Here is a 101,724-nt window from a genome sequence, read left to right on the forward strand (position 1 = left end):
CGTTTTTGTTTTTGTTCAGTATAAAAGCTTTCCACAACGCAATTCTCACATTACTTTTAATATGATTGTCTTCTCATTTGTATTTTTGATGATGATGTGTTGTATGATGCGGCTAATCAGCTTGATACATTCAATTCTGAGGTAGAGCCTATACTTATTGAAGATAGCGTCAGTGAGAACATGCATCACGATATAGATCTTCAAGATAGGTTTCTCACAGCCTTTTACAGGGCTCTAAAAGCCAGAGAAGTCCAGCTACACACACGTATGGTTGCTTTACTAAGACGGCAGTACAGCCAAGATCTATCCTTCTGGAAGAAAACCATGCCACGCTTGATAAGCACCAATCTGATAAAAAAAACACCCAAACAAACGATAAAATATGTATGTAACATGGATACTTCTAGAATACCACCAGAACTGATCTCTTTAATTAACCAAATTAATGAGATCACCCCTCCTTCAACACCACACCCCACACAACAACACTCACCTCCTATTTTAAATCATGCAAATGATGACACATTATCACAGGCACAGAACTGATCTCCTTAATTAACCTAATTAACGAGAGGGGCCAAACCCCCACACATACATTCACAACTATAACTCCTACACATAATCACACATTATCACAGGTACCCCCAGAACTGATCTCCTTAATTAACCTAATTAACGAGAGGGGCCAAACCCCCACACATACATTCACAACTACTATAACTCCTACACATAATCACACATTATCACAGGTACCCCCAGAACTGATCTCCTTAATTAACCTAATTAACGAGAGGGGCCAAACCCCCACACATACATTCACAACTACTATAACTCCTACACATAATCACACATTATCACAGGTACCCCCAGAACTGATCTCCTTAATTAACCTAATTAACGAGAGGGGCCAAACCCCCACACCTACATTCACAACTACTATAACTCCTACACATAATCACACATTATCACAGGTACCCCCAGAACTGATCTCCTTAATTAACCTAATTAACGAGCTAACCCCTCTTTCATCAACACCCCCCACACATAAACACATGGCACCTACAAGCCCTGCAGGCTATGAAGACAATGAGCAACCAAATTATGATTTTGATGAATTGGAAAATTGTGTAATAAATAAGATGGGGGACGGTATTGATAGAAGTGTCTGTGTTTTGTACCGCAATATATTTAACAATACAGAGATTCGTCAGTTATATTAATTTCACATGTATGAATCAGAGCCAAGATTATGCATCTTTTTATGTGATGATTTTGGATACTCTAGGAGAACTTTTAGAACGGGCTACAGATTTTGCCACAACTCATGATGTCTTACAGCTTGAAATATGTGGTGATAGTATGCAAAACACAGTATCTCTTGTTTTACCAAATGGTGAAGCAGATCTTGAACAATTTACAGCCCAGTTGGAACGTCTTGTTCAATCTAATTTATCCATCATAGCTGATAGGACCTTAGAACGTGTTGTACAAATAGTCCGCCAACCCCTAGGCGGAGGGGGTCAGAGAAGGAAACATGATGGTCTCATGCATTCAGAAATGATACAAAAGAAGCAGTCCTATCTCATAAACGGTAACAATCCTGGTAATCAGTTATGTTTTGCAAAAGGTCTATAACATTTACTCACTCCTGTATGTACTGATCCAGATGCTTTACAAAAGGCTAGTGACCTCCGAAAGGCTGTAGATCTATGTATACATGAGCCAGTGGCTTTCTCTGACATAGTCAAACTTGAAAATTTGCTGAACATCAAGATTGTGGTTTTGTACCATAGTAGCGCTAATTCAGCTCTCTTGAAATTCCAGAAGAACCCTCAACCTCATATTCTGTACTTTTATGTGCAAAACAACCATTTTTATGGTATTACCAACATCAGAGCTTTCTTAGGAACACCATATTTGTCCATCATGTCATTCAGGCAACACCCCACAGGGACACTCTTGTCGTTATAACTGTTCAGTGTGTCAGGATGAAAAATGTCTGATGGAGCCGTTACACCATGTGAGGATTGTCATCGTACATGCCGTTCCTCCTACTGCTACGAAAAATGTTCCAAAATGTACAAACTTTAAAATAGACCATACCCAACATCTTAGTTTAACTAGGCAAGTCAGTTAAGAACAAATGCTTACTTTCAATGATGGTAGGTTAACTGCCTTGTTCAGGGGCAGATTTATACCTTGTCAGTTCGGGGATTTGATCTTGCAACCTTCCGGTTACTAGTCCAACACTCTAACCACTAGGCTACCTGCCACCTCAAATGTAAAGGGCATTTGAAAAGTAGAGACACTCAGGGGTGAGTCCTCAACATTCCACTCTCGGTTGTACCAAACTATAAGCTTCGCCAACAGATTCAAACTTTAAAACAAAACCCTTCAAAGAGCTACAGCACCCCTAAAGATGTTCTTGGAACCCCTCCCCCTTTTGAATGGGTTATTAATAACTAATTTATGGATGAGTCCTCACCCCTGAACGCCTCCGGACCTACACCTAATCCTGATCTCTCAGCGTGGTTAGACTTTTGAATGACTATTGATTAAATTCAATAAATTCAATTTAAAAAAATGATATAATTTAACATTTCTCACATTCTTTAAACATTTGACGTGAGCATACACATTGATTATAGGGTCATAAAGGACACATACTTAAACACTTTAGATATTTTCTGACAAAACAATTTACGGCGCTATCATCACTTCTTAAATCATCATTATAAAGAGACATAACATCTTCAAAAGAAACTCCATGGGCTCTTTGGCATAGGTAGAAAACACAGTGTTGACCACATGTAGTGGAAAGGTTATCTGTACTTGTTTGATGCTGTAGCAGATCTTTGATTCATTTTTGTTCAAAAACTGTTTATTAATAGATGGGGGGGAAATGTGAAAATCCGGGGGGGAAGCCATAGGAATCAAAAAAGGTTGTGATTTTACTAGCTCCATCATCATCTTCTAATGTCACAGCTAGCCAATGTTCACCAGGCATGTGTTTAGGATGGGTATTGACAATAAACATGGCTGGTCGATCCTTCCATTTCTCAATAGGTAGTTAACCACAAGCCCATACTCCGCAAAATTGTTTTCCTATCAAGCGGCTCATGAGACCATGTAGATCTTAGGTATTCATGTTTTGCTCAATGATCCTTAATATGTTAATTAATAATACTCCACGAAGACCTGTCTTCGGGCATTCACTTACAAGATTGAATCAGAGCATGCATAAACAATCATACTAACAATCTAAAGGTGTATGGAAACACATTTCCAGCCTGAGGTTACCTTGGGACACCACAGAAAGATTTCCTGAGGTGTCATCATCAGGTGATAAATTGAAAGCATACAATGTGTAACCCTCTGCAAAATCGTTTCTGTCAATAGGTAAAGAGAGATCTTTTAGATGCCTCCCTGTAGCCAGGAATAGATTGTAAAATTCTCGCACAGATATCTGGTTATTAAATTGCGGTTGGAAAGCCTTAGCAGGGACCTGACGTCCGTCCTGACAGAGAGCTACATACTCTGCATTGAAGTGTTTAAAATGTACGTTTTTTATGTAAGCTGCCTGTATTAGAGGAGTGATCAACCAATCCTATAACGATGTAGCGGTGTAACGGGCCTAAAACAGGTTTTCTTGACTGCAGATTCTACTCCCCACAGGTATGCTGAATGTTTTCATGGTAATTCTTTGGAGAGGGTAAAGGGCATTTCTTTTCATCAAAGCCTGTGAATGACCAAGACGATCTGCTGGAGATACAGACACTTTTTAAATAAAAAGCGTAGCCACCAACACTTTTAAACTAAAGTCACCGTCTTGGGCAGACATCAGACAAAACTCATCCTTGGCCCTTGTTCATTTTATTGTTAAATCAACCGAATTTAAGAGTAAACGTTCTTCAAGGAAAATGTCAGAGTGTAAAGGACCTAGCAGATGAAACTCGAGAGAGGCTGCACAGTAGCAAGCACGAGCCTCCAGTCCTTGGTTTTCACCAGTTGTGGGGTCTATGTCTTCCATAGAAGCTCCTGCTAAACAGCCCAGCGCTGAATTCTGTCTTCAGAGTGTCTTCAGAGTAGTTTAGTAAACATTCCAGGATAGCTCGATAAGGATAGGTGGCACTGCTTTGACTGATAAGGCATTCACCCAAAGTCACATCCACTTGGGAGAAGATGGTCACCAAGGGGTAATTAATGAGACTCACTTTGGCATCGTTTGATAAATTGGTCCCATCTCTTCTGGTCACTTTGAGACGTAACGTAATAAGGTGTTGTTGAGGTCCAGGTAGCCATGGCCTGAGATGAAAAACTCTATAGGTCCATTGTCTGTAATGGCAGAGAGTGGGGCTATCTCCACATAACAGGACCTATCTATTGAAAATGTGACCATTAAAAGATCGAGCTCTGTCTTTGGGGCAAAAAAGTATTTGTCAGCCATCAAATGTGCAAGTTCTCTCACTTAAAAAGATGAGAGGCCTGTAATTTTCATCATAGATACACTTCAACTATGACAGACAAAATGAGAAAAAAAATCCAGAAAATCACATTGTAGGATTTTTTATGATTTTATTTGCAAATTATGGTGGAAAATAAGTATTTGGTCAATAACAAAAGTTTATCAATACTTTGTTATATTCCCTTTGTTGGCAATGACAGATGTCAAACGTTTCCTGTAAGTCTTCACAAGGTTTTCACACACTGTTGCTGGTATTTTGGCCCATTCCTCCATGCAGATCTCCTCTAGAGCAGTGATGTTTTGGGGCTGTTGCTGGGCAACACGGACTTTCAACTCCCTCCAAAGATTTTCTATGGGGTTGAGATCTGGAGACTGGCTAGGCCACTCCAGGACCTTGAAATGCTTCTTACAAAGCCACTCCTTCGTTGCCCGGGCGGTGTGTTTGGGATCATTGTCATGCTGAAAGACCCAGTCACGTTTCATCTTCAAAGCCCTTGCTGATGGAAGGAGGTTTTCACTCAAAATCTCACGATACATGGCCCCATTCATTCTTTCCTTTACACGGATCAGTCGTCCTGGTCCCTTTGCAGAAAAACAGCCCCAAAGCATGATGTTTCCACCCCCATGCTTCACAGTAGGTATGGTGTTCTTTGGATGCAACTCAGCATTCTTTGTCCTCCAAACACGACGAGTTGAGTTTTTACCAAAAAGTTATATTTTGGTTTCATCTGACCATATGACATTCTCCCAATCTTCTTCTGGATCATCCAAATGCTCTCTAGCAAACTTCAGACGGGCCTGGACATGTATTGGCTTAAGCAGGGGGACACGTCTGGCACTGCAGGATTTGAGTCCCTGGCGGCGTAGTGTGGTACTGATGGTAGGCTTTGTTACTTTGGTACCAGCTTTCTGCAGGTCATTCCCTAGGGCCCCCACGTGTGGTTTTGGGATTTTTGCTCACCGTTCTTGTGATCATTTTGACCCCACGGGGTGAGATCTTGCGTGGAGACCCAGATCGAGGGAGATTATCAGTGGTCTTGTATGTCTTCCATTTCCTAATAATTGCTCCCACAGTTGATTTCTTCAAACCAAGCTGCTTACCTATTGCAGATTCAGTCTTCCCAGCCTGGTGCAGGTCTACAATTTTGTTTCTGGTGTCCTTTGACAGCTCTTTGGTCTTGGCCATAGTGGAGTTTGGAGTGTGACTGTTTGAGGTTGTGTACAGGTGTCTTTTATGCTGATAACAAGTTCAAACAGGTGCCATTAATACAGGTAAGGAGTGGAGGACAGAGGAGCCTCTTAAAGAGGTCTGTGAGAGCCAGAAATCTTGCTTGTTTGTAGGTGACCAAATACTTATTTTCCACCAAAATTTGAAAATAAATTCATAAAAAATCCTACAATGTGATTTTCTGGCCTCATCTTTTTAAGTGGGAGAACTTGCACAATTGGTGGCTGACTAAATACTTTTTTGCCCCACTGTATAGGAATAACAAAAGTTTTAATTATGTAACCAATTTTCCAAAACCTATACAGTTATCAGAGGCCTGGGAAGTAGGTCTGGATTTACAACAAGTGTAGCTTTAAAATGGTGTAAAATACGCTAACGTCCCGCATACCCTAGAGAGGGTATAGAGAGGTTAACAAATCCATGTTTTATTTCTTTCTTCTTTATAGTGTATCTCTCTTGAGGTGTCTTGTCGCTTGTAGTGTTCACAGCTCTTACTTATACTCAGGCATATCTACCCTGGAAATTACTTTTTCATATACACGCTCCCTAAACAGCAGATCCATAAGTTTACTACAACATTTCCCAACTGTTTCACATTTTCTTTCAGTTCAACAAGGTAACAAGGCTGTAATGTAACAAAATGTGGAAAAGGGGTCTGAATACCGAGTGCACTGTATATACACACATGGGAAACGGTGATTATTACATGGCAGTCTACAACCATATACTGTATTATAAGTTGTTATTAATAAGATGCAGAAGTTTTGATTGGCCTGCTGGGGGAAGTCTACAATCATATCTTATTAAACTTTAGAAATAAATAACTCTGTCATGAAGTAAGAAAAAAATACAAAGATAACTACAATTGAGGACATATCTATACTTGTCCTTGTCTTATTGTTTAGCGTTGAGGCTTTTTTAAGGGACGACTTATAAACAGTAATTGGATACAATCTGGTATCACCTTAAATTAAATGAATCATCTGCGTCTAGCACAGGATCATAAGATATCTTGCTTCTGGAAGCATTACAAAAAGCTGCTGACCCAACTACACCAATGACACTCGCATCAAATATATGTGAATGTGTTTCATTAAAAAATAATTGTATCAATATAGTACCTTAGGAGAAACTACAAAACACTAACAAGGAAGTTAGCGAAAGCTAACTGTATTATTAAATTTAACATACAAGCAAGCACATTTAATAGATACAAAACATGAGCAGCAGAAAGTAAAGATTCCATACAATACTAACCATAGTGGAGGATAGAGAGTAGGAGTATTCCCTGTTTGGAGAAGGAGGAGAGGGGACCACCAGACATCTCTGTTAGGCGTTGTATGTTGTCTGTTTCCTCTGTCTGTATGTCCTCCCTATCTCTCTGTGAATGACTGGTAGCTAGCTAGACTCACCAAGACACACAGAGAAGAGTAGAGAAGAGAGAAAGAGACTTCCTTTGATGAGGGCTTATGTTCTAGAATAGAATCCCTGTATGTTAGTTGAAAAGGAAGTCACAATCTATATTAGTTCTCTGAAAATCCCCCTTCACTCAGCTTGAGAGTTAGACCATCAGGAGTGGGTGTGTTTGGGGTCTGTTACTGAGCTTATCATTCTGATGGTATCAGAGCAGTGTGTGTATTTTCATGTAGGTGTTGCATGCCTGCAGAAGGGTCTGCATGAGTTATCTTCCATGCCCATTGCTCAGTGTGGCTGAGGTACATGAAACACCCTCCCACTTGTGTATTTTCAGGAGGAAGTGGGTCCTAACTTACTGACAACGGCCCCCTTCTATGTTTCAGGTAACATCTTGTGGTAACGTCTCTTCCTGTGTCTATTGGTCTCTGTGGCAACCTGCTTCTGTTTCATAGGAGAAGTGACACAATGACCTCACTACTGTCTGTCTGACAAAACAAGTATTTCAGCAGATTTCGTAAGTTTTTGTGAGACTTAATTCGTAGGAAAAGACACATTTTTGTGCGACTTCATTCATAGGACAATACATTGTTGGGGGGCGAACTTCAGAACAATCTTTTGAAAGTTATTGGAGCAATACATTTTGGACTTTTTGTGTCCCACATTTACTTAGAAAAAAACTACTTGTTAACAACCCAATATAGTTAATTAACTAGGTTGTCACTGATATACTTAATTTAACAGTAGCTTTATGTTTTTTTTTTTATTAGTGGCAATGCTGTTTTCTATGCTTGGTTTCGCTTAATATTTTGGGATACTGGTACTATGTCAGATTTTCTGAGGGGTGCCAGATTGGCGTAAAAAGCTGTATTTGTCCGTTTTTTTGTGGTATTGAAGAAGGTATTGGATTGGGGATACATTTTCATGATGGAAAATGAATTCATCAATAAATGTGAGAAACAGAAGACCTGCAAATCTGTTTGGTTTGGTAAGCTGATAATACTTGTATCATTATTATAGTGCTGTGACACCCATAGCTGAATGGCTACAGACTCTGCATTTCCAATTTAATATCAGGTAGTGTCTATTTATTTACAGCAGGATGTTGATTAATTATTGCTTTCTTCATGCAGAATATGTATAAAAATGCCAAATATACCAAAAGTTATATTAAGCATAGATTTACGACTTTTTAAACATGTTAATCATTAACTTTTTTGATATAGGGGGCAGCATTTTCACTTTTGGATGAATTGCGTGCCCATAGTGAACTGCCTCCTACTCTGTCCCAGATACTAATATATGCATAGTATTATTACAATTGGATAAAAAACACTGAGTTTATAAAATTGTTTGAATGATGCATCAAGCATGTACATATTATCCATGTTCCCAGGTTGCTCCTGCTCTTCTGGTGTATCCCTCCTACTCCCTCAAGGACCTGTAACATATCACCACACAAAGTTATTTATCCCTCCATCTCCCTCAAGGACCTGTAACACATCACCACACAAAGTTATTTATCCCTCCATCTCCCTCAAGGACCTGTAACATATCACCACACAAAGTTATTTATCCCTCCATCTCCCTCAAGGACCTCTAACATATCACCACACAAAGTTATTTATCCCTCCATCTCCCTCAAGGACCTGTAACATATCACCACACAAAGTTATTTATCCCTCCATCTCCCTCAAGGACCTGTAACATATCACCACACAAAGTTATTTATCCCTCCATCTCCCTCAAGGACCTGTAACATATCACCACACAAAGTTGTTTATCCCTCCATCTCCCTCAAGGACCTGTAACATATCACCACACAAAGTTATTTATCCCTCCATCTCCCTCAAGGACCTGCAACATATCACCACACAAAGTTATTTATCCCTCCATCTCCCTCAAGGACCTGCAACATATCACCACACAAAGTTATTTATCCCTCCATCTCCCCAGAGGACCTTTTTAGAGATATACTTTGAATAGATACAGTATACTTTGATATATGAGCTTTACATGTAATTACATATTAGCATCATGCAGATGTAGCATCTTACGTTGATCACCTTGTTGGAGCAGGACATTTAAAGGTTTAAAAAAGACTTCTAAAGTTTGTAATTTCCACTTCATAATTTCAGACTTGATTTCCCTAACTCCATAAATGAGAATTCAAACAGAGCACCACCTGTTACATGTTTTGCATGTTATTTTGGCATTAATACGTGTCACATGTCAGTTTGCAAACAATGTAACAGCACAAAAAAAATGTACTCAAATGTTGAGTTAATAAAGCCGGCTACAAACATGGTCTCTTTTTTGCTTTCTTGAGCAAGGCAGCTCAAAAATGCAGGTGTTTCCTTCTAGCTCAGTGCTTTCTGTGGTGGAGGGACAGCCAGCGGAAAATACAGAGAATAGGGGTTTGTAATCTTCTCTAGTTGCACCGTGATTGGCTCAGTGTTCTGTCACTCATGGGGACACTACGTCATCGCAAAATCTATAGGGAGAACTACAAAGTTCAAGCCTTCAATGCTGCAGACATTTTTTGGTACCCTTACCCAGATCTGTGCCTCAATACAATCCTGTCTTGGAGCTCTACAGACAATTCCTTCGACCTCATGGCTTGGTTTTGGTTCTGACATGCACTGTCAAATGTGGGACCATATATATATACACAGGTGTGTGCCTTTCCAAATCATGTCCAATCAATTGAATTTACTACAGGTGGACTCCAATCAAGTTGTAGAAACATGTCATGGATGATCAATGGGAACAGGATGCACCTGAGCTCAATTTTGAGTCTCATAACAAAGGGTCTGAATATTTATGTAAATAAAGTATTTTTTATACATTTGTAAAAAATAAAATTATAATTGACAAAACAGTTTTTGCTTTGCCATTATGTGGTTTTGTGTGTAGATTGCTGGGGAAAAAATATATTTAATACATTTTAGAATAAGGCTGTAATGTAACAAAATGTGGAAAAGGTCAAGGGGTCTGAATACTTTCCGAATGCACTGTAATTTGCTATGGGATTGCAAATCCAAAAGTATGTTAACATCAACACTATAATCCCAAATTCATCACTTGGATCATAAAAAGGTAACGTGATCAGAAATGTTCTCACCAGTTTGTTTGATAAGACATACTTAAATATAGTTTCATACCCTTTCTATAGATTGTTGATGTAGTCTTACCGGGGACTGTGTATGGCTTCACTAGAGAAAAGACAGATTCTGTCTCAGATGGGGTTGCTGTTTCTATAGGGGTGAGGATAAAACATCAGCATCATTTTACAGTTATACAGAATAATATACAGTTATACAATACACAGTTAGAGTTGTGAGGTTATGATGATCCCTTACATACAGTATTTAATATGGGTCAAAGAGGAGTGCGGTTCTGATAGAGTGAATATATAAGGGAGTGATGTCCAATCTTACCTCTCTTCTTCTTGGCTTTGACCTTCTTTTGGAGGACAACATCTGCATAGGTCACATCAACAGGTCCAGCTGCTGCTGACAATGGACATTTCCAATAAACAAATGAAGGAATTAGCTTATTGCATATTTTATTCTGCCACAACATCAAACTCAGAGACAATTACGGTTTAAATGACTGCCAACCTGTAGAATGGGTCTTACCTGTGGCTTTCCCTGTCTTCACCTCGGAATAGACTGGATTTTCATTTGGATAATTTAGCTTTTCTGAGGAGGAAGAAGAGCAGTAGAGAATTTGTAAATATATATACACTGCTCAAAAAAATAAAGGGAACACTAAAATAACACATCCTAGATCTGAATGAATGAAATATTCTTATTAAATACTTTTTTCTTTACATAGTTGAATGTGCTGACAACAAAATCACACCAAAATTATCAATGGAAATCAAATTTATCAACCCATGGAGGTCTGGATTTGGAGTCACACTCAAAATTAAAGTGGAAAACCACACTACAGACTGATCCAACTTTGATGTAATGTCCTTAAAACAAGTCAAAATGAGGCTCAGTAGTGTGTGTGGCCTCCACGTGCCTGTATGACCTCCCTACAACGGCTGGGCATGCTCCTGATGAGGTGGAGGATGGTCTCCTGAGGGATCTCCTCCCAGACCTGGACTAAAGCATCCGCCAACTCCTGGACAGTCTGTGGTGCAACGTGGCGTTGGTGGATGGAGCGAGACATGATGTCCCAGATGTGCTCAATTGGATTCAGGTCTGGGGAACGGGCGGTCCATAGCATTAATGCCTTCCTCTTGCAGGAACTGCTGACACACTCCAGCCACATGAGGCCTAGCATTGTCTTGCATTAGGAGGAACCCAGGGCCAACCGCACCAGCATATGGTCTCACAAGGGGTCTGAGGATCTCATCTCGGTAACTAATGGCAGTCAGGCTACCTCTGGCGAGCACATGGAGGCCCCCCAAAGAAATGCCACCCCACACCATGACTGACCCACCACCAAACCGGTCATGCTGGAGGATGTTGCAGGCAGCAGAACGTTCTCCACGGCGTCTCCAGACTCTGTCACGTCTGTCACGTGCTCAGTGTGAACCTGCTTTCATCTGTGAAGAGCACAGGGCGCCAGTGGCGAATTTGCCACTCTTGGCGTTCTCTGGCAAATGCCAAACGTCCTGCACGGTGTTGGGCTGGAAGCACAACCCCCACCTGTGGACGTCGGGCCCTCATATCACCCTCATGGAGTCTGTTTCTGGCCGTTTGAGCAGACACATGCACATTTGTGGCCTGCTGGAGGTCATTTTGCAGGGCTCTGGCAGTGCTCCTCCTGCTCAAAGGCGGAGGTAGCGGTCCTGCTGCTGGGTTGTTGCCCTCCTACGGCCTCCTCCACGTCTTCTGATGTACTGGCCTGTCTCCTGGTAGCGCCTCCATGCTCTGGATACTACGCTGACAGACACAGCAAACCTTCTTGCCACAGCTCGCATTGATGCGCCATCCTGGATGAGCTGCACTACCTGAGCCACTTGTGTGAGTTGTAGACTCCGTCTCATGCTACCACTAGAGTGAAAGCACCGCCAGCATTCAAAAGTGACCAAAACATCAGCCAGGAAGCATAGGAACTGAGAAGTGGTCTGTGGTCACCACCTGCAGAACCACTCCTTTATTGGGGGTGTCTTGCTAATTGCCTATAATTTCCACCTGTTGTCTATTCCATTTGCACAACAGCATGTGAAATTTATTGTCAATCAGTGTTGCTTCCTAAGTGGACAGTTTGATTTCACAGAAGTGTGATTAACTTGGAGTTACATTGTGTTGTTTAAGTGTTGTTTGAGCAGTATATATATATATATATATATATATATATATATATATATACACACACACTAACAGTCCAAAGTTTTGATGTCTCCAATATTATTCTACAATGTGGAAAATAGTAAAAATGTAAGAAAAACCCTTGAATGAGTAGGTGTGTCCAAACTATGAAATTACATGTATGGAATCATGTAATCCCCCAAAAAGTAGCCACCCTTTGCCTTTGAAATGAAGCACACTTAAACAAACTACAACACAACAAACGAACGAACGAACGTGACGCTATAAACAAATAGTGCTGACACAAACACTACACATAGACAATCACCCACGACATACCCAATGAATATGGCTGCCTAAATATGATTCCCAATCAGAGACAATGATAAACAGCTGCCTCTAACTGAGAACCAATCTAGGCAGCCATAGACATACAAACACCTAGACTAGACAAAACCCCATAAACATACAAAACCCCTACATTCCCCATGTCACACCCTGACCTAACAAAAATAATCAAGAAAACAAAGATAACTAAGGCCAGGGCGTGACAGCCTTGATGACAGCTTTGCACACTCTTGGTATTCTCTCAACCAGCTTCATGAAGTAGACACCTGGAATGCATTTCAATTAACTGGTGTGCCTTGTTAAAAGTTAATTTGTGGAATTTACTTCCTTCTTAATGCGTTTGATTCCATATGTGTTATTTCACAGTTTTGATGTCTTCGCTATTATTATACAATGTAGAAAATAGAAGAAAAAAAACTTGAATGAGTAGGTGTCTCCAAACTGGTACTGTATGTATGTGCATATTTTAACTCATCTTAGATACACTGCTACATTTTTTTGTATCAATATATGTCACAGTTGAGAGTCACCTTTCTTTTTCTTGTCCAACTTTTTCAGTGGAATCTGGGCGTAAGTCACATGACTTGGTCCAGCAGCAGAAGCACCAGCAGCATCTGAGAGATAATACACAAACACCTCAACTTAGTCAAACTACATGTCATGTTAAATGAAGAACAGCAGTCTACTACACATTCATACTGAAAACATTACATTACACTACCATTACCATGGTGGTCTGAGGAATTGATCGTATCATAGATGTTAGTGTCACCTGTTGGTCAGAGAAGAGAGAGAAATCTTAGGTTGGTTGGTTCTCCCTCAGCTTGTCTACGGACAAAGAATATGGTAACATGTTGTTATACAAAGTGGATGTTGATGAGTCAGTGTATGAGGTTACATAGAGAGGAGTGGTAGAGGTCTGGGATGAGAGACTGACCATGCTGCAGACATGTGTACACAATATCAGGAGCCTGGCCCTGGGTAGATCCTTGTTCCTGTTGGGGGTCCTGGTTGGTGCTCTGGGTCTGAGTGGGCCTACAGGGAGAGAGATACGCAGCTTAAGAAGCACAGAGAATACTGTGTATCAATATAGTCGAGAGACAGGTGTACTCACCAGAATGTTCTGTTGAAACAGGAACCTGTAATGTCAAAAACATTGTGTTATGAACTGAACTTTCTTCAACTATTTTTATTTTTATTTAGAAATTTCGCTCCTAAACATGAATTAAACATTAATTGAGAAATAGTAAAAGTCTCACCTTTGCTGTTTTGATATCTCACCAGCAGGACCAGGAGAATGACCAGTAGAACACCAGCAACAACCAGACCCACAACCACTCCTACTAGGACTGATGTAGAGGATCCAGGAGATACGACTGGAGAGACTGGAGAGAGAACTGTGACAACACAGAGGCGGATGCAAGATGCAAGCAACGATGGTTTAATGAAATACAGTTTACAGCAGCAACAGGACAGACAGACTGTACTCAGACGGAATCCGACCCAGGAACTATGGCGCATATACCGATGATAGCGTGCTGAGAAATCCAGGGGAATGTGTCCGGATGGGTAGGAAGGAGCCCAGAAGATAATCCACACAAGGGCGCCGAGAGAAAGAGCCCAGACACACGACACAACCTCAGGGAAGTAACAATGATCTGACAACAAGAAACACTGATTACAGAACATATAAAGAGAAGATAAGTGATTCCAGCTGGCGCAGACAATCAGGCCGAGATTGGGAACCACGCCCACACAAACACGGGAGAGAGAGAGAGAGAGAGAGAGAGAGAGAGAGAGAGAGAGAGAAAAAGAGAAAGAGAAAGAGAGAGAGAGAGAGAGGGAGGCAGTGGATTCATGAACCGTGACAATACCCCCCCCTTGGAACGCCTCTTGGCGTTCCCAGGCGAATTTACCTGTCGATTGAAATCATCGATAAGGGAGTGATCCAGAATGTCCCTAGCAGGTACCCAACTTCTCTCCTCCGGACCGTAACCCTCCCAGTCCACCAGGTACTGGATTCCGCGTCCCCTCCTTCTAGAGTCCAAAATACGATTGACAGAAAAGGTGGGTTCCCCATCAACAAGTCGTGGCGGCGGGGGAACCGGGACCGGCGGGTTAATGCGTGCCTGAAACACAGGTTTTATTTTAGACACATGAAAGGTAGGATGAATTCTCCTATACGCCGGAGGAAGCTTGAGCCGGACCGCCACCGGACTAATGATCCTGGTGACTTTAAACGGCCCGATAAATTTGGGGGCAAGCTTGTTCGAAACGGATCGGAGTGGAATTGTTAAGGCTGTCGCTTTCCTCATCCTCGGATGAGGTGAGGAGAGAAGGATCTTCAGACCAAAATGCGGTTTCAGGGAAATAAGCCATCTTTTATTTTAAAACAACGATGAAGATGGCAACACGAAAACAAATACTTTAACAAACTTACAAAATAACAAAAACGACGTAGAACGAAACCTGAACATAAACTTACATTACATAAACGTAAACTCACGGACAGGAACGTTACATAAAAAACGCACGAACAGCCAAACAGCCCCATATGTGAAAAACATCGACAACACGAGAGACATCACAGGAGACAATCACCCACCAACAAACAGTGAGAACGCCCTACCTAAATATGACTCTTAATTAGAGGAAAATGCAAACCACCTGCCTCTAATCAAGAGCCATACCAGGTAACCCAAAACCAACATAGAAACAGATAACATAGACTGCCCACCCAAAACACATGCCCTGACCATAAACACATAAAAAACAACATAAAACAGGTCAGGACTGTTACAGAACCCCCCCCTCAAGGTGCGAACGCCGGGCGCACCAGCACAAAGTCCAGGGGAGGGTCCGGGTGGGCAGTTGACCACGGTGGTGGTTCCGGCTCAGGACGCTGTCCCCACACCACCATAGTCACTCCTCTCTTCTGTCTACCCCTTCTAATGACCACCCTAACACTACCTTCCCCTAAATAAACGGCCAGCACCGGGACAAGGGGCAGCACCGGGACAAGGGGCAGCACCGGGACAAGGGGTAGCACCGGGACAAGGGGCAGCACCGGAACAAGGGGCAGCACCAGGATAAGGACCAGCACCGGAACAAGGGGCAGCACCGGGACAAGGGGCAGCACCGGGACAAGGGGCAGCACCGGAACAAGGGGCAGCACCGGGACAAGGGGCAGCACCGGGACAAGGGGCAGATCCCGGCTGAAGGACTCTGGCAGGTCCCGGCTGAGGGACTCTGGCAGGTCCTGGCTGGACGGCTCTGGCAGGTCCTGGCTGGACGGCTCTGGCAGGTCCTGGCTGGACGGCTCTGGCAGGTCCTGGCTGGACGGCTCTGGCAGGTCATAGCAGGACGGCTCTGGCAGGTCCTGGCTGGACGGCTCTGGCAGGTCCTGGCTGGACGGCTCTGGCAGGTCCTGGCAGGACGGCTCTGGCTGGTCATGGCAGGACGGCTCTGGCTGGTCATGGCTCGCTGGCGGCTCTGGCAGATCCTGTCTGGTTGGCGGCTCTGGCAGATCCTGTCTGGTTGGCGGCTCTGGCAGATCCTGTCTGGTTGGCGGCTCTGGCAGATCCTGTCTGGTTGGCGGCTCTGGCAGATCCTGTCTGGTTGGCGGCTCTGGCAGATCCTGTCTGGTTGGCGGCTCTGGCAGATCCTGTCTGGCGGGCGGCTCTAGCGGCTCCTGTCTGGCGGGCGGCTCTAGCGGCTCCTGTCTGGCGGACGGCTCTGTAGGCTCAAGGCAGACGGGCGGCTTTGCAGGCTCATGACAGACGGGCGGCTTTGCAGGCTCATGGCAGACGGATGGCTCAGACGGCGCTGGGGAGACGGATGGCTCAGATGGCGCTGGGGAGACGGATGGCTCAGATGGCGCTGGGGAGACGGATGGCTCAGATGGCGCTGGGGAGACGGATGGCTCAGATGGCGCTGGGGAGACGGATAGCTCTGTAGGGAGGAGAAGGAGAGACAGCCTGGTGCGTGGTCTAGGCACTGGCTGCGCTGGAGAGGAGGAAACAGCAGGAGAGAGAACCCGGAGAGACAGCCTGGTACGGGGGGCTGCCACCGGAGGACTGGTACATGGAGGTGGCACCGGGTCTACCGGACCGTGAAGGAGGACACGTGCTCTTGAGCACCGAGCCTCCCCAACCTTACCAGGTTGAATGGACCCCGTAGCCCTGCCAGTGCGGTGAGGTGGAATAGCCCGCACTGGGCTATGCAGGCGAACCGGGGACACCACCTGTAAGGCTGGTGCCATGTACGCCGGCCCGAGGAGACGTACTGGAGACCAGCTACGTTGGGCCGGCTTCATGACATCCGGCTCGATGCCCAACCTAGCCCTCCCAGTGCGGCAAGGTGGAATAGCCCGCACTGGGCTAAGCACGCGTACTGGGGACACCGTGCGCTTTACCGCATAACACGGTGTCTTACCAGTACGACGCCTTCTACCTCCACGGTAAGCACGGGGAGTTTGCTCGGGTATCCTACCCGGCTTTGCCACACTCCTCGTGTGCCCCCCCCCCCCAAGAAATTTTTTGGTCTGACTCACGGGCTCCCAACCGCGTCGTCGCGCTGCCTCCTCATACCAGCGCCTCTCAGCCTTCGCTGCTTCCAACTCCTCCTTTGGACGGCGATATTCCCCTGGTTGAGCCCAAGGTCCTCTACCGTCCAGGATCTCCTCCCAAGTCCAGAAGTTCTTGTTGCTCCGTCGAGCATTCCCATACCGCTTGGTCTTAGCGTGGTGGGTGATTCTGTTAAGGCTGTCGCTTTCCTCATCCTCGGATGAGGTGAGGAGAGAAGGATCTTCAGACCAAAATGCGGTTTCAGGGAAATAAGCCATCTTTTATTTTAAAACAACGATGAAGATGGCAACACGAAAACAAATACTTTAACAAACTTACAAAATAACAAAAACGACGTAGAACGAAACCTGAACATAAACTTACATTACATAAACGTAAACTCACGGACAGGAACGTTACATCAAAAACGCACGAACAACCAAACAGCCCCATATGTGAAAAACATCGACAACACGAGAGACATCACAGGAGACAATCACCCACCAACAAACAGTGAGAACGCCCTACCTAAATATGACTCTTAATTAGAGGAAAATGCAAACCACCTGCCTCTAATCAAGAGCCATACCAGGTAACCCAAAACCAACATAGAAACAGATAACATAGACTGCCCACCCAAAACACATGCCCTGACCATAAACACATAAAAAACAACATAAAACAGGTCAGGACTGTTACAGGAATGTTCTTAGTAGAAAGCCACACTCCTTGGCCAACGACATATACCGGAGGCTTCGACCGGCGGCGATCGGCCTTAGCCTTGGTGCGCGCCCCCACCCGGAGAAGAGTGTCACGGGCTCTGCTCCATGCGTGACGGCACCTCTGGATGAAAGCGTGAGCGGAGGGCACAGTGACCTCGAACTCCGTACTGGGAAAGATAGGTGGCTGGTAACCTAAACTACACTCAAACCGAGAGAGACCCGTGGCTGCCACTGGCAACGAATTGTGAGCGTACTCAACCATAGAGAGTTGTTGACTCCAGGAAGAGGGATTCTTAGAAACCAAACATCGCAACACTCTCTCCAAATCTTGGTTGGCCCTCTCCGTTTGACCGTTGCTCTGGGGATGAAACCCTGAAGACAGACTGACATTCGCTCCCAGTAACCTACAAAACTCTTGCCAAAACTTGGACACAAATTGGGGCCCCTTGTCAGAAACTACGTCCATCGGCAGGCCATGTAAGCGAAAGACGTGATCCACGACAGTTACCGCTGTCTCCTTGGCAGATGGTAATTTAGGCAAGGGAATAAAATGAGCCGCGGTAACAAAATCTAGCGCGATGTGGGACCAGGGTCTCGAAGGGACCGACAGCGGTTGGAGTAACCCATCTGGAGGTCGATTAGAAGTCTTCCCAGTGGCACAAACCGAGCAAGCCAAGACAAAACTGTGAATGTCACGAGCCATCAGTGGCCACCAAAAGCGTTGCTTAACCAAAAAGCTAGTGCGGCTGACTCCTGGATGACACGCTACGTTGGAACAATGCCCCCACCGAATAACATCGGACCGACACCCCTCCGGCACAAACAACCGATTAGGCGGGCAACCGGACGGAGGCTTTACCCCTTCTAAGGCCGTTTTGACCCTCGATTCAACCTCCCATGTGAGTGTGGAGACCACTAGGGTCCCGGGTAGGATGCACTCGGGAGTGGATGGGCGTTCGGAATGGTCAAAAATGCGAGAAAGGGAATCGGGTTTGACATTCTTGGAACCCGGGCGATACGAGAGAGAGAAGTCAAAACGTCCGAAAAAGGGTGCCCACCGCGCCTGCCTGAAGTTGAGTCGCTTGGCGGTTCTGATATATTCCAAATTCTTGTGATCGGTCCAAACTATAAAAGGTACCCCCCAACCCTCTAACCAATGGCGCCACTCCTCCAGTGCTAACTTCACTGCCAACAACTCTCTGTTGCCAATGTCGTAGTTGCGTTCCGCAGGTGATAACCGATGGGACAGGAACGCGCAAGGGTGCATCTTGTCGTCCGAAGAGGAACGTTGGGAAAGTACCGCACCTACCCCCACCTCTGAAGCGTCCACCTCCACCACGAACTGACGTGAGGGATCGGGAGCTATGAGGATGGGGGCCGAAACAAAGCGACTCTTGAGTTTGGCGAATGCAGCTTCGGCTGTATCGGACCACCTGAACGTCACTCTGGGGGAGGTTAAGGCGGTAAGAGAAGCGACTATCTGGCTAAAGTTGCGAACGAAACGCCGGTAGAAATTGGCGAATCCCAGAAACCTCTGTAGAGCCTTACGTGAATCTGGGCTTGGCCAATCCACCACAGCCTTAACCTTGTCAGGATCCATGTGAATACCTTCAGTCGAGATGATGTAACCTAGGAATGGAACGGATTGTGCATGAAAAATGCATTTCTCCGCCTTGACAAAAAGTCCATTCTCCAACAACCTCTGAAGCACTCGTCTGACGTGCTGAACGTGTTCCTGGAGAGAAGAAGAAAAAATCCGTATGTCATCCAGGTAAACATATGTGAACTGATCAATCATATCTCTCAGCACGTCATTGACGAGTGCCTGGAAAACCGCTGGGGAGTTGGATAGCCCAAAAGGCATGACCAAATATTCGAAGTGCCCTCTGGGGGTGTTAAACGCGGTCTTCCATTCATCCCCCTCCTTATGCGAACCAAATGATATGCATTACGTAAATCCAACTTAGTGAACACGGATGCTCCCTGTAACCTTTCAAAGGCTGAGGACATCAACGGTAAGGGATAGGTAATCTTCACTGTGATGTTATTCAACCCACGGTAATCAATGCAAGGACGCAGAGATCCGTCCTTCTTCCCCACAAAGAAGAACGCCGCCCCCGCTGGAGAAGAGGAAGGACGAATGAATCCAGAGGCCAGAGAATCAGAGATTATATCTCTCCATAGCCTCCCTCTCAGGAACAGAGAGTGAATATAACTTGCCTTTAGGCGGAGACTCACCTGGCAATAATTCCATTGCACAGTCATAGGGACGATGCGGAGGAAGAGAAGCAGCACGGGATTTGCTGAACACCTCCTTCAGGTCGAGGTATTCAACGGGCACGTTAGACAAATCCACTGCCTCCTCTAGAAACACAGAATCAGACACAGATGAACAAGCAGACACTAAACAGGACTCAAGACACTTGTTACTCCACATGGATATAGAGTTATGACCCCAGTCAACTCTGGGGTTGTGTTGGGTGAGCCAAGGGTGGCCGAGAACTAATGGTGCAAGGGGTGAGTCCATGAGTAGAAATGATAGTGTCTCAGTGTGATTGCCAGAAGTGATGAGTGTGATAGGTTCAGTGGTGTGAGAAATGTTGGGGAGTTCTTGACCATTGAGAGCGTTGACGGATATCTTGTGCGTGAGTGAGGTGATAGGAATCTGGAGTTTGTGAGCGAGCTTGAAGTCCATAAAATTACCCTCTGCTCCTGAGTCCAGTAAGGCTTGGGTGTCGTGCGTGTGGGTGGCCCATCTTAGTCTTACCGGGAGGAGAGTAGATGATGAGGTCTTCTCTGTGGTGACACCACCCGATAGTAGCCTCATACTTACTACCGGGCCTGATCTTTTACCGTGCAGGAGTGGATAAAGTGGCCCGCTCTACCACAGTAGAGACAGAGTCCTTGGGATCTCCGCCTCTCCCTCTCTTCCCGGGAGAGGCGAGCTCTCCCCAGCTGCATGGGTTCGTGAGCGGAGGCTGAACTGGTCGTGTTCCCGCCGCAGGCATGCCAGCCCTCCGTGTCGTTATACGGTCTGTTAGGGCATGCTCGGCGGCCAATACGACTCAGACGAGCGTCGACCCTCAAGGCTAGTTCCACTAGTCCATTTAAACTCCTGGGAAGGTCCAGAACATAGATCTCCTTCTGGATCCGGTCCCCCAGCCCATGCAGGAACATGTCCCACTGCGCCTCCTCGTTCCACTGACACTCTGCGGCCAGAGTGCGGAATTGGATGGAGTATTCCGATACTGAACGGTCTCCTTGGCGAAGGTCAGCGAGTAGTCGGGCCGCCTCCCTACCCGCCACGGCCCGATCGAAGACCCTTCTCATCTCCTCGGAGAGTGTCTGAAAAGAGGTGCAGCATGGGTCCTGGTTCGCCCACACCGCCGTTCCCCAAAGAGCCGCTTTGCCTGATAGCAGTGTGAGTACGAATGCTACCTTAGACTGTTCACGGTTGAAGGTCCGTGGCTGCAATGAGAAATGCATGGAACATCTCGTAAGAAAAGCTCTGCAATAGTCAGGATCACCTGAATAACCCTCTGGTGTCGGTAGCCGTGGCTCTAGCTGGGAATCCGGCTCTGGCGGGACGGGTTGAACTGCCGGTGTAGGTGGCGCAGCGAGACCCCTCAGATGTTGTAATTGTTGGGTCAGCTGGGATACCTGCGTCACAAGGGCTTGTACTGCCCGACCTGTGCTGGAGATGTTCTCCTCTTGTTGATCCATTCTCGTGATACTGCGGGAAATGAATTCGGTCAGACTCGTTGAACTCGCTGCATCCATGATCAGGTCAGATCATTCTGTGACAACACAGAGGCGGATGCAAGATGCAAGCAACGATGGTTTAATGAAATACAGTTTACAGCAGCAACAGGACAGACAGACTGTACTCAGACGGAATCCGACCCAGGAACTATGGCGCATATACCGATGATAGCGTGCTGAGAAATCCAGGGGAATGTGTCCGGATGGGTAGGAAGGAGCCCAGAAGATAATCCACACAAGGGCGCCGAGAGAAAGAGCCCAGACACACGACACAACCTCAGGGAAGTAACAATGATCTGACAACAAGAAACACTGGTTACAGAACATATAAAGAGAAGATAAGTGATTCCAGCTGGCGCAGACAATCAGGCCGAGATTGGGAACCACGCCCACACAAACACGGGAGAGAGAGAGAGAGAGAGAGAGAGAGAGAGAGAGAGAGAGAGAGAGAGGGAGGCAGTGGATTCATGAACCGTGACAAGAACAGCACAACACCATCAGACTGAGGTAGAAAATAAATAAAGTAGTTCAATTCCTGTATGTATCTGAGACTGGAGAGAGAACAGGACAGACAGAGAGGTTATATAGGTTTACAGTATAGACATGAAAAGAAAGCAGGCTGGCCCGTCTTTTGACAATTTAGTTGACAGATCATATTTTCTAGGGGAGTGGAAATCCCCAACTACATTAACATCAACTCTTAAATCACATGTTTTTCACACAGATAATAAAAGTTAACTAAGTTGTGATGATCAATGTTTTGTCACCTCTCACTGTCACCCAGCTCTCTGGTGATTCTCCTTGACCAGATTTACACTTATAGAATCCTTCATCTGACTTGGATACTGTAGGGATGGTCATCTCTCCTGTGGTCTCATTCTTGATAAGTACTCCATCTTTGTAGAAATCACTTTTGGGTTTAAGATTTGTTTCCTGATATCTAAATGTACATGTCAAAGTCACAGAGTCTCCTTCAGTCACAGGATGGACAGGACTCTCCAGGATCACATCACCATCTGTGTAACATAATATAAATACTACTGTAATTCTGGAATCATCACTCACAATACTTCAACATCTTATGAGCTTGTAATTTATTTTATGACATGCAATCATTCAGTTACAGAATGAATTATAACATTGTGCATTGAAATATAAAAATGTTAGTGAAGGTTGTACAATAGACGTACCGTTCACTGTGATGTTGACAGCATTACTGTACTCTCCTGATCCAGACTCACACCAGAACACTCCACTGTACCATGTGTCCAATGATGTGATGGTGCAGGTGGATTCTGTTATTGATCTCCAGGTAGATGGACACTCTGATGTCCATGCTGTCTCTGTGTATCTCATCAGTCTCCATCCAGTAGAGTTCCCCTTCTCCTCACAGCTCAGTGAGAGAGACTTTGATCTAAAGTTTTGAGTTCTGTTGGGATTTACTGTAAGAGACACTGAAGGCTGCAGATCTGAAACAAAGAGAGACAGTCAAACCTATAGTTATATAGACACATGAGGGTGACTTAAATATGATTCAATACAGTTTCAATGCAGTTAGTTACCTCCTGACCAGAGAAACTGAGGTTCACTGTAGAGTGTATCATAGACTGGGTCTCCTCTCCCAGCTCTACACACATATCCTCCTCTGGGAGTAGGACCAGCAGGGATCAGAGTGTAGGAGTCTTCAGTAGTCAAATTTCCTCTGTCTGTTAGAAGCTCAAAAGAGTATGACTGCTCAGTTAAAGTGGGAACAGTCCTGTACCAGGAGATCCTCCAGTCTGTAGACAACTCTTTAACCCCACAGCTCAGAATCACAGAGGCCCCAGGGTTCAGCCACTGAGGAGAGATACTCAGGACAGCCTTGGGTTGATCTGTGATCAGTCAGAGGACATGTTTCAGTTTTCTAACTTTCAGTCTTAGCAATGATTCTAATTACACATGAAGATGTTTACATGATTAGATAGACTTACCAGACATGGTCAGTTTTACAGCATCACTGGTCTTGGAGAACTTGTTGCCCTTTACACCCTCACAGGTATATGAACCACTGTTAGACCTGTAGACAGGACTGATTCTGTACTCAGGCTTTGTGTTAAAGGGGATCACTAACTGACTATTCTTATACCATCTGTAGTCCCAGTCAGAGTCTCCTCCTCCCTGTATGTCACATCTCACAGTGACAGTCTCTCTAATGAATATCTGGGTCCAGTTGGGTTGGAGGGTCAGAACAGCAACAGGTCTCTCTGCACAGATGTAACGGATGTGAAATGGCTAGCTAGTTAGCGGGTACGCGCTGCTAGCGTTTCAATCAGTTACGTCACTTGCTCTGAAACCTAGAAGTAGTGTTGCCCCTTGCTCTGCAAGGGCCGTGGCCTTTGTGGAGCGATGGGTAACGATGCTTCCTGGGCGACCGTTGTTGATGTGTGCAGAGGGCGAGGGGACGTACTAAAGTTATACTGTTACATTGGTGCCGTGACCCGGATCACTGGTTGCTGAGGAAAAGGAGGAGGTTGAAAGGGGGGTGAGTGTAACGGATGTGAAATGGCTAGCTAGTTAGCGGGTACGCGCTGCTAGCGTTTCAATCAGTTACGTCAATTGCTCTGAAACCTAGAAGTAGTGTTGCCCCTTGCTCTGCAAGGGCCGCGGCTTTTGTGGAGCGATGGGTAACGACGCTTTGAGGGTGACTGTTGTTGATGTGTGCAGAAGGTCCCTGGTTCGCGCCCGGGTCGGGGCGAGGGGACGGTCTAAAGTTATACTGTAACACAGACACAACACAGACAACTAACTAAATAAACAGTTGCACAATTTGAAATGTATTAATTTATCAATAGGTCTACTCATGAATATAGCTTCAAGTTAGCTATAATTGTTGTGATACTGTGTGTAACAGTGATAACACCAAGTAAAACTGAAATGAAAACTTAAAACACAAAATATAAATATCCATTAACAAACTACTTATGGCTTAGACTAATTTCCACTTCCTGAACACATACTACTTAAATAATAGCGGACAAAATATTATACCCTAGATTACTTTCTATCCACAATAACAGCCCTTTAATCTCACGAGTAATGTTAATCTGGACTGGGTCACTGTACAGGGTGTAGTAGACTGGGTCTCCTCTCCCAGCTCTGCACCAGTACTGTCCTCCATCAGAGACACTGACCCAGCTGAGTGTGTAGGAGTATCTAGAGGTTGTGGTTACTGGTGTAGAGTCTGGTCTGTGTCTGTACCAGTAAAACTTCCATCCAGAAGACTCTACAGTACAGCTCAGTGTCACACTGTCTCCTGTGAACACGTCCTCTTTGACAGAACTCAGTGTAGCTGTCGGACGACTATCTGTTGGAATCAAGAAACGTGTTTGATGCATCTGGAAAACATGGATCTGATCTGCTGCATGATATGTCCTCTTGATGGATAACTGATCAGAATTCAGTGAGGCAGAATAGTCTACAGACACACAGAAAATGTCTACATGATTGACTCAAAAACAACAGTGTCTATTCAATTCAATTCAATTCAAGGGGCTTTATTGCCATGGGAAACAAATGCTAACATTGCCAAAGCAAGTGAAGTATATAATATACAAAAGTGAAATAAACTATAAAAATGAACGACTGTTCATTTTTACACTCACAGAAGTTCCAAAAGAATAAAGACATTACAAATGTAATATTATGTATATATACAGTGTTGTAACGATGTGCAAATGGTTAAAGTACAAAAAGGAAAATAAACTAACATAAATATGGGTTAACATAAATATGGGTTGTATTTACAATGGTGTTTGTTCTTCACTGGTTGCCCTTTTCTTGTGGCAACAGGCCACAACTCTTGCTGCTGTGAAGGCACACTATGGTCTCTGAACCAGAGGTACGTCCAGTCTGTGTAGTCTGGTATGACACACTGCAGACTGACTGTCTCTCCAGAGTAGAGGAGACCCTGAGGAGAGACGCTCACTGAGGCCACAGGCAGAGCTGTAGAAAGACACAAACATTAAGGCCAATGCAGTTAACGTTCAAATCTTTTCAAAATATGATCACCATATTTCATCATTATAATATAATAATTAAAGAAGGATGGTGATTATATTATGAAATGAGAAAAAAGTAATGAAATGAGAAAAAAATAAAGGATTATATTTTTGTTATTATAACTAAGAATACTGACACACAGACCATGATGGACTCAATATACGCTGAGAGCACAAAACATTAAGGACACCTTCCTTATATGGAGTTGCACCTCCCACCCATTTTTCCCTCAGAACAGCCTCAAATCGCTGGGGCATGGACTCTACAAGGTGTCGAAAGTGTTCGGGTGGTGGACCATTCTTGATTCACACGGGAAACTGTTCAGCGTGAAAAACCCAGCAGCGTTAGAGTTCTGTCTGTCTGTCTGTCTGTCTGTCTGTCTGTCTGTCTGTCTGTCTGTCTGTCTCCATCTATCTGTGCATAGTGCAACATGAAACAAGCATCTGCACATTCTGATGTCAAACCACAAGATCTGATCTCAGATCTCTATTCCAGTTCCATCCTCCTTTCCTCCAATAAAGAGGTTGGGGCCATGTAGCTAATGTAGCCAACCATAAAAATACATTTCTCAGAAAATAACACTTACTGTTCTTCTTTTCAGTCTTTATACATTTCTGCAGAATCTTGTCTCTCTTTTTCTCTGTGTGATGTAATCAGACTCATCATACAGGAAGTAGAGCGGTTACATGAAGTAAACAATAAACAAGCCAATAAAACAATAAACAAGTCAATGACACAGTAGAAAAAAGAAAGTCTATATACATTGTGTACAAAAGGCATGAGGAGGTAGGCAATAAATAGGCCATAGGAGCGAAGAATTACAATTTAGCAGATTAACACTAGAGTGATAAATGAGCAGATGAAGATGTGCAAGTAGAAATACTGGTGATAAAAAGAGCAGAAAAGTAAATGAAATAAAAACAGTATGGGATGAGGTAGGTAGATTGGGTGGGCTATTTATAGATGGGCTATGCACAGCTGCAGCGATCGGTTAGCTGCTCAGATAGTAGATGTTTAAAGTTGGGGGAAATAAAAGTCTCCAACTTCAGCGATTTTTTTCAATTCGTTCCAGTCACTGGCAGCAGAGAACTGGAAGGAAAGGCGGCCAAATGAGGTGTTGGCTTTGGGAATGATCAGTGTGATACACCTGCTGGAACGTGTGCTACGGGTGGGTGTTGTTATCGTGATCAGTGAACTGAGATAAGGCGGAGATTTACCTAGCATAGACTTATAGATGACCTGGAGCCAGTGGTTCTGGCAACGAATATATAGCGAGGGCCAGCTGACTAGAGCATACAGGTCGCAGTGGTGGGTGGTATAAGGTGATTTGGTAACAAAACGGATGGCACTGTGATAGACTGCATCCAGTTTGCTGAGTAGAGTGTTGGAAGCTATTTTGTAGATGACATCGCCGAAGTCGAGGATCGGTAGGATAGTCAGTTTTACTAGGGTACGTTTGGCAGCGTGAGTGAAGGAGGCTTTGTTGCGAAATAGAAAGCCGATTCTAGATTTGATTTTGGATTGGAGATGTTTAATATGAGTCTGGAAGGAGAGCTTACAGTTTAGCCAGACACCTAGGTATTTATAGTTGTCCACATATTCTAGGTCGGAACCGTCCAGGGTGGTGATGCTAGTCGGGCGGGCGGGTGCGGGCAGCGAACGTTTGAAAAGCATGCATTTGGTTTTACTAGCGTTTAAGAGCAGTTGGAGGCCACGGAAGGAGTGTTGTATGGCATTGAAGCTCGTTTGGAGGTTAGTTAGCACAGTGTCCTAGGAAGGGCCAGAAGTATACAGAATGGTGTCGTCTGCGTAGAGGTGGATCAGGGAATCGCCCGCAGCAAGAGCGACATCATTGATATATACAGAGAAAAGAGTCGGCCCGAGAATTTAACCCTGTGGTACCCCCATAGAGACTGCCAGAGGTCCGGACAACATTCCCTCGGATTTGACACACTGAAGTCTGTCTGCAAAGTAGTTGGTGAACCAGGCGAGGCAGTCATTAGAAAAACCAAGGCTATTGAATCTGCCGATAAGAATATGGTGATTAACAGAGTCGAAAGCCTTGGCCAGGTTGATGAAGACGACTTTTATCTATGGCGGTTATGATATCGTTTAGTAACTTGAGCGTGGCTTAGGTGCACCCGTGACCGGCTTGGAAGCCGGATTGCACAGCGGAGAAGGTACGGTGGGATTCGAAATGGTCAGTGATCTGTTTATTAACTTGGCTTTCGAAGACTTTAGATAGGCAGGGCAGGATGGATATAGGTCTGTAACAGTTTGGGTCTAGGGTGTCACCCCCTTTGAAGAGGGGGAGGACCGCGGCACCTTTCCAATCTTTAGGGATCTCGGACGATACGAAAGAGAGGTTGAACAGGCTGGTAATAGGGGTTGCAACAATGGCGGCTGATAGTTTTAGAAAGAGAGGGTCCAGATTGTCTAGCCCAGCTGATTTGTACGGGTCCAGGTTTTGCAGCTCTTTCAGAACATCTGCAGTCTGGATTTGGGTGAAGGCGAAGCTGGGAAGGCTTGGGCGAGAAGCTGGGGGGAGGCGGAGCTGTTGGCTGGGGTTGGAGTAGCCAGGAGGAAGGCATGGCCAGCCGTTGAGAAATGCTTATTGAAATTTTAGATTATCATGGATTTATCAGTGGTGACCGTGTTACCTAGCCTCAGTGCAGTGGGCAGCTGGGAGGAGGTGCTCTTGTTCTCCATAGACGTTACAGTGTCCCAAAACTTTTTGGAGTTAGAGCTACAGGATGCGAATTTCTGCTTGAAAAAGCTAGCCTTTGCTTTCCTGACTGACTGCGTGTATTGGTTCCTGACTTCCCTGAACAGTTGCATATCGTGGGGACTATTCGATGCTGTTGCAGTCCGCCACAGGATGTTTTTGTGCTGGTCAAGGGCAATCAGGTCTGGAGTGAACCAAGGGCTATATCTGTTCTTAGTTCTGCATTTTTTGAACGGGGCATGCTTATCTAAGATGGTGACGAAATTACTTTTAAAGAATGACCAGGCATCCTCGACTGAAGGGATGAGATCGATATCCTTCCAGGATACCCGGGCCAGGTTGATTAGAAAGGCCTGCTCGCAGAAGTGTTTTAGGGAGCGTTTGACAGTGATGAGGGGTGGTTGTTTGACCGCGGACCCATAGCGGATACAGGCAATGAGGCAGTGATCGCTGAGATCCTGATTGAAAACAGCGGAGGTGTATTTGGAGGGCAAGTTGGTCAGGATAATGTCTATGAGGGTAACCATGTTTACAGATTTAGGGTTGTACCTGGTGGGTTCCTTGATGATTTGTATGAGATTGAGGGCATCTAGCTTAGATTGTTGGACTGCCGGGGTGTTAAGCATATCCCAGTTTAGGTCACCTAACAGAACGAACTCTGAAGCTAGATGGGGGGGCGATCAATTCACAAATGGTGTCCAGGGCACAGCTGGGAGCAGAGGGGGGTCAATAGCAGAGCTTACATTTTCTCAGGGGACCCAACATTGGGCATCGACCACAAGTTTGCGAACCATTATTCTAATCTATCTCTCTGCTTGCTGCGGTCTCTCTCTCTCCTCTGCTTCTTCCTGCATGCATTGCAGCCTGCCTCAGCCTCACCACTGAGCGCCACAGCACTGTCTTTCTCAGTCGCCAGTCTGTGAAAAAAAGTTATCATGAGAACTTTGTTTATTTTTTGCTCCTGCTAAGGTAGACTTGATTAATCCTTCTATATTGTTCTACGTAATACTAGCCAGAGCCCATTCAACTTTACTGCAATAGATGTCTCAACCAGCAGCTAGCCACATGACTGACATGTCTATAAGCGACTATTTACCAGTTGTGCACTCGATCATTCTCTGAGAATCTGTTTTCTTTGTTTGGGGGATGTCTGTAGACATGGCAGGAGTCGAGGGACGGTATAAAAAATGCCTTTTGTCTGGCATCTCGCAAACACTGTCAGCAGCTTCTCTAGACTGTTTGCCTACAGAGAAGACTGCAAGCTGGGGTAGTTTGTTTCAAGTCTCATGCCCTCGGCCTGTGTCTTAGTGTGTTGCCTAACACTGAACTACCTAACACATAACACTGTCACACCCTGGCCTTTGTATTCTTTGTTTTCTTCATTATTTTTGTTAGGTCAGGGTGTGACATGGGTAATGTTTGTGTTTTTGTTTCGTTTTGGGTGGTTATATGGTAAAGGGGGTGCTGGGTGTAGAGTATGGGTTTGTGTTGAGTGAGTGTTTCTAGGTATGTCTATGGTTGAGTGAATGTTCTAGGTATGTCTATGGCTGCCTGAGTGGTTCTCACTTAGAGACAGATGTCTTTCATTTGTCTCTGATTGGGAGCCATATTTTAGGCGGTCATAGGCATCAGGTTTTTGTCGGGTCATTGTCTAGGTCTGTGTCTGTGTCTAGGTTGCATGTTTGCATTTCGTTCGGTTCTAGCTTCAAGGTCGTCTATTTGTTGTTTTGCTTCGTTCGTTTTCTCCTAAATAAAGAGAAGATGTCTTTTTTACATGCTGCGCCTTGGTCCTCTCTCTCTCCCATGGTCATTCGTGACAGAATGACCCGAACATTCAGGACCAAGCAGCGTGAAAGGAGGGAGCCAGAGCCCGTTGTGCAGATACTGGAGGTGAGCAATGGGAAGGATACAGAGACTGTTAAGGATTTATTGAGGAGTTTGGAGGAGAGTGAAAAGAGGGAGCTGCTGTGTTGGTGCGTGAGGCACGACATCCACCCGACAGAGCGTGTGCGGGATGTGATGTTACCTGAGTCAGCTCTTCATGCTCGTCCTGAGTTGCGTGCTAACCGTCTGGGAATGACAGTTCCACGAACCAGGCCTCCTGTGTGCATTCCTAGTCCTACACCTCCTGTAACACCTTCCCGTCCCAGCCCGGTACCACCAGTTCCGGCACCACGCCCCAGGATTCCAGGGTGTGGGAAGGATACAGAAACTGTTAAGGATTTATTGAGGAGTTTGGAGGAGAGTGAAAAGAGGGAGCTGCTGTGTTGGTGCGTGAGGCACGACATCCACCCGACAGAGCGTGTGCGGGATGTGATGTTACCTGAGTCAGCTCTTCATGCTCGTCCTGAGTTGCGTGCTAACCGTCTGGGAATGACAGTTCCACGAACCAGGCCTCCTGTGTGCATTCCTAGTCCTACACCTCCTGTAACACCTTCCCGTCCCAGCCCGGTACCACCAGTTCCGGCACCACGCCCCAGGATTCCAGGGTGTCTCCAGAGCCCTGTTCGCATTGTTGCTTCTCCCCGCACTCGCCCTGAGATGCGTGCCCTCATCCCGGTACCACCAGTTCCAGCACCACGCACGAGGCCTAATGTGCGTATCCAGGGTCCAGTATGCCCTGTTCCTTCTCCCCGCACTAGCCTTCAGGTGCATGTCCCCAGCCCGGTACCACCAGTTCCGGCACCACGCACCAGGCCTATAGTGCGCCTCAGCCGGCCAGAGCTGCCCGTCTACCCAGTGCCATCTGAGTCATCCGTCTACCCAGTGCCATCTGAGTCATCCGTCTACCCAGTGCCATCTGAGTCATCCGTCTACCCGGTGCCATCTGAGTCATCCGTCTACCCGGTGCCATCTGAGTCATCCGTCTACCCGGTGCCATCTGAGTCATCCGTCTACCCGGTGCCATCTGAGTCATCCGTCTACCCGGTGCCATCTGAGTCATCCGTCTACCCGGTGCCATCTGAGTCGTCCGTCTACCCGGTGCCATCTGAGTCGTCCGTCTACCCAGTGCCATCTGAGTCATCCGACTACCCAGCGCCTTCTGAGCCATCTGTCTGTCCCGAGCCATTAGAGCCGTCCAACAGTCATGAGCTGCCCTAGAGTCATGAGCTGCCCTACAGTCATGAGCTACCTTACAGTCATGAGCTGCCCTACAGTCATGAGCTGCCCTACAGTCATGAGCTGCCCTACAGTCATGAGCTGCCCTACAGTCATGAGCTGCCCTACAGTCATGAGCTGCCCTACAGTCATGAGCTGCCCTACAGTCATGACCTGCCACCCAGTCATGAGCTGCCACCCAGTCCGGACCTGCCGGAGCCCCTCAGCCCGGACGTGCCGGAGTCCCTACGCCCGGACCTGCCGGAGTCCCTACGCCCAGGACCTGCCGGAGTCCCTCAGCCCAGGACCTGCCGGAGTCCCTCAGCCAGGACCTGCCGGAGTCCCTCAGCCAGGACCTGCCGGAGTCCCTACGCCCGGACCTGCCGGAGTCCCTACGCCCGGACCTGCCGGAGTCCCTACGCCCGGACCTGCCGGAGTCCCTACGCCCGGACCTGCCGGAGTCCCTACGCCCGGACCTGCCGGAGTCCCTACGCCCGGACCTGCCGGAGTCCCTACGCCCGGACCTGCCGGAGTCCCTACGCCAGGACCTGCCGGAGTCCCTACGCCAGGACCTGCCGGAGTCCCTACGCCAGGACCTGCCGGAGTCCCTACGCCAGGACCTGCCGGAGTCCCTCAGCCAGGACCTGCCGGAGTCCCTCAGCCAGGACCTGCCGGAGTCCCTCAGCCAGGACCTGCCGGAGTCCCTCAGCCAGGACCTGCCGGAGTCCCTCAGCCAGGACCTGCCGGAGTCCCTCAGCCAGGACCTGCCGGAGTCCCTCAGCCAGGACCTGCCGGAGTCCCTCAGCCAGGACCTGCCGGAGTCCCTCAGCCAGGACCTGCCGGAGTTCCTCAGCCAGGACCTGCCGGAGTTCCTCAGCCATGACCTGCCGGAGTCCCTCGCCAGCCATGACCAGCCAGAGTCGCCCGCCAGCCATGACCAGCCAGAGTCGCCCGCCAGCCATGACCAGCCAGAGTCGCCCGCCAGCCATGACCAGCCAGAGTCGCCCGCCAGCCATGACCAGCCAGAGTCGCCCGCCAGCCATGACCAGCCAGAGTCGCCCGCCAGCCATGAGCAGCCAGAGCCTTCCGCCAGCCCGGATCAGCCAGAGCCTTCCGCCAGCCCGGATCAGCCGGATCCGTCAGCCAACCATGAGTCATCCAGCCAGGATCCGTTCCTCAGTCCGGAGCTGCCGTCCCTCAGTCCGGAGCTGCCGTCCCTCAGTCCGGAGCTGCCGTCCCTCAGTCCGGAGCTGCCGTCCCTCAGTCCGGAGCTGCCGTCCCTCAGTCCGGAGCTGCCGTCCCTCAGTCCGGAGCTGCCGTCCCTCAGTCCGGAGCTGTCCCTTATCCTGGTGCTGCCCCTTATCCTGGTGCTGCCCCTTATCCTGCTGCTGCCCTTTAGTCCGGTGCTGCCCCTTAGTCCGGTGCTGCCCCTTAGTCCGGTGCTGCCCCTTAGTCCGGTGCTGCCCCTTAGTCCGGTGCTGCCCCTTAGTCCGGTGCTGCCCCTTAATCCAGTGGGGTTAAGGTGGAGGATGGCCATTGGGAGGAGGCTACGGAGGCGGGTAGTGACTATGGTGGGGTGGGGACCCCGACCAGTGCCGGAGCCGCCACCGTGGAAGGAAGCTCACCCAGACCCTCCCCTAGACTGTGTGCTGGTGCGCCCGGAGTTTGCACCTTAAGGGGGGGGTTATGTCACGCCCTGGCCTTTGTATTCTTTGTTTTCTTTATTATTTTTGTTAGGTCAGGGTGTGACATGGGTAATGTTTGTGTTTTTGTTTCGTTTTGGGTGGTTATATGGTAAAGGGGGTGTTGGGTGTAGAGTATGGGTTTGTGTTGAGTGAGTGTTTCTAGGTATGTCTATGGTTGAGTGAATGTTCTAGGTATGTCTATGGCTGCCTGAGTGGTTCTCAATTAGAGACAGATGCCTTTCATTTGTCTCTGATTGGGAGCCATATTTTAGGCGGTCATAGGCATCAGGTTTTTGTCGGGTCATTGTCTAGGTCTGTGTCTGTGTCTAGGTTGCATGTTTGCATCTCGTTCGGTTCTAGCTTCAAGGTCGTCTATTTGTTGTTTTGCTTCGTTCGTTTTCTCCTAAATAAAGAGAAGATGTCTTTTTTACATGCTGCGCCTTGGTCCTCTCTCTCTCCCATGGTCATTCGTGACAAACACTCTGTCAAGTTGAGAGTTGCAACTCGGACATAGCGTTCCAAAGATAGTGTCCAGTGTCCCCTACAGTTGCTGTGGCTGTGACACAACTCTGGCTTTTTGTCAGAATAAGAAAAGAAAAAAAAGGTGACAAACGTATGTGGAATAGGGCCCTACTCTCTGTGAGAGAGAGTAGGTGAAGACGCCATGAAGTACAAAATGTCAAGTAAGTAGCCTAGATTTACAAAATATACACAGGCAACAGCTCAAAAGGAAAAGCTTCTGTATCAGGCTTAACCTGTCCTATCTACATAAAGAGGGCAAGACTGAGACAAACCAGAGTGGAAGAGTTGAAACGAGACGGAAAACTGGCCCAAACATCGGTCTTCTCCATCATGTGGCGTTTTCAGTTTTTTTCACTTACCAAGAGAAGAGTTTTTGTATGGAGGTCAATAAGAGAGTGTCAAATGTGGTTAAAAAAACATTTGAATGGCTTATTTGCAACTTGTGGCTTGTTTGATCAAATAGAAGTTTCGTAATGATTAGGTTGTTATGAGTGTACTAAGGTCAGTAGGACATGTGACATCCCGGAACCTTTGAAAAAAAACACTATTCAGAAAGAAGGTTCTAGAGATCAACATGTCTTCTCCATGTAACACATTACAGAGATCTGTTACAGTATCTGACAACAACACATTGATGCACTGACACACATCTCTTTTTGTTGAGTCATGCTAGAATTACACAGTGGGATATAAGGATATTTGTAGAATGTACTGTAGGTCATGGTGGTAGTAGTAGTAGTAGTAGTAGTATTAGGGGTGGTGGCGGCGGCGGCAGCAGTGGTGGTGGTGGTGGTGGTAGTAGTAGCAGTAGTAGTAGTGGTAGTAGTAGCAGTAGTAGTAGTAGCAGTAGTAGTAGTGGTAGTAGTAGCAGTAGTAGTAGTAGCAGTAATTTAGTTTTTCAGACACATAGGTTCATACTTGGTAATTTTATAACCTTGAAAAAGGATCAAATGACATAATACCTCATCTGAATACACCTCACCACATCATTTACCTGCCTTGGACAACAGAAAGCAGAGTATGTAAATATGAGAACAGTGTCACTGTCACCGGTTATATAAATAGATTCACAGAAAACAACAGTTGTTTCCACAGCTGTCAGCATCGAGCTCCAAGAGAGCCGACAAAAAGAGTCAAATTGGCAGGAGCTGTCATGAAATGATTATTCTAACACATTATTTGGTGATATTTGATGTTCTATAATATATTAGGATTATAGAAATAATGTATTATCTGCTGTCTCTCTTTAACCAACTATCATAAATTATACTTATCTGACAGATACTATTTTATATCGCTATATAATTACAGATAGCTAGAATCCTACCTACAGTAAATTCTACAGGCCATGTTTGAATGACGATGACAAGTCAACTGTCTTGGTACTGCCTTTAAAATGATAATGATGATTATGATTAAAATGATATCAGTAATACAGATCAATCACAGGGTTGCTAGTTTACAACATATTCAAATGAAGCCCAGCGGTAAATAGGAACTGAATATGATTTTTTTATTGCACCTCTCTACCCCACTGCAGTTCCTCATCATTCTCCTGGGACGGGTGAGTGTGTGTGCGGGCATTCATGCGTACATGTTTGTGTGTGTGTGTCTGAATGTTATTTGCATAACATTCCGTAACAGTTGTGTTTGTGTACTGCTAGTGTGTGTGTAGTTGAGTGTGTGAGTGTTTATGGGATTTAAATGAGTGAGTGTGTGTGTTGAGGGCCTTCTTCCTCTTCTGGTCTCCACTCTGAAAGAGAACTTAGAGCAGTGATGATGTCTGGTGAAATCATCTACTCCGATGTTACATTCACTCGGCATCAGAACCAAGATACTGGAGCAGAAAGTGAAGTTTCTAATGGTGAGTTCCCGCTCATTTATATCGCTTTATTCCCTTTTCAAGCATAAGTTTACAACACGACATTTCATCACTTTGGGGGGCGAGGGTGGAGATGTCATAATTCAACAAGGAGTTAGTAACAGAAGAAGGCTGTATAGACTATCAACTGGTTATAATTATAGTGATGATGATTTACTGTGTGGTTGTGTCACGAACACTGTGTAAACCCAGGGGATATAGGGAAATGAAGACCGTATCTTGGTTGGCATCATAAATGAGCTTTTCTGAAGTGTATTTGTAACTGTACTTATTCATATGAATTAGTACTATATGTTTAACATGTGGTATTGTATGAGACACTGGGCATCTCTTTTAGAATGTACTATAGCAAAATGTTGTATTATGCAATGTTTGTTTTATTTATGACTTTCAGACATCTTCATTTCCTTTTGAATACATTCCACACGGCCTCAACAATGGTTCTCCATATAGAATCCTATTTGAAGGATATGTACAGTATTAGTGCAATGAAAAGGGCATAAGAAGATGAAAGTTCCATCTAAATGAGTTGTTACTCGTCACACTCTGGACGTATCTGTTGGATTTCACACTGTCAACCAACTTCCAGACAGACAGACAGACAGACAGACAGACAGACAGACAGACAGACAGACAGACAGACAGACAGACAGACAGACCATCAACCTGTAACATTTGGTTTATGGCCAAAAGTGTTTCCTCATTTCTCATAACAATATGTCCGCTTTTCTTCAGATATGTTGAATTAGAATATTAGACATTGTATATTTATGTTCGTTACCCTAACAGCTAATAAAGTGATTTGCATGTTGGACCTTCCAGTCAAGGGACTGTAACCTAGTAGAGCTCAATGGAAAGAATGTTGATATAGTGGATTGTAAGAGAGCTACTAGAATGGTATATTTCTAAAATAATATTGAGATAGCGGATTGTGAGAGAGGAATGAGAACAGTATCTTTCTAATAGAATGTTGAGATAGTGGATTGTGAAAGAGGAACTAGAATGGTGCAATTCTAATAGAATGTTGAGATAGCTGATTGTGAGAGAGGAAGTATACTGGTATATTTCTAAAATAATGTTGATATAGTTGATTGTGAGAGAGGAAGTATACTGAACAAACATATAAACGCAAGTTACAGTTAATATGAGGAAATGCAGTCAATTGAAATAAATTCATTAGGCTGGAATCTATGGATTTCACATGACTGGGAATGCAGATATGCATCTGTTTGTCACAGATACCTAAAACAAAATGTCTCTCACAATGGGCCTCAGGATCTCGTTACAGTATTTTAGTACATTCAAATGGCTAATCGATAAAATGTAATTGTGTTCATTGTCCGTAGCTTATTCCTGCTCATACCATAACTCCTCCACCAACACGGGGCACTCTGTTCACAATGTTGACATCAGCAAACTGCTTGCCCCACTGCTTGCCCCACTGCTTGCCCCACTGCTTGCCCCACTGCTTGCCCACACAACGCCATACATCTGCGGTTGTGAGTCCAGTTGCAAAATTCTATAAAACATTGAATTCTCTGGCAACAGCTCTGGTGTCATTCCTGCAGTCAGAATTCCAATTGCATGCTCCCACAATACATCTGTGGCATTGTGTTGGGTGACAAAACTGCACATTTTAGAGTGGCCTTTTATTGTCCCCTGCACTTGTGTAATCATCATGCTTTTTAATCCGCTTCTTGATATGCCACACCTGTCAGGTGGATGGATTATCTTTGCAAAGTAGAAATGCTCACTGACAGCGATGCAATTTTTTGCACAAAATTTGAGATCAATAAGCTTTTTGTGTGTATGGAACATTCTGGGATCTTTTATTTCAGCTCATGAAACATGGGACCAACACTTTACATGTTGAATTTATATTTTTGTTCTGTGTAGACCGATACGTTTCTAATATAATGTTGAGATAGTGGATTCTTAGAGAGGAACTAGAATGGTACAATTCTGTCAGAATGTTGAGATAGTGGATTGTGAGAGAGGAACTAGAATGGTACAATTCTAACAGAATGTTGAAATAGTGGGTTGTGAGAGAGGAACTACAATGGTACAATTCTAACAGAATGTTGAGATTGTGGGTTGTGAGAGAGGAACTAGAATGGTACAATTCTAACAGAATGTTGAGATAGTGGGTTGTGAGAGAGGAACTAGAATGGTACAATTCTAACAGAATGTTGAGATAGTGGATTGTGAGAGAGGAACTAGAATGGTACAATTCTAACAGAATGTTGAGATAGTGGGTTGTGAGAGAGGAACTAGAATGGTACAATTCTAACAGAATGTTGAGATAGTGGGTTGTGAGAGAGGAACTAGAATGGTACAATTCTAACAGAATGTTGAGACAGTGGGTTGTGAGAGAGGAACAGGAATGGTACAATTCTAACAGAATGTTGAGATAGTGGATTGTGAGAGAGGAACTAGAATGGTACAATTCTAACAGAATGTTGAGATAGTGGATTGTGAGAGAGGAACTAGAATGGTACAATTCTAACAGAATGTTGAGATAGTGGATTCTTAGAGAGGAACTAGAATGGTACAATTCTAACAGAATGTTGAGATAGTGGGTTGTGAGAGAGGAACTAGAATGGTACAATTCTAACAGAATGTTGAGATAGTGGGTTGTGAGAGAGGAACTAGAATGGTACAATTCTAACAGAATGTTGAGATAGTGGGTTGTGAGAGAGGAACTAGAATGGTATAATTCTAACAGAATGTTGAGACAGTGGGTTGTGAGAGAGGAACTAGAATGGTACAATTCTAATAGGAGGTAATCAGCATGAGGTTGGTTTTAGGAAAACAATATAATCACGCATGGGGTGCAATATGTATAAAATAAGTGAAAAAAAGGAACCATCTCTTTCTTCATCTCTCTGTAACCGTAGGAGTAGCCGAACGTGAAGAAGATGTCACATACTCTGAGGTTAGAAGACCAGGAGGTAGAGCTAGTGAGCAGGAGGATCCTGGGAAAGGTGAGGTCTATGTGTGTTACAGTTAGCTAAGGGTTACATTAAGTACCCCTTATTTAACCTGTTAGGTTCTAATTGTTCAGAGTAAATAACTCACGGACACTAGAGAAGCTTTAACCAAGTAAAATTCTTCCCAAAGGGTCGTTACAGCTGTAGTTCAATCCAAAACATGTTCTCACCATCCCAAGTAGATATACTCCACTTTGGACACTCCTCCTTCTCTCCAATCCTTACATCAGGAATTTTGTTCTCCTGAGAATCCTCTTGAGGGCGGCACTGAGACAGGTAATGGCGGACTGAACGTAGTTATGTGGAGCACCTTAAGATAAAAACGTAATATTCAATATCGGCAAGTTAGACTAATTATTAGCACTACACAATCTGGTGATGATAACCTTCAATCTGGATAATAACACAAAACAAATCTTAAGACTAGAGACATTTATCGACAAATATCACGAAAACAATTAACCCCCAAACATGACGGAGCGTAAGACAAGGGAACCGATTTCAAAACGAAAATGTGACTCTTCTACAGACACAGACAATTGAATATTTTCACCACCGGGAATGGTAAAGGTCGAAACCGATCTGTTAAAATCAATAAATGACAAACTGGGTATACTTGAATTAGTCAGTAAGGATATAAAGGAGTTGAAGGCGAGTCTCGAGATGAGTGATGAAAAAGCTGTGACATTGGAGAAGGAAACAAACAAGCTAAAAGTGACAGTCAATTAGATTGAAAACGTAGTGAATGAACTTAAAAAGGAGAACATCGTTCTGAGGGAAGCCTTACTGGATATACAGACTAGATCCATGAGAGAGAATCTGGTACTTACAGGTATCCAAGAGAATGAATGAGAAGTTCCTGAATCTGTAGTTAGAGAGTACCACGCAAAGATTCCACGCGAAGCTATCGACAAAATCCAACTGAACGTGTACACCGCTTCAGACAGAGAGGGCAGAGGTATGAACGCCAAATTTGCTTCATTTAAAGATAAAATAATGGTTAAAAGCCTGGGTAAAAGACTTGCTGTGACTAAAATTGGCATGAATGACTAGTTCCCGAAGGAAATTGCAGAACAGCGTAAAGTGCTGTATCCAATTTTCAAGGAAAATAGATTAAAAGGGAAACGAGTGGCTCTCGTCGTCGATAAACTATATATTGATAACCACTTGTTCAGAGTCACAGACTACTCCATGGCTATTTTAAAAATTACAAAGTTCTTATAGACGAGGAAAATAATGAAACACATTTCTAGCCTGGTTATGGATTGTAATAATACAATAAAAATATAGCTTTTCTATATATCTTCAAATATAACTAATTGGAACACAAAAGCACTAATTCAACATGGTGAAGAAAAAAACTGGCACAGTATGTGTGGATGGTGTGGTGTGTTTTTTTCTGTTTGGGAAAGTGGCGTTGAGTGAGAAAGGAAATGGTTGCATATCCCATAACCAATGTATTGCTGTGAGCGGGGGTGTGAGAGAGCTTTCAATGTTGTTCAGATGATGGATACACTTTTTATAATGAATTATACGTCTTATTTATTTATTTTCTTTCTTGTCCTATCATGGTGGAACAGTGTTTAGAAATAAATTATACATTTAATTTATTTATTGTCCTATATTGATGGAACTGTCAACAACCCTATACCCTAGACACCCACCTGAATGACCCAGATCCTAAGGAGTAGTTCCAAACTGTTTTATGGGCCTGCTGTAAGCAGTCAGTATGCAGCCAAAATGCGGTCAGAGACCTAGAGCAGCACTGCCCCCTCAAGATTCTGAGCCTGCTTGGCAGGGTTGATCCTGCAAAGCCAAAGCCCCCTAAAGGGAGAGCATACTACACAAGGAAATTCTCAAAGCAGCTAATGAGAACATTGATGACCTTGAACCTAGCCGGTGGGGATTCAGGTGGGGCGCCCCCACCCAGGCAGTTAGACAGCGCACCATCCAACCGATCCCCGGATAACCAGAGGAGGGTGACGTGTGGGCCCAATAGATCAACTGGTCACGGACAGCAGACGGAACGTACATACGCACTACCGGACACTGGAGGGGAGCGGGTTCTGTATGCAACACCTGCTCAATGTCCGCATCCAACTCCCACACGACCGGTGCTACCAGGCAAGAAGCCGGGAGTATGGGAGTCTGATCCATGGGCCTCTCCTCTGTTTCATACAGCCGGGACAGTGTGTCTGCCTTCGTATTCTGGGAACCTGGTCTATAGGACAAGGTAAACACAAAACGGGTAAAGAACATGGCCCACCTTGCCTGACGAGGATTCAGTCTCCTCGCTGCCCGGATGTACTCCAGGTTGCGGTGGTCAGTCCAGATGAGGAAAGGGTGTTTAGCCCCCTCAAGCCAATGTCTCCACGCCTTCAACGCTTTAACCACAGCCAACAGCGACCGGTCCTCCACATCATAGTTACGCTCCGCTGGGCTGAGCTTCTTCGAGAAGAAAGCACAGGTGGCGGAGTTTTGAAGTAAGCAGAGCTCTTAGCTGCCCAAAACACCTGTCCGCCTCAGCTGACCACTGCAACCGTACGGGACCCCCCTTAAGCAGTGAGGTAATGGGAGCAGCCACCTGGCCAAAACCCTGGATAAAACTCCGGTAGTAATTGGCAAAACCTAAAAATCGCTGCACCTCCTTTACCGTGGTGGGAGTCAGCCAATTACGCATGGCTGCAATGCGGTCACTCTCCATCTTCACCCCTGATGTGGAAATGCGATACCCTAGAAAGGAGATGGCCTGCTGAAAGAACAGGCATTTCTCAGCCTTGACATAGAGGCCATGCTCCAACAGTCGTCCAGGTACCCTGCGTACCAAGGACACATGCTCGGCACGTGTAGCGGAGTATATCAGAATGTCATTGATATACACCACTACACCCTGCCCGTGCAGGTCCCTGAAAATATCGTCTACAAAGGATTGGAAAACTGATGGAGCATTCATCAACCCATACGGCATGACTAAGTACTCATAATGCCCTGAGGTGGTACTAAAAGCTGTCTTCCACTCGTCTCCCTCCCGGAAACGAACCAGGTTATACGCACTCCTGAGATCCAGTTTTGTGAAGAAGCGCGCCCCATGCATTGACTCAATCGCCGTGGCGATAAGAAGTAGCGGGTAACTGTACCTCACCGTGATTTGATTGAGACCTCCATAGTCAATGCACGGGCGTAGACCTCCATCCTTCTTCTTCACAAAAAAGAAACTTGAGGAGGCGGGTGAAGTGGAGGACCGAATGTACCCCTGACGCAGGGATTCAGAAACATATGTCTCCATAGCCACCATCTCCGCTTGCGACAGGGGGTACACATGACTCCTGGGAAGCGCAGTGTCTGCCAGGAGATTTATCGCACAATCCCCACGTCGATGAGGTGGTAATTGAGTCGCCTTCTTTTTACAGAAGGCGAGAGCCAAATCGGCATATTCTTGGGGGATGCACATGGTGGAGACCTGGTCTGGACTTTCCACCGTGGTAGCACCAAAGGAAACCCCTACACACCTCCCCGAGCACTCTCGCGACCACCCCGTGAGAGCCCTCTGTTGCCAGGAAATAGTGGGGTTATGAGGAGCTAACCAGGGAAGGCCTAGTACCACGGGAAATGCAGGACAGTCAATGAGAAAGAGACTGAATTTCTCCTCTGCGTCTCCATGGTGACCCCCCTGCGTCTCCATGGTCAGGGAGATGGTGGCTTCCCTGATTAGTCCGGATCTTAATGTTCGACTATCCAGAGCATGAACCAGGAAAGGTCTAACTACAGGAATAATGGGGATCCCTAAACTAAGGGCTAACGCTCTGTCGATAAAATTCCCAACTGTGCCTGAATCGACAGCGCAACATGCTGGGAATGCGGGGGAAAATCAGGGAAACAAACAGATACAAACAGGTGATCAACAGAGGACTCTGGATGAGTGTGGTGCGAACTCACCTGGGGTGACGCCAGAGTGCCCTGCCTGTTGCCTCGACTCCCAGAGGAACCAACAGGGCACCGACCGGCAGTGTGCCCTCTGCGCCCACAGATGGTGCACGTGATGGCTCCTCCAGTCTCCCTACGAGTAGCCCCTCCCAACTCCATGGCCACCGGAGCGCCCCTTCTGGACGTCCGCGGGTGACCAGCAGGTTATCCACCAGATGGACAAATTCACCAGTTGGTCAAAAGAGATGGTGGCATCCCTGCAGGCCAGCTCACGTCGGACGTCCTCACGCAGGCTGCACCGATAGTAGTCGATGAGGGCACTGTCATACCAGCCTGCTCCGGCGGCTCCTCGTCCCCTGCCTTAAGTGGAAGAGCCGTTCCCCCGCCGCTTTACCCTCGGTGCGGATGGTCGAAGAAGGCCCGGAAGCGACGGGTGAACTCCTCGAAGTGGTCCAACACCGCGTCTCCTTCTCCCCACACGGCGTTTGCCCACTCCAGAGCTCTTCCTGAGAGGCATGAGACGAGGGCAGAAACTCTCTCCCTTCCCGTGGGAGCTGGGTGCACAGTGGCCAGGTAGAGGTCCAGTTGTAATAGGAATCCCTGGCACTGTGCTGCCGTCCCATCATACTCCCTGGGAAGGGAGAGGCGTATCCCACTGGGACTGGTTCCGGACGGGATGGGTAGAGGGAACCCCGGTTGCGCTGGTCGAGGCACTGGGGAGACCTCCTGTCTCCATCATGGCACCAAGATGATTTAACATAGCTGAATGTTCCTGGACGCGCTCCTCAACTCCGCTAACCGGGGTACCTGCTCCTGCTGACTCCATCATTGGGTGTGTAATTCTGTAAAAGCTGTGTACGGGAGGCGAAGTCAGGTGCAGGAGAGCACTTCTATTCCATTCAACAATAGGCACAAAAAATGACATAAGTGCCCCAAAACACGGAACATAAACTATACAAGTATCATGCGTGAACATACACCATTTACAATGAACAATTACACACAAAGACATGACGGGGAACAGAGGACTAAATACATGTAGATTGATTGGGGAATGAAAAACAGGTGTGTATGGAACAAGACAAAACAAATGGACATATGAAACAAGGAGCGGCGATGGCTAGAAAGCCGGTGACTTTGTCTCATGGTATGTGGTGAAATAAGTATAGCCAGTTACAACTGTAATGGCTTAGCAGATAATAAGAAAAGACGATCAGTATTTACCTGGCTAAAAGAGAAGGAATATAATATCTATTGTTTACAGGAAACTCATTCAACAATTTTAGATGAAGTTTTGTGGAAAAGGGACTGGGGGCGAAATATATTTCTCCCATGGGCAAAGAAATTCAAAAGGGGTGATGGTTTTAATTACAAGTCATTTTGATCCAAATGTGCAAATTGTCCAAACAGATCATCAAGGTAGATGGATTATTTTAAATATGTGATCCAAGCTTCTTTGAAAATATATCTAAGAATTTATCATCTCTACAAGCAACACTAGACTCTATTATTATGGTGGGAGATTTCAAAACGGTCTTAAATACCCCTATGGACCTGAAAGGAAATCACACTACAACTATCACTCTCAGGCACTTAAGGAAATCATGAATGTCATGGATATATTGGAATTAGTGGATATATGGAGACTCAAATACCCTGACCTAGTGAGATATACATGGCGGAGGCTTAATCAAGCTAGTCGTCTTGAATATTTTCTTATGCCATTCTCTCTGGCACCAATTGTTTAAAAAGTGTTGATAGGGGACAGAATGCGGTCGGATCATCACACAATTGGCATATATATTACTCTTACAGAATTTCCACATGGGCGAGGAAATTGGACATTTTATCAAAGCCTACTAGATGATAAATTGTTTAGAACTAGGAAAGAATAATTTATAACTGACTTTTCGGACATAACATAGGTACAGCAGATCCCCTTATTGTATGGGACACACACTAAATGTGCCTTTAGAGGCCATGCAAATCAGTTTTCTTCTATAAAACAAAAGCAATTTAGATCAAGAGTCCATATTAACAAAGGAAATTGAAGGACTAACTGTACAGTTAGATAGCAATAGAAATTGTACCATAGAGGCACAGATTAAGTTAGAGGAAAAACAAAAAGAAATGGAGGAACTTATTCAAGAAAGATGCAGTGTAACATATTATAAAAATAAAGCGAACTGGATGGAATATGGGCAAAAATGCACCAATTTATTTTTCGATCTTCAACATAGAAATACTACAAAAAATGTTTTATTGAAACTTGTGACAAATGATAGAGTCACGCATGATTCACTGAATGATATTTTGAAAGAGGAAGTAAAGTACTTTAAGAATATGTTTTCTTTTCGGTCTCCTCCATCTCCAATAACTGAAACTAATTGTATGGATTTTTTTCCTAATAATAATGTAAAATGAACATCTGTACAGAAAGACTCATGTGAAGGGGAGGAACTTTCAGAGAAGGAATTTTGTGATGCAATTAAAGCCTTTAAGGCTGGGAAAACTCCAGGGTTGGATGGCATACCAGTGGAAGTATACGAAACTTTTTTGATTTACTCAGTGGACCATTATTAGAGATTTTTTACCACTCCTATATAAATGGTAGATTATCAGACACGCAACACGAAGGTCTGATATCAATATTACTGAAACAGGACCCAAGTGGTATATATAAAGATCCAGACCATTTAAAAAATGGGAGACCTCTTACACTTCAGTGTTGTGATGCAAAAAATCATAGCAAAATGCTTAGCGCATAGAATACAAAAATGATTGTCAGATATTATTCATCCTCATCAGACAGGTTTTTTACATTGACGATACATTGGAGATAATATAAGACAAGTACTGGAAACAATAGAATACTATGAAATATCGGGGACACCAGGTCTGGTTTTCATAGCTGATTTTGAAAAGGCTTTTGATAAAGTACGACTGGAGATTATATACAAATGCCTAGAATATTTCCATTTTGGGGAATCTCTTATAAAATGGGTTAAAGTTATGTATAGTAACCCTAAGTGTAAAAAAGTAAATAATGGCTACATCTCAGAAAGTTTTAAACTATCTAGAGGAGTAAAACAAGGTTGTCCACTATCTGCATATCTATTTTTATTGCCATCGAAATGTTAGCTGTTAAAACTAGATCAAACAATAATATTAAGGGATTAGAAATCCGTGCCTTAAAAACTAAGGTGTCATTGTATGCTGATGATTCATGTTTTCTTTTAAAACCACAATTAGAATCTCTCCACGGCCTTATAGAGGATCTAGATACTTTTGGTATCCTCACTGGGTTAAAACCAAATTATGATAAGTGTACCATATTACGTATTGGATCAAAAAAAAAGCACATTTTATATTGCCATGTAGTTTACCAATTAAATGGTCTGATGGAGATGTGGACATACTCGTTATACAAATCCCGAAAGAAAGAAATGATCTCACTCCAATGTTTATAGAAAGTTAGCAAAAACAGATAAGATCTTGTTACCATAGAAAGGAAAATACCTGTCTATTTGTGAAAAAAACACCCTGATTAACTCTTTAGTCATATCAAAGTTTACCTATTTGCTTATGGTTTTGCCTAAACCTAGTGACTTGCTTTTTAAATTATATGAACAAAAAAAATTCAATTTTATTTGGAATGACAAGCCAGACAAAATTAAAAAGGCCTATTTATATGACGAATATGAATTCGGAGGGCAAAAATGATTAAATACCTATCTAGGATATGTGGGACTAGCGTCCCACCGGCCAACATCCAGTGAAAATGCAGAGCGCCAAATTCAAATAAATTACTATAAAAATGTAACTCTCATGAAATCACACATGCAATACACCAAATTAAAGCTACACTTGTTGTGAATCCAGCCAATGTGTCAGATTTCAAAAAGGCTTTACGGCGAAAGCAAACGATGCTATTATCTAAGGATAGCACCCCAGCAAAAAAACACAGACAATCCTATTTCAACCCTCCAGGCGCGATACAAAACGCAGAAATAAAGATATAATTCATGCCTTACCTTTGACGAGCTTCTTCTGTTGGCACTCCAATATGTCCCATAAACATCACAAATGGTCCTTTTGTTTGATTAATTCCTTCGATATATATCCAAAATGTCCATTTGTTTGGCGCGTTTGATCCAGAAAAACACTGGTTCCAACTCGCGCAACGTGACTACAAAATATCTCATAAGTTACCTGTAAGCTTTGTCCAAACATTTCAAACTACTTTCCTAATACAACTTTAGGTATTTTGTTACGTAAATAATCGATAAAATTTTAAACGGGATGATCTGTGTTCAATACCGGAGGAAAACAAAGTGTAGCGAGCTTTCAGGTCACGCGCCTCTAACAAAGAGTACACTTCTCTCTACCCTCATTCTGAACAGTGCTACTTCTTCATTTCTCAAAGGAAAAACCTCAACTAATTTCTAAAGACTGTTGACATCCAGTGAAAGCGATAGGAACTGCAAGAAGGTCCCTTAGAAATCTGGATTCCCAATGAAAATCATTGAAAAGAGAAAAAATCCAACTGGTTTGTCCTCGGGGTATCGCCTGCCAAATAAGTTATGTTATGCTCACAGACATGATTCAACCAGTTTTAGAAACTTCAGAGTGTTTATATGTATATCTTAGCTTCTGGGCCTGAGTAGCAGGCAGTTTACTTTGGACACGCTTTTCATCCGGACGTGAAAACACTGCCACCTATCCCAGAGAAGTTAAAACCTGTCTAGCCCCAGCGTTCCGCTAGCGGAACTCCTCCCACATTCCACTGAAAAGGCAGAGCGCGAAATTCAAAAAATATTTTTTTGAAATATTTAACTTTCACACATTAACAAGTCCAATACAGCAAATGAAAGATACACATCTTGTGAATCCAGTCAACATGTCAGATTTTTTAAATGTTTTACAGCGAAAACAGCACGTATATTTATGTTAGCTCACCACCAAATACAAAGAAGGACAGACATTTTTCACAGCACAGGTAGCATGCACAAAGCCAACCTAACTAACCAAGAACCAACCAAACTAACCAAGAAACAAGTTCATCAGAGGACAGTAATATAACATGTTATACAATAAATCTATGTTTTGTTCGAAAAATGTGCATATTTGAGGTATAAATCAGTTTTACATTGCAGCTACCATCCCAGCTACCGTCAAAAATAGCACCGAAGCAGCCAGAGTAATTATAGAGACCAACGTGGCATACCTAAATACTCATCATAAAACATTTCTGAAAAATATATGGTGTACAGCAAATGAAAGACAGGCATCTTGTGATTCCAGCCAATATTTCCGATTTATTAAGTGTTTTACAGCGAAAACACAATATAGCATTATATTAGCTTACTACAATAGCCTACCACACTACCGCATTCATTCATCAAGGCACGTTAGCGATAGCAATAGGCACGTTAGCGATCGTAACAAACCAGCAAAAGATATATAATTTTTGACTAACCTTGATAAGCTCCATCAGATGACAGTCCTATAACATCAGGTTATACATACACTTATGTTTTGTTCGAAAATGTGCATATTTAGAGCTGAAATCAGTGGTTACACACTGTGCTAACGTAGCATCTTTTTCCCAGAATGTGCGGATATTTCTATTAGACTCTCACCTATTCTGACCAAATAACTATTCATAAACATTACAAAAAAATACATGTTGTATAGGAAACGATAGATCCATTAGTTCTTAATGCAATCGCAGTGTTAGAATTCTAAAAATAACTTCTTTACGACATAAGGCTTACGTTATGGCGAGATAGTGACCAAAACCTGAGCGCAAAACTAATAGTACACAGTTCGACAGATATATGAAATAGAATCATAAAATGAGTCCTACTTTTTATGAGCTTCAATCAGAATGTTGTAGAAGAGGTCCTTTGTCGGGAACAATCGTTGGTTGGTTTTAGAATGTCCTTTGTCCCTCTTGAATTAGCAAGCGCACTAGCCAAGTGGCAAGTAGCTCTCCATCGTCAACAAACACAGACAACGCAACACGCCTAACGTCCCGAAAAAATATCAATATTCTAATAAAACTATATTGAAAAAACATACTTTACGATGATATTGTGACATGTATCAAATAAAATCAAAGCCGGAGATTGTATTCGCCTGTAAAGACAGCTTTTCAGAAGCAATTACAGGTCCTTCCACGCGCCTTGCAGAAAACAAAAAATGGAGGACACCTCATTCCAAGAGGGTTCATTCCATCTCAGGCCAAGATAATCAACTCCTTTCTCCTCTCACTTCCTCTTGACATCTAGAGGAAGGTGTATGACGTGCACGTATAGTCATACGTATCATGCCCATTTATAGGCAGGTGCTTAAAACTTCTTAAGGATAGGGGGTGCTATTTTCACTTTGGGGGAAAATCGTTCCCAATTTAAACGGCCTCGTACGCAATTCTTGCTCGTACAATATGCATATTATTATTACTATTGGATAGAAAACACTCTCTAGTTTCTAAAACCGTTTGAATTTTGTCTGTGGGTAAAACAGAACTCCTTTGGCAGCAGACTTTCTGACCAGGAAGTGGAAAGTCTGAATTCCATGCTCTCTTTAAGCAGCTGCCTATAAATGGGCATGATACGTATGACTATACGTACACGTCATACACCTTCCTCTGGATGTCAAGAGGAAGTGTGAGGAGAAAGGAGTTGATTATCTTTGCCTGAGATGAAATGAGCCCTCTTGGAATGACGTGACCTCCATTTGTTTTTCTGCAAGGCGCATGGAGGGACCTGGAATCGCCTCGTGGAAAACCGTCGTTATAGGCGAATACTTTCTCCGGCTTTGATTTTATTTGATACATGTCACAATGTCATCGTAAAGTATGTTTTTTCAATATAGTTTTATTAGAATATTGCATTTTTTTCGGGACATTTGGCATGTTACGTTAGGTCCCTTTGTTCAGGATGGAGAGCTACACGCTACTTGGCCAGTGCTTGGCCAGTGCGCATGCTATTTCAAGAGGGAAAGAAGTCCTTCTAAACCCAAACAAAGACTGTTCTGGACAACGGACACCTTGTACAACATTCTGATGGAAGACCAACAAAAGTAGGACCCATGTTGGGATGCTGTTTCATATATCTGTCGAACTCTGCAATCGGTACCGTTTGCCTTGAATCAATGCTGTTGTGTTTTAGCTATTGTGCTAAGCTAATATGACGCCATATTGTGTTTTCGCTGTAAAACACTTAAAAAAATCGGAAATATTGTCTGTATTCACAAGATCTTCGTCTTTCATTTGCTATATACCATATATTTTTCAGAAAAGTTTTATGATGAGTTTTTAGATATATGACGTTCGTGTCTGTATTTACTCTGGTTGCTCTGGTGCTATTTTTGACGTTAGCTGTGATGGTAGCATCAATGTAAAACTGATTTATAGCTCAAATATGCACATTTTTCGAACAAAACATAGATTTATTGTGTAACATGTTATAAGACTGTCATCTGAGGAAGTTGTTTCTTGGTTAGTTTGGTTGGATCTTGGTAAGTTAGGTTGGCTTTGTGCATGCTACCTGTGCTGTGAAAGAAATGTCTGTGCTTTTTTCTATTTGGTGGTGAGCTAACATAAATATACGTGGTGTTTTCGCTGTAAAACATTTTAAAAATCTGACACGTTGGCTGGATTCACAAGATGTTTATCTTTCATTTGCTGTATTGGACTTGTTAATGTGTGAAAGGGAAATATTTCTCAAAAATATTTTTTGAATTTCGCGCTCTGCCTTTTCAGTGGAATGTGGGAGGAGTTCCGCTAGCGGAACCCCTGTCATTAACAGGTTTTAACCTGTTGAGGATAGGGGGCGCTATTTACACTTTGAGGTAAAATCGTTCCCAATTTAAACGGCCTCATACTCAATTCTTGCTCGTACAATATGCATATTATTATTACTATTGGATAGAAAACACTCTCTAGTTTCTAAAACCGTTTGAATTTTGTCTGTGGGTAAAACAGAACTCATTTGGCAGCAGACTTTCTGACCAGGAAGTGGAAAGTCTGAATTCGATGCTCTGTTTAAAACATTAGACCTCTCACTAAAGGCATCAATCATACAAAAGTTATACTTAAATCCAAACTGGTTCTCTAGTAAATTGGTAGGAATGTCTCATCCTATGTTCAAGAATGGCCTTTTTCCCTTTATTCAGATTACACCTGCTCACTTTCGGTTGATTGAAAAGGAAATAATCTCCAACATATAGTTATTTTTTAAACAAGCCTTAGAAAGTGTGGTTGCAATTTCAGTTTAATCCACCTGAAAAGACAGAACAAATAATACAACAAATATTGTGGTTAAACTCAAATACACTAATTGATAAAAAAAACGTATTTTTCAAAGACATTTAAAAAAAAAGGTATAATTTTTGTGAATGATATCATAAATAGGACTGGTGGAGTTATGTCACACATGCAGCTAACACAGACATATGTAAATGTCTACTCTACCCAAAATTACAACCAACTATTTGCAGCATTACCACAAAAATGGAAGAGGCAAGTAGAAGGGGAAAAACTAAGGAACTTATATTAAAGAACATAAATGATTAAAGAAAAGTGTGATAAATAAAAACATATACCAATTTGATTTAAGGACCAAACAACTGACAGCTTTGCCATATAAATTGCAAAATAGTTGGGAAGAGATTTTTGATGTACCCATTCCATGGCACATGATTTATGAATTAATACACAAAACAACGCCGGATTCAAAACTTCACATTTTTCAATTTAAATTACTGTACAAAATTCTTGCAACCAATAGAATGTTATATACAGTATATGGGGGATACAATCTTCCCAGCTCTGCAGATTATGCTGTGAGGAGGCAGAGTCATTACATCATTTATTTTGGTATTGTCCATATGTAGCTAATTTTTGGTCACAGATCCAGGAATGGCTGAAGAATTGCAACATTTGCCTAGAACTAACGCTGCAGATAGCAATACTGGCGTAATTTGAAAAGCCATAGTCAATCAATCAATAATATAATAATTATTTTAGCAAAACAATTTTTTTTAAATTTACAATCTGTAGAAGCTATGATAATAGAAAGGTTCAATACTTTTGTCAAGCATCACAGCACAGTTAAAAAATATATGGCAAATAGAAATCCAAAATGGAGGATGTTGAGAGATAGATGGGAGGGGTTGAATGGAGCTGAAGGGTAGGACTAATAACAAGATAACCAATGTAAAACATACAGAGTCTGTAAAATGTATATAGGTTCAGAAATGTTGTGAAATAGCACAGTTACAAATAGAAATCCAACTGGATGGACATCAGAAATAGAGGAAGGACTAAAAACAAACCAAATGTACCTATTGTCAAAAAAGATTGTTTCTGTAAAATGTGTATAAGATGTAAAAACTGAAGGTAGAAGCCTTGGTAGGGTTTGCGGGGAATAATAAAGGTATTTTCTAAAAAAAAGTAGGTATGTTTATACAGTGAGGGAAAAAAGTATTTGATCCCCTGCTGATTTTGTACATTTGCCCACTAACAAAGAAATGATCAGTCTATAATTTTAATGGTAGGTTTATTTGAACAGTGAGAGACAGAATATCAACAAAAAAATAATAGCAGCAAAAAAATCCAGAAAAACGCATGTCAAAAATGTTATAAATTGATTTGCATTTTAATGAGGGAAATAAGTATTTGACCCCTCTGCAAAACATGACTTAGTACTTGGTGGCAATCAGAGGTCAGACGTTTCTTGTAGATGGCCCCAGGTTTGCACACATCTCAGGAGGGATTTTGTCCCACTCCTCTTTGCAGATCTTCTCCAAGTCATTAAGGTTTCGAGGCTGACGTTTGGCAACTCGAACCTTCAGCTCCCTCCACAGATTTTCTAAGGGATTAAGGTCTGGAGACTGGCTAGGCCACTCCAGGACCTTAATTTAATGTGCCTCTTCTTGGGCCACTCCTTTGTTGCCTTGGCCGTGTGTTTTGGGTCATTGTCATGCTGGAAAACCCATCCACGACCCATTTTCAATGCCCTGGCTGAGGGACGGAGGTTCTCACCCAAGATTTGACGGTACATGGCCCCGTCCATCGTCCCTTTGATGCGGTGAAGTTGTCCTGTCCCCTTAGCGAAAAAACACCCCCAAGGCATAATGTTTCCACCTCCATGTTTGACGGTGTTTTAGATTCCGTCTCTCACAGTTGAAGTGTACCAATTATAAAAATTACAGACCTCTACATGCTTTGTAAGTAGGAAAACCTGCAAAATCAGCAGTGTATAAAATTCTTGTTCTTCACACTGTATGTGTATATTTATGCATATGTGTATGTATATGGGTATATACATTTACCCCAAAATATATATTTGGGATTGGAAATGATGCAGACAATTACATTGATGGAAGCAACAATCTTTCCACAATATTAAGCTGATCCGCCCCTTGGAAAAAACGTTTTTTTTTTTTTTTTACATCTTATTCTTCCACAGGAAGAGGGTACTAGGATAATAAACCCTTATTTCTCACTTCAGGGGATCTGACCTGACCTGACCTCAACCCCTACTTTGCCTAATCCACAGATGTCCATCTGCTTCCCCTATAGCAATCCTGTGATCTTCTCCCGTCCACCCAACACATTCCAAAGCCATCTGTCTTTCTACAGAGACCCACTACCTCCTGACATAAAACCCAGTCGCTTTCAATCCTTATACACTATGCGTCTGATCTATCATGTCTTTAATATCTCAATGTTCAAAGTTTACCCCGAATATAACAAACCTTATGACCTTTTAACCTCTGAAACCCACTCCTTTTACAGGAAGGGACCCTGGCAATAGTGACCCCACTCCCCCAATGGGGTCAAAGGCTACAATCCCTGATGGAGGGTCTGGGAGAGTTCCCGTGGCGACCCTGGTGTGTCTCTGTGTTCTACTGCTGGGCCTGGCTATCACTCTGGGAGTCCTCTGTGAGTATAGAACCATTATACTGAACACTGACCCTTTTCCACTACTGAACCCTTGTACACTACTGAACCCTTGTACACTACTGAACCCTTGTACACTACTGAACCGAGCTGGAATGGTTATGCATCCACCATAGTTGCTGGCCTGGAACTCTGCTAAAAATGACACTGTGCAAAGAAAATATCCATTCCAGCCCAGACCAGTACATTTCAGGTTGGTACGATAGTGACAAACACCAGAGAAAAACAACAACCCTCCATCTTGTCTCCTTGTCTCTGTTCCAGATGCTTCCAACATGACTAGTCTTCAAGCTGAAGGGGCTCGCTTTGCCCAGATGAAAGACAATCTAACAGGTGAGAATATCAATGATCCAGAGATCTTCACCATGATCAACCCCTTATAAAAATATTGCAGAGAATCCGTCATATAAATCATTAAGATGCAGTTTGCATATGGGGGAATGGCTCAGATTAAAATACTGCAGTTCCACTGTAATAGATGAATAAAATATTGTTTAATTTTAACAGGACTATGGTTAGATAATAGGTCATTCTAGATTGGACAAGGTTTACTTACTTACTTTATGGTTAGATATGTAAATACATTCATGTTATTCCTCCATATTATTTGCTCTTTAATAACAGGGAAACTGCATGACCTGCAAGACAGCTATAAGAGACTACAGAATAAGACCCTCATCATAACAGGTAGGTAGTCTAGAACTGTCACGGTCGTCTTGAGGTGAGAGAGAGGACCAAGGCGCAGCCTATGCAAAATACATCTTCCTTTATTTTACCACGAAGATGAACATGAAACGAAACACTTATACAAACTATACAAAAACAACAAACGACCGTGAAGCTACAAACGCAAGTGCACACACAAACTACTTACGTTCAACATAGACAATTCCCCACAAACAGCTAAAGCCTATGGTGGCCTTAAATATGGCTCCCAATCAGAGACAACAATAACCAGCTGTCTCTAATTGAGACCCAATTCAGGCAACCATAGACTTCCATAGATACCTACACTCAACCATAGACACAGCTAGACTACTATACTAAACATAAACCCAACTACTCTAATAAACCCCCTAAACCTTACAACCACCCTAGACACTACAAAAACCACATACATTCCCCATGTCACACCCTGACCTAACCAAAATAATTAAGAAAACAAAGAATACTAAGGCCAGGGCGTGACATAACCCCCCCCTTAAGGTGCGAACTCCGGGCGCACCAGCACAAAGTCTAGGGGAGGGTCTGGGTGGGCGTCCGTCCACGGCGGCGGCTCCGGCACTGGTCGTGGTCCCCACCCCACCATAGTCACTACCCGCTTTCGTAGCCTCCTCCAAATGGCCACCCTCCACATTAACCCCACTGGATTAAGGGGCAGCACCGGACTAAGGGGCAGCACCGGACTAAGGGGCAGCACCGGGATAAGGGGCAGCACCGGGATAAGGGGCAGCACCAGGATAAGGGGCAGCACCAGGATAAGGGGCAGCACCAGGATAAGGGGCAGCACCAGGATAAGGGGCAGCCCAGGATAAGGGGCAGCACCAGGATAAGGGGCAGCTCCGGACTGAGGGACGGCAGCTCCGGACTGAGGGACGGATCCTGGCTGGATGACGGCTCTGGCGGCTCATGGCTGGCTGACGGATCTGGCTGCTCATGGCTGGCTGGCGGCTCTGGACGCTCATGGCTGGCTGGCGGCTCTGGACGCTCATGGCTGGCTGGCGGCTCTGGACGCTCATGGCTGGCTGGCGGCTCTGGCAGATCCTGTCTGGTTGGCGGCTCTGGCAGATCCTGTCTGGTTGGCGGCTCTGGCAGATCCTGTCTGGTTGGCGGCTCTGGCAGATCCTGTCTGGTTGGCGGCTCTGGCAGATCCTGTCTGGTTGGCGGCTCTGGCAGATCCTGTCTGGTTGGCGGCTCTGGCAGATCCTGTCTGACGAATGGCTCTAGCGGCTCCTGACTGACTAACGGCTCTGACGGCTCGGGACAGACGGGCGGCTCTAATGGCTAGGGACAGTCTGATGGCTCAGACGGCGCTGGGGAGACGGATGGTTCAGACGGCGCTGGGGAGACGGACGGCTCAGACGGCGCTGGGGAGACGGACGGCTCAGATGGCGCTGGGGAGACGGACGGCTCAGATGGCGCTGGGGAGACGGACGGCTCAGATGGCGCTGGGGAGACGGACGGCTCAGATGGCGCTGGGGAGACGGACGGCTCAGATGGCGCTGGGGAGACGGACGGCTCAGATGGCGCTGGGGAGACGGACGGCTCAGATGGCGCTGGGGAGACGGACGGCTCAGATGGCGCTGGGGAGACGGATGGCTCAGATGGCGCTGGGGAGAGGGATGGCTCAGATGGCACTGGGCAGTCGAATGGCTCTGGCCGGATGAGGCGCACTGTAGGCCTGGTGCGTGGTGCCGGAACTGGAGGCACCGGGCTAAGGACACGCACCTTCAGGCTAGTGCGGGGAACAACAACAGGGCACACTGAACTCTCAAAGCGTACTATAGGCCTGGTGCGTGGTACCGGCACTGGTGGTACCGGGCTGAGGGCACGAACATCAGGGCGAGTACGGGGAGAAGGAACAGGGCATACTGGACCCTGGGGACGCACATTAGGCCTAGTGCGTGGTGCCGGAACTGGTGGTACCGGGCTGGGGACACGCATCTCAGGGCTAGTGCGGGGAGGAGGAACAGGGCATACTGGACCCTGGAGACGCACATTAGGCCTAGTGCGTGGTGCCGGAACTGGTGGTACCGGGCTGGGGACACGCATCTCAGGGCTAGTGCGGGGAGAAGGAACAGGGCATACTGGACCCTGGGGACGCACATTAGGCCTAGTGCGTGGTACCGGACTGGAGACACGCACCATAGGGCTAGTACGTGGAGGAGGAACAGGGCACACTGGACTCTTGAGGCGCACTATAGGCCTGGTGCGTGGTACCGGTACTGGTGGTACCAGGCTGAGGGCACGCACCTCAGGAAGAGTGCGGGGAGAAGGAACAGTGCGTACAGGGCTCAGGAGACGCACAGGAGGCTTCCCAACCTTACCTGGTTGTATGCTCCCCCATATCAACATCTCTCTCTCTTCGCTCTTCTCCAATAACACCAACAACTCCTCAAATGTCTCTTAATCTCCCATCCTTTCACTTTCCTCCAATCTGTCCAATAACTCCTCCACATTCTCCGACTCATACCTTCTTTTAGCCAACTGCTCCTGATGGTAAGCACGGGGAACTGGCTCAATTCTCCCACTTGACCCAGCCACACTCCCCGTGTGCCCTCCCCCAAGAAATTTTTGGGGGAGCCTCTCGGGCTTCCAGCCACTCTGCCTTGATTTACGCTGCTTGGTCCCATGTTGGTGGGGAATTCTGTCACGGTCGTCTTGAGGTGAGAGAGAGGACCAAGGCGCAGCGTATGCAAAATGCATCTTCCTTTATTTTACCACGAAGATGAACATGAAACGAAACACTTATACAAACTATACAAAAACAACAAACGACCGTGAAGCTACAAACGCAAGTGCACACACAAACTACTTACGTTCAACATAGACAATTCCCCACAAACAGCTAAAGCCTATGGTTGCCTTAAATATGGCTCCCAATCAGAGACAACAATAACCAGCTGTCTCTAATTGAGACCCAATTCAGGCAACCATAGACTTCCCTAGATACCTACACTCAACCATAGACACAGCTAGACTACTATACTAAACATAAACCCAACTACTCTAATAAACCCCCTAAACCTTACAACCACCCTAGACACTACAAAAACCACATACATTCCCCATGTCACACCCTGACCTAACCAAAATTATTAAGAAAACAAAGAATACTAAGGCCAGGGCGTGACAAGAACAGGACTCAACTGAACTACAAGACAGCTATAGTAGACTACAGAATAAGACCCTCATCATAACAGGTAGGTAGTCTAGAACAGGACTCAACTGAACTACAAGACAGCTATAAGAGACTACAGAATAAGACCCTCATCATAACAGGTAGGTAGTCTAGAACAGGGATCAACTGAACTACAAGACAGCTATAAGAGACTACAGAATGAGACCCACATCATAACAGGTAGGTAGTCTAGAACAGGACTCAACTGAACTGGGACTGACTGGCTGCTGTACTCCTATTCATATCAGAATAAGGTCATAACATGTCTGTAATTATTGAAGTGCTTTGAAAGGCTGGTCATGACACACATCAACACCATCATCCCAGACAGCCTAGACCCTCTCCAATTCATATAAACTGCAGATTCACAGATGACACAATCTCAAATGCATTTCACACTGCCCTCTCCCACCTTGACAAGAGGTGAAATAACTAGTTGAAATTGCTATACATAGACTACAGCTCAGCGTTCAACACCATAGTCCCCTCCAAGATCATCACCAAGCTAAGGACCCTGGGTCTGAACACCTCTCTCTGCAACTGGATCCTTTACACGCTGACATTCAACACGTAGGCCCCTCAGGGGTGTGTGCTTAGTCCCTGTTCACCCACGACTGCGTGGCCATGCACGACTACAACACCATCATCAAGTTTGCTGATGAAACGACGGTGCTAGGCCTCAGGGAGGGAGGAGGTCAGAGACATAGCAGTGTGGTGCCAGGACAATATCTCTCCCTTAACATCCGTAAGACCAGTGAGCTGATCGTGGGCTATAGGTGAAAGAGGGGAGAGCACGCCCCCATCAACATCGACAGGGCTGTTGTGGAGTTGGTCGAGAGCTCCAAGTTCCTTGGCGTCCACATCACTAAGGATTTAACATGGTCCACACACCTCAGCACAGTTGTGAGGATGGCAAGGCAGCGCCTCTTCCCCCTCGTGAGCTTGAAAATATTTTTCATGGTCCCTCGGATCCTCGAAAAGTTCTACAGCTGCACCAGAGAGCATCTTGACTTACTGGATCACCACTTGGCATGGCAAATGCACCACCCTTTACCGCAAAGCGCTACAGAGGGTGTTGCGGACAGCCCAGTACATCATTGGGGCAGAGCTCCCTGCCATCCAGGACCTTTATATCAGGCGGTCACCAGGCGGCCACCCAAGCCATGTTCTCTCCTCTACAATCTGGCAAACGGTACCGGAGCATCGGCCATAAGACTGCTAAATAGTCTGACTGCTAAATAGTCACTTAATGGTACCCAAAGCTATCTGCACTGACTATATCTTGCACTGACCCTACGCACACTCACCAGACTATATATACAACCATATATACACTCACCAGACTATATATACAAATCATATACACACACTCACTCAAACATACTACATTGACACTCCTACACAAAACCCACACACATTCACATACGCTACATATACACACACACACACACACACACACACACACACACACACACACACACACACACACACACACACACACACACACACACACACACACACACACACACACACACACACACACACACACACACACACACTCTGTCCTTTATTTAACTCTTATTATGATCTATCCCGACGATGCCTAGTCAGTTTACCCTGTCTTCCTATCTACCTCAAATACCTCTGCACATTGATCTGGTACTGGTACTCCCTGTATATAGCCTCACATTGATCTGGTACTGGTTCTCCCTGTATATAGCCTCACATTGATCTGGTACTGGTTCTCCCTGTATACAGCCTCACATTGATCTGGTACTGGTTCTCCCTGTATACAGCCTCACATTGATCTGGTACTGGTTCTCCCTGTATATAGCCTCACATTGATCTGGTACTGGTTCTCCCTGTATACAGCCTCACATTGATCTGGTACTGGTTCTCCCTGTATATAGCCTCACATTGATCTGGTACTGGTTCTCCCTGTATATAGCCTCACATTGATCTGGTACTGGTTCTCCCTGTATACAGCCTCACATTGATCTGGTACTGGTTCTCCCTGTATACAGCCTCACATTGATCTGGTACTGGTTCTCCCTGTATACAGCCTCACATTGATCTGGTACTGGTTCTCCCTGTATACAGCCTCACATTGATCTGGTACTGGTTCTCCCTGTATATAGCCTCACATTGATCTGGTACTGGTTCTCCCTGTATATAGCCTCACATTGATCTGGTACTGGTTCTCCCTGTATATAGCCTCACATTGATCTGGTACTGGTTCTCCCTGTATATAGCCTCACATTGATCTGGTACTCGTACTCCTTGTACATAGCTCCATTCTTGTGTATTTTATTTTATTCCTCTTGTGCTACTATTTAAACTCTGCATTTCAGGGAAGGGCTCCTAAGCAAGCATTTTATGGTAAAGTCTTCACCAGTTGTATTCGGCGCATGTGACACATAACATTTGATTTCATTTGACGAACTAATGTGAAGTGTTAAATGGGAAGTTTTAACTCAAACTTCTCATTTCAATATAAACTTCCATGTTATCAAGATTAGGATTTACACTGCAGTAGTATTGTTCCCCAAAACATGTTATTTGAATATTGTATATGCTATCATTGTACTGTATATGAGGAAGGACAGGGCCTTTTCTTGACCAGGAAAAAGTCCTGGCCCTAATGGAAAATTTGTCATATGAGTTTGGTGAAGTGCCTTGGAAAGTAATTTTGTACTTCAAATGTTTTGTTTGCCATTTCATTCCTTTGTAATATGGCCTTAATTCAACAGTAATACACTGTCTTCTAATTTGATGTAAATCTCTTCTGTTCTTAGTCCAGGAAGAACTGTTCTCCTCGGGTCTTCGAGACTGTGAGGCCAACCTGACTAGGGTCAAAGATCTCCTGGCAACCATCCAAGGTCAGTTCAATCATTCCCATGTACTGTGGTTGTGACTAGATGGATTACAGCTACCAATGAAATTTACCCATAAAAAATAAGAATGTAATCGTAGAATAGAATGAATCATGGATTCATGGAATACCATTGAACTACTGCAAGAGTTTCGACTTAGGTTTTGAAGCCAGATGTGACTCAGATTCAGACCTAACTTTTTGTTGCTATGTGATGGCTAGCTAGAGGCTAGCTAGAGGTAGGAAAGCAATGTGCCGATAGTGGGTGGTCAATAGGTACAGAGTTTTAATTGGAAAAGACCACATTTTGGATGCATTGGCATTTAGCGTGACAAATTGGCTTGGTTTTGTTGTATCTGTGCTCTGGCAATTAATTTTATACATTTAAGTGCTAATGTCCGGGAAGCCGGTGTTTGGAGGATATATTGGCACTGGTGTTGTGAGGCCTGAGACGAATTCGAGGGCTAGCAAACTTTGCCAATATATCCTCCAAACATTGACTTTGAGGGCATTATCACTTTTAAACAACGGGTTACCAACATATTCAAATAATGATTGACAGATTTTCATAAAAAACATTATTTTAACTATTATTCATACCATTTCATCCTTCCACAAGATATAGTCTCGACACAAACCTAGGGTTGCTACCCAAGTCTTCTGGCTGTTCGTTATATTGGTTCGGTTGCTAGAGACACTACCCAGTCATTCGGTCGTTCAGTCTTTTGTTTCTGTATCTATGGAAACACTACCCAGTGTTTCCATAGATACTACCCAGTCAGTCAGTCGTTTGTTCTAAATGTTCCATTGCCATACTGGCTGGCAACGTTCTTATCCCTTGCTTGCTAGCAAGCCAATTATGGCTAACTTACAGTCACGTCAAAAAGTGCAGCCAGAATAACAGCAAAGTAGATGCATTTGTATATGTTTAAGCTGTTTTCTAGAGACATGCATTTGGATACATCCATAACAATTAAATAATGAGGTGTGATTTCACCTGGCATAGAAAATGTGCTCACTAGTGTGTTGTTCAGAGGAGATAGCCAACAGCACAGCTAACACAATCACAGCTAACACAATTTCCAACTGAAGCTGGATAGACTGCACTTTGTTTTGTTTTACCTTTTTTCAATTGACATTTCATTGTATATATCCATAAAAATTATGCCAGCGGATTCATGATTTCGACAGGCTGAGAAACGTTGCCTGCCTGCCTGTCTGTCTTGTCCCGACTCCCGACACTTTCATTACTATGGGACAGCTGGAGATACATTTTTTTTTATTGAAACAATGTTGCAAATGTTGGAGAGACAGACAAAGGTTTATAAAAAATCTCAGCTGTTGAAAACAACATTTCAGTCTAAAGGAAATGTGAGATAATGTCTAGATGATTTAGATAGTGGAGATCAAGTTTATCAATTGGTTGGCTGGGCTGATGAGACAGTGGATTGCGCAGTCAGATGGAACAGAGTAAATAACCATTTTAACGTCATGGATTTAGCCAGTTTTAACTTGTTGAAAAGACACCGGCTGGAATGTGGTTTTAATAACCAATCAGCATTCAGGATTAGACCCACCCGTTGTATAATGTAGTTTATTTCCTACAGTATCTACACCAGAATGTGGGAAGCACGATTACCTGATAGGATAGGATGTATATTATTACATACATTATACACTACTGTTTGTGTACCTAGATATTGATTTAGCTAGCATTGTGAAGCAGTGTCTATGCATACCAGCAACAGTATACTGATATTTCATCAGAAAGAGAAAGAATGAATGGAATGGAATGGCATCAAACACATGGACCACGTGTTTGATGTCATTCTATTTACTGCTTGCGAGCCATTATTATGAGCCATCCTCCCCTCAACAGCTACCACTGCTTTTGACCAATCAGATCAGCTCTTTTGCTGATAATTGGGCAGAAGATCAGAAATGTATTGCCTGTGTAAATACAGCCTGTGTGAAAGAGGGGATTCCAGTGGAATATGTGGACTCTGGGTTCATTTATTCACGTTCTGTCTATAAGGCAATGTTTATACAGGCAGCCCAATACTGATATTTAGCTAAATTACTGTCAAAAGATCTGATTGCTCAAAATACCAATAATTGGGCAAAAGATAAGAATTGGGCTGACAATGTAAACACAGAATGTCATTGATTCTCATTCCAGTTATCTCCTTTCTCTTTTGGTTAACTCCCCCTTTAGCTCACAACTCTTGTGCTCTCTTAAAGGGGCACACACACATTTAATAAGAACATCACAAGATATATAACTGAAAGTTATCGCATTTCAATTATGTTATCTCTTTTCTCTTCTAGGCAATCCGAAGGAATGTAATGCTGATACAAAACCATGTTCTCCTGGCTGGGAGTTCTACAATGGATCATGCTACTACTTCTCTATAGGCATACTGACCTGGGAACAGAGTCAGTATGCCTGCATCCGTGACGGAGGACACCTGGTCATCATAGAGAGTCAGCAGGAGCAGGTAAGATTGGAGGTGCAGTAATGAATTGCTACTTGACTCTCAAATAAAGTGCAGACTTCAGGTTAGGACACAGTATTGTGTGATAAATAAGCCAAAAGATTAAGCAGACTTGCAAATATGGAGATTTACAGTTAGCTGGTGTTCTAAAGTGTTTCCATTCCCCTTTAAAATTTGAGTTAAAGATCCAGCTGTAGTTTTAATTATCTAGATATAATATTTGAAAGATATTCTACTGGTGTGTCTCTTTCTGCATCATCTCAGTCTATTGTTTGACTAACATAAGTTGTCTCCTTCATAGGAGTTTATAAAAGAAAAAATTGTGAGAAGCACTGATTTTGATAACAGCCCCTGGATTGGACTGACAGATAAGAAGCAAGAGGGAGTGTGGGTCTGGATGGACAATACAACTCTTGATGACAGAATCAAGTAAGGACATGCAACATAACACGTACAACACACACACGCACACACACATTTACACACATTTGTACACTCAAGTACACAATAACACATTCCCACGTAACCATAGAATAATAGTCTATATAGTTTTGTAAGCTATGTGTTTCCTTCTGGGGACACATACAGTAGCTTGCGAAACTATTCACTCCCCTTGTCATTTTTTCCTATTTTGTTGCATTACAACCTGGAAATAAAATATATTTTTGGGGAGTTTGTATCATTTGATTTACACAACATGCCTACCACTTTGAAGATGCAAAATATTTTTTATTGTGAAACAAAGAAGAAATAACACAGAACACTAAACTTGAGCGTGCATAACTATTCACCCCCCCCCCCCCCCCCCAGAGTCAATACTTTGTAGAGCCACCTTTTGCAGCAATTACAGCTTCAAGTCTTGTGGGGTATGTCTCTATAAACTTGGCACATCTAGCCACTAGGATTTTTGCCCATTCTTCAAGGCAAAACTGCTCCAGCTCCTTCAAGTTGGATGGGTTCCGCTGCTGTACAGCAATCTTTAAGTCATACCACAGATTCTCGATTGGATTGAGGTCTGGGCTTTGACTAGGCCATTCCAAGACATTTAAATGTTTCCCCTTAAACCACTCAAGTGTTGCTTTAGCAGTATGTGGGTACCTTTGCCACTGTTCCACCCCTTGTGTATTGCGCTGTCATGGTGTATTTGTTCCGGCAGGTCATTGTCCTGCCGGAAGGTTAACCTCCGTACCAGTCTCAAGTCTCTGGAAGACTGAAACAGGTTTCCCTCAATTTCCCTGTATTTAGCGCCATCCTTCATTCCTTCAATTCTGGCCAGTTTCCCTGTCCCTGCAGATGAAAAACATCCCCACAGCATGATGTTGCCACCACCATGCTTCACTGTGGGGATGGTGTTCTCTGGGTGATGCGAGGTGTTGTGTTTGTGCCAGACATAGCGTTTTCCTTGATTGCCAAAAAGCTAAATTTTTGTCTCATCTGACCAGAGTACCTTCTTCCATATGTTTGGGGAGTCTCCCACATGCCTTTTGGCGAACACCAAACGTGTTTGCTTATTAATTTCTTTATTAAGCAATGGGTTTTTTCTCACCACTCTTCCGTAAAGCCCAGGTCTGTGGAGTGTACAGCTTAAAGTTGTTCTATGGACAGATACTCCAATCTCCGCTGTGGAGCTTTGCAGCTCCTTCAGGGTTATCTTTGGTGTCTTTGTTGCCTCTCTGATTAATGCCTGGTCCATGAGTTTTGGTGGGCAGCCCTCTCTTGGCAGGTTTGTTGTTGTGCCATATTCTTTCCATTTTTAAATAATGGATTTAATGGTGCTCCGTGAGATGTTCAAAGTTTCAGATGTTTTTTTATAACCCAACCCTGATCTGTAGTTCTCCACAACTTTGTCCCTGACCTGTTTGGAGAGCTCCTTGGTCTTCAAGGAGCTGATTGCTTGGTGGTGCCACTTGCTTAGTGGTGTTGCAGACTCTGGGAATCTTTCAGAACAGGTGTATATATATATATATATATATACTGAGACCATGTGACACTTAGATTGCACACAGGTGGACTTTATTTAACTAGTTATGTGACTTCTGAACGTAATTGATTGCACCAGATCTTATTTAGGGGCTTCATAGAAAAGGGGGTGAATACATACGCACGCACCACTTTCCGTTTTTTATTTTTTTAAACAATTTTTTTTTTTCTTCACCAATTTGGACTATTTTGTGTATGTCCATTACATGAAATCCAAATAAAAATCTATTTAAATGACAACAAAATAGGAAAAACGCCAAGAAGGATGAATACTTTTGCAAGGCACTGTACAGTATGGAGTAATGGTTTCCTCCTCCCTGTTCTAGGTTCTGGGACCCAAACACTGAAACATTTCCAACCCTTCCAGAACCAAATGACTGGAACCCAGGTGAAGACTGTGCCCGAATGGGTCAAAGCTGTTCCAGTCGAATCAAATGTTGGTTTGACTTTGCATGTGACCAACCATGTAGGAGAATCTGTGAGAGTCGTGCAGTCTGTGAGAGACGCGCAGCCACTTCATAGTGCTGCCAAATGGAATGTATTGAATTAGTGACCAGCACAAAGTACTGCATTGTTGGGCAGTATGAAGGGCCAGACACAGATTAAACCTAGTCCTGGACTAAGAAGCATATTCAATAGAGATTCTCCATTCAAAGTGTTTCTTAGTCCAGGACTAGCGATTAATATGTGTCCAGGAAACCGACCTGTAATGTCTCATTTGGATTCATGGAGAGTACTAGCCATACAATGAATATACCAAGCACTGGAGTTGCACCCCCCATCCCCCCTTTTGCCCTCAGAACAGCCTCAATTCATCAGGGTGTGGACTCTACAAGGTGTCGAAAGCATTCCACAGGGATGTTGGCCCATGTTGACTACAAAGCTTCCCAAAGTTGTGTCAAGTTGGCTGGATGTCCATTGGGTGGTGGACCATTGTTAATACAAACAAGAAATAAAACAGCAGCTTTGCATTTCCTGACACAATCCAGTGTGCCTGGCACGTACTACCATACCCTGTTAAAAGACACTTAAACATTTTGTCTTGCCCATTCACCCTCTGAATGGCACACATAAACAATCCATGTCTCAATTGTCTCAAGGCTTAAAAATCCTTCTTTAACCTGTCTCCTCCTCTTTATCTACACTAAATGAAGTGGTTTTACGAAGTGACATCAAAAAGAAATCATAGAGTTGCAAAGAAAAAAACATATCTCAGACTTGCCAATTAAAAATAAAAGATTAAAATAGGCAAAAAAACACAGACACTGGACAGAGGAACTCTGCCTGGAAGGCCAGCATCCCGGAGTCACCTCTTCACTTTTGACGTTAAGACTGGTGTTTCGCGCATACTATTTAAAAGTTCTTAAGGATTTTAAGGCTATTCCATGCGAGAAAATGCCAAGAAACTGAAGATCTCGTACAACGCAGTGTACTACTCCCTTCACAGAACAGTGCAAACTGGCCCTAACCAGAATAGAAAGCGTAGTGAGACCCCAGTGCACAACTGAGAAAGAGGACAAGTACATTAGTGTCTAGTTTGAGAAACAGACGCTTCACAAGTCCTCAACTCGCCTGCCATTAAGTGCTAAGTTATTCAGTTATATTCAGATATGCAGGAGTAACATTAAAACAGAATAATATGCCCCACCAACATTAGACAATTATACAGATAACACTCAAATTGCTGAATCCAGTAAATTAAATCAATGATGACATAATAGTCAGATTAACTGATAACTAAAATAGAGGTGCAGATGGCAGATGTGCGTAGATGTATAGGTAATTCATCTGTGGGGGACTTCTGAGAATGCGACTGTACAGACTTGTTAGCGCAGCAGAAAGATCAGCGTACCCCAAATGTAGAGGTTGTGAGTTTCAAATCCCAGGTGGGGTCATATTGAAGTGATCATGTCAAATGTACAGCATGTCACTCACCTTAAAACTCATACACCATTTAATTACATCTCTTGCAAAAAAGACTCATGTGAAATGTGCGATTTCACATGAAAATCACATTTTCACATGTGAAATAGCTGTTTTCACATGTTAAGCTGACATTTTCACATCTTGAACCCATATGTTCACATGTATTAAATGCACGTTAACACTACCTTTTCACAAAAATCACGGTTCCACCTCACGTGAAAATAGAATTGCATTTTCACACTTTAGAATCATAGAATCACATTTCAAAATATGCTGTTTTAGTTGTGAAAATGTTTTCACGTGTAGTTTCATGGTATCACATTGAAATGTTGTATCCCCATGTTGTCACATTTATTTCACGAGATCATGTTTTCACATGCTAAAATAGTTTCACATGTGTAGTTTAATGTTATCACATGTCGCTTTTACATGTCATCACATGCCAGCAGCATACCACCCTTCATCCCACTGCTGGCTTGCCTCTGAAGCTGAGCAGGGTCGGGCCTGGTCTGTCTCTGGATGGGAGACTGCTGGAAGTGGTGTTGGAGGGTCAGTAGGGGCCACTCTTCCCTCTGGTCTAAGGAGATCCCAGGGCAGTCTAGGTGACAATTCCCTGCTTAGGGTGCTGTCTTTTGAATAGGAAGTTAAACAGTGGTTATTAAAAATCCCATGGCACCTATTGTAAGACTAGGGATGTTAACCCTGGTGTCATGGCAACATTCCCAACCTGTCCCCCTTCCATCATATCCCCCTCATTACTAATTGGCATAATACAGTGTCTTCAGAAAGTATTCACACCCCTTGACTTTTCCACATTCTGTTGCATTACAGTCTGAATTTCAAATTGATTAAATTGAGATGCTTTGTCACTTTGTCACTGGCCTTAACACAATAGCCCATAATGTAAAATGGAATTATGTTTTTCTAAATGTTTACAAATTAATACAAAATGGAAAGCAGACATTTCTTTAGTCAAACCCTTTGTTATGGCAAGCTTAATAAGTTCAGGAGTGAATTGTGCTTAACAAGTAAAAAATTGCATGGACTCACTGTGTGCAATAATAGTTTTTAACATGATTTTTGAATGACTACCTCATCTCTGTACCCCGATAAACAATTATCTCCAAGGTCCCTCAATTGAGAAGTGAATTTCAAACACAGATTCAACCCGAAAGACCAGGTTTCCAATGACTCTCAAAGATGGGCACCCATTGGTAGGCAAAATAAAAAGAAGCAGACTTGAGTATCCGTTTGAGCTTGGTGAAGTTGGTAACTACACCTTGGATGGTGTATCAATATTCCCAGTCACTAGAATGATACAGGTGTCTGTCACGACTCCTAACGAAGGTGGCTCCTCTTCCTGTTTGGGCGGTGCTCGGCGGTTGTCGTCACCGGTCTACTAGCTGCCACCGATCCCTTTTCCCTTTTCTGTTGGTTTTGTCTTATTAGTTACACCTGTTTCTTGTTTACGTTTAGTTGGGCTATTTAAGCTGGTCGGCCCGCCTGCTCTTTGTGCGGGCTTATTTTTCCCACTGTGTTTGTGTGTGGTAGTGTATTGGTACCGTGTTTCGTTTTGGGGTTTTCCCTCTGGACTTGTTACGTCCTGGTTTTGGGTATCGTGTTTGTTGCGCCCGTGAGTTTTGGCGAGCACGATTTTTCCCTGTGCCTAAATAAAGCACTACTCAGTACTTTCTGCCTCCTGCGCCTGACCCCGCACCCACTATGCTTAAGTGCGTCACAGTGTCCTTCCTCACTAACTGCCTGAGAGGAAGAAAACTTCTCAGGGATTTCACCATGCCAATGGAGACTTTTTAAAACAGTTGGAGTTAAATGGCTGTGATAAGAGAAAACTGAGGATCGATCAACAACATTGTAGTTACTCCACAATACTAACCTAATTGACAGAGTGAAAAGAAGGAAGCCTGTACAGAATACAAAATATTCCAAAACATGCATCCTGTTTGCAACAACGCACTGAAGTATGGCAAAGCAATACACTTTTTGTACTGAATACAGAGTGTTATGGTTGAAGCAAATACAATACAATACATTAATAATGAATAACAATCTTCATATTTTCAAGTGGGGACTGCATCATGTTATTGGTATGCTTGCAATCGAGGACTGGGGATTTTTTTCTGGATAAAAAATAAACAGAGTTAAGCACAGGCAAAATCCTAGAGGAAAACCTGGTTGTCTGCTTTCCACCAGACCCTGGACATGAATTCACCTTTCAGCAGGACAATAACCTAAAACACAAGGGCAAATCTACAATGGAGTTGCTTACCACGAGGATAGTCAATGTTCTTGAGTGGCTGAGATACAGTTTTGACTTTACTTGAAAATAAATGGCAAGACCTGAAAATGGTTGTCTAGCAATGATCAACAACCAATTTGACAGAGCTTGAATCATTTAAAAAATAATAATGGGCAAATATTGCACAGTCCAGGTGTAGAAAGCTCTTAGAGACTTACCAAGAAAAACTCACAGCTGTTATCACTATCAAAGTTGATTCTATAAAGTAATGACTCAGGGGTGTGAATACTTTTCATTTTCAATACATTTGCAAACATTTCTAAAAACATGTTTTCACTTTGTCATTATGGGTATTGTGTGTAGATGTATTAAATTATGTATTTTTCTCACCCATGTTGAATTCAGGCTGTAACACAACAAAATGTGGAATTAGTCAAGGAGTATGAATACTTTCTGAAGGCACTCTATCACTCCTCACCTCTCCACCTAATAGCTGATGTGTGGTGAGCGTTCTGACACACAACTGGTTGTCTTGCATCACCCAGGTGGGTGCAACACATTGCTGGTGGATGAGGTGAGTTTCCTCCTACTATGTAAAGTGCTTTGAGTACCTCAGTTGGTAGAAAAGCGCTAAATAAACACAAAACATAACACAAAATATACTGTTATTTTATGACAGTCTTGTTAACAATGTCAGTGTAGACAAACAATGTACATGAATGAATTCCCCTAGCAACATTCCTCAGCTGTATACCACAACAAGTGGCAGGGTGGCCGTTTGAACTGCAGCCACTCCAATATTTGAGCTTTTTTCCACAGGTCAAACGCTTTTGCTTTTAGCCATAATTGACTGCCAAATCTCTGTAGTTCCTCCACATAACCAGCTGGAAGTGACAGATACCTTTTATAGTTATATTGGTAAATATGAATTCTCAGCGTATTAATAATTTGACATACAGTATGTATAAAAAAAAAGAAACATTATTACATAGTCGGTAGGTTGTTGCTTGATTTATTTATTAGTTGAATGATTGGTTTATGTATTTACTTATTGATTGGTCAATTTGATTGATTGGATGGGTTTCCCATTTTCACTTCAGCTGTTTTGTTTACACATTTTATTTTAAAGCATGTACAGTGCTACTGTATTCATCTGCATGTTTTCACATTCATTTACAGAAAATAAGACAGTATGCAAAACGCTCTACCGCTAAAGGGGAAATCTGCTGTTCAAATAATAATGCCTGCACCCTGCCACCATTTTGTTTTTACAATTGCAATGTTTACAAACAATGGAGTTAAACAAGCATATGTTGTATTCTACATGAATCAATAGTTATATATCACTCATTTAAAAGTATGTAGCAATCGGTGAACTCTGCGTGTAACACATCCGGTGTCAGGATAAATAAAATGCAAGGTCTGCTAACTTTCTTTAATTATGTTTAATTACCGCAAACAATGAATGGCAAATGCAATTTTCGTATATACGGGTTCGATGTTTCACCGCGCAGGATGAACAGAGAACTGTGGAATGTACTCACATAGTAGTTTTTATACTATGACAATTTTATTCTCAACGTGTCCAGTTGGCCTATCACAGTAGAGGCTGGGCGTGGTTTAGACTTTGCCCCCCTTTGCTGGCCCTTTGTCCACATCTGGTTGCTGGGTAGATTAGCTCCGTCTTGGGTCTGTCGATTCTACACTAAAACAGTTCCTAATATGGTATTGTCCAGTATTCTAAACTCTTGGTTGGTCTAGAGAGCTGCACCCCTCCCCTCTCCAGACTGTCCACAGCTTTTATGGCCTGTGTTGGTCATTCCTTACACCTACACACACTATACAGAGGGGGTTGTGCGTGCATGTGTGTAACAAAACAATATTCCTCTTCAACCAATATGCTAACAGGCTATTATGCATAAACATAAATCCTAACAAATCGCAAATTGCCACTTCAAACATGGATGAAATTAGACCAAAATAAACAATAAATTATCATAATTCTCTCTTCTTTGTAACTTCCCCTGTGTTTGCTGTTCGGTATCTGAGTCTATGGGTCAAGTCTTAGTCAATGTAACATCAGGGGTCTCTGAGAGGGATGGAGGGGTAGTTTAGTCGGGTAGTTTATCTCCCTTTGTCCAGTACACCGTGTCTGGTTTCTTTAGATTATTTCCTTTGCCCACTGGGTGGTGCTGTGCTGCAGCTGGTATCTGTAGGGTGCTGTAGAATGTGTCTGCCTGTGGGGAGGACTGTGGTTCTTTCCTCTCTTCTGGTGAAGTGTACTCCTTGTCCACTGGATGCCCCTCTTCTCCTCCTGCTGCTGCTGGTACTGCTCCTGGTCTCCCTGCAGTAATGTAGATAGATGTCACCTCAGATCCAGGGGTGTTCTGTAGTTCTGGTCTCCCTGCAGTAATGTAGATAGATGTCACCTCAGATCCAGGGGTGTTCTGTAGTTCTGGTCTTCCTGGTATAGTGCTCACTGGGTTGTAAACTTCTGGAACAACGGCCTGTTAGGAGATGGGTAATCATAACAAGCAAATGGTCATTATTTAAAATGTTTAAAATTCTAAGAGTCTTAAAGGTTGGGCGGTGGGGGAATTGCTTTAACATGGTCATAACATGCATAATTTACAGTAGCTATTTGATTTGGAATTTTAGGACCCGTTTAGGTATCAAAAACAAATATTTATACATGTTATGATAAAATATTGAATTTGGTCTTTAGTCCCAAATCCCATAGAAACGCATTGAATAACACATTCATAAACAGGAGTAAGGTTTTGATGTGTCTGTCGTATATCTAGGAGATACAAGAAATCTCAGTAAATATTGTTGCTTTTTTTTATACACATTTAACTCCTTTTTTGGGGTTGGCACAAATTGAGATGCAGCCTGTGCAAAAAAAAAACATATCTCTAGCTTTGACAGATTTTGATGGGGATTGTATTATTATGTTACTTCCATTCATGCACCGGTGCATCAATAGACTCTACGGTTGTTTAAACATAGATTAATGATGTAGACGGTACCTTCAGTGGCAGTATTTCTTTAGGGGATCGGTGTCTTCTGGTTGATATGATGCATCCTACACCAACTAAGAATAATCCACCAGTAACAATGCCCACAATGATGCCAACTAGTGATGCTGCAGCGATCCCCTTCTTCTCACCAATACCTGAGATGTCACACACACACACACACACACACACACACACACACACACACACACACACACACACACACACACACACACACACATTTACAGGACACACACAAACACACAAAAACAGCATTATCCACAGTTTTGCTGGAGAAGAATATAACTGCAATGATAAAACTTTGTTGATTTAAAAAAAAAAATGATAGAGGAATGCACAGAAAGTGGAAGTTAGTAAATTCGACTGACAATGAGACACCATGCGTTGTGATTTGGTCTCTGCATTGATGTGATTGTTGACAATACACTGGATAAATCCATTACAACTGGAGACGGTGACCTCACAGAGTGACAGAGAATCTTGGTGCAGTGTGTACTGACCTCATCACAGACAGAGAATATCCAGCTTGAACAATTCAGTGTGATGTTACAAAGTCCTGTACTTGTAGTATTTTATTTACCTTTTATTTAACTAGGCAAGTCAGTTAAAATTAAGAACAAATTATTTTTACAATGACAGCTTATCAGGGAACAGTGGGTTAACTGCCTTGTTCAGGGGCAGAACGACAGATTTTTACCTTGGGGATTCGATCTAGCAACCTTTCAATTGCTGACCCAACACTCTAACCACTAGGCTACCTGCCACCCCAAATGTAAAGGGCATTTGAAAAGCAGACACAGAACTGGTTCAAGAAGTGGAACATGAGTGCTACATTCAACCATTGGCTGAAGATGAACATTCAGAGAAATATGTGTTTTATGACTTCGAGAGAAATCAGAAATCAGGGGTTCATCTGCCTATTTTCGTTTCTACGATGACTTTGAAGGGTGAAAAGTGGTCGGCAGAGGGCCCTAATTGTGCACTACTCTTTCTAAAACATTTCAGAAAACCCCAGTACAAAAACTTTTTTAGCTCACAATTCTAGAGCCTATGATTCCTTTCTTCTTTTGAACCCCTTGATACAACAAGGCGTTGCACCCAGTGTCATAGCCCAAGGTAGTAAAATCTTGTGTTTTGTAGACCCCGCCTTCAACCAGAGATACATTGACAGTTGAAGTTTCTTCACATCTGAGGATAATCTACATTATATTGGATGATATCCCAAGCCCGAAATGTACGGGTGTGATCAAATGTCTCCCAAAGAGAGAGAGAGATTCATGACTTGGTATTTGACTGTACTTCATAATACCTTTGATTTCCATAAAGAGATGGAATTATACTGTGACAATGCTGTGGTTATACTGCGTGACGGATGCCTCAGATTCAGAGAAGAGGTAATCAAAGATGCCTACATTGACCCTTTGAGTTGTACAACTATTGCATTAGCATGTATGAAAACCTATCATACACACTTTTTGCCTCCAGTATCTATAGCCATTCCATCGCCTGACAACTACCGCCGACAATTCAAGTCATACTCTAGCGGCTCCATTCAATGGTTGAGATCGCTAGTTGGGGCTACCCCTAAAGAACGTAAGACCATCTTGGGTCATTGTTCTTTAGATCTCATATTATCACTATGTGAGATTGCTTTGAATCTTCTCAAAGGACGCATACCACTCACCCTGACCCAATTAACAAAATTAAAGAGACAAAAGACTGCAATCAAACTCTTTGCCAATAAAAGGGCCAGTCTTCAAAAGAAAAGACATACCATACAACAGTCTGGGGGTTTTCTTCTACCTTTACTAAGTATAGCCGTGCCCTTCATCACCAGCCTTATTGCTGCCAGGCGTGGGAGGTGAACACGGAGTGTGATGGCCAATAAAATGTACTTAGTGCCTCAACAAGAGTTGGATAGACTTATACAACAATAACAGGGTCCTGAAAATATCAGACAAATAGCGGGAAATTATTTAGATGTGGCCATGAAGGATATTTTGAACAGAAAAGGATTGAATCCCTATGAAAAGGTCCAAAAATACACAAACCTCTTGCAAATGTATTTGGCCTTGGTTAAACAAGGTGAGAGAGAGACCAACCATTTATCGCTTTCCCTACCAGAACCCTTAAAGGATGAAGAGCATAGAGAGAGCCCTGCCCCTGTAATGACTGGATGGAGATCTTATCGTTTGAAGATCAAATGCATGTTGAAGATAATATTATGCATGACATGTTGACACATGCTCCAGCATGTAACAGGATTTTTAGATACATTATGAACAAAATAAAAGACTCAAAGAGTGCCGCTACTTGGAATGACAAAGGAGAGTTTATCTTTCAGGGGGATGTTGTCAAGGGTTCTCATATAATGGACTTGCTTAAACCTCTTGAGTGTAGGGGGCAGTATTTTGATGTTTGGATGAAAATCGTACCCAAATTAAACTGCCTATTACTCAGGCCCAGAATCTAGAATATGCATATAATTGTCAGATTAGGATAGAAAACACTCTAAAGTTTCCAAAACTGTCAAAATATTGTCTGTGAGTATAACATAACTGATATTGCAGGCGAAAACCTGAGGAAAATACAACGCGGACGTGTTGTTTTTCCTGAAAGCTCTCTGTTCCATAGCCTGCCTTCGCTCCATTTAAAGGGATATCAACCAGATTCCTTTTCATATGGCTTCCCCATGGTGTGAACAGTCTTTAGACATAGTTTCAGGCTTTTATTTGAAAAATGAGCGAGAAAGATCACATCGCGTCATTGTATGGCTGGGTGACAGTAGCGTTTTGTATGTGCAACAGCTTGGAGCATCCATTTTCTCTCTCTCTCTCTCTGAAGAAGCTACATTCCCGGTTGATATATTATCGATTATATATTGTAAAAACAACCTGAGGATTGATTATAAAAAACATTTGACATGTTTCTACAAACATTACGGATACTATTTGGAATTTTCGTCTGCGATGTCGTGACCGCTCGAGTCTGTTGATTTCTGAACATAACGCGCTAACCAAATGGAGACATTTTGGATATAAAAATAATCTTTATGGAACAAAAGGAATATTTATTGTGTAACTGGGAGTCTCGTGAGTGCAAACATCCGAAGATCATCAAAGGTAAGCGATTTAATTTATTGCTTTTCTGACTTTCGTGACCAATCTACTTGGCTGCTAGCTGTTTGTAATATTTTGCCTACTGAGGGAGATGTGCTTACATATACTTTCGCCGAAAAGCTTTATTGAAATCTGACACGCCAGGTGGATTAACAACAAGCTAAGCTGTGTTTTGCTATATTGCACTTGTGATTTCATGAAAATGTAATATTGTAAGTGATTTAATTTGAATTGGGCGCGTTTGAATTGGGCGCAATTCAGCGGTGGTTGACGAAAATGATCCCACTAACGGGATGTGTGCATCAAGAAGTTAAAAGTATCACTTCATCCCACAAGATTGCTGATGACAGAAGACCTCCTCGGTGGCGTCAGTTTCTTAAAGCCCAGGCAATCCTCAACATTCCACTCTCGGGTGTACCGAACTATAAGCTTCGCCAACAGATTCAAACTTTAAAACAATACCCTTCAAAGAGCTACAGCACTCCTAAAGATGTTCTTGGAACCCCTCCCCCTTTTGAATGGGTTAATAATAACTAATTTATGGATGAGTCCTCACCCCTGAACGGGCGGGCCTAAGCCTTATACCCGGATATCTATTTTTTGGTCTTCGAGACAACAGCATTTGACCTGAGCCTTCTTGATGCTCAGGATCTGATGAGGCACGTCTAGTCATCGCATTAGCCACCACCCCACTTACTATGTTTTGGCTGCTGATTTTAAATGTGGTTTGGCTATGCTAATGCCACTCTTCATAAATGGTATAACCATCCTAAAGAGGTTACGAAATATACCACCTATCCCTGAACCATACATGGTAGGGGTTCCATGATAACTGGGTAATCCATTACCCACTTGATCAACATAGTATGATACATATCGGTAAGGATCAAGATGGTGGTTGTGTACCATAACCATTGTAATGTTTTTTTATTTATTATTATGTTTATATAAATATATATAATATATTTATAATTATAATAATATATTAGATATGTAGAGAAGATTTGACAGGTCTAAAGTGGAGTTTTAAAATCACTTTACCTTAAGTAAAATCTATATTTTCGTGCGGATCCGTTTTAAGCTCAACCTGAATGTTTTCAATATATTTCTTGCTTACAGGTACATAGTGTGGCTTGTAATAGTTAACAGTGACTACATCACCATCCTTTCCATCTATATGAACTGTTCTCAGGAGGGGTACATAACTGTCTCCTACCCTTTGATAGGATATGATGTCGGTATACACAAACATGTTGTAAAATGCTGCATGTATATCCTCAGGGAGTGGGAATAATTTATCTTTCACATACACCCATTTATTGGGCTTCATCCCCAACATGTAGGCTAAATTACCACTGGTTTGTATCGCTACCTCATCATCCCCTGTGATTTGTACACATTTCTGAATAGGGTTGTAGTTCAATAGTATTTTCATTTGGTTCAGGGTTAGGAGGCCGTTCAACTCAAAGATGATCCTCTCTGCAGTTCCTTTTTTAAGCTTCATATGTATAGGGGGTTCAGATATCCTTTTAAAATAAAAATCACAATCCTTATCCTTGAATTTATACCAACTCTGTGGGTATGTAATCTCTCTGAGACCTACTTCCCAGGCCTCTGATTACTGTATAGGTTTTGGAAAATTGGTTACATAATTCAAACTTTTAATATTCCTATATATATCTGCAGACGCATTACTGGGGAGAGTCAGGTAAAATCCACTGTGCTCCATGATGCACTACAGTTTACACTCGAATGGAGGTGTTTTTATCCAGCATGAGGGTTTAAGTTCACACCCCCGGCCTCCACCACCTCTTCCTCTAATACCCAACTGTTGAACTTTTGTGGCCAGTTTTTCCAACAGACCAACATCCATGTTTAACCCTTTTCTCTCTTTTGATCCAGAATCTCCTCCACGTGAAAGACTTTGTCTTTACCCATCTTTACCTTCTGGAGTTCCTTCTCATAAAAGGAACCCTCTATAAGCTACTCATCGTAATTTTTTAACTTAGACAGGAGGTGTACGTGGTAAACATTCAGTAATGGTGAACAGCTCATCACTCTAACCTTGTTCATATTTTTTTGTCGAAAACACCCCTCAGCTTAGATATACGTACCAAATCACCCACTATGAATTTAAAATCAATTATTTGCTTACGGCGAAGGGGAAACAAACCTTACAGATTATTTAAGAAAATAAAGAATTTGAAAATAGTTTTCAGAAGAGACCTCAGATGGTTTCATACGGATACTCGTGGTAGCTGTAATTATAACCCTTTACTAAATCTTGAAATATATCCACATATCGTAAAAATCCAAATAACTTCACAGATCTTCATTGTAAAGGGTTTAATAACCTTTTATGGCTGCCATCCCGCTACCGGGATGATATGACTACAGCGAGTGAAAGTGCAGGGCGCCAAATTCAAAAAGCAGGAATCTCATAATTAAAATTCCTCAAACATAGATGTGTCTTATATCATTTTAAAGGTAATCTTGTTGTTAATCCCACCAAAGTGTCCGATTTCAAATATGCTTTTCAGCGAAAGCACTACAAACGATTATGTTAGGTCACCACAAAACCACAATAAGCACAGCCATTTTTCCAGCGAAATATAGCTTTCACAAAAAACAGAAATAGAGACAATTAATCACTAACCTTTGATAATCTTCATCAGATGACACTCATAGGACTTCATGTTACACAATACATGCATGTTTTGTTTGATTAAGTTCATATTTATATCAAAAAATCTGAGTTTACATTGGCGCGTTAGATTCACTAGCTGCAAAAACATCCCAGGTCCACAATAAATGCTTGATTTGTTCGATAATGTCCATTATTTATGTCCAATTAGCTACTTTGGACATGTTTACCAAACGCCCAACCCAAAGCGCGTCCACTACCGTCCACTATAACGTGACGAAATGTCCAAAACTTCTGTTACAGTCAGTAGAAACATGTCAAACGATGTACTGAATCAATCTTTAGAATGTTGTTAACATACATCTTGAATAACGTTCCAACCGGAGAATTACATCGACTTCAGTTGACCGATGGAACGGAGCTCCCTCTCACATGAACGCGCCTCTTCAATGCGTGATCACCTTGTGGCAGTGGTCACTAATTCCTGTCTCCTTCGGCCCCCCTTCACATTAGAGTCATCAGACAAAGTTCTATTGACTGTTGACATCTAGTGGAAGCCGTAGGAAGTGAAAACTCATCAATATCTCGCTGTGATTTCAATGGGACCTTGGTTGAAAATCTGGCACCCTCAGAATCTGGCACCCCCATTTCCACTTTAGAATTTCCACTTTAGAACTTCAGAATTGTTTTTCCCTAACTACAAATATATCAAGACCTACAAAAAGTGTAAATTCATTATAATACACACAATAATTTACATTACCTTTTGTTGCAAGATTATTTTCCTACTGTGAGAAACTGTTCAAATTTAGATCCTACATCTGTATTTGTGTCAATAGCATATGACTATTAGTTTTACCTGGGGCTGTGCGTGGCTTCACATGACAATAGACTGAATCTGCCTCTGGTGGGGTTGCTGTTTCTGTTGAAGGATAAACATCAGCATAACATAAAAGTTATATCCACAATAATAGCCTAAATAATAATAATGTACAGAATAATATACAGCAGCTATTCAATATGGGGTCAAAGAGGTGTGAGGTTCTTGGCTTTGGCCCTGTTTTCTAGGTCAACCTCAGCATAGGTCACATCAACAGGTCCAGCTGTTGCTGACAATGGACATTTCCAGTCAACAAATGCAGGAATGAGCTTATTGCACATTCTGCCTCTTCATTGGAAACAGAAAAACATCATCAGGCTCAGAGTGGTAATATAGGTGTAAAGCAGGGCGGGAAATTATGTTTGACAAAATAATATAAAAAGTTTGCCCGGAGAATAAAGAGAATAAAAATAAAATAGTGACGTAGAGATTCCAATTGGCCGGCCTGAATGTCTTGACAATAGTTTTGAGATAATTTGCTCTGGGAGTGCAAATCCAAACGTATGTTAACATCAACACTAGAACCCATAGTTAATCACACTGATGATAACAAGGTAACGTGATCATAAACATGTTGTCACCAGTTTGTTAGGACATACTTAAATATAGTTTCATACCCTTTCTATAGAATGTTGATGTAGTCTTACCGGGGACTGTGTATGGCTTCACTAGAGAACAGACAGATTCTGTCTCAGATGGGGTTGCTGTTTCTATAGGGGGTGAGGATAAAACATCTGCATAATTGTACAGTTATACAGAATACTATACAGTTATACAATACACAGTTAGAGTTGCGAGGTTATGATGATCCCTTACATATAGTATTTCCGGTCAAACTGGAGGGCGCGTAATTCAAATAAATTCTAATAGTTATAATAGTGGATAAACATTTAGGTACATATAACTGTCTTATATCAGCTGAAAGCTTAAATTCTTGTTAATCTAACTGCACTGTTCAATGTACAGTAACTAATACAGCAAAAACACAACAGGTTTCATACATTCACGTATAAAGATTAAATATTCACTTACTTTTTGAAAATCTTCCTCTGATTTGTCATCCAAAGGGTCCCAGAGATAACATGTTGTGTTGTTTTGTTAGGTAAAATCCTTTTTTATATCCCAAAAAGTCTGTATAGTTGGAAGAGGAAGAGGAAGAGGAGCCACCTTCGGTGGAAGTCGTGACAGTGTAGACATTGTTAATGTTGTAATTAACTATTGTAGCTGGAATATCTACATAGGCGATACAGAGGCCAATTATCAGCAACCGTCACTCCTGTGTTCCAATGGCACGTTGTGTTAGCTATTCCAAGTTTATAATTTTAAATGGCTAATTTATAATTAGAAAACCATTTTGCAATTATGTTAGCACAGATGAAAACTGTTGTCCTGATAAAAATGGCCTTCTTTAGGCTGGTTGAGTATCTGGAGTAGCAGCATTTGTGGGTTCGAATACAGGCTCAAAAGGACCAGAAACAAAGACTTTCTTCTGAAACTCTTCAGTCTATTCTTGTTCTGAGAATTGATGGCTATTCCATGCGAGAAATTGCCAAGAAACTGAAGATCTCGTACAATGCTGTGCACTACTCGCTTCACAGAACAGCGCAAACTGGCCCTAACCAGAATAGAAAGAGGAGTGTAAGGCCCCGGTGAACAACTGAGCAAGAGGACAAGTACATTAGTGTGTCTAGTTTGAGAAACAGACGCCTCACAAGTCCTCAACATTAACTTCTTTGCTTCATTAACTTCTTTGGGACTGGGTGGCAGTATTGAGGAACTTTGATTAAAAAGGTGCCCAGAGTAAACTGCCTGCTTCTCAGCCATAAAAGATAGAATATGCATATAATTAGTAGATTTGGAAAGAAAACACTCTTTCTAAAACCGTTTGAATTATGTCTGTGAGTATAACAGAACTCATATGCCAGGCAAAAAAATTGAGAAAAAATCCAACCAGGAAGTGGGAAATCTGAGGTTTGTAGTTTTTCAAGTCAATGCCTATCGGATTTACAGTGTCTATGGGGTCATGTTGCACTTCCTATGGTTTCCACTAGATGTCAACCGTCTTTAGAAACGTGTTTGAGGCTTCTACTGTGAAGTGGGGCCGAATGAGAGGGGATTGAGTCAGAAGTCTGCAAGCAGGCACGTGCTCAGTCATGACGCATTCACATGAGAGGTAGGTCGCGTTCCTTTGCTTTTCTGAAGAGGAAGGAATTCTCCAGTTGGAATATTATTGAAGTTTTACCTAAAAAAAATCCTAAAGATTGATTCCATACATCGTTTGAAATGTTTCTACGGACTGTAACGGAACCTTTTGACATTTCGTCTGCTGCTAGTGAACGCGCTTCGTGAGTTTTGATTTGTTTACCAAACGCGCCAACAAAAGTAGCTATTTGGACATAAATGATGAACATTATCGAACAAATCAAACATTTATTGTGTAACTGGGATTCCTGGGAGTGCATTCTGATGAAGATCATCAAAGGTAAGTGAATATTTATAATGCTATTTCTGACTTCTGTTGACTCCACAACATGACGGATATCTGTATGGCTTGGTTTTGTGTCTGAGCGCTGTACTCAGATTATTGCATGGTGTGCTTTTTGGGTAAAGTTTTTTTGAAATCTGAAACAGCAGTTGCATTAAGGAGAAGTAAATCTAACATTCCATGCAAAACACTTGTATCTTTTAGCAATGTTTATTATGAGTATTTCTGTAAATTGATGTGGCTCTCTGCAAAATCACTGGATGTTTTGGAACTACTGAACATAACGTGCCAATGTAAACTGAGACTTTGGATATAAATATGAACTTTATCGAACAAAACAAAAGTCCTATGAGTGTCATCTGATGAAGATCATCAAAGGTTAGTAAATCATTTTATCTCTATTTCAGATTTTTGTGACTGCTCTCTTTGGCTGGAAAATGGCTGTGTTTTTCTGTGACTAGGTGCTGACCTAACATAATCGTTTGGTGTGCTTTCGTCGTTGTCACGAGTTCTGCCGAAGTCGTTGCCTCTCCTTGTCCGGGCGGTGTTCGGCGGTCGACTTCACCGGTCTTCTAGCCATCATCGATCCATTTTTCATTTTCCATTGGTTTTGTCTTGTCTTCCCACACACCTGTTGTCAATCCCATTCATTACCTGTTGTGTATTTAACCCTCTGTTTCCCTTCATGTGTTTGTCAGAGATTGTTTTATGTCAAGAGTTGTTTTATTAGTGTATAGGTGTGCGACGGGTCCTCGTACCCATTTTGTTTTGATGTATGTATATTTCTCGTGTTTGGAGCATGTCATGGACATTTATTAAAAGGCTCCATATACACTTCGTTTACTCTCCTGCGCCTGACTTCCCTGCCACCTATACACACGACGTTGACAGTCGTAAAGCCTTTTTGAAATCGGACACTGTGGCTGGATTTACAACAGGTTTATCTTTAAATGGTGTAAAATACTTGTATGTTTGAGGAATTTTAATTATGGGATTTCTGTTGTTTTGAATTTGGCGCCCTGCAATTTCACTGGCTGTTGGCGAGCCGGGATGCTACTGTCCCACATATCCCAGAGAAGTTAAATTGTACCCGCAAAACACCAGTCTCAATGTCAACAGTGAAGAGGCGAGTCCGGAGATTCTGGCCTTCTAGGCAGAGTTGCAAAGAAAAAGCCGTATCTCAGACTTGCCAATAAAAAGAAAATATTAAGATGGAAAGAAAGAACACAGACACTGGACAGAGGAACTCTGCCTAGAAGGCCAGCATCATGGGTTCGCCTCTTCACTGTTGACGTTTAGACTGGTGTTTTGTGAGTACCATTTTAGTGACCCCAAACTTTGGAACGGTAGTATATATATATATATATATATATATATATATATGTGCACATTTGAACTCATCTTAGATGAGTCCATTTTTAAATCAATGTATGTCACAGTTCAGTCACCTTTTTCTTGCCCAACTTGTTCAGTTGAATCTGGGCGTAAGTCACATGACTTGGTCCAGCAGCAGAAGCTTCAGCAGCATCTGAGACATAATACACTGTTGCTGTTTCTGTAGGAAAATAAACAACAGCATAATATAATAGTTATATCCCAAATAATATCCAGAATAATACCCAGAATAATAAACAGTATAATATATAAATGTATTCACTATGGGGTCAAAGAGGAGTGAGGTTCTGTTAGGGGGAATATGGAGGGAGGGATGTCCAGTCTTACCTCTCTTCTTCTTGGCTTTGTTCTTCTTTTGGAGGTCAACCTCAGCATAGGTCACATCAACAGGTCCAGCTGCTGCTGACAATGGACATTTACAGTCAACAAATGAAGGAATTAGCTTAATGCACATTCTGCCTCTTCGTCCCAAACTCAAAAATTGCGAATTAAGGTTTTAATGACTGCCAACCTGTAGAATGGGTTTTTACTGTGGCTTTCCCTGTCTTCACCTCGGAATAGACTGGATTTTCTTCGAGGAGGAAGAAGAGCAGAACATTTGTAAATTTGTTTTTTAATATATTTATGTACACATTTGATCTCATCTTAGATACACTGTCACATGTTTTTATCAATATATGTCACAGTTGAGAGTCACCTTTCTTTTTCTTGTCCAATTTCTTCAGTTGAATCTGGCCGTAAGTCACATGACTTGGTCCAGCAGCAGAAGCTTCAGTAGCATCTGAGACATAATACACAAACACCTCAACTTAGTCAAACTCCACATGTCATATTAAATTAAGAGCAGCAGTCTACTACACATTTATACTGAAAGCATTACATTACACTACCATTATCATTGTTGTCTGAGGGATTGATTGGATCTTAGATGTTAGCATCACCTGTTGGTCAAAAAAGAGAGAGACAGGTTAGTTAGGTTGGTTATCCATCAGCTTGTCTAGGGACAGAGAGTATGGTAACATGTTGTTATAAAAAGTGGATGTTGATCAGTCAGTGTATCAGGTTACAGAGAGAGGAGACTGGTAGAGGTCTGGGCTAAGAGACTGACCATGTAGACATGTATAAACAGTATCAGGAGCCTGGCCCTGGGTAGATCCTTGTTCCTGTTGGGGGTCCTGGTTGGTTGTCTGTGGCTGAGGGGACCTACATGGAGAGAGATACTCAGCTTAAGAAGTACAGAGAAGATGTTATACTGTATGTATTAATATAGTTCAGAGTCCCTCATTCCTCATCTCTACTTCATTCAAATTTCCTTGCCAGTTTTGTTTATATAAAATGTGTTATCTATTCTCAAGACCTTTCATTTGTTTCTCTTCAAATGTCCAGAGTGTCTCTTTGAGCCTATGTATTCAGCATTTTAAAGGACGGCCACTGTGTGATGCCTCTTCAGTGCTCCTCTTCAGTGGAGGACACCAGTTTTCTTTGTGAACCAGAAGCTTCGTTTGACGGCTCTTTCTGGAGGGGGAGTCCCAACGCCAACGTCTCTATTGGCTGGACGTCTTACAGCCCCAACAGAAATGTCATCATCATATGTACTTCCAGCAACGGGCTCACTAACGCATCTAAGGTTGTGAGGGAGATATGCCAAGGTACAGTCATTTCTAAGGCCAGGATTTATTTCTGTAACACATGACCAGACCAGGAAAAAGTGGTGTATTCATGAACCTTGAGCGGGGAATTCTTTGGCCAGCCAGCTATACAGTGAGACAGGGAGGAATTATTGTAGATGAGGCCGTATTTGTGTTCTTACCTTGTTACCATACATTTTTCTCTCCCTATGTCTTCAGATGAACAGCCCAAGCCTGACGTGGTGATGGAGGGGGAGAACCACGTCCCCGGGATCGTAAAGTTGCTCTTAGGATTTCTGTTCGGATGTCTTTTAACATATATTTTCAGAGGTGAGTGGGAATTAAATGACAGCACATTTAAATTTCTATAAAATTCCACAGTGCCCTATGTGTAAATAGATGCTCCCTTTACCTTTGCAGGATCGTTAGGTCACCCACGGGACGGTTGAGCTAACATAGGCTAATGCGATTAGCATGAGGTTGTAAGTAACAATAACATTTCCCAGGACATAGACATATCTGATATTGGCAGAAAGCTTAAATTCTTGTTAATCTATCTGCACTTTCCAATTTACAGTAGCTATTATTGTGAAATAATACCATGCTATTGTTTGAGTAGAGTGCACAGTTGTGAACTTGAAAAGTTATTAATAAAATAATTAAGCACATTTGGGCAGTCTTGATGCAAAATGTTGAACAGAAATACAATGATTTAGTGGATCAGTCTAATACTTTGCACATACACTGCTGCCATCTATTGGCCAAAATCAACATTTTGCTGGGCTGGAATAACACATTATGGCCCTCCCTTTGCATTTCAAAGTTCATGGTACAAAAAATAAGAAAATAACGCATTGTTTTTTCTTTGTATTAACTTTCACCAGATCTAATGTGTTACATTCTCCTACATTCATTTCACATTTCCACAAACTTCAAAATGTTTCCTTTCAAATGGTATCAAACATATGCATAGTCTTGCTTCAGGTCCTGAGCTACAGGCAGATAGATTTGCTATGTCATTTTAGGTGAACATTTAAAAAAACGGGCATATTCTTAACTAAAGTGAAGACGCGTTGCAACTTATCTTTTGTGTGCTACGTGGAAAATAGAAGATATCACTACTGCCTTGTTTAATGTCTGTCATAGAGTCCCTTACATGCTTATCAACCAGGTTCAACAAGTCACTTTTCTTTAGAATTTACTTTCCGCTGGGTACAGACACCAATCATCTGACATACTAGATTTGATTTACAAATATAGAGTTGTCAAATAATGTGAATTCAATGTGAAATCAACCCCCACAAATCAGCATGCCCTTGGATTTAGGTTAAAAGTTAGCTAAAAAAAAGACGAAATGCCCTTACATTGTTGATTTGTTTGCAAATCAAATCACTTTTCCACATTGATTCAATCTCCTCACACAGACTATTTTGGAAACAATGTTAATTCAGTGTTTGACCAGTGGGTATGTACATCTCATGTCTATACCAAGGTGTGTTGGTATTTTGGGGCGTTTTTACAGGTGTCGAAGCATCAACCAGGTGGGTCCTACACTTTCGGGAGTTGAAAAAAAAGACAGCCTACCTATAGAGAGGAGCTGAACATTGTAGCCGTCAAACCAAAACTCCAGCCTACCTATAGAGAGGAGCTGAACATCGTAGCTGTCAAACCAAAACTCCTGCCTACCTATAGAGAGAAGCTGAACATTGTAGCCGTCAAACCAAGACTCCTGTCTACCTATAGAGAGGAGCTGAACATCGTAGCTGTCAAACCAAAACTCCAGCCTACCTATAGAGAGGAGCTGAACATTGTAGCCGTCAAACCAAAACTCCAGCCTACCTATAGAGAGGAGCTGAACATCGTAGCCGTCAAACCAAAACTCCAGCCTACCTATAGAGAGGAGCTGAACATCGTAGCCGTCAATCCAAAACTCCTGCCTACCTATAGGTTGTACCATCAATGCTCCCCCACTCAAGCTACTGCCTACCCATACTGCCTCAATGCCTTATCATCTGAAGCTGTTGAAGCTAATCGCCCAAGAATCTGCCAGATCCCTTTGTTTTTGTAAGTGACTGTGAGGTTCTTAAATGAAAGTGCTATATAAAATATATGTATTATTATTATTATTATTATTATTATTATTATTATTATTATTATTATTATTATTATTATTATGTCATATAAAGGATATTACACCTGGAATAGAAATATGGCATTAATTATGTTGTAATTCCTGTTTTCCTATCACTTGAAGGTAGCCTTTCTCAAACAGAATTCTACCCTGTCTCTGTATAATGATGAAGAATGTTTGTCCATTAGAAAGAGGGACTGTTAGTAGGCAAGGAACTGTGGCAGACAACTTGTGACCACTGTGAAACAGGGAAGGACGTCTCCCCACCCAGGGAGGGGAGAAACCTTGGGCTTGCAGTAGATTGTGTAACATGTTGCAGGACGTGATAAGCAATGTATGCGTAGGAGAAGACTTGTAAACTATAGTGTCGTTGTCTGAGAGGACGAGGGACATTTATGACGAAATGAGAGGTATGTAGACTAATGTACATGAAATGATAGCCAGAGCTCTCGTAAATAAACATTCTGACTATTGTACACTGGCCTCCGTCTGTTTCATTTCAACAAGAATCTTAGTAACAGACCGGGTAGTTTAATGAAGTTCAGTTTATGAACGCTGAGAACATAATTCTCTTAACAGAATCATTATGTCACGGTCAAACGACCACCCCTCATCACTGTCAAACGCTCCCTGAAACACTTCTGCGAGCAGGCCTTTCTAATCGACCTGGCCCGGGTACCCTGGAAGGATATTGACCTCATCCCGTCAGTTGAGGATGCCTGGTCATTCTTTAAAAGTTACTTCCTCACCATATTAGACAAGCATGCTCCGTTCAAAAAATGCAGAACCAAGAACAGATATAGCCCTTGGTTCACTCCAGACCTGACTGCCCTCGACCAGCACAAAAACATCCTGTGGCGAACTGCAATAGCATCGAAGAGCCCCCGTGATATGCAACTGTTCAGGGAAGTCAGGAACCAATACACGCAGTCAGTCAGGAAAGCAAAGGCCAGCTTTTTCAAGCAGAAATTTGCATCCTGTAGCTCTAACTCCAAAAAGTTCTGGGATACTGTAAAGTCCATGGAAAACAAGAGCACCTCCTCCCAGCTGCCCACTGCACTGAGGCTAGATATCAGTGGTGACCGTGTTAAGTCCGTGATAATCGAAAACTTCAACAAACATTTCTCAATGGCTGGCCATGCCTTCCACCTGGCGACTCCAACCTTGGCCAGCAGCCCCCCCCCGCTGCTACTCGCCCAAGCCCCCCCAGCTTCTCCTTTACCCATATCCAGATAGCAGATGTTCTGAAAGAGCTGGAAAACCTGGACCCATACAAATCAGCTGGGCTTGACAATCTGGACCCCCTATTTCTGAAACTGTCCGCCGCCATTGTCGCACCCCCTATTACCAGCCTGTTCAACCTCTCCTTCGTATCATCTGAGATACCCAAGGATTGGAAAGCTGCCGCTGTCATTCCCCTCTTCAAAGGGGGAGACACCCTGGACCCAAACTGTTACAGACCTATATCCATCCTGCCCTGCCTAGCTAAGGTCTTCGAAAGCCAAGTCAACAAACAGATCACTGACCATCTCGAATCCCACCGCACCTTCTCCGCTGTGCAATCCGGTTTCCGAGCCGGTCACGGGTGCACCTCAGCCACGCTCAAGGTACTAAACGATATCATAACCGCCATCGATAAAAGACATTACTGTGCAGCCGTCTTCATCGACCTGGCCAAGGCTTTCGACTCTGTCAATCACCATATTCTTATCGGCAGACTCAATAGCCTCGGTTTTTGTAATGACTGCCTTGCCTGGTTCACCAACTACTTTGCAGACAGAGTTCAGTGTGTCAAATCGGAGGGCATGTTGTCCGGTCTTCTGGCAGTCTCTATGGGGGTACCACAGGGTTCAATTCTCGGGCCGACTCTTTTCTCTGTATACATCAATGATGTTGCTCTTGCTGCGGGCGATTCCCTGATCCACCTCTACGCAGACGACACCATTCTGTATACTTCCGGCCCTTCCCTGGACACTGTGCTATCTAACCTCCAAATGAGCTTCAATGCCATACAACACTCCTTCCGTGGCCTCCAACTGCTCTTAAATGCTAGTAAAACCAAATGCATGCTTTTCAACCGTTCGCTGCCTGCACCCGCACGCCCGACTAGCATCACCACCCTGGACGGTTCCGACCTAGAATATGTGGACATCTATAAGTACCTAGGTGTCTGGCTAGACTGCAAACTCTCCTTCCAGACTCATATCAAACATCTCCAATCCAAAATCAAATCTAGAGTCGGCTTTCTATTCCGCAACAAAGCCTCCTTCACTCACGCCGCCAAACTTACCCTAGTAAAACTGACTATCCTACCGATCCTCGACTTCGGCGATGTCATCTACAAAATAGCTTCCAATACTCTACTCAGCAAACTGGATGCAGTTTATCACAGTGCCATCCGTTTTGTTACTAAAGCACCTTATACGACCCACCACTGCGACCTGTATGCCCTAGTCGGCTGGCCCTCGCTACATGTTCGTCGTCAGACCCACTGGATCCAGGTCATCTACAAGGCTATGCTAGGTAAAGTGCCGCCTTATCTCAGTTCACTGGTCACGCAGGGGCGAAAATCTGATATCAACCTTGGAGGGGACAATTACATGAAATTTTCTCAGGAGCAATTCCTGAGGGGGACAACAAAAGTAGTGCTGCAACACATAGCCTACGTTGTAATATGTTAAATGTATATTGAGGAACCATAATCACTACTACTGGATAATTGTTAGGTACAGTAGTTAACTGAAGGGTTGTCCCAACTTGTTTAAATCATTATAATACTACTACTAATAATAGTTATAGCAGTGTTCCTTATCAGTCCAGTATGTATGCAGGTATTCGTACTTACAACCAGCAATATCAAGAAAGGCCATTAGGCGGCAATGGTACTGTACACTGTATGGGAGTAGTTTTCATAAATACAATGAACATGGTGTGATCTCATCGTAAAGAATCTCCATTGAGAACCATCACAAAGTTGGTCTCCGTATTGAATTGACCTTTTAATTTGACTTTGTGATACATTTATATAGTCATTAAATATGTGCACCTGGCCTGAGTCTACTACAATATCTTTACAAGAACAAAAAGCTTAAAATAAGTACAGTTCTAAAAGCAAAATAACTACTTCAATGAAAAACCCAAATAAATCAAACAAAATATCCTTCAGTCAGTGTCTCAACTCTTCAAACAGCAGCTATGGACAAGTATGTCACACAAAGTATGCAATTTTAAATAAAATAACATGAAATAATAATAATAATTTGTAAGTGTACTGTCATGTACTAAAAACTGAAAACTACTAAACAAAATAACAAATATCAATAACACCAGGGGTTCTCAAACAGGGATCCATGGACTAATTGCAAGGTGTCCGTGAAATAAAATAAAGTGTAATGAACGTATTCAGTACCACAAGGTTTCCAGTAGGTTTACATATAATATAGAGGGGGTGGAGGTCCCTGAGGACCGCTCAAAACCTTGCCTGCCTTGCCTCAAAATATGCAGGGGTTCCAGTACCCAAAAAAGGTTGAGAACCACTGCTATACACACTACTGCACAAAAGAACCGAACATATGTTTGCGGGTTTCAATGGATCCAACAAATTGCTGGCAGATATTTTCCCTCTTGAGACTGTCCAGCCTGTCTTTATGTACATTACAGACAACTACGCCGTTCAGTCTCTCTTGGCCCATGCTGGCCCGTAGCCAAGTCTTTAACCTGCGGAGTGCACTGAAACTCCTCTCAGCCTCACATGAACACACTGGCACCACAAACAAAATTCTGATCAGCACCTCAACTTGGTCAAACAACCCCCGCACCTCCACTGGAAGCCTCCTGAGGACCTCTGCTGCCTCTCAACTGCTGCTACAGGGGTATTTGTTGTGAAAGAGAGGGATCTGCACTGAAAGAGAATCTATGTTCAGCTCAGGGTACTGATCTAGAGACTGATCCAACTCGCCCGTGAGAAGCGCTCTTTCCAACTTTTGCAGGACGTTTAGACTGTCCTGGTCAAAACGGTCGCCAAACTGAACCTCCACACCATCCAACACTTAAAGAAATTCTGCCCTATAGTGATCCAATGCTTTGCCAGCAAATCGTCTTGAGTGCGTCTCAATGGATTCAATGGATTCAATAGAGTCAATCAAAGTTGTTGCTTTCTCATACAGTGCAAGGTAGCTTTCGTCATTTCTCTTGCCCCTAAGAGATGACCGCACACACTCGACTGCAGCCTGCATACCAGAGACAGGGTGTCGGAGACAACAGGCGAGTCCTCGTGAGGAACAAGGTCATGGTCAACATAACGCAGACAGACACTCTCCTGTTCAGCACCAGAGACATCTTGAGTACCATCAACAATTAATGAAAATTGTACAATCGGAAGAGACCTAATCTCAGCTGCAATGCCTCGAATGACTGTATTGGCCATGTTCAGAATTTCATTCTGTGCTTTGGGGCCTGTGTACATTGTGGTACGCTCTGTTAACCACTTCAGTAAAATGGGATCATCCTCTTCTGCCCTGAGTTTCAAAAGCTGGTATAAATTCCCACTTTCATCCGTGTAGCCTCTAAAGGCTTGTCCCTGTCTTACTACATGCCGCACCGAACTAACAATTTTCATCAAGCAATGCCTTGCGTCCTCCTGCTGTTTACCCCACGCGCTGGATAACTGGACACTGATTGGATTTAGCTGGTGTGCTGTTACAGTTACAAAGTGGCGGTGGGTTTGGCAGTTTTGATGTGCTGTGAATTTTTCAATGGCTTTTCTCCAGTTCCTAAATCCTGCACTAATGAAGGCAGAATCTGCTCTTTGGCCAAAAGATGGCTGGCTTGAAAACCCTTGGCTACAGTGAAAACACAACACTCCTTTTATTGATGGATTATAATGTAGCCAGGGGAAATCGCGAAACCATCTCTCTTGAAACATCAACACTCTGTTGGCAAGAGTTTGCGGTTCTATAAATTGTGGGTGTGGCTGATATGGTTTTGTGCCATCACTGAGGTAACTGGACGATGCTGTGCCACTGTCCCCTATACTGGTGCTGCTGGCAACAAGGGTGACACCTGGTCCTGCCGTGGCTGTGACACTGTCCTCTGAAGTCTCTCTCCTTGGCTCTTTCCCTTTCACCACCCTCACTGACTCACAGTCTGACTCCTAGAAAAGAAATAAGGTGTTTGCTGTACTCCTAACTACTGGTACCCAAAACTACACAATTAATCACAACAGCAATACCATTGCCTTTAACAAATCTTAGTTTAGTCACCAGTTTAAGTTGAGAGTGGGGGTATCCATGGCATTTTCCAATTATGTCCCTATTTTACAAATCAAAAAAATTGAGAACCTTTCATAATGTTGCCAAACAAAGACTCAACAAACCTACCTGAGACTCCCTGTCTCTGTCAGTCTGTCCCTGCATATCTGTCCCCAACTCAGCTGTCTGTGTGCCATCTGTTGCCTGCTCTGCCTAATGACATCATTGTGAAACATTTCCATTAGCATTTCACTTCTTTCTTATGAACATTTTATCAACTCGTCTTTGAGATATTAGGCTACTAGAGTTCTTACTTTGCGTTTTGGTGTACTGAAAAATACTCTGATGTCCGTCTTTTTACTTTTTTCTGACATTTTTCTACCTGACTGGCTGGCTGGCCGGTCTAGCTGCACACACACACATTTACACAACACATGCTGCAACCTTTTGTAATTTTAACATAGTTTGTTTCATATTGGCTAGCTTCCAACAATAGCTGAATTTGCAAAGCTAGCGAGCACCAATTCCGTTTCTGTGGTGTTTGCTATAATCTTTGCTACCTGGTTAAATAAAGGTGAAAAAAAATAAAAAATCACTAGCGACAATTTAGCTTTTGCAACGAGACCATTAAATATATTTAAGACAATGGTATAAGAGAGTGTAGTTCTGTTCAGTTTGGACTTCAGTTTATCGCTAACCTTATCACAGGGACTTTGAAGCACTACAGCTGCATGCTAATCTTGGAATAAACTGACGATAGCAAATATTCCATCTTTGACGACGCCACATAAATGGAATAGGTACTAGCTAGCTTGATAGTTAATGTTTGCTTTAGTTTGCGCGTTAGCTCTGCAAATTCAGCTAGTGTGTGTACCCTGCAACATTAGAAAAATATATACATTGCTATGGCGCAATTGCCTGAATTACCTCACGTCAGTTACGTACATCGAGTGCCTTTCGGACAGTAGATACGAACCCTCTATTACCTTGCAAGCTAAAGAACTGGCAGTGGATCAAACCATCGTGAGGCAAAGGGCGGGGGGGTCGCAATCTTGTGAAACTTAAAAACGCGCTATTAAGTGTCTATAATCAGCACAAGTGCTTTCATTGCGTATTATTAATATTATTGAAATTACATAGTTATGTTTACAGTGATATATTGGGGGGGACAAGTCATATCTTTCCCAGGATGGGGGGGTCGTGTCCCCCCCGTCCCCCCTGGGATTTCCGCCTATGTGGTCACGATGGCTACACCCACCCGTAGCACGCGCTCCAGCAGGTGTATCTCACTGATCATCCCTAAAGCCAAAACCTCATTTGGACGCCTTTCCTTCCAGTTCTCTGCTGCCTGCGACTGGAACGAATTGCAAAAATCTCTGAAGTTGGAGACTTTTATCTCCCTCAACAACTTCAAAAATCTGCTATCCGAGCAGCTAACCGATCGCTGCAGCTGTACATAGTCCATCTGTAAACTACCCACCCAATTTACCTACCTCACCCCCCATACTGCTTTTATTTATTTACTTTTCTGCTCTTTTGCACACCAGTATCTCTTCTTGCACATGATCATCTGATGATTTATCACTCCAGTGTTAATCTGCTAAATTGTAATTATTCAATTTATTGCCTACCTCATGCCTTTTGCACACATTGTATATAGATTCTCTTTTTTTTCTACAATGTTATTGACTTGTTTATTGTTTACTCCATGTGTAACTCTGTGTTGTTGTCTGTTCACACTGCTATGCTTTATCTTGGCCAGGTCGCAGTTGCAAATGAGAACTTGTTCTCAACTAGCCTACCTGGTTAAATAAAGGTGAAATAAAAAAAATTAAATAAAAATCATAATGTAGTTATTTTAAACCAAGTTATATCAGTTTATATCAGTATATTGCGAGTTTAGGTCACCTAACAGAACAAACTCTGAAGCTAGATGGGGAGTGATCAATTCACAGATGGTGTCCAGGGCACAGCTGGGAGCTGAGGGGGGTCGGTAGCAGGCGGCAACAGTGAGAGACTTGTTTCTGGAGAGATTAATTTTTAAAATTAGAAGTTCGAACTGTTTGGGCATAGACCTGGAAAGTATGACAGAACTTTGCAGCCTATCTCTGCAGTAGATTGCAACTCCTCCCCCTTTGGCAGTTCTATCTTGACGGAAAGTGTTATAGTTGGGTATGGAAATCTCAGAATTTTTGGTGGCCTTCCTAAGCCAGGATTCGGACACGGCAAGGACATCAGGGTTGGCAGAGTGTGCTAAAGCGGTGAGTAAGGCAAACTTAGGGAGGAGGCTTCTGATGTTGACATGCATGAGGCCAAGGCTTTTTCGATCACAGAAGTCAACAAATGAGGGTGACTGGGGACATGCAGGGCCTGGGTTTACCTCCACATCACCCGAGGAACAGAGGAATAGTAGGATGAGGGTGCGGCTAAAGGCTATCAAAACTGGTTGCCTAGAGCGTTGGGGACAAGGAATAAAAGGAGCAGATTTATGGGCGTGGTAGAATAGATTCTGGGCATAATGTGCAGACCAGGGTATGGTGGGGCACGGGTACAGCGGAGGCAAGCCCAGGCACTGGGTGATGATAAGAGAGGTTGTATCTCTGGACATGCTGGTCTCAATGGGTGAGGTCACCGCATGTGTGGGGGGTGGGACAAAGGAGGTATCAGAGGTACGGAGAGTGGAACTACGGGGTCCATTGCAAACCAAAACAATGATTACTAGCCTGAACAACAGTATGCAAGGCATATTGATATTTGAGAGAGACATACAATAAGGCATAAAGTGATTGCAGGTCTTGATTGGGAGAGCTAGCTAAAACAACAGGTGAGATAACAGCAGCTAGTCAGCTAACACAGCAACAGCAGGTAAAAATGGCGACGACTAGGCAGAGAGGGTCGGATTAACTACACACAGATCCTGAGTTAAAGCACAGAGGCGACAGATAAAACACAAATAAACAGAATGGAGTACCGTGAATTAATGGACAGTCAAGCAGGCATCAGCTATGTAGCCAAGTGATCATAGTGTCCAGGGGGCAGCCGTAGATGGAGCAGGGAGGCCTCCACTAAGCTAGTACGCGCCGTTTTAAAGTTAGTAGCCCGGGGGGGGGGGGGGTGGTCTGCTCAGACGGAGGCCGGTTGAGGGCACAGCGGATGGGGTATTCAGACCAGACGTGGTCGTGTCGACAGAGAATCCAAGCCGGATGGCGATGGCGAAAGAGAGGTTGTGAATTGTAGAATTGTGTTTGCTAACTGGTGTTAGCTTCGTGGCAGTGGCGCTAGCTGCGCTAGCTGCAAGCTAGCTGTGAGGATCAGAAGTAGTGGCTCAGGGATTACGCCAGGAATCCGGCGTTGTTGTCGAGAGACAGTCCGATGCTGGTAAATTGGTGAGTAATTCTGCTCTTTGTGCGGTGACGTTGATAAACCAGTCGTGGATTAGTAGGATTCCAAGTTGCTCCAGGTAGCTAGTAGGCCGGTGTTTCCAGAATGGGCCTTCAGCGGACGTCACGCCTGAGGGGCCTGTTGGAATCCTCGGGCAGATTATGTCAGTATTCCAGTCGTAGAGCATCGGTGGGGTTCTGTGCCCCGTACCGGCAGTAGAAGGGGTCCGGATGTTGTAACCCAGGAGTGGGCTTCGGTGGTAGCCCAGGAGCCCTAGCCAGGCTAGCTTCAAGCTAATTGGTGCTTGCTCCGGGATGGAAACGCTAGCCAGGAGTAGTCACCCGGGATTACGGTTAGCTAGTTGCGAAGAACCAGATGAAAATGTTCAGAGTCTGCGGTAGGAATCCGGGGGTATGGAGAGAAAATAGGTCCGGTATGCTCTGGTTTGAGACGCGTTGTACAAATTGGCGAGAGCTTTCCGAGCTAAAGGTTAGCTGATGACCGCTAGCAGTAATTAGCCTACTGCTAGCTAGTAGCTAGAGAGCTGGCTAGCTTCTGTTGGGGGATTCCAGATTCGAGGTGAATAATACTTTAGAGAAAAAAACAGATCCGCACCACATTGGGTGAGGCGAGTTGCAGGAGAGTGTTTTGAAGTTGAGTTTTCGAAAAAAAAAAAAAAAAAGATATGCGAAGAAAAGGATATAAAAATATTTATACACAGGACACGACAAGACGAGGACAAAGGACATCTGACTGCTACGCCATCTTGGATGATGTTTTTAACACCTATATCGAATAAAATCAGAGCCGGATATATCTAAAGCCTATAACGAAAGCTTTTCAGAATGCAATCCTGAGGTCTGTCTTGCGTCATGATGAACGTTGAAAAGAGTGCAAACCCGGTTCCAAGAGCTTTTATACTGCCTCAGAACTACCCAGACACTCCATTCCAATTCTCACTGCTTACTGACATCTAGGGGAAGGCGTTTGCAGTGCATGTCGACCCATAGATTACATGGACATTTATAAACTGACCCTGGAACAGAGCCCCCGATTTGAGATTTTTCAGTTCCTGACAGGAAGTTTGCTTCAAAATGAGTTCTGTTTTACTCACAGATATAATTCAAACGGTTTTAGAAACTAGAGAGTGTTTTCTATCCAATAGTAATAATAATATGCATATTGTACGAGCAAGAATTGAGTACGAGGCAGTTTAATTTGGGAACGAATTTTTACAAAGTCGAAATGGCGCCCCCCCTATTGAGAAAAGGTTTTAACTGTACAGACACATCTAAACTACAATACATAGAAATACAAAATAACTTGTTTTCAACTCTTGTAGAGTCCCACAGAAACACAAGTAATCTTTAAGAATATCATTTTGAATTGCCATTAGTCGTTATTACACAAATATAAACAATTACAGTGATCCCTCGCCACTTCGCGGTTCACTTATCGCGGATTCGCTATTTCGCGGATTTTCATAATGCATTTTTTTTTTTTTTTTGGTGCATTGTGCAGAGCGCAGTCAGGATGCAGCGGCCCAGTCTGAAGAGCAGTGAAACGGCCTACACGTGAGTCACTGTATTTGTATACATGTAATAGTTGCTAATTGTAAAAAAAAAAAAAAAAGTTTTCTATTTCGCGGATTTCACTTATCGCGGGTCATTTTCGGAACGTAACCCCCGCGATAAACGAGGGATTACTGTAATGCAACAATAGAACCTAACAAAAAGTTATGTAACTCTGAATATCTTGAAAATAACAAGTTGTACCACACAATGACCATGAACAAGGTTGCAGTTCTGAACAAGTAAGAAAATAAAAACAGAAATGTGCAGGTTGTGATGAAATGAAACATCTGTTACAGAAGGTACACATGTAGGATGCAGAGGATGCAGAGGGTTCTATATCTATAGAAGCCCAGCTTATGACCACATCCTGTTCAGCTCACAGTACTTCCTGGTAGGAAGAACAGGGGGTTTCTCGCTGGCGACCAAATGTGATCTTGTCATACAGAGTCTGCGGCTAAATGTTAAAAGCAACCAAGAACAAACTGTTTCAGCATTATGAAATGTAGACAATTTCCAAGTAGACTACATAGTCTCCCTTTCACACAGAGAGACTGTTTTATTTATGTTCAAAGATATCAGGTATGACCATTCATGTCTCGCTCTCACCTTGTTCAGTCTTGGGACAGCCAGATCTTCTACGTTCTCATAGATGGAAATTACCTGACTGTTTATTCTTGTCTGGAATAAAAACAGAAAAAGGTACTTAAAACAATAAACAAAATGGATGAACATTGCACAAAAACACAAAAATAGCAATCAGCAATTACAGTACACAGTATAGTGTAATACAGTACACATTCAGTTGAAGTCGGAAGTTTACATACACTTTAGCCAAAAACATTTAAACTCAGTTTTTCACAATTCCTGACATTTAATCATAATAAAAATTCCCTGTCACGGCCGTCGTTGGTAGGAGACCAAGGTGCAGCGTGGTGAGCGTACATTTTCTTTTTATAGATATAAATGTCGCAAACAAAACAAGAAACGAAGAAACAACCGTGAAGCTTAAAACCTGTTATGGCTGCACGCTGAATATTGAAAAAACTGGAAAATGTGTGCACATTTTCAAACGGCCTCCTAAGAAACTTTTTATTTTCCAATATGCATATATTTACTACTGTTGGATAGATAACAGTCTGTAGTTTCTAAAAAGGTTTGAATTGTTTCTCTAAGTCGAACAGAAATATTTTTACAGCCATTTTCCCAGCCGAATTGAGTTTCCCAAAATGCGATGTGTCTCTTTAAGACCTTCTCTATAAAAGGCCATTTGACTTGGGACCATAGGGACACGTCAGAGGCGTACGTCAGACTGTAATGCGGAAGTGAGAATTGAAAGGGGTCGAATATCTCGTCCCTGGACTGAATAACAGAACTTCTTGTGAGACCTGCGCAGTTAAAATAAAAATCCGGGCGCGAAGGATAATTTGATCTCGGCTTCTGGAACAAGGTAGATAACTTTGAATATGATGCCTGACTACGATATTATTTGCTACATGTCACAAAATCATCCTAAAGTAGGTTTTTTCAATATACTTTAATTATATTATTGCAATTTATTCTGGACTTTAGATGTGAAACGACGGAAGAATTTTTTGAAGAAACGCTTTCTGGCGCAGCAATGCTACCGTGCTAGCTAACCAAAGAGGGAAATCATTCGTTCTGGAACCCAACTAAAGACTCTACTGGACATTGGACCCCGTTACAACATTCTGATGGAGTACCAAGAAAGATAAGACCCAATTTGGGATGCTTTTTCATATATATGTCGAACTGTTGAATGCTAACGCTGCTAACTATGCTAGGCTAGCGCTTGACTAGAATCAATGCTGCCTTATGCTAGCTTATGATGTTAGCTAATATAACGATATATTGTGTTTTCGCTGTAAAACACTTCAAAAATCGGAAATGTTGTCTGTATTCACAAGATATCTGTCTTTCATTAGTTATCCACCATATGTTTTTCTGAAATGTTTTATGAGGTGTAATTAGTAGCCGACGTTGGTGTATGTATTTTCTCTGGCTACTCCCGGCTGGATTCAGACTGTAGCTATGTATTAGCATTTTTGGGTAGCATCAATGTAAAACAGATTTATAGCTAAAATATGCACTTTTTATGAACAAAACATAGATTTATTGTGTAACATGTTATATGACTGTCATCTGAGGTCGTTTTTTCTGGGCTCTTTAGGTTGGTTTTAGTTTATTTCGGTTGGTTGTGCATGCTACTTCAATCATAATTCATACTTCATAATCATAATTCATACGTGTCTGTCCACTTTTGTATTTGGTGGTGAGCTAACATAAATATATGTGGTGTTTTCTCTGTAAAACATTTAAAAAATCGGACATGTTGGCTGGATTGACAAGATGTTTATCTTTCAAATGCTGTATTGGACTTGTTAATGTGTAAAAGTTAAATATTTTTAAAAAATAGATTTTGAATTTCGCGCTCTGCAGCTGTTGTCATTTTCGGTCCGAGGTCGGGCTTGCACCCCAAACAGGTTAAGAGGGCTATAGTGCCACTAACAAAGATAACTTCCCACAAATAACAAAGGGAAACAGGCTGCCTAAGTATGATTCCCAATCAGAGACAACGATAGACAGCTGTACCTGATTGAGAACCATACCCGGCCAAAACATAGAAATAAAATGACATAGAATACAGAACATAGAATGCTTACCCAAATCACACCCTGTTCAAACCAAAATAGAGACATAAAAAGCTCTCTAAGGTCAGGGCGTGACACTGTCTTAGGTCAGTTAGGATCACCAGTTTATTTAAGAAAGTGAAATGTCAGAATAATAGTAGAGAGAATTATTTATTTCAGCTTTTATTTCGTTCATCACATTCCCAGTGGGTCAGAAGTTTACATACACTCAATTAGTATTTGGTAACATTGCCTTTAAATTGTTTAACTTGGGTCAAAAGTTTCAGGTAGCCTTCCACAAGCTTCCCACAATAAGATGGGTGAATTTTGGCAAATTCCTCCTGACAGAGCTGGTGTAACTGTGTCAGGGCTGTAAGCCTCCTTGCTAGCACATGCTTTTTCAGTTCTGCCCACAAATGTTCTATAAGATTGAGGTCAGGGCTTTGTGATGGCCACTCCAATACCTTTACTTTGGTGTCCGTAAGCTATTTTGCCACAACTGGAATTATGCTTGTGGTCATTGTCCATTTCCGACCAAGCTTTAACTTCCTGACTGATGTCTTGAGATGTTGCTTCAATATATCCACATAATTATCCACGTAATTTTCCTCCCTCATGACCAGTCCCTTCTGTGCAAAGCACCCCCAAAACATGATGCTGCCACCCCCGTGCTTTACAATTGGGATGGTATTCTTCGGCTTGCAAGCCTCCCTCTTTTTCCTCCAAACATTACAATGGTCATTATGGACAAACAGTTCTATTTTTGTTTCATCAGACCAGAGGACATTTCTCCAAAAAGTACGATCTGTGTCCCCATGTGCAGTTGCAAACCGTAGCCTGGCTTTTTTATGGCGGTTTTGTAGCAGTGGCTTTTTCCTTGCTGAGCGGCCTTTCAGGTTATGTCGACATAGGACTCGTTTTACTGTGGATATAGATACTTTTTTACCTGTTTCCTCCAGCATCTTCACAAGATCCTTTGCTGTTGTTCTGGGAATTGATTTTCACTTTTCACACCAAAGTATGTTCATCTCTCCTTCCTGAGTGGTATGACGGTTGCGTGGTCCCATGGTGTTTATACTTGCGTACTATTGTTTGTACAGAGGAACGTGGTACCTTCAGGCGTTTGGAAATTGCTCCCAAGGATGAACCAAACTTGTAGAGGTCTACAATTTTTTTCTGAGGTCTTGGCTGATTTCTTTTGATTTTCCCATGATGTCAAGCAAAGAGGCACTGAGTTTGAAGGTAGGCCTTAAAATACATCCACAGGTACATCTCCGAATTTTCCAAACTGTTTAAAGGCACAGTCAACTTTGTGTATGTAACCTTCTGACTCACTGGAATTGTGATAAAGTGAATTATAAGTGAAATAATCTGTCTGTAACCAATTGTTGGAAAAATGACTTGTATCATGCACAAAGTAGATGTCCTAACCGTCTTGCCAAAACTATAGTTTGTTAACAAGAAATTTGTGGATTGTTTGAAAAATGAGTTTTAATGACTCCAACGTAAGTGTATGTAAACTTCCTACTTCAACTGTATATAATAACGGCAATGCATACTTACATCTTTCATTCTTGTGTCTTCAGTCAGAGCTGCTGTGTATGACAAGAACAAAATATCAACCAATCAGATAGATACTAGTCAGAATAAAGCCAACATTTTGAAAAAAAAATCTAATTATTAAGCATATGCCACAACATAATTATCCTAAGAATACTTCCAGGGCCTAAAATGTCACTTTAAGTAAGGATGCTGTACATACCTGTGTTACAGCGCCCCCTGCAGTAATACACTACCACAGCTACAGTGAGGATCAGCACCACAGTGACGCCTACTGGTACCACGATGTAGATCCTATACCACTTCATCCATGTATCATACTCTATAACACAGATGTGATTAGACTGGTGTTTCTGAAACCTGCAAATGGAGACCCAAAGGGGTCCACGTTTTATTTCTTGCCCTAGACATGATTCCACGAATCAACTCATCATCATACCTTAGTGGAATCACTCCTGTAGTGTTATGGCATTAACCTAAATGTGCACCCCTTTGGGTCCCCAGGACCAGGATTAAGAAACACTGAAGTGGTTTCCAGCTCCAGTCCTCTAGTACCCCCAACAGCACACATATCCAATGTCATAACATGTATTACATAATACTGTATATTATATCTACCAAATGTCATAACATGTATTACATAATACTGTATATTACATCTACCCAATGTCATCACATGTACTACATAATACTGTATATTATATTTCACAACATAAGCATAGAAGCACACTATATGAAAAGTGTATGGTGGATTGTTATTATATCTAGTTACCTGGGGTGGTTGTGTCATTACTACACTTTACTGTTGCTGAGGCAGATTTCTCACTGACTGGGTTGGAGGCGTTGCAGGTTACACTGATGTCTCCGTCTGCTGGTGATAGAGAGAAGTGTATCTGCTGGGCGTCCCTGTACGTCTCATTCCCTCTCTCCCAGGTGTAGGAGAGGTTGGAG

The 101,724-nt window shown here is 43.1% G+C and overlaps 6 protein-coding genes across 8 annotated transcripts in view; 1 reads left to right on the plus strand and 5 right to left on the minus strand.

Annotated features, from left to right (window-relative positions):
- Window positions 1–13,237: 13,237 nt before the first annotated feature.
- Window positions 13,238–23,654, minus strand: LOC129835467 (uncharacterized; the record flags this gene model as incomplete). The annotated part of the gene is made up of 7 exons (XM_055901103.1): window positions 13,238–13,338; window positions 13,662–13,759; window positions 13,839–13,863; window positions 13,984–14,109; window positions 22,541–22,789; window positions 22,964–23,242; window positions 23,336–23,654. Coding segments are annotated over 7 exons (1,197 nt in total), but the record flags the coding sequence as incomplete, so codon positions are not given.
- A 75-nt stretch (window positions 23,655–23,729) lies between these two features.
- LOC129835468 (leukocyte immunoglobulin-like receptor subfamily A member 3) lies at window positions 23,730–25,181 on the minus strand. Its single transcript, XM_055901105.1, has 2 exons — window positions 24,844–25,181; window positions 23,730–24,016 (listed from the first exon to the last, which is right to left on the minus strand). Exons 1-2 carry the CDS (start codon window positions 25,145–25,147, stop codon window positions 23,730–23,732), a joined length of 591 nt encoding a protein of 196 aa, XP_055757080.1. The 5' UTR covers window positions 25,148–25,181.
- A 10,241-nt stretch (window positions 25,182–35,422) lies between these two features.
- Window positions 35,423–67,032, plus strand: LOC129835376 (asialoglycoprotein receptor 1-like). 3 transcript variants are annotated; one of them, XR_008756408.1, is made up of 9 exons: window positions 35,423–35,706; window positions 38,622–38,708; window positions 53,446–53,592; window positions 53,875–53,943; window positions 54,235–54,297; window positions 60,307–60,390; window positions 62,712–62,881; window positions 63,227–63,307; window positions 65,185–65,223. XR_008756408.1 is itself a non-coding variant. In XM_055901014.1 (9 exons), the coding sequence occupies exons 1-9, from the start codon at window positions 35,619–35,621 to the stop codon at window positions 65,378–65,380; spliced, it is 1,032 nt and encodes a 343-aa protein (XP_055756989.1). In that variant the 5' UTR covers window positions 35,423–35,618; the 3' UTR covers window positions 65,381–67,032. The 3 variants fall into 3 exon arrangements, 2 of the variants coding, with proteins under 2 accessions (XP_055756989.1, XP_055756990.1); XM_055901014.1 differs by having other exon boundaries at window positions 63,180–63,307; window positions 65,185–67,032; XM_055901015.1 differs by having other exon boundaries at window positions 63,247–63,307; window positions 65,185–67,032.
- A 3,001-nt stretch (window positions 67,033–70,033) lies between these two features.
- LOC129835469 (uncharacterized) lies at window positions 70,034–83,905 on the minus strand. The gene is made up of 9 exons (XM_055901106.1): window positions 83,901–83,905; window positions 83,711–83,805; window positions 83,300–83,383; window positions 82,930–83,004; window positions 82,656–82,685; window positions 79,370–79,432; window positions 78,702–78,764; window positions 72,071–72,216; window positions 70,034–71,548 (listed from the first exon to the last, which is right to left on the minus strand). The coding sequence occupies exons 1-9, from the start codon at window positions 83,903–83,905 to the stop codon at window positions 71,153–71,155; spliced, it is 957 nt and encodes a 318-aa protein (XP_055757081.1). The 3' UTR covers window positions 70,034–71,152.
- A 4,536-nt stretch (window positions 83,906–88,441) lies between these two features.
- Window positions 88,442–93,446, minus strand: LOC129835375 (zinc finger MYM-type protein 1-like). Its single transcript, XM_055901013.1, has 3 exons — window positions 92,538–93,446; window positions 91,740–91,823; window positions 88,442–91,513 (listed from the first exon to the last, which is right to left on the minus strand). Exons 2-3 carry the CDS (start codon window positions 91,773–91,775, stop codon window positions 90,503–90,505), a joined length of 1,047 nt encoding a protein of 348 aa, XP_055756988.1. The 5' UTR covers window positions 91,776–91,823; window positions 92,538–93,446; the 3' UTR covers window positions 88,442–90,502.
- Window positions 93,447–95,966: 2,520 nt separating this feature from the next.
- LOC129835470 (uncharacterized) overlaps window positions 95,967–101,724 on the minus strand; it is a 17,175-nt gene continuing 11,417 nt past the window's right edge. Inside the window, exons 3-7 of the mRNA XM_055901107.1 lie at window positions 101,546–101,722; window positions 100,976–101,095; window positions 100,777–100,808; window positions 97,172–97,243; window positions 95,967–97,019 (exon numbers count right to left, since the gene is read on the minus strand). Coding sequence (XP_055757082.1) covers window positions 96,942–97,019; window positions 97,172–97,243; window positions 100,777–100,808; window positions 100,976–101,095; window positions 101,546–101,722 — 479 coding nt within the window. The 3' untranslated portion in view covers window positions 95,967–96,941. The remainder of the gene's footprint in view (window positions 97,020–97,171; window positions 97,244–100,776; window positions 100,809–100,975; window positions 101,096–101,545; window positions 101,723–101,724) is intronic.

This window comes from Salvelinus fontinalis, chromosome 36, assembly GCF_029448725.1.
Source record: "Salvelinus fontinalis isolate EN_2023a chromosome 36, ASM2944872v1, whole genome shotgun sequence".
Classification (NCBI taxonomy): Eukaryota; Metazoa; Chordata; class Actinopteri; order Salmoniformes; family Salmonidae; genus Salvelinus; species Salvelinus fontinalis.

Coding starts and splice junctions, on each gene's coding strand:
- LOC129835376 (XM_055901014.1), top strand. CDS start 35,619: ATGATGTCTGGTGAAATCATCTACTCCGATGTTACATTCACTCGGCAT. Junction 38,709..53,445: donor GCAGGAGGATCCTGGGAAAG/GTGAGGTCTATG, acceptor CTCCTTTTACAG/GAAGGGACCCTGGCAATAGT. Junction 63,308..65,184: donor ACTCTTGATGACAGAATCAA/GTAAGGACATGC, acceptor TCCCTGTTCTAG/GTTCTGGGACCCAAACACTG.
- LOC129835469 (XM_055901106.1), bottom strand. Junction 82,686..82,929: donor CAAAGCCAAGAAGAAGAGAG/GTAAGACTGGAC, acceptor ACTTACGCCCAG/ATTCAACTGAACAAGTTGGG. Junction 79,433..82,655: donor ACAAGTTGGGCAAGAAAAAG/GTGACTGAACTG, acceptor CACCCCCTATAG/AAACAGCAACCCCATCTGAG.
- LOC129835375 (XM_055901013.1), bottom strand. CDS start 91,775: ATGCAGGGACAGACTGACAGAGACAGGGAGTCTCAG. Junction 91,514..91,739: donor ACAGAGACAGGGAGTCTCAG/GTAGGTTTGTTG, acceptor TTTCTTTTCTAG/GAGTCAGACTGTGAGTCAGT.
- LOC129835468 (XM_055901105.1), bottom strand. CDS start 25,147: ATGCATCAAACACGTTTCTTGATTCCAACAGATAGTCGTCCGACAGCT. Junction 24,017..24,843: donor AGTCCAGATTAACATTACTC/GTGAGATTAAAG, acceptor ACATCTGTGCAG/AGAGACCTGTTGCTGTTCTG.